The 106,676-nt window shown below is 47.3% G+C and overlaps 4 protein-coding genes across 4 annotated transcripts; 3 read left to right on the forward strand and 1 right to left on the reverse strand.

Moving 5' to 3' along the window:
- The first annotated feature begins 230 nt into the window (after positions 1-230).
- Positions 231-6,849, forward strand: CCN5 (cellular communication network factor 5). Its single transcript, XM_071572755.1, has 5 exons — positions 231-319; positions 2,651-2,867; positions 3,493-3,744; positions 3,945-4,138; positions 4,431-6,849. Exons 1-5 carry the CDS (start codon positions 260-262, stop codon positions 4,452-4,454), a joined length of 747 nt encoding a protein of 248 aa, XP_071428856.1. The 5' UTR covers positions 231-259; the 3' UTR covers positions 4,455-6,849.
- A 2,653-nt stretch (positions 6,850-9,502) lies between these two features.
- Positions 9,503-12,056, forward strand: LOC139680338 (P2Y purinoceptor 1-like). The gene has a single exon (XM_071572869.1). The coding sequence runs from the start codon at positions 9,706-9,708 to the stop codon at positions 10,750-10,752; it is 1,047 nt and encodes a 348-aa protein (XP_071428970.1). The 5' UTR covers positions 9,503-9,705; the 3' UTR covers positions 10,753-12,056.
- Positions 12,057-23,064: 11,008 nt separating this feature from the next.
- Positions 23,065-28,998, forward strand: KCNK15 (potassium two pore domain channel subfamily K member 15). The gene is made up of 2 exons (XM_071572807.1): positions 23,065-23,403; positions 26,699-28,998. Exons 1-2 carry the CDS (start codon positions 23,121-23,123, stop codon positions 27,610-27,612), a joined length of 1,197 nt encoding a protein of 398 aa, XP_071428908.1. The 5' UTR covers positions 23,065-23,120; the 3' UTR covers positions 27,613-28,998.
- A 1,725-nt stretch (positions 28,999-30,723) lies between these two features.
- RIMS4 (regulating synaptic membrane exocytosis 4) lies at positions 30,724-85,549 on the reverse strand. Its single transcript, XM_071572924.1, has 6 exons — positions 85,227-85,549; positions 54,350-54,491; positions 41,541-41,653; positions 40,808-40,909; positions 40,418-40,557; positions 30,724-38,512 (listed from the first exon to the last, which is right to left on the reverse strand). The coding sequence occupies exons 1-6, from the start codon at positions 85,321-85,323 to the stop codon at positions 38,294-38,296; spliced, it is 813 nt and encodes a 270-aa protein (XP_071429025.1). The 5' UTR covers positions 85,324-85,549; the 3' UTR covers positions 30,724-38,293.
- Positions 85,550-106,676: the final 21,127 nt, after the last annotated feature.

Genomic DNA, 106,676 nt, shown 5'->3' on the forward strand with positions numbered 1-106,676 from the left:
CTCCTTGGACAGCACATTCTCACCTTGAGGAGAGTGGAAATGGCAGCTGGAATGTGGGCTGGAAAAAAAAAGAATGAAAAAAAAAATTTGAGGCTTGTCCAAACTTATTCATGTTTATATTGGAGCCTGTGAGTGACATCAGAGCAGGGAGAGTATAAACACCAGCAGGACCTACTCTGGGCTTTAAAACCTGCGAACACGCCGCTGCCTCCAAAGTGCCTGGGGGGTGATGTGCTGAAGTGGCAGAGGGGAGAGCAGCATGAGGCTCCAGCTGGAGAAGCAGCTCCTCTTCCTCTCCCTCCTCTGCATCCTCTCCAAGGTAAGGGAGATTGGGTCACTGGGACAGCTTTAGCCTTACTCGTGGAGCACCCGGTTCTTGCACAGTGAGATGCAGGGAGGACTGGGGTGTCACCACGAGCCTCTTGGCTAAGACCGGCCAGCAGCCAGGCTGTGTCGGTGCAGTCCCACGGGGGCAGAGCTATGCTTGGGAGAGATATTTGAGATTAAACAGCAGGGTCTGAACATTCATGGGCCAAAAGCTCTGCTGTGGGAGTCCCTGGAGCATGCAGGAATGACAGCAATGTGCTGTTTGCTCACTGTCCCTGGGCTCTCTGGGCTGTGTTATGTACAGTCCCTGTGAGCCAGCGAGCAGCAGCTCGGCAGTAGTGGCTCCTGCAGCCTCCTCCATCCCCACCCAGCCTCCCGAGGCAGGGGCCAAGAAGCCCTGGCATTACTCAGCTCTCCCTGCTTCTCAGGATGCTCATGCCAAGCCAATGCCTTTGACAGGATTTGGGTTGTTGTTTTTTTTCTCTTGGACTCTCTGTGAAAATATTTGCCTGTGCAGAGAACAGGAATGTTGAAAAATTTGGGGCATCTCTGCTCCAAGTTAATTAGAACTGCTGCTTGAATCCCCAGACAGACCTTCTGGGAGCAGGGATGTTGTTCCAACGTCGTGCCTATTTGACTCCTTTCCCAGAAAGCTCAGATCTCTGATAGGAGCCACATTGTCACCTAAAGACAAGTAAATTACAAGGAGCAGAGGGAAATGGATTAATGGCTTGGCTAATCTTTCTAAAACATTGATTTGTAATAGCAACCTCCTGAAAAATGAATAATACCCTTGGCTCCCTTGGTAAGCTGTGACAGGGAAAAGATTCTTGCCCCAGGTGCTTGCAAGTATCGCCAAAGCCCCTCATGCTGCCAGCGCAATCCTGGCCACCACAGACAGTCCCTTGATTTCTGCCAGAAGTTTCTCTCTGGTTTCTGCCACATTAATAATGCTGCTCGTTGATAGAACTAGAATAAGACCCAGATCACCCTGCCCATTTGGATATATTTTATCTCCAATTACTGGCACTGACACTTCTACAGCCCCATAAAAAAGATCTGAACTGCTGCAAATGGGGAATAGATAGCACACCTTTGCTGTCTGACTGGTCATGTCAGACCTGATGCCACTGGGAGAAACTGGAAGAGAAAGGAAAATGGTATCTAAACTCCACACAGTCTGGCTGAACCCATTGCTCCCTTGGCAGGCTCAGCAGACACACCTGGACCAGAGCAGGGATGAATGGTTTGGTTGCGTGTTTGCTGCACTGCACGTGCTGGCTGTGCATCCAGCAGCATGTGGATGGTGCTGAGCAGGAGGGCTGCCAAGGGGCCTTGGAGCTGCCAGGGGGCTCATATGCACTGTCGGGCCAGTCCTGGCAAAGACTTCACTTCCAAACTGCAGAGCCAGCTCACTTGGCTTCTGATTTACATGCAACAGCCCTGTCAGATATGACATGACAGGAGCACAAGTGCTGCCTGTACAAGCTGTTTGCGCCAGGGTGGTTGTGCAAGCAGGATGAGCCGATGGTATAAACACCTGCCTGCCCAGGTGAACTCCTGTGGGCACATCCCTTGCAGACAATTGGCTGAGCAGGCAAAGGACTGCAGTGCACAGGCTTGCCAAAGTGATTACTCAGTCTAGCCAGGAGGGAAAATATAGCTCCTAGTTCACAAAAACGTGCCTGTCTCCAGGCTTCTTGCCCAGTGGGCCAGGCCAGGTGAGGATGCTGCAGCCAGGGACAGGCAGAGGATGCAGCTGGACCAGCAAGGAACACAGTGAGGTCTGCCTGGCTTCAGATCCCCACTGCCAATGCAATGTCCTGCTTCTTGGCATGAATGAAAGCTGTTAAGACTGTTTGGAGAGAGGTGCTGAGGCTTCATCAGGCTAGGTGAATTCAGTCCTTGCAAAGCTCCATCTCCAGCTGGACACAACCCACTGCCATAGGGGCAGGCATGGGGGTGGGCTGCTTTTCCTCCTCCCACTGGGCTTCCTGGGGCTGCTGGCCTCATTAAATAACCACTACTGCATGGGATGTTCACGTCGTGGCTCCATCCTCCTCCTATGTATTCAGAGCAGTGCTACATTTAAGACCCAGTCCTGAAGAGTGCTGGGCATCCTTGATTCTCCCAGGTTGTCCATAGGTGCCCTTCAAAGGGAACAGTAGCTTTCCAGGCTGCTTTACTGCATTCCCATGGATTTGCAGAGCCTTCCTACACCAAAAATATGCCCTTGTGATTGAGAGGTTACCTGGATGTTCAGGGCTTTCACTGTTAGCCAAAACCAACCTGTATGGAATCAGTGATGTCTTTGCCTCTGCAGGTGTGTGCTCAGCTGTGCCGAAGACCATGCTACTGCCCCTGGGTGCCACCCCACTGCCCCCGTGGGTCCCCCCTGGTCCTGGATGGCTGTGGTTGCTGCAAGATCTGTGCCCGGCGCCTGGGAGAGCCCTGTGACTTCCTCCACGTCTGTGACCAGAGTCAGGGCCTCATCTGTGACTACAGCACAGCATCTGCAGGGACAGGAGCCACCTGCAACTGTGAGCACAGGGACCCCCATTCCCCTGGGGGTGCCCTCACAGTCCACTTCCAGTCAGAGCCTCAGCTGGCTACAGGCAATCCACAGCACTGTCAGGGAAGTATTAAGACTAGGAAAGCTGCTTTTCTGGGGAAGATACACACACACAGCTTGGCCATCGGGATGTGCTGCAGCTGCTGTCAGCTCTCATGCTGTTTTCTGACAGAGGATTCAGGGCGGTTTGAGTGAGGATGGACATGGGTGTTCTAGGGATGCTGCTGTCACCCAGTCAGGGCTGGAGCCTGGGGGTCCTGCAGAGAAATCTCAGAGAAACATGTTAGCCTGGAAACCCTGAAGGCAGGGTCAGAGCCAAAGTACAGGGCGTTTCTCACCAGCTAGTGAGCTGTTCCATTGGAAAAACAGAGAGATGAGGAGGGAAGGTAGGGAAGGGGAGGAGGTTGTGTGATGAACATGCTGCTGCACACCCATGCTGCCTCACATACCTCTCAGTCCCTTGTGTGCCCTCCCTCCCCCCCCCCACTTTAGTCCCTTTGTGCCAGTCCCATAGTAGTTACCCCGTCAGTCCCCACTGCCATCCTCATCTCTATCACTCTGTCCCTAATGGGCTCCCCCTCTGCCACTTGCAGTTGAAGATGACGAGGAGGGCTGTGAGGTGAACGGCCGGGTCTATCGAGATGGAGAAGTTTTCCAGCCCAGCTGCAAACTCCAGTGCCGTTGCCTGGACGGGGGTTTCACCTGCATACCACTCTGCCAGGAGGATGTGCGGCTGCCCACCCCAGACTGCCCCTACCCACGGCGCATGGAGATCCCAGGGAAGTGCTGCCCTGAGTGGATCTGTGAAGCCCAGGACCAGCACCTCCTGCGGGATGTCAGGGCAGGTAAGATGCAAGACACCTGCAGGGAGGGGATGCCCACACACGTCTCTAGGGATGGCCCCTTCACCCCAGGCTGTGAAACATCAGCAGGAGACATCTCTCTCACAGTTCTCTGCTATGCAGGGCTTTGCCCGCAGCACCGCAGGGCATGTGCACAGCATTCGGCTCAACCAGCCTTTCCCTCCTCCTCTCTTTTCTTTCAGCACCCAGGGCAGTGTCCCCAGTACTGCCATACCCCTGCCAGGAGTGGGGCACGGAGTGGAGCGCCTGCTCAGCCACCTGCGGGGTGGGCTTTGCTACCCGCGTCTCCAACCAGAACCGCTACTGCCGACTGGAGACCCAGAGGCGGCTCTGCATGGTCAGACCCTGCCCCGCCCTGCCGGCAGCATTCCCGGCGGTAAGTGAGGGCTGGGTGGAACTGGTGGTGCCTCTGCGCAGCAGGGTGGACAGACAAAGGGAAGTCCCAGTCATCACGAACCACGAGACCCCCACTTAACTGCAGGCACCCCATCACCCCTCCTCAGCCTTGAGCTGACAGTGTCTCAGAGACACATAAACCATCTCCTGAAACTTTGCTTGGAAAGCAGCTGATGGCAGGTGCAGACCTGAATTGTGGTATCTCTGGATGTCTGAATTCAGGAGCACTCTGGAACGCACAGGTGAGCTCATTCTCCACTCTGCCTTTCCAGAGGGGAAGAGGAGGTCGTTTGTAGCTGTGCCTATGCTGGTTTCATCCTGGAGTCAACGCCTCATCCCAGCTAAGAGTCTGGCACAAACCTATGGCATTGTGGTTTTGGTGAAGGTGGAAGATGTTTCCATTGGGAAACTAAAGAAGAACAGATGGACTTTGGCTGCAAAGGAGGCTGGAAAGAGAGAACAAGATCCCCATGTCACCCAGCACCTGCCTTCTCCATGCACCCTGCTGTCCCAGGCAGTTACTGGGCAGCATTCCTGAGTTTCTTAGGCTGAATGAAATGGGAAATGGGGAAACCCTGCCCCAAGCATGAACCCACCCAAGAAGCCAGGAATTCGTCCTTTCCTGGATCATTGATGCTGCTCCTCCATCACATCATGCAGCTCTGCTCTGCAGGGACTGCAAGAGAGACCACATCCAGCACCTGGAAGCCCAAATCCCTGGAGGGAACTCTCATGCCCTGCCCCCCTGGGGAGGGAGCAGGCGCATCAGGCTGCACCCCACAGGGTCACTGCCGTACCAGGCTGAGCTGCTCCACCATGCAGGAGCTCACTCATCCCACAGTACCCACCCTGTGACCCAGCAGTCTCATTCCTGGGCATGGGCAGGGTCCTCCTGATGACAGCTTTAATTCACCTTCCCTTCATCCCTCCAGAACAAACACGAGCCTTCCCGCTCCTCCTGGCCTCCTCCTCTCCAAAGCACTGGTGGTTTGGCAGTGCTTCGGTGAGTGAGGAGCTCAGACGCCGGAGACACCGTTCCGCAGCACCAGACATACCGCTTGCCATCCAAGCACATTCCCTGTGAGCCAAGGCCAAAGGAAAAGCAGGAAAAAAGGAAAACAAATCGCAGAGATGAGTCGAAGCTGCCTCCTGACGGGCTGGAAGTGCTCCAGCTGTGAAGGAGTCGGCGCGGGAGAGCTGCTCAGCAGTTCTGACTGTACTTTCTCTCAGCAATAACCCTTCTGGGTGATGGAAAATGAAACCCAAATGCCCTCTAACGGCCTTGTACAAGTGTGCAGAGGGAACGTTCCACCACAGGAGAGAGGGCAGCTGCAAGGAGCAGCGATTTAGGTGACATGTCCAGGTGAGATACGGACTTTTTAGATCTGTATTTCTGGAACTAAAAATAAAGGTGTTCTCATCCAGGTGTGGAGCTTGTCTGTGAAGACTGTGAGCCCAGCCCTGCTGCTCATAGCCAGCTTGGTGGCCACAGAAAAGTTCTGCACAGGATGGGGCAGCCTGGAACCATTTCAATTCAGGCTGCTTAAAGTAAGAAAAGAAAAAAGAAAAAAATTATGAATCAAAGCACTGAACACGTTATCACAGTATAACATATCCTGGACTAAATCATAACCCTTTGCTTTTACCCTGCTGTAAGCTCCATCAGCTCTGCCAATGGGACCAGCCCTGGCCATAGTGGTGACCAGGTCTCCATGCAGTACTGGGATGTGCAGGAGAGCAGGGCATGGCACTGGCTGGACTGCTGCTGGGTCTGCAGCCCCAGGCACAGATCAGGCCATGCATCTTCTCTGCCTTCCAAAAATCAATGCCCAAAATCCCCTGTGACTCATCCCTCCTCCTGCCAGGCCCACACCTCCTCTGCTCTCTGTGCACTGGGATTTCCCCAGCATGATGCCACCATGTCACCAGCTGACTGTTCTCCCAGCTCAGAGCAAATGATACCAGGGCAGATTTGGAGGTGCAGGGGCAAAAGGCTGAATGGCAGAAGAAGCTCTCCTCTCCAGCCCAGGGAAAATCTTCCTCACAGCAGCAGGAAAGGCAGCAAGGCCAAGGCAGCTGCTCACTCACTCCCCTGGACTCTGTAAGGCTGAAAATAAAACTGAAGTCAAGGATGCCTTTCAATCTCTTCTTGGGGTGGATGTGGAGGGGTGGAAAAGAAACAAACTTCACTGCTCCTGCAGCAAAACATTGCCTACAAAGAGAATTATTTACTGTGATCCCCTGGTGCTTTGCCTGAATATAAATCGTTAATTGTTTGATATGGGGGATATGGTGAAGCTCTGGCAGGGAGCAAATTACAGAACAAACACCTTTGGTTGACTTCTTTAGTTCTGTGACAGCTGTACCAAAAAAAGTGGTGACACAAAGCTCATGTAGACTTTAAAGCCACCATGTTCCGTGATTGACATGGGTAAAACATGTTGTGTGTACTGAAAATCCTGTTGTTTGAGCATGTTAGGACTTGGCCATCAAGGCCAGGTGAGCTGTGGTAGGGAGTGTTGCCAGGACTGTCATTCCCCTCCAGATCCTGCCCAGCCACCTCTGGGTGATGGTAAAAATCAAAAGGTCATTTTTAAGAAGCAACCTATAATTCTCATCTCAAGCAAATGACTGAATGCACCTCTGCTATAATTTTCTTCCTCTTTTTTTCCCCTGCAGAATGTCACTTCTCCCTGATTCACTAAGCAGAAAACATCTAAATTATGAATTAATGATTCCAAATAAATCAGAGTTATTTTTCCCTAAGAATACAGGGAAAGCAACTCTTGCAATTTGATTGCCAGTCTCACAATATTTGTCATTCCTTCTAAAGCCCTGCTACCCTGGAAACATGGCTATTTGAGGCTCACATTTATTACAGTCTCTGACGCAGGGTCCTGTTTTTGCCTGCTCATATGGGGCAGTAGATAAATACTCTGCCATTCACAGGTGATTTTGGTAACCTGTAAAGATAAAAATCTCGAAATCAGAAGAAAATTCACACTTATCCTTAAGGCATAAGGCCACATCTGCACACAGACAGCATGGATTTGCCAGCCACACTCCTGAGCCTGCAGTGAGCAGCAGATCACAGCTCATTTCCGTGCAAGCACATGCAGCAGCTGAAGGGAAACTGTGGTACCACATGGGAAAACAGTGTGCATTAGAATTTCTTTTCCCATTCTCATAACTGATGATTTTTAAATGCATGGAGATGGCTGAAAAAGGGCTGAATGAGCCCCTCATTAAAGAAAAACATTTTCAGAAACTGAGCACAAGAGTGCAGTGCTCAATTAAAAAAAAAATAATACACTAAATCAGTGCCCCTTTTTTTTCCTGGAAGTCCATCACTCAGGCTATGTTTACAGGAGCTGTCTTGGTCCTGTGTTTTCACCCTGCCAGCAGCAATATCGGATATGGGATGCGTGGGCAGAGCTGGCAGTAGCACCTTTATTGCAAATGAAACCATGGGCCAAGTGAACACCTAACCACACAGGAGACAGGCATGAGAGAGGAGCCCTGTCACTGTGCACATGCCTCCAGCAGGAGAGAACAGGAGATGTGGAGGGCACGGGGTGACAGCCAGGCATGGGCAGTGCTCCCCATGCCCTGCCCTGCTCCTCTCTTCCCGTGGCAGGAGGCACCCAGCTTCAAGCCTTCATTGTGGGGTGAGGGAAAGTTTTGCCTTCACTGCTGAGAGCAGGTCACGACCCTTTCTCAGCTGCTGTCTCTGCCACAGTTTCCCCAATGGTTGATGCTCTGGAACAAAGGGAACCACTCTTAGTCTGTTCCTCTTCTCTCTTCTCACTGCCCTTCCACACCTCCATAAAGCTCCTCTGCAAGTTCCACCTCACGCCCAGGCTGCAGGAGCAGCTGAAGTGCGCTGAGGTGAAGGGGCAGGAGCTGGGCAGGATGGAGAACCACTTCCCTGAGGGCTGCACCCCCATGGACTCTCTTCTCTGCTGCTGCCACTCCAGGAGCACAGACCCACCAGAGGCTTTGAAAACCTTAGAAATGCCATAACTTCACCCCATGGAAACAGCTTCTACAATTCACTACTCTATCACGCCTGTAGCGCTGAGATTTTATTACAAAGGCAGGAAATAACAGACAGCATTTCCCATCACTTGTCTGCTCCAGCAAGTACTATTTGAAGTCAACAAACACACTGATACTCCCAAAAAGCAGCTACCACCACCCCATCTGTGTCTTGGGCTTCCCCAGCCTGTCCCTGAACTGCCGAGCTCAAGTGTGGTCCAGTGGAGATGTTCAGCTGCTCCCAAGGAGGGACAGGCAGTGATACTCGGCAGGACTCACCCCTCCTCCTCCCCACTGGCAGCTGAGATATCTGCCTCCTCCCAGCCCCCCACTTTGATTCACTTCCTGGAAAGCAGGTGGCCTTCACCCTTCCTGAGCCCAGCCCTTTACCTGAAGTTGTTTTCTCAAGGCTGTTTTCATACAGCTTGCCAGGGTAAACCTTCTCCCTGCTGACTGCTGCCCTGTAGACTCTCATGCCTGGAGATAAAAGTTATTTCTGGCCCTGTTTATGCGGCAGCAGCTGCTCAGCAATGCAGTCAAGGCTGCCTTTACTTGCGGTCTGCTTTGGGGTCGCTGGTTTTAGCTCTTGCCCCAACTTCACAGTGTCTGGGTGCCTTCTATGTGACCTCCCCTTTGACAGGGAAGGCAGGAGAGGAAGGTCACAGTCCATCTTATGTGTCCTCCCCCATAGGTCTAAACCACTTGAAGCATGGCAGGGTTTTTGTGTTTGGGGAGGGAATATAAAAATAGGCAGCAGGACCAGCTGTAGAGAACAGGCAGCTCTTCAGGAGGGAGTGGGGCTCACTGCTGCCTATGCTGAGGGCAGGCAGCCTGCCACACCTTTGTCTGCTGGCACTGCCAGTATCACCAGCTCTGCCAGAGTGGGAATGGCAGCATAAGTCCCATAGAATGCTGCCAGTGTCTGCCTTAACTCTGCTGTCTCTCTTACTGTGTGTTGGAGCCAGGAGAAAGGCTGTCAGGAGTGAAGTGAGGGCAGATCATGGGGTGCAGGCTTCCAGCCTCCTGGTCTGGAAAACTGGGAGGTTTCTCCTCACCCCAAGTGAGACAGAACAGGAATAGGCTGAAAGCCTTGGCTGCCCTCATCAGACATCTCCCACCCCCTCTGCAGCACAGCCCCTCTCCCACCTCCCTGCTCCCTGTCTCCTGCTTTTTTCAGGGACACACAGCACCCAAAATAGCCAGGGGGCTCAAAATATCTGAAGAGGGCTGGTGGGAGGCGCTAAAGGAGTGACGGAAGCGACCAGCCACCCAGGGCCTCTGCTGAGGCAGCCCTCACCACATCCTCCCCAAGCTCTGAGGGAAAACCCAGCACCCTGAAGTCCCAGTCTGGGTTCAGCAGGAGCAGGGAGGTGAGGGCAGCCACAGACTGTGCCAGAGGAAAAGGTGCTGCCAGGGCACGGCACTTCCAGTGCCACCCCTGCTGTGGGCACCGGCTCCTCTGAGCACTTTGACTGCCTGCCACCCTGGGCAGGGCTGCTACAGCACCTCATGGCTGCTGCCACGTGGCCCGGCAATGGCAGCAGGGCTCTGTGCCCTGTGGACGCCGCCTTCGCCCATCGCTTTCTGCCTGCGGTGTACCTGACAGTGATCCCACTGGGGCTGGTGGGGAATGGGCTGGGGCTGTGGCACTTGTGCACAGGGCCCCGGCAGGGCACCCACCAGCCCCTCAGGCTGCTGGTGGGCAACCTGGGGCTGGCTGACCTGCTGTACGTCAGCACGCTGCCCTTCCTCGTCAGCTACTACTGGCAAAGCAGACTGTGGCTCTTCGGGCAGGGATGGTGCCAGGTCACCCGCAGCCTCTTCCACCTCAACCTCTATGCCAGCATCGGCTTCCTCACCTGCATCAGCATCCACCGCTACCTGGGCATCGTGCACCCGCTGAAGGCACGGGGCAGGTGCCAGGGTGCAACCTCTTCGGTGTGGCTCAGCATGCTGGTCTGGGCATGGGTCATTGCACAGGTAGCTCCTGATCTTGCCTTCAGCAAGACGGATGACATGGGGAGGAAGTGCCATGACACGACGGGGCACAAGGACCTGGGCGCTTACTTGCCATACACCTGGGCTGTCAGTGTGACTGGCTTCATCATCCCATTCCTCATCATCATCGGGTGCTACTGCCATGTGGTATTTGTGCTCTGCAGGAACAATACCATGGACCTCGAGCTCAGGACAAGAAGTATCAGACTGGTGATTCTCGTGATGGTTCTCTTCTCCATCTGCTTCCTCCCCTACCACATCTTCAGAAACCTCAATTTGTTGTTTCGTCTCTGGCAGCAGCAAGGGTACTGCACACAGGTTTTGAAGAACACCTACGTTTCCTACCAGGTAACTCGAGGCCTGGCCAGCCTCAACAGTGCCCTCAACCCTCTAATCTATGTGATTGCCAGCAAAGACTGTATGTCACGAATAACAACTATCCGACAACGAGCCAGAGAGTGTCTGAAACCCACCTTCAGCAGCAAAACCTCTTGCCAGGCAGATGAGAAAAAGGGGAGCACCATTCTTTGTAAGGAGGAAGCTTCTGATGATCTCTGAGGTACCAAATACCATTCCCCCCCATCAAAGGATGCACTTCAGCTTATGCTTGGCCCCTTTCTGGGAGCAACCCACCCACACTGACACCTTTTTTGCCAAGATGGTGACTGCAGCATCATAGCCTCCTATTTCACACAAGGGATAGACAGGACTGTTAGCACTGGAGAGCAAACTGGGACCAGGTTTTATGCAAAGCTACTCCATCTGACCATTTTGCCTACAGTACATCTGGAGATGGAAAGAGATGAACATCACGTTTGCTCCAACCCTGAAGTATTTCTCTCCAGCCTCCAAGGCAGCAGTCTGAGCTGGTTAACGTTCTCCTCCTTCATGGACACTCATCAAGCCTCTCAATGATTGAGGGATGGGCCTGGGGAGGGAATGAAACAGGATTCCCTCCTTCACCTAAGGACAGGACACTACCTGCATTGCAGGACAGCTGAGAGGGTGAATTTTTGCAGGGGGGAGGTGCTTTGGAAATGGAAATATTAATTAAAAGATCAGGTTTTAAATAAATGACTAAGCTGTGCCAGTTCCTGGGTTAGTTGTTTCTGGGTGACTGAGCTGTTTCAGGATCTGTGGGATCCTCTACTGCCCACCTCCTTGGCAGAAGTAAAAAGGTTTTTAGCGTTACTCACTGTCTTTTGGAAGAGCATATAGCAGACACCAGCGAATGGACATTTTAATGTTTTTGGAGGCTGTTGGTTGAGGTGTTTTTTGGAAGGTGAATAACTGCGATAGCCTGAACTGCTGCTTTCAGCAGGCAAATCCCAAGAGAGTTTGCAAATCTTCAGGTGGATGCTTGCATCTTGCAGCCAGCCTTGCCAGGGCATTAGATGTGTCTTGTGAAAATTAGACATGCAAAAAAAAAAGAGAAGCAGTGCTGGTTTGAAGGCTTTTGAAGGCAGGATTCGATGGTGAGGGAAGTCTGTTTGTCATCAGTGGATGTTGGGGGGGTCTCTGAATCCGGATAAGCAGATGCTCCCAAGCTCTGTTTTGTTTTTAACTCTTGGAGTTACCCACCATGAACGGCTCAAATGTTTCAGTTCCGTAAGGGAAACAATGATTTACAACAACAGCTCTCACAGCTTGGCTGAAGGAAGTGGATTGTGAGTAAAAATCAGCCCATGCTGTGAAAGTGCTGAACCACAGAGGTTGGCCCCTTCCTGGGAGTAGCGCCCACAATGACACCTGTTTTGCTCTTTGCCTGATGTTTGTCTCTGTCAGCTCCTCGTGGGAACCCACCTTTGCTGCGGTGCAGAGTGCAGGTGGATTTCAGTGCAGTTAATATGTCTAAAGTGCAAATAAACACCTTTTGCTTTCAGTCTTGAGTCGTCTGGCTTCTTTTAAACCTTTATGGGAATTAGGGAACCAGCTGGCCTGCGGGCTGGAGCAGGAACCAACCTGTTCAGGAAGTGATGATGAGCTTCCCAGTGCTCTGCAGTCAGGGAGCTGCTGGGAGACTGCAGACAGCCTGTAGAGAGGGACCTGGGACAGGCGTGCACTGAGGCAGGTCCCTGGAGTCTGCTCAGCACTAGTCAGGGGTCCAGCAGAACCTTGAAACATCCAGCTCTCATCTCATCCAGAGGAAACCCAAAGACAAAGCTTAAATTCACAAATAATTCTTCTTTCTCTGTTGTAGGGAAGATTTGGGACATTAGGATCAGATCTGGTCCCTGCTCCTTGCACACACTCTCCAGGTCTGGGCTTCTCCAGAGCTCTGAACTCTTCCTTTTCTGAAAAAAATACCCATGCCTCTGAAAGCTGTCCAGCTCTTCTGTCTTCACACATGGATCCTATCCAAGATGCTACAGCTCCCCACAGAACCAGCTTTGGCTCCCACAACCCATGGGAGCTGCATCACCCTGTCACTGCACCCACTTTTGGCATGATTGATTGAAATAAAGCATCACCACACCCTGGGGAGGGAGCACTACGTAGGAAGTGCCAGCAAACTCTGCTCTTGCCCTCTGCATCTCTGTGCCCAGATTCATCTTCTCCAGTGCCCCTTCACATCATGGTTAATGATGATTTAAAGATCTGTATCCTCAGAAGCATCTCTGAGTCCCAGGGATGGTACATTCTTAAATCTCCTCATTTTTTTGTGTCCTGCATCTGTCAAATCAGCAAAAGCAAGTAAGGATCTGCATGTTAGTTTGATGTCTCAGATACTGAGGGTGGGATTTCTTTCTCTCTCTCTCTTTTTTTTTTTTTTTTTTTTTTTTTTTATTTAAATCTCCTGCTTTGCAGTCTCCCTGATTCTCAGGCAATACTATTTCCCTGTGTGAAGTGTGGTGAAGCTCCTTCCTTTTATTAGCTGTGTATGTAATTAAGGATCAATCACTGACACGTGAGCTTCTTCACAGCTGGTGATGGGACAACAAAACAGCCCTCAGTCGTTAAGCCCTCCTTCCTCCAGCCTTCCTTCCCCCAGACTTCCTCCAGTCCTCATTCCTGCCTTCCCTGCTAGGGAGGAAGGAGCCTCCCAAAGAGCAGAGGACCTGCTCGAAATGTGTGGGCACTGTTGATCACTCAAAACTTCTCCAGGGCTCTTTATCCCCCGGGACAAGAGGGGTGGAGTTGTCCCTGGAGCAGCCAGCATGGGCAACTCCCAGTGTGTCCTGGTCCCTACTTGTGGCACGGGAAGGGGAGGACACAGCACACGTTTAGAAGTGGGTAAAGGGAGGCAGAAGATGAGGAGTTGTCATAATCCCCCTTCTTCCAGCAGCTCTGCCAGCCATTGGCAGGGCCACACACAAGTATTTGCTGCTACCAGGAGGGGAGCAGTGCCACTGGAGTTGCTGTCCCATGGTTACATCCTGAACCATTGCCTCTTTTGGGCTCCTGGTTTAGGATGAGCTGAATGTTCTTCCGTCCGTCCCTTGGCTATCTGTTGCCAAACTTTGAAGGTGCCTAAAATCAGGTGAGAGGAATTCCACCTGCACTCTCTGCTTTTCCCACAGCCTCTCTGTCACAACATCGTGGAGCAATGATCTTATCTGCAAAATGAAGCTGAAAGCAGATTTTTAACTCCTTTACGCATATTAGACCCAACCAATAAATCAAACATGGTGCGAATTCTCCTGCTGACATTAATGGGATCAGGATGAAGCCTGGAAATTTGGCAGCATTTCTTGCTTCATTAAATAAACCCCTCTTGGTTGAGAATTTGTTGCAAACACAGTCAAGATTTGTTATGTTACAGAGAACTTTTGAGCTGACAACCCAGGGAAGCCAGTCAGGCAGAAATAACAAGCACACGTATAGATGCACAGATGTACAACCACTTTCTTCCTCCAAAATGCAGAACTGTTTTTCTTGGCATGCAAAACACTCTACAAGAAGAAAATATTGCTAGCAGCAGCAGCTAAATACATAGAACTCAACTCTGATTAATTCTTTATTTCATTTTACCCAGAAATCTGGCTCTGACCATGCTACCCCACTCAAGTCAGGGGTGTTCGTATGGCCAGTGAGGCCCTGATTGCTAAATAAGTGTGGATGGCTGCCCTGTGCTGAGAACATGGGCTTATGCCTTTGTGCCAGAGATTCCCATAGTCAGGGAGAGCAGGAGCTGCTGCAGACAAGGGCTGGGGGTGCCAGGGGCTTCACTGTGGGACAGGGTCCCTGCTGGGCAAACAGCATTGCCATAACATGAGAGCCCCCAGGCCCAGGCAAGGTGTGAAGACCACGTGCAAAGCTGGTGGAGAAGCAGCATGAGCAGGAGGCTCCCACAGGATTCAGCTCCCCATTACTCCAGTCACCTGGTAGTGGGACTTTGTGGAGCATCTCTTATGGCACGGTGGGAGGCTGCAGTGTGCACACAAAAAGGGATGAGTCACTCAGGTCACTAATGAAAGGTCACAGATTCCTCAGATTCAGTGAGAGGCATTTATTTCTTCAGCAGAACAATTTCATTGCTAAGGTACCTTTGGCTGCAGCAATAACAGATCTGACAGGTTATCTTATTTACCAGGGATATTGATCAGACTGGGAAGGCGTGGTAGATGCAATTACTCCAGGTGGCCTGGAAAAAGCTGGTAAATATACCCAGGACTGGGTGCTGTTGGTGAAAATGTTAATAAAAATGAAAAATTGGGGTCTTTGTCTATGCTATGTAGAGTGTTTTGGCACCCGGGAGACCAACAGCTTGTGAAGAGCAAACCACAGAAATAGAACAACACTTAGCGTGACTGTGTGAAGCCATCAGTCTAATACTACTCCTGCAGTGCATGCAGTTATAAATAGGTGATGCCGTGCAGCGTGGGACCTGGGGAGCGTGCAGGCTGAGGAATGCACTGCCAGCGCATGGCAGCGGCTGCGCAGCTCCCAGCTGGAACACGCATTTGTATGTGCGCTACGGAGCGACTGCGGTTGCACCCCGAGGGCAGGGATTTGTCCTGGAGGACTTGCGGAGCCCAGGCTTAAAAGAGTTGTGCCATTTTTCACACCACCCCTCTAAATATCCCCCCGCAGCACGCCCTCCCTGCCCCTTGCCATCAGGGCTGATCGCTGCTCAAGGCAGGCGCACAGGAGCAGGGCAGTGAGAAACCTCTGGGAGCTGCCCTGTGCACCACGACCTCCTCAACATCCTGGGAGTCTATTGTTTGAATTTCACCCAACACCTCCGCTCTGCCATGAACAGGAGAGACACTCAGGTCCGATCTGGCTCCCTGAAGAGCACAAGGCACAGCGCACCCAGCGTGAAATTCTTATGCTTGTTTGGGGTCATGGGCAAAAAGTTTACCCTAAGGAGCTTCAAAGAGCTGCCAGGCTTCTCAGAGACACCACAGCTCCTCCTCAGAGAGGCTGCTTCCGCGATGTGCAGAGGACATCCAAGGACAGGAGGCAGATTAACTCTGTCCTGGCTGCCTTTGCTCTGATGAGGAGCTGCTGCTCAGCAGAGGTGGGGGAGAACCACACAACCACACACCACAGCTCCCAGTCTTCTCTTACCAGCCACAGCCTACCCTGCAGCACTGCTGTGTCTCCAGTCCAGGCACAGCAGTGAGAAAGTCCCATGGAAACAGGAAGGTGCTGGCATGGAGGAGAACTCAGAGGTAGGTTCACTGGTGGTGATGCCAAGAGCCAGACACTCTCGCTGAATGAAGTGTAAGTTGGTTTTGGAGACAAAAATGTCCCTTTAAAATTGTGCGGTGCTGTGATGGCCACACAGCGCCATGCTGAGAGTCCAAGGGAGATAGGGATGCAGAGCTCCCTTGGGATGCAGCTCATCTAGGAGCCTGGGGCTGTCCAAGAACCCCCACGGGTCTGCAATACCCATCATGAGATGCTGCAGCTTCCCCAGGGCAGTTTCATAACTCCTCATAACTTCCCCAGGGCAGTTTCAAAACTCCAAAATTTACTGCCAGCAGCTCTGGTTATCTCCAGTGGGAGTAAACCCAGCAGCACAGAAAGCAGGAGGAGAGTTTATTTTGCTTTCCAGTGCTGCGTGGGCGACGAGCAGAGGGTGCCTCACGGATAAACCAGCAGACTCAGCTTGGAAGTACAGGACACATGGGTTCCCAAAGGCACACCACAGTGAGCGCTGGACTTGCAGTCACATCAGCACCTCCAAATCCCAGGCTGGGGGAAACTCACAGCTTTCATCTGCCTCCATAAAGGGAACTGTTGGCTTGTGGTTCCCAGACTTGAAACACAAAAATGGCCACAGCCTGAGTCTGTGCCCAGCCCTGTGTGGAGGTGCCCTGAGAGATACCCAGATGAACATCACCTCCTGTCACTGCTCAGCACCTCAGCTCCCACCCCAAGAGACTCTCAAACACGGGATGTAAAAGTCAGCTAAATATTTCAGAATCCAGAGAAGGCTCTGATTTATTTTTCCATTTAGCTCAGGTGGTTTGCTTGCCTCCAGAAAAACCCGCTGTTAATTAGATTCCATCTAACTGATTCATGGCAGATCTGGCGTCCCAATGCCTGGAACAGCTGTGATTCCTGTGCTGCTGTTTGCTGTGCCCCAGGGACACCACACAGCCCCTGAGCATGGCTGGGAAGAAAGGACCAGGGCTGGAGCAGGGGACAAGCAGCTGAGGCAGGTGTACACTTGGGACATTTTTGCATTTGCAATTCAGAGAGGATGTGTCTCACCTCTCCAGTTAGTCCTTCCAGAGAAAAGCCTGGAGAGAAGCAACTGGAAACCCTCTGCATATAAACAAGACTAAGTAAAATCTGCAGTTTTAAGGTGGAGAAAGAAGTAAGTCTCCAACACAGTGCTTACACTACAGGAGAAAATAAATATTTTCACTTCAGTCTGTTCATTTCCCACTGGGAACCTGCTGTGCTTTCAGGCATGGGCAGCTGGGAACATTTCACAGGGCATTTACAGCTCTCTCGGCTGGGAAATCACTTGTGGTCCCAAAGCCAGAGACATTCTGGCCACTGGATTCTGGGACCAGCCATGGGGCATCACGGAGGAAGAAAAACGCATCCTGGAGGAATCAAGCCCTGCATTGAAAAACGTTTGTTCCTGGCTGGGAAGCTCAGTCAACCTCTCAGTGCTGTTTCCCTGAGCTTCAGAGGCAGAACAGGAAAGCACATCTTGAGTTTCACTAATAAATGCGTTTTCCCCCAGTTGAAATGCTGGGGCCAATTTGTTTTCTACCCCGTTATTTTTAGCAGTAAAACAAGCCATTCGCTGTAAACTGCCTGGGAAACAGAGCCCCCAGGATGGCAGATGGAGCTGCCACAGCGCCCGCGCTGCCGGGTCACCGCCTGGATGGTCAAATCCCATCCGGCCCGGGGCTCAGCTCAATGGCGGGACAGGACCCACCACCATTTCTTCTTCAGCGGTGCTGTTCCCTGCCCTTCCAGCCTGCAGCACCCTGCAGTGGCACCTGGGCAAGTGGGACCTGGTTATTGCACTGACCAAGCAGGCAGACACCTTTGTCACTCACTGGGTGCCACATGGGCTATGATGTGCCACATAACAAACCACAGCCCATTGCTCCCCCATGCATGTCCCTGCAGCAGTTCAGGGCCTTTCCACTCCCCACAGTGCAGTGCTGCCATGGCATGGCCTGTCTTGTAGGACAGGGGCAGAGCTGTCACCAGAGAACCTTCTGAAAGAGCCTCACATATTTGCAATTCATTCCCAGACCCTTTGTCCCCCCGCCCCTGACCTTCCTGGCAGTACCACAAGCTGTGATGCAGGGTAGTCATTTATAGCATCATGATGCTGCCATCTCTGGTGGGAGCAGAAACACACTCAGGATCAGGCTGTGCCCTCCCTGTGGCCAAGGGTCTCACTTGGCCATGGTGATTCTGCAGTGGCAGCGGCAGCTCAACCGCAGATTGACCTTCCCCAGAAGCACGATCCTTCTCCAGACACACTCACAAAGCCTGTCTCCTTCCTCACTGGGATCCAAGGTCTCCTGGTAGGGACCAGCCCAGCCCAGCACCGGCAGCAGCACCGCAGAGCCTCCCACCCCCAAGTCCGAAACCAAACTTGCTGCTAGCCCTGATTTAACAGGCACTCAGCAAATATTTCCACAAATGCTTAAGTATGGGCATTATTATTTTATCTTATTATTTTATAATTAAAGTCAAGAGCCTCAAACCAAATAAATGAACCGACTATAGTGTCTGAGATCAAGAACTTGCTAAAGCAGAGCAGCACCTTTCCTGTTTGGTTGTGGTCCAGGCACTTAATGGCAGGTACTTTTTACCTGGCTGATGTTCAACTGACAGCTTTCCAAGCCCATAAAAACTTATTAGGCTGAAAATAGAGTCTGTGACCATAAACTGTCAAAAGCACTGTCAGCATTTCCAGTCCAAGTGTGCTTTGTGTACAGCCACTGGCAGGTCAGGCTGCTGCAGGAGCAGAGTGGAGACACGGGGCTGTGCAGCCCTTTTCAGGACCCATTTTGGGTAGAAAAAGTAATTAGGAAAGGCTTACTAATGAGCTGTGGGGTATCGGGATGGCATGGTGAGGTGTAGCAAGGCTGGTACTGGGCAAGGTGGTTGAAGGCAGTCATAAGTGGAGCTGTATCCACCTACTTTGGGGTTTGAGACCTGCAAGCCACATGCATGGAGACCATGTGGAGGCAATCTGCATTTGCAACCAGTTTATATCCAGTGCTTCATTAATTCCCTTGCTGAGCCTCCAGATCACAATGCAGAGCAAAGTGCCTGCAGCCATCTGAGCTACAAAGAACCCGGGAAGGAGACAGTGGGAATTCTCAGAGAAGAGAGAAAGCCATGAGGTTACTGAGCCTGCAGGAACCCCAAGCATCACCAGAGGACACAGACAAGGCAGCTCTGGTGAGCAGGAGGATAATTTATAGGATGACTTATAGAGTCAAGGAGCAGAAGTAAACACTGCTACATCCAGCCTGGATCTGATCAGGGACTCTGAGTCCACAGAAGAGGCATCACCATGGCTGTTCACATGGAGAGGAGGGACCACTCCTTGTGCCCAGCTCACGGTGCTGCCTGGATGGGGTCAGCCCAGCAGTGGCTGGGGTCTGTTGTGGTTTAAGGACATCATCTGGGCAGCTGCAGCTGGTTGTTATTCATATGTTGATACCTAATACTTTTTAGAAATTACCTAATCCATAGCTTTAAAAATACTGTGTGGCATTGCCAGGCTATCTATTATCTTGGCATTAAATGACATTAAAGCCAGAATAGCTGATGCTTTTACTAAGGCAAACAAAAACATCAATTTGGTGTTTAAAAATAACCAAAAGAGACAGAGAACACCAGAATGGTCCCCAAGCCCTGAGAGAGTTGGAGCACCTTGTGGCCAAAACCCAGGAGGAGGCTGATGCCTGATGGGCCATGGGACTGACTCAGACAGACCCACACTGCTCGTCCTGGTGCCTGTTTAGTATCTTTCATCTGAGACTGTTAAGCAGCTTTGCTTATTTCAATCCATTAGAACTAGAAAAGCTTTTTAATAAACTCCCTGCCAGCCTGGAATTAGTAGATGTGGGCCAATTAGACACATTAATTAGGCACTGGTTTAAACACAGATGAGGTTTGACTTTGTTTACCAACCTTAGAGGAAGCAGCTCCTCAAAGTTCACCTCCAAAGGACTGAAAAAAGGCGAGTTTACTCCCAGTCAAAAGTCTCTCACAACAGAAACACAGTGCTTTGACTTTGGTTTTATTTTCAGAGCCCCTGCTTTCTCTCTGCCTCCCCATGCAATAACAATGAGGCATTTAATCTTTTAATGCAACTTCTCACTGAAAATCAATGATAAAGTACATTATCTTGCCTGCCCTGAACCTGCAGATCCAGCTTGACCTTCCCCAAGTGCAGCGATGTCAGGGAAAAGACAAAGGTTGAACTGGAGGGTTTTGCAGTGGGGAAGTGTGAAACTTTCCTGTGCCTCAGGAGGAACAGGACAGGATGGCCCAGCACAATAGCCATCTGACACAGTTTGGTGTCTCCCATGTTCTGTGGTCACTGCAGGCAGAAAAAAGCAGCATGTGAGTGGTGAGAGGTAGAGCAGTCTTAACCCAGCCTGAACTATGAAGTGCCCAGCCCCACCCTGAGCACAGTTCTGGTTTGTTACTGGGGGATTTCTCATTAGGAGATGGATCCTGCTTCTTTTGTTCTTGCTGAGCAGCATTTATTCCACAGGGGTCTGTGACCTGCATGAGGAAAAAGCAAAGCCCAAAAGAAGAAATCGATGACATCCCAATTTCTGTAACTCCTAGTGCAGCAGGGAAAGGCCATGCTGAGGGAAGAGCCACACCACAAGACACTGGAAGGTGAGAATTTCTTCTGGGGTCAGGAGAAGACCTTGGAGCCAGCTGAGGTCAACCCTCCACCAAGCCCCAGAGAGGACAGGGCTGGCAGAAACCATCCTGAGGAAGCACTGAGGGCTGTTCATATTGCAGTGGCAGAGAGGGCCCCTGCTGCCCCCAACAGCCCCATCGCACTCACAGACCCACTCCCTATGTAGGCACCACCTTGAGAAGGGTGTACCATCACTGCCCAAGCAGTGCTGGCTCTCATTGCAGACACAGGTTTGGAAACAAACCATGGAGGATTTATTTAGCCCATGATCAGCAAAGATTGATGCTACTGCTAAAGGAAACTGGGCAAGTACCTTGTGCCTATTGTAACTCTTGGGTAGAGAGCATCTCCAGGGTTTTCCATGCTGGTATCTACAATGGCATGTTGGCCCAATATCTGCACAGAGCAGATGGCTTCAAATAACAGGCTACAGCATCAGCTTAACACTACAAATCTTAGCTTAGAATGTGATCTGTAAGGCACTTGAGGCTGCATCACTCCTCCTAAAAGATGTGTGTACAGGCACCCAGTGATGTGATCACCATAAGGTCTCTTTCCTCTGTAATGGAACCAACAAGAGCTCAGTTAGCAGCCCTGGGGCCTGTCTCCAGGATGGGATGTCATTGCTGACCAGTGGAAAAGATTACTAGCAGCAGGTGAAGTCTATCTTCTCAAGCAGGTGGCCCCCACATGTCTCTGGGTCTGGAGGTTTGACAGCATCCCAGGCCCCGTTAGCAGGGCTACGAACGCACCACAGAGAACACAAACCAGACACATTCCTGCAGTGGAGGCTGTCCTGCATGATTTAGGAGGCTGCAAGCGCTGCGATGTCGAGCAGCAAGCTGACAGCTTGTGCTGCTGCTGATGGATGGTGAAGTCTATTTTTTTTCCAATAACAACTTTCACTAATGGTGCTGGCACGGAGGCTCAGTAAGAAGGAGGGAGGTGGCAAGTGGCCAGGGTGAAAAAGAGTTCACAATTACAGTAGGAAAGGCCACTGTGTCCCTCATGCTGGCCATGGAAATGCTGAAGACCAGGCTGGAAAGGGCTCTAGGAGGGCATTGAGTCATGCCCTGCTTTAGGAGGGCATCTGCTTGTACCCAGAGCATTTTCAGCAGGCACCCAGACATCTGCTTATCTTTTTTTTAAACTCCCCCAGTGATGGGGTGTCACAATCTCCCCCAGCAGTCTATTCCAGTGTTTCACTGTCTTCATGGTTAAAAAGTTTTTCTTATGTCCAATGCAAACCTCCATTGCTTCAATTAAAGCCCAAAGCATCTTGTCCTCTCCCGAGAGAGAAGCAAGATGGATGGAGGGATGTAAGCCTCGTTGATTTTCTTACTTGTTTGTTTTATTCCCAACCAAAAGAAGGAGAGTTTATTTCTTGAACAAGATACTATCTCCTGCAACATGCAACTCAGAAGTATCTTTCTATTTTTAAAAGTGAAGTATAGGAGTTACATAAAAGCTATGGAAACCAGGAATGGGAAACAGGGTCTTCACTTTGTGGGCTCTGCCTCCTACCACAGCTGATTTCGCCACTCCTCAGACCTGACATGTGCTGTCCACAGTCCATCAGTGTGAGGAGGCTGTGCTTGCTGCCCCTCACACCAGCACAGGACTGACAGGCCCCATGTCCCCTGTGCCTGCAGCCACTCATCAATGTGCCAAAAAAAAGCAGCAGAAACACTGAACCTGGTTATTTTGTTCCTTTCTGCCCTCTTAAAACAGTACTGGACAAAACAAGTCAGACTGTTTGCTCTGGTGACTGGCTGGGTAAAGCAGAGATGATGCAGGTAACGCAGACACATAACACAAATAGGTAACACAGATAGGTAACACAGATAACATGGGTAACCCAGATAACACAGATAGATAACATGGGTAACCCAGATAACACAGATAGATGACTTAACTAACACAGGTAACTGTTCCTCAGTGCCATGGGTGTGAAGCGGCATCTCCCTGCCCAGAGCTGGGCAGAGCAGCAGGAGGAAGGGCTGCCTGCACAGGGATAGCACTGCAGGGTGCTTCGGGTCAGCCACACAGCCCCAGAGGCCCCTGCTGCCAGCAGGACAGGCGGTGAGGGTGCTGGCATGAGAAACTCCTCCAGTGTGGGTATATGCAGCCAGGGGCAACTTGAAGGGACAGGGCTGTTACCAGGGTCACCGGCACGGGATGAACCGCAGCCTCACCAGGGCTCACCTGCAGCCGGGGCTGCCGGCTCTGCCCAGGGTGCCAGGCAGGGAGGGCATGGGACACAAAGGAGCCTTGGTGTGAATGCGAGCTGGTGACTGAAGCAGCTGGTGCCACGGAGCTGGTGCCGTGTCCGCAGGGGTTGGTGCCTGCAGGACCCAGCGCGGGATGCTCCAGGAGCCGGTGCCCGGAGCGCGCAGGGTTTGGCGCCCGCAGGACCCAGGGCGGGACGCTCACAGGAGCCGGTGCCCGGAGCGCGCAGGAGGCGCTGCGCGGTGCCCGGCGCTCGGTGTGCGGGCGGTGCGCGGGGGGCGGTGCGCGGTCGCGGGGGGTGCGCGGGGGGCGGGCGGGGGGCGGCGGCGGGGCCATGCGGAGCGCGGGCTGAGCGCGGCGGCCGCCCCTCGCCATGAAGCGGCAGAACCTGCGCACGGCCGCGCTCATCCTCTGCATCTTCTCCTACCTGCTGGTGGGCGCCGCCGTCTTCGATGCGCTGGAGTCGGAGGCGGAGAGCGGCCGCAAGCGGCTGCTGGAGCAGAAGCGCGGGGAGCTGCGGAGGAAGTACCGCTTCTCCGCCGACGACTACCGGGAGCTGGAGCGGCTGGTACTGCAGGCCGAGCCGCACCGCGCCGGCCGCCAGTGGAAGTTCGCCGGCTCCTTCTACTTCGCCATCACGGTCATCACCACCATCGGTGAGTGCGGGCAGCCCGGCTGGCGCCCGCGGCATCCCTCCATCCACAACCACCTACACCCCATGTCCCTTCATCCCCACCTCCCAACACCTCATGTCCCTCCATCCCTGCATCCCATCTCCCTCTATCCTCATGCCCCTGCATCCTATGTCCTTCCATCCCTACCTCCCTGCACCTCATCCTCCTCCATCCTGCACCTTCAGTACCCCCGGGAGCTCCAGGACAGCCTGGGGAGTACCTGCTTGGCGAAGGCAGGTCCCGTCCTCGCAAGGGTGGGACATAACTTCAGTCTAGCCCTGTGAGACCCTCAGTGCCAGGCGCTGTGGGAGGTATCCCATGGGCAGGCTGGGGCCACCCAGTTCTAGGGATGCGAGGGATGCTGCTGTGGCTGTGGCCTCGAGACATGATGTTGTCCGAAGGAAGCAGCGGCTCGTGGAGCTTCTGCAGGAACCTTCGGTGCAGGCAGCTGCCGAAGTTGGCAGCAGCGTGGGAGGGCAGAGGTGGGGGCCACGTCTGTCCCCTGCTCAGGACTGTAGCCGGCAAACTGGACGAAGAGCTGGGCAAGAACTGTTGACTCCTTTGCCAGCTCAAAACTCCAGATGTTTGGCTGTGTGAGACCAGCTCCAGGGAGCCAAGAGAGCCACCAGACACTGCCTCTCACGCTGCCTGTGTGAACCTGCAGAGAGATGGATGTCAGCTTGGAGGGGAATGGTTGAATCACATTAAACTCCCACACAGGCACACTCACCCATACTAGAGCCCAGCGCCTTCAATTTTGCGAGAGAATGAAACTAAACTGAATGAGGGATCCCTTAATTCTAGGTGAGATTAGCCATATGGGAATTTAGCACTGTTTAATTAATCCATCGTGATTAATCCTTGCACCCTGAGCATCCCATGGGGGTAGACAGGCACGGGATTCTGTGCTCGTGTCACTGCTTGTGCTGGGATTTCAGTCAGTAGATGTGGTTTGGAGGCAGAAATTCTGAGGCTGAATCCTGCCCTGCCACAGCCAGCAGCCACCTCCTCATCTGCAAGACAGGACTCAGCCTTACCAGAGGACTTGGGAAGGGTGAAATCCCTCTGGTAGCTGAAAGCATCATACTTCAGGACAGGGGTTGGTGGGATCAACTGCACCACGTTACCAGAGGACAGGAGGTGGCAGAGGGGCAGGTACCCTGCAGGCCCTACCTGGGGTGTCCATGTGCTCCCACAGGATAGAGTTTGTGCAGCTGGGAACACACGTGGCAAGCAGACAACAATGGGCCCTAGGCACAGTTCAGGTCAGGCCCCAGCAGGAGGGAAGGATGAATGGCTTCAGTGAAAATCTCCATCATTGCCTGACAACTTAAAGCTTCATTTACATGATTTTCCTGTCGGCTATGACAAACAATGACTACACTTATCACAATCCCCATGCGATAAATAATTTCAGCCCAGGTGCCGTGTTTCTGAAACACTGGCATGTCAGATCTCTTTATATTGGGCTGTGCTCCAAATCTCAGTTTTAACGTTATTGTAGCTGTGTTTACTCTTTCTAATTCCCTTTGTCATTTTGAAAGCATCAGTCAAACGCTCTTTCAACAGTCTCTCAGGGTATAACAACTGTTTTTCCACTTACTGCTCTTCTAGATCATTATATTTATCTCCTCATTGCTGTCACTGTATTATCTTGTAGCCTGGGACCTGGTAATTGCACTTAAATATTAAGCTTGGATCTGACTGGGGTTTTTTGCCACTGCAGTCTCCTGTCTGCTCTGTGAATGTGGCATGCAGGTATTGAGTTCATAATTTTTGATTGCGTGGGCTTGCGATTAGACAAAGCAATTATAACCTGGTCCCCTCCTGCCTGCTCACAGTTCAGAACACAGCGTTGTGGAGGATAACACTGTCCTCAGCCCCTCAGCCCTGTCCCATGAAGGAGTTTCCTGGAGCAGGAGGTGCTCTCCAGAGTCTGGGATAATGTGGTTATCCTCCTCTAGTCATCCCATCACTGTGTGCTGTCAGCTTCCACTAGAGTTCTGGAAATCCACTGTCAGCAAGGACAGAGGTGAAGCCAAGTCACAGCTTAGAGTAAGACTAAGAATTAACAAGAGGGCATCTTCTCCATGCAAAAGTCACATGAAGTCCTGCAAAAAATGAAAATATAAGTAGCTGTTTGTGAAAGGTCCAGCAGCAGTGTGGGAAGGAGCCACTGCTGTTCTGCAGGCACCTTCAGAAGGGAAGTTTATGGCCCTGGTAGTTCCCTGTAAAAGTAAGTCGAAAGGCTGGGATGCCTTTGGAAGCTGTTACTCCTCACACCACGTGACTCCCTGGCACTGAGTTTGTTACTCATCCACTGAGGTCAGGGGCCACCGATCTCTGTTAAGCGGCTGTAATTGAGGTGGGCACAGAATCGCTGGAGTCCAGACAATTCCAGCGAATACCTCATTATGCCTCACAGTATAATTGTGTGTGACCTTCACTCACAGCTCTAAAACTTGGACCAAGGTGGGGCAATTAAATCTCAGAAGGCATTCAAGGCAAACCTTGTCCTCCTTGAACTCCTTGTACCTGGGACAAGAGCTGACAGGGCTGTGGTGGCATAAATACTTCTCTGCTTTTAAAACAGCACAACCCCTCCTCTCCAACAGTCTGGCCATGATTTAGGTCTGAGTCTTAGTGACACTGAAGTAAATCCGGAGTGGCTCTGTGGAGGTCCTCCCAGCCTTACCTGCATCTGCAGGGACTGACTCTATAGCTCCTGTCCAATAAGGTCACGCAGCAGGTGCACATATAGCTAGCCTGAGAGTCAAAGGTTCACGTGAAGCTGGAGCACTTTGGAAGAGCAGGAGCAGGTGCAGGGGAGGTGTCAATGCCCCTGCAGGGCCAGTTGTGGACAGTCCTGGCTGTGTACCTTTCCCCAGGGTGACCTGGTGTTGTAGGTCTCAGCCTCCTACGGAGCCTCCATTCTCCCGCACAGTGGGATTCAGGTCACCCCACACACCTGGTGCTGGCACAGCATCATAGCCTCTGAAGGAGGCTTACAGACCCCAGTCCAGCTCTAGAGCTCCTCCTGGCCTCTTTGACAAGCTCAGGGTCTTTCAGGAGGGTACTTTCTCTCTGTAGATGCCAAATGAAGTTCTGCCTACATGATACCACAATGTGCTGTGGCTCTGTTAGCATTGCCTGCAGATCTGTTACTGAGTGACTTCCCATTTTCCCCCCATTCTCCTACTGCTCCTCTTGGTCCCAGGGCAGCCTTGCTGGAAACCCCAATGAGGGCCTGACAGCACTTTTTCTCTTTCCTTCACAGGCTATGGACATGCTGCCCCGGGCACAGATGCCGGCAAAGTGTTCTGCATGTTCTACGCCATCCTGGGCATCCCGCTGACGCTGGTCATGTTCCAGAGCCTGGGGGAGCGCATGAACACCGTTGTGCGGCTGCTGCTCAAGAAAATCAAGAAATGTCTGGGCATGAGGACAACCCATGTCTCCATGGAGAACATGGTCCTAGTGGGCTTTCTGTCCTGCATGGGCACCCTGTGCATCGGCGCTGCAGCATTCTCTTATTTCGAGGGCTGGACTTTCTTTCATGCCTATTACTACTGCTTCATAACCTTGACCACTATTGGCTTTGGAGACTTTGTGGCTCTGCAGAAGAATGAGGCTTTGCAGAAGAAGCCCCCGTACGTGGCTTTCAGCTTCATGTACATCCTTGTGGGCCTGACCGTTATTGGCGCCTTCCTCAACCTGGTGGTGCTGCGGTTCCTGACGATGAATTCGGAGGACGAGCGGCGGGACGCTGAAGAGCGAGCCTCGCTGAGGAGAGCCCGGAACAACATCCACCTCAAGCCAAAAGAGGACAGCCGGAGCAGCAATGCCATTTTTCTCCCTGTGGAGGACAGGACAAGCCAGATGAACCTGATCCCACTGATCCAGGAGGATGCGGAGAGGCAGCGGCGCCAGTCGGCCAACTCGGCGGCCGTGGTGCCCTCCTTCTGCACATGCCTGTGCTACAGACCTCAGGTGTGTGGCAGCCCAGTGCCCTCCCACCCCGAGACCCTGAGCTGCCACACCAACCCTGTATATTACAACTCCATTTCCTACAAAATTGACGAGGTGTCCCTGAGCACACGGGGTCAGACCGGCTCTTCTCCAGGGAGCACTTTATCATCCAACAGCCCTCGCTGTCGGCAGCACCCCCGGCTGCGGAGGAAATCCATCTAGGAGCGCATGCCGAGCCGTACTCAGCGCTCCAGTCTTGCTACCATGATAAATTAAGAACAGAGATGTCAGGTTCTTCTTACTCTCTCATTTCTTCTGTTCCTCTCCCCTTTCAGCTGGCAGCCAGCCCCATGCTGGGTCCAGCAGGAGCCTTTATTAAACCCTGTTGAGAAATGATTACTCCTTTTTTGCAGGCACTGAATAACATTGTTAGTTTTTCTTTGCTTTTTCTGCCCAAGTAGGTCCAAGCATTTGGGTCTGGCAAGAACCTCCCTGATGTGAAGCCTGGAGAGCTGTAGGTTTGCTTTCCCACCTCCCTGCTCCCCAAAAGGTGCATTGCTGCTTCCCCACCCTGCTGAACCTTGGTTATGGTTGTTGCCAGCACATGGGCTGGGATGCACTTGCTGAGAGTATCAAAAGCAAAGCCCATGTGAGTGAGCCCTGTAGGGCTGAGGACCTTTAAGCTGTCCTCTGATACTGGGTGCAGGTAAGTCAGTGCCATGCAGTAGGTTTGCAGCTGGTGGGTGGCAGGGAGAGGTGGGCAGGAGGGAACGGGTTGCAGTCCTGCAGCTCAGCATATGGGGACAACTTCATGGAGCTGCATCTCCCATGACCAGTCCTCGGTCTGAGCTCAGGTTTGTGGCTGGCTCAGTGCTTTTGGAAGCTGGAGGCCCATGCACTCACTCACTTGCCCCCCAGCACACCTTACCTCTTACACCTTACTGCCCCTGGTAGGTCCTCCTGGCTGAGCTGACTGGTGGGTTGCCGTGCCCCACTCGCAGGGGAAGCTGAACTCCTGCAGTCCAGCCGAGCCCAGCTCCTCTGCTGAGCCCACACTGTGCTAAGGGCAGCCCCAGGGAGAGCCTTCCTGAATCACACAAACTCACCTGCAAAGGGCTTGGCCTTCTTTTTTTTTTTTTAATCACCCCTTCCTTCCCCACCTTTCCTCCAGCTGGAAGCCCAGCAGGTGTGCCAGCTCCTCACCTCCTCCCAGTCCCCATGAGCCCATGTTTCTGCTGGGGTTATCTGAAGGGGCTGATCCCATCTCTGTGTGCATCCCCATGTGGGATGTGGTACCCACACAGCCACACCTGGGAGGCTCTTTCCAGCTGGTGGCCTTTGTCTATCCTGTCTCATCTGCAGGAAATCAGAACTAGGCTCTGACAGCGATAGGAGCTTTGCTTCACTTTTTTTTTTTTTCCAATAAAGGGACCTTTTCATTCTTAGTTCTATCTAAAATATCCTCTGAGGGGGGTTTTCATGGAGGAAAATCCACTTTTCTTGGTGGGGAAGGCATGCAGAGTGCCAGCACTGGGAAGGTCTCAGGGCAGACTTTGCTCTCTCCCCTTTTGTTCTGGGTGGCAGCTTAATAAAAAGTGAATCCAGCTAGTGGTGGTTGGTTATTTGTCACAAGGAGAAGCAGAGGAATGTGTCCAAGCCCCAGACTCCAGGGGCTGCAGTTCTCACCAGGGTCCCAGCAGTTGCCTCACTTTGCACCAGTGGTCCCAGATCTGAACCAGCTGGGTGAGCCTTGGTTTAAAGAGTGGAGGGGGCAGAAAGCAAGCTGTGAGTGTGTAAAACAGGTTTAAAAATGAGATTTTCATTGGTTTCTGAGCTCCTCAGTGGTGTCACTTCATTGCTGATTCCACCAGCTCAAGCCCTTTGTTGCCATGTCCTATCTCCCCCACCCTCCCCAAGGCTGTCAGCCTGAGGTTTGGCTGTTATGGGGTCCCTTTGCCATGAGAGCAGGCCAGCAGATGGGAATCTCTCCCTCTTTCCATGTTGAACCTGGGACACCCTCTCAGTGGCCAAGATGGAGCCAGCACCTCTCACCCTCATCCACTCTCGTGGAAAGAAGGTCTTGAACTCCTGCACAAATCAGAGCCTGCATGGCACTGCCCTGGTGAAATCCACCTCTTAGGGAGCTGGAAGCAGGAGAACATCCCCAATCCAGAGGCTGAGACAGCTTTGCACTCTCCCTCTGGATTCAGCCTGGTGCTGCCCATGCTCTGTGGCTCTGTGCTCATGCCACAGAGCCCGATGCAAAGGCAAAGCCTGGTAGAGGCAGGGGGGCTGGTGGTGTGACACCTGCACTGTGAGGACAGCGCTGGTGAGGAGGTGACAGTGCAGAAAGTGGGGTACTCCTGTTGTTGCTGCTTCCACATGGGGTGAGCTTCCAGGCAGCACTGCTGCAGAGCCTGGCTGCTTAGTGACTGAGCCCCTCCTGCTTTAGAAGCTGCTGATGGAGATCAGCTGAGAGGGAGATGCCAATCATCCCCCCTGCCAAGCTAGGCTGCCCTCAGACACTCACTGCTGAAGAAACCCCCCTCCTCCTCCCTCCACCACTGCTCCCCCAGGGGCTGTAGCTGGGGCAGGTGAGAAGCTGCCCCTTGGTCCTGCCATGATGACCTGCAGAGGGATTTGGAGACATGAGAAAAACTTTTAAGAAATTCTCAGTGAACTATGACTTGTGATCCCTTACTCCCATATGGGAAAAGGGCTTGTGGTGGCTCCCCAAGGAATGCTGCCTGTTCTGACCACCTCCTCCCACAGACTGCTGAAAGTACCCCCAAACACTTCCCAGCTGAGTGCTAACAAAGGTCATCCAGGACCAGGCAGCAGCTGCACACCCAGTAATGTCTCCTTCCCCGGGAATCCCCAGGCTCCCCTGCACCCACACTAACTCAGGATTCCCAACAGCCTGGGGCAGGGGTATTTTTTTCTGCCACCAGAGTCTTCACCTCCAGGGTTTCAAAATCACCCTTGAATGGCCAGCACTGACCGTGAAGGGTCTCAGGAAGAAAACAGGAGGAGGAGAAGGCTTTGGGGGTGAGCAGAGTACAGCTGGGAGCATGTTCAGCTCTGTGCCTGGAGAGACCCATGGCTAAACTACACCTGGAAGTGTCACAGGGAAGCTCAGGTTTGAAGCTGGGGCTGAGTGAGGGAGCTGAAGTGGGAAGGAGCCTGGAACAGAGCTGGGACACACCGGGCTGAGCTGCTCTCATTCCCTATAGGCAAAAGGAGAAGGGAGGGGCCAGTTGAAATAAAGTTGAAGATCAGGGTGGTGGCAGCAAAAAGGGCAGAGACACTCCACAAAAACCCTCCAACACACCATAGGAAAAAAGAAAGGTTTTATTATCACCATTATCAACATTTTCATTAGCTTAACACTGAATTGTAAATCACTCAATCATTACATATTGTCTGAATAAAACCTACAGACAGGAAAAAAGTATAGCAGAATCCTCTCCCGATTACAGACGAGCGGCCGATGTCCCACCGGCGCTGCCGGGACATGTCCCACCTTCCACCCAAGGCAGCCCACGCACCTCGCAAGTGACTCGCCACCGGGGCAAGCAGCTCCATTGCCTGTGTTCCCTTCGGCTCCACAGAGATCACATCTCACCAGATGATGTTAAAAACCTCCAAAAAGTTTTAGAGAGGGTTACAGAGGCCAAAAAGAGGCACATCAACTGCCCCTACTCCTACAGAAAGGCAAGAGGAGTGTAGTGCCCCTGCAAAACTATTGGGTTTTGTGAAGCAATTAATGAAGCAAAAAGGTTTAACCCATGAAAGCAGATTTTCCTACAGTGGCCAGGCCCTGGCAGGGCGGGGACAAGGCAGAGTTCTGACACACTGGCGTGGGGAGGTGGGAGCGTGGATGGGCTGGGGGTGGCCCCAACCCCGAGCAGAGGCCAGCTCTGCTGCATGGCCCTGGGGCTCCCAGCAGGCAGCGTGGGATGGATGCATCAGTGCAGAGATGCCGTGGGCAGCCTCAGTCCCCTTGGGTTGGAATAAGGCCTCATATCAAGAGGGAAGGGAGAACCCATGTAGGGAGCAGAGGATGCTGGGGAAAGCAAAGGGAACCTAGAGGAAAGCCAGCTGGGAGCTCCCCTTCTCCCTGGGCAGCACAGAGGCAGCTCCATCCCTGTCTTCTTGTGGCTGTCAGTATGGCACATCCAGCCTGCCTGGGCTGTGCAGTCCCTGCAGAAGACCCCTAGCTCCTTCCAAGGATGGGAAAGGAAGGACCCCCTGTGTTTTGGATCTAGGACTGCCACAAAGTGTGGGCAGGACATAGGCATCCCTGGTGGGTGGCAGGCCATGGCAGTGCTGCATGAGGGGGTCTCGGGGGAGGCACTGCTTTCCCAGGATGCCCTTTCCACCTGGTGCAGGGAATAGCCTGCAGGGAGTAGGAGGAAGGCAAGCCCAGCATGGTGAGGTTGAGAGACTGTGCCATGGATTCATTCTCGAAACCTCCCTTTCCCTTGCTCCAAAGCCAAAATTATCTCCAGTTTGAGAAGATAGAATTACCAAAGCAGAGACCAGTGTGCAGCACTGGTTAAGGAGCAACAGCCCTGAAGAGGAAAATGCTGCAGGATTGAAAGCTCCAGGCTGGCTTTCAGTGGGACCTGGAGCAGCTATCCTGATGCATGGTGCCCAAGAAACTACAAAAAACAGCTCTTGGAAAGCCTGTGGGATGGCTTCAGCAGGTGTGCCTGCATCCTTCCCTTGGGTTGCATCTGCCCCCATCCCGCTCAGGGAGTGGAGCTCACGGCTGTGCCCTCACAGCCCCTCTGCCACACACAGCTCTTCCCTGCCCAGCACGGGGGTCTCAAGCCCACATAATGTGCCCAGTGTAAATGCTACTGGAAAGTCAGGAAGGCAAAGTTGTTGGGTTGTTGCCTCTGCTGGTGCTCCGGAAAGGGCTGGTGCAGGGTCCTTCTGTTTTCAGCCTCTAAAGTGCAAAGAACCAAGTGCTACAAGAAACTCTGCCCAGTTTCTCTTCTCCACGAGGATAAGAGCAGCTACCATGGGGAAGGGAGGGCACAGGGTGTCCACACTGTGAGAAGAGCTCAAGGTTCCCCAGGAACAATTGTGATGCTGCTGTTGTGGGGTGAGCAGCTGGGTCTGGATGTGCAGCTGCTTGGTCACAGGGAAGTGGACACTGAGCAGAGGGGTCTGGCAATGTGAGTGGAAAACTTGTCAGCCACATTCTGAGAACACCTATGCACTTGCAAACTCCCTGGAAATTAACATGTTCTCAGACACACAACTTGGTGTGCACTGGGAATAACACAAAAAAAAGGCTTTCACTGATCATCCCCTTTTCTAGATGTTTAGCTCAAATTTGGTAGCTGCAATTTCATTTTAGATGCTCCCTCCAGGTTTCAATATGCCCTGGACTCCTCTACTGACAACACTTTGCATTTACACATCTGTCTCTCCTCAAAGCATTTCACAAAAACCAGGAATTCTTCCATCATTCCTCCAGGCTCCCAGCACCACTGGGACCTGCTGCCTGCACAGCCTGGCAGGATTGAGAACAACATGGAGACTTGTTCAATGGGAAATGGGCGAGGAATCCACAGGCAATGAACTGGGAGGCCGTTTTGAAGCTGTTTTATTCTATGCACTGCATCAATGATGGAGCTTACTTAAAATCCAATATCCTGATCCTGCCAATTTGGAAAAATCTTTAGATGAGCCCAGCACTAGCACACTTCTGGAGAATGGCACAGGACAGCCTGTGCCTATTTTACACCTTAGTCACCTGTGATCCTTTGCGAAGGTGCAATCTCTCTGCCTTGGGTGGAATTTTCTAACAAAATAGACAAATACCACCTATGAAATGGACAAAATAACCCACAGAGCCTTTAAAGAAGAGCAGTCCAATCTGCTGCTCTGAAAAAAACCTCCCTTTAGCTTGCCCCTGGTATCTCAAGGAAAATAGGAAGCTGCCAGGCAGAACTCATGTGGCCCTAGAGTGCAAAGGCTTTTTTGCTTTACAGGGCTACGGTGGCAGTGGGAACCATTCTCGTCAAGTTACAAATACTAGATAGCCTAAAAAAACCAGGAGATTGAAACAGTCATGAAGTTTATACTGAAACTATTTTTTACCTCTGTAGTGAGAAGCCACCTACAGCCGTTTCATTCTTCACCTAAGAGAGATCTCATGTCAATGAGCACAGACACTCACAGAGAAGTCTAAAGGATGAATATATCTCACAAGGCAACAGCCCAGTCTTTGTTTTTTACAATCAAAGTTAATATGGAGCTTTTTCGAAAGTGACATCATTGAGATTGAAGACAATTATAAACTGTATCAACAATATGTACTACAGCCTGCAAGTCACAATCTGTGCACACCAAATGGAATATATTATTGCTTGGTAGCCTATTAGACTTTCTTTATAAAAAGATTTTTATACAGAGTACAGGATTATGACAAAACTAGCTAAGTAGTTCTCATCTTGAAAATACAACATCGATTCTTTCAACAAAGTAGCTGAGAGTTAATGAACAATAACAAATAGTTACTAATAATTTTATGGCCAGTTTGAACAGAATTTCTTATAGGACTCTTTACTGGTGTTTATTTACATATGCCTCTTTTCTTTTGGAAAAAATTTGATAAAATATAACAAGGAACATAGAAATCAAAAGAATGAGTAAACTTCATACCAAGAACATCAAACATTTTTGAAAACACTAAAATTATGTTACCTGTTAAAAAACATACATATCATTTTGTTTTTAAAGAAAAATATTTTTCCTGTTTTAAAATATTACCAACAGCATGTAATAAACTAAATTAAAATGAGTTTCATAAAAAAGTTGTCTTGCTGTCTAAACATTACTAAACATGCTTAGGTTGAGATTCTGTTAACTGCCTCAACATCATAAAAACAGCTCCTTTACAGGAACTTGTGATATTCATACTCCAGAAGACCTGCAAATTTAGAACAGTACATTGATAAAGGATCTGGTAGCTAGGAACAATAAATATATATTTTCATTCAAAGCAAATAATTCTGCAATGTCCTTTGAAACAATCCATGGCCAAGAAGTAGGGATGCACTTGGAAAAACAAAGTCACCTGGCCTCACCCTGCCCACAGACACAAGTGTCCACACTGCTCAGGCTGCAGGATGAGAACCCATGGATTGAGCTGCAGTGTGAGGATCTTGTGCTGTCTCTGTAGCACCCCAGCTGTGTTGGGGCAAAGGGAAGGAAACACCAGGAGACTGGAAAATATCACATTTTTTTGTCTGAGTAAACCAGGACCAACCATGGCCACAGTTGCTTTTTGCTCAGAGCCCAAAGAGGATAAAGCCACATGTGAGGCTGCTCTCCCTCTGTGCAAGGGATTTCCACTGGGGAGAGATCATTCTGCTCACAGCATCAGGATTTCTTTGTTTTCCATGGGAATAGCAATGCAGGTAACATTTAGGGATTGGCTCTCCATGGGGTTTTTGCCAGCAATCCTTCCATTACCATTACAATGTAGTAGTAGATGCACAATCCTGAGCTGGGCAGGTATTTCTTTCTCCTCAGTCTCATTCCTTATCATTGCTCACACACCAGAAATACTGTGATGCCTTTTTTCTTTTATTTAAGTCTCCTGCTCTTCCTCTCTGACCCCTCTCTGACTGTAACTAACAGTGAGACTCAGGCACAAAAAAAAGACTCATCCAGGACTTGCAAAGGGAACTAAAGTTCAGTTTTCAGTTCCTCATCACTCTGGTAAACCACTGCTTTGTACACAACCACACTGATAATCCCAACTGTCACAACACATCACCTCAGACAGAAACTGGCCAGGCAAATTTTTAGGGAAAAAAGGGACTAGACTTTATAAAAATAAGCTATTCCAAGCCTGAGACTTGCCTTGGATGCTATACTGGGAGTCTTTAAATTGATGGGGAACAAGAAGAGTTCTTTTTTGAGTACAATACACCATGGTCGGTGTAGGAATCACAGGTATGAGAGAAGCAAGAATTTAGATTTTAGGGTACTGTGTGACTCTCCTGGCCTTACTCTCTGTCCCATGGGCACTCCCAGGAGGGCTTCTGTGAGTCTGCTTTACCAAGAAAGGTCACCTGCACTTGCCAGTTCATGTGACTGTGCTGTGCATGGTGGCCAGGGATGGGAACGTTCACTTACTGAGGAGAAACAGGACTTGGAAGTGAGTAAAACAAAAGTGAGAACCACTGGACCACAATCAACCACGTGAAGAAGGCAGAAAAAACTAGGACGGAGCAGACTGTTAAACTGCCTCCAAATTACAGAATCAGAGATATTAACAAAAATAACACAACTGGAACTGTAACTTCTTTATTTTACCCTGACAGTGACCTTTTACTGTGATTAAAACCAGACAGTCCTCAGTGTTATGGAGTTCTATGGTAACTAAACTGATCATCACTGAGCCTGCAGAGCTTTCGGAGAGGCAGGATACAGAGACATGTTGCATCTGCCAGGCAAACAGGAACTGAATTTTTTGACAGACAGTCATTAAACAAAGTTTTCTGGAGGAATATTTTTGGCATGTATAGTCTCCTACTCCCTATTAAAGACTGCAAAATGCCGCATTCATCTCACTGGACACAGGAAACCCAGGATTAACTTAGCTCTGACTGGTAGATAATGTCCAAACTAAGTACCAAGACAAAGGTTTCGGCATAACTTAGGACAGAAGTCCTGTTCCTCACTGCCAGGTCTGGCATGTACCTGGAGCTCCCCACAGTCCTTTTAAAGTCATAGTTATTAAAAGATCCAGTGCTACAAACCACTAAATCTACCTTATCTATTCTAGTTCATACATATATTGTACAATATTGCCTAGTACTCACTACATACCAAGAGGAAAAGATGCTGACTTGAATTACAGTAAATGTGCTTTTTTTTTAATTAAAAAAAGAGCGCCACAACATAGTTTGACCAGCATGCAACAAACTTTCTTCAGCTAATATATAGAAATTGTCTAATACAATTAGAAAAAATAATTAGTGAGAGGCCAGAGACATATTTGATCAAGGAAATTAAGAGATTTATCTGAAATGTTGAGGCTTTTGCCACTGAAGACTCAAAAAACTAATCATTCTATGTCCCTTGTCCTCCTTTCCTCTCCTTTCTGTTATTTAATTTTTTTACAGATTATTGTAAGGCCTATAATTTTTGCATCTATCCTGTAATTTATCTTAAAATAATTTAAAATGCCATAGACAAGCTAGGACCAAAAGCAACTGCTTTTACCATCCACTCAACACTCATGCTTTTATTCTAACAAAGCTGAGGTCCACATGCAGAAATAAATGCTCAGTATTTCTCTATGACAGCTCAAGAATCTCTCATTCCTACACGGGACATGGGACCTTCACTTTTAAATCACAAAGTAAAACATCTCCAAAAGCTTATTTATTCTGGGACAGCAATCATCAAATCCTTGTTAGGTACTAAGACAAAACCCAGCCAAAACTGAGCTATCAACAGAAAATCTTCAGAGATTCTCTGTGATTTTGGATAATTTAATTGTCAGAAGGGTCCAGTGCACTTCCTCCAGCATGTGGCTCTGCTGGCAACAACTGCCACAGCTCAGCAGCTCAGAGGATGTGCTTGATTGGCTAGATCTACAAGACTTGTTTACAGTTAGTGTTGCACTTTAATGAACAGAATATACATGCTGTGACCACTGTGTTGTCGGATTCCTCACTCACTACCTCTCTGTACTTTGGGGATCGCATCTCCTCTTGTAGGACATTTGATGATGTCTGTGTACTACTGAGATTGTCTAAAGCTTCCCTCTCTCCACGAGGAAGGTTATGTGCTCTCCAGCATCTTCTTGTCAGAAAACAAACTGAGGTTTCTTTCTTCTGCACCCCCAGAAACCCCAATCTCCTCTCCCATGGCAGAATGAAACAGTCCTGTTTCAGGTCAGTCCACAGCACAACAGGAAGGGCAGCATCTCCAGCAGATATGTACCAGTACAAAGGAGATGGAGGAAAAGCAGGAGATAGGAGACATCATGACTGAGGGATGCACAGCAAGGGAGGTCACAAGTAAAGGGGTCAAATTGCAAAACGTTGTGTCTCACAATACAAAACATTTCAAGCTGCAACTCTGATGTTCAGCTCCCACTCCTAGTGTTTGGGGGCTTTTTCTGAGCAAAATTGCAGTTAATTATCCTTCTAAACTCGAACTCTGTTTAAACTGTCTGGTCTAAGTAGGTGCTACTTGTTCTCTCACCAAGTTTACTTCATCAGCAGTGTTAAACATGTAATGCAGTAAAGACACTTGCTGGTAATTTGGCACAGTTTGAAAACACAGCAACGACAGTGTTACAGCTAACATGACTCAGAGACAGGGAACTGATTCTAAAGAAAAAGTTGCAGTTTTCTTTCTTTTTCTTTCTTTCTAAAAGAAAGACCCTATAAAAACCCTAATGCTTCCTCTTAATCTTTCTGCTCCTGCTCTTTTTAGGCCAGACATTAACCTCTGAATTTTTCACATACTTTCTCGTGAAAGAATCTGTATTAGAAATTTCTAGTATGCACAGTTAAGACAAATTCCTTCCTTACTTTCCCCCAAATTCTTTCAAATGCTGCAACTTTCCAGGGTTAATATTGATCTGAAACAAGGATCCAAGAATGACAGCGAGATAAGTTAAACAAGAGGTGTATGTCTAATTTGACAACTAGGACTCATGCCCCATGGCACCTCCTCCTTGGATGGAGAGGACACAGTGCCCTCCCCCTCATCTTCTGTCTAAGGTCACTGGTTTATCCTCCTCTTCCAGCTCCACAAGAACTGATTGAACATGCATTGCGCTTGAGGTCAGAGTTCCAGCAAACAAAACCTTGACAGCATGTTTAAAAAACAAAAGCAGTTCCCCCTTCCTTACTCACTAAGACCTGTCACAGCAGGGTCCCACTGTGCTCTCCAGGGAAAGCTGTGAGGACTGACGCAGGAGCGGGCCTGTAGTGGGGTCTACCATGGAGGAAGTTGGGAAGAGCTTGTACCAGCCAATTGCTAAAGTTGACAAATCCAGTTCTTCTAGGAGAACCCTGGCGACTCCCATGAAGTGCTTGCGTTCCATGCGTCCATAGTTTCCCCAAACTATCACCTTAGGAACAAGAAGGGGGGAGCACAGTTAATCCTCCAACTTGCACGGCTGCTTGGGAAGCAAAAGTCTGAACAATCCTTCCTTCTATTCATCCAACTTCTTGAAGCTTTACTGCAGCCCAAGAAGACCAGAAAAATTTACTCTACCAGCAGGTAACATGAAGCTCTGGCTGATGATATTACTACTTTTTTAAGTGCATGTTTACAAATCCTAATGTTACCTGATTTTTTTTCACTATGGAAAAGAAGTGCTTGTGGATGAGACACCATTCTGCTGTTCTACCTGCTGGGCAGGGACAGCACCTGCACAAAGTATCCCTGGAGCTGCAGTCCAACACCTGCAGGTAAAACCTGGTTCTGGTACATAATGGGCCCCAGACACACCAAAAGATGGCCTGGGGGAAAAAGGCAGGAAGAGTTCCTCATGTGGAAAAATAAACAAACAAACAAAAAGGTGTGCAACAGCTTGGGTCAAAAGCCAACAGTTTGAGGAAAAAAGCACGTTTTAACTTCTGCACTCGGAGCTTGTGGCACAGGGCAGACAGAGACGAGGCACAGCCACTCACCTGGAGGAAGGACAGGAGCCGAGCGCTGGCAAACAGGACCAGTTACACAGGGGACACATGTGGAGTGGCATGAGGGGAAGCAGAACAGATGGCCAAGACCAGCTTGGAGACACAGAGGAAAGGCTAATGAAAGAGCTGGCAGGCAAGCAGGGAAAGCTGAATCACACTTACGACATGATGGAGACCAGTGGGTGGAACAACAGATGCAGTGAGGGTCATGGGCTTAGGCATGCTGGAGGTCTGCACATGGGCAAGTGGGCCCTGTGTGGCTCAAGACAAAGGTGACGACTGACTCCAGAGCAAGCCTGTGTTCTGAAGAGGAGAGGATGAGTAGGACGGGTTATGATGATGACTAGTGATCTCTGGCTAATCCTGACAGCTTCTTTCCCTATGCTCCAATTAACCACCACATTTCAAATTTCTGTAAAATGAGGTAGGAGAGAACCATGAATGGCAATTAAAAGACAAAAATTCACACTCTAGGCCAGCACGAGATGGAGAGCAAGCCACTGTGCTAAGTTGGTTTGGCGACATGGCAATCAGCAGAGAGTCAAGATCCTCACTTTTTTCTCTTACAGTAAGTGTCTTTCCTGGCAGTAAGGCAGCAAGTAAGGAAACCCACACAAGGTAAGAGCAGACCAAGCCAGGTTCCACCCCAGTTTGGTCAAAAATGTGCAATCATGTTACCTTGGGGGAAAATGCTTCTGAGGAAGAGGTCACTAACAAGAAAGGTCCAGCAGGTAATTCATATGCCAGTGGAGGTAAATGATTAAAACTCATGGATTAACTACATTAAGTATTACAAATGGATTTTAGCCAGGCTTCATTAGATGGAAATGATTTTGATATGAATCAACAACGCAAACCACTCTTCTCTCTGGAAACAGAGGTGCAGAGTTGAAAATACAAGTATGACAGAAAATGTATGGCAATAACAGAAAAGAGATAGAAAAAGACAGGATATAGGACTGGGTGATGGCCAAAGCAGAGTGCTCTGAATGTGTATAAACACAGGAGACAACTCGTGCTACAAGACTGTTTAGCACCTATAGATACCACCTATCTCCTAACTGGGGCGGAAAAAAAGAATTAAAAAATAAAATTCAACTTTTCCTGGTAGGCATTCATGACACTTGGCAGGAGGTGAAATAATAATCAGTTTGAGTATGAAAAAAAGGGTTTCCTTTCCATTTGTTACAATCAGACAGAATACATCTGGTTCAATGAAAACACTGGCTTTCTGTCATCTCTATTAATTATCCAGATCCCTTGCCAGACTTAGTATCTTCCCTAAGAGGTGGAAGAGAGAGATGGGCAGACTTGAGACTTGCTCGTCTTACCTGTAATACTTTGCCCTGGGGGCTCTCAGCAAACAGTAAGACCTGATTGTACAAAGGATCTAATGATTTGCGAGCCACTTTTGTCTTCTTTTTCGCAATGCACACGCCATTCTCTAGCAGGTAAGCTTTGATGTAAGCAGCTGGAAAAAATAAATATGGTCAAACATGAAAAAATCTTCATGCTCACTGTCGAGAAGTGCCACGTCTCATATTTCTAAAGGCGGCATTTACAGCAGGGAAAAGATTTGTTCAAGCAGCCTTACTTTCAATACTGCACACAGATTGCTTAGTTCCACCAAACCCCAGTGAAATTAAAATTTTTCCTATTCACAAGCATCACATAGGAGGTTGGGGCTCATGGATTTACTTTAGGAGATCAAATCATACTACCTGGCAGTGTTTTGGAGCCGGGTTTTGGTGTCAGTCCTCGAGCCTGAATGATATCCACTTCTAGCTGTCCATTTCGCTCTTGCAAGCCAATTTCCACATCCCCTAAACCAAAACATCAAAATAAACATAAGACTTTGAAAACAATATATCCCTGAGCTATTAAAATGTTTAAAAAACAATCTTCACATCCTGCCTGCTACAAACTGTACATGCATGATTTTCTCCTGTGTTACTCTGGAGCAGCTCGACAGTGATTCCAGCCTACATTTTCAAAAGCAAATTCGACTGCCAGCCCCCTAACATGGCTCTGGGGACTCTTCATGGCAGTGAGCATCTGAGCATCTCATCTCTCCCAAACAGAAGCACCTAAGATTGCAGGCTGCTTTGGAATACACAATTATGGTGGACCATTAAAAATTCCTTACAGAGCACATTAGGCCTTAGACAAAGAAAAACCCCAAGATGCACAGGATGCATTTTCAGGGCTTTAGCTCTGTTTTACTTAGTCTGTGCCCTTCAGAGCTGAGGGAGAAAAGCACAAAGCTGCTGCTCTCCTACTAATGCCACATTTGCTGCAGTCAGCAAAACCTTTCAGTCAAGCTCACTTAATTTAACAGAGAAATGGAGCAGGACAGTGGTAGATCAGCAGACACTGGACACATTATTAGGTGGCTTATAGGAGCAGTCTGTCCAGGACTAAATTAAAGCCTCTCAGCATCTTTGTGTTCCTTACCCATGGAGGTGGTCGCCAAGGTCTGACGCCCAACAAACTGTGCAGGGCCCATGCTCCCCAAGAAGTCACTGAATTGCCCTGCAGATGCCAGATGAACTCCACTGAAATTCAAGCTGCAAAAGAAAATTATTTTGGCAAGTGGTTAATTTGCATTTTAAAGCAACCTATTAAACGAAGAACCAGATTTAATACATCTTTGAAATTAATGACATCTACAGAAGCCTTCTTCCTTTGCAAAACTCACTGCATAGTTCAGTTACATGGAATCCATTCAAGATTTATTTCCTTGCACAAAAAAGCCCAATAATGCCTGAAGTCACTGTTTATTTAATATTTGTTTAACTGTAACTAATTGTCTGTAAGTAAAACTCCTGCCATCTCAGGCTCATACACAGCCCTTCACCTGTTCCAGGTAGCTTATGGTATCTCTCTTGGTAGCCATCCCTTCCCAATTCTCATTTTTGGGGAGGAAATAATGCATCTAGAGCAGTAGCTAAAAGTGAGATGAGGGAGTGAGCATCAATCCCCTTGGGACTTAATTCCCTATTTTTTTATCACACACACGGAGAGTAACACCTCTCCTTTTTAATCAGAAGGTCGCATTTGCTATTGCTCAACACCAGAAGCATCCATCATGTCCACTCTGTGATTTTCATACCCTCTGCCATGACTGTAGTCACAAAGAGGACCTGAACACTGGTGCAATGGACAACATCCTCAAACACCAGTAATGCCTGTGCCACAGTTACCACAGCAAAACAAAATCTGCTGAGAGGACAGAGCCCCCAAATCTAGTCACCAGGCAGCTGCAGCTGTTTCATGGTGTGGCTACAGGTGCTGGCCACTGCACTTGGACACGTGTGAGGCAAAACAGAAGCGCCAAACCCTGTGGCACAAACCAAGACTTACCCAGCTGCACTCTGATTTACACAGCTGTTTTAGAGGTTGTAGAAAAACGTGCTGCAAACGATAAGGCGGAGGCTCAGGACCAGCTTTCAACACCTACATTTGTCCTGCAGGCATCTGCCAACCCATGACACAGCTGCTGAAACACACGTCAGGAGCTCTGTGCCGAGGTACCCACGCTGCCGCGCCGGGTGTTGCACTCTGCCTCCAGGGAAGCTGCTGCGTGCCAAAGCCAGGCACAATTACAAACCTCCTCCACTTTCCTGAACGTCCTTGGAAGGGGGCAATTACCCACGTAATGATACAATTCCCTGCTTCCCCAGATTCGTTTCTCAGGATGCTGTGAGGAGGCTGCACATTGGGTACAAGTGACGGCAGATCGACCCCTGCCTGAGGGGCGGACTGAGGACCTGCAGGCTCTCACACAGCTGAGTCAGCCACAAAGACTCACTGATGCCCCCCTGCAAGCCAGTTACATTTTAAAATACATTAAAAAAATTAAAAAACTAAAAGAAATTCTCTTTAAACCCCATTCAGCCAGCAGAATGTTAATTTCAGGTTAGGATTTCAGCTCTCATTAGCTATTTGCAGACCTGGTCTCAGCCCCACAGGAATATTTATTTATTCTGACAAGGAATTAGGAAGGCAGCACACACACCTCAGCACCTCGCCATGCATGGGCTGAAAAGGACATGTCACAAGCACAAGTCCTTGTGACAGGTTCACAGAGTGGCTCAGCCTCCTGTGACAGGGCCACTGCATTTAAATGGCCCGACTTTTCCATGGAGCACTGCACCTCCTCTCTCTGCTGACCTGGCTCTTTGAAAAACCTGGTTACTGCTGCTGCACAGGGAGCTGCTGAGCCATCACCATGGAAAATGCTGCCCTTGAGCTCTTTACAAATGTCACCATTGTGAAAAGGGATGAGGGAGAAAGATGTGTGGCATCCTGGGAGGCAGGCTTGGGAGGGGCTCTCCAGGATGGATTTTCCCCAGTTCAGTGGTTTTTTCACTCTGCATCCACTGTTTGCACAAACACCCAGGGGGAAATTTTGAGATACAACAGAAACAGTGGGATTTATTGTTTATTGTTGGCATTAATTGCAGAGAAGACTTAACACTTTTCTTGGTTTATTCAGTGTTACCAACTCCTCAACAGCAAAAGGTGCATCCCCAGTGGCAACATTCATCCCAAGAGCAAAGGTGGCACAGGGCCACACTCTGCTGCCTCTGGGGACACCACTCCTGCCCCATCACTCACCTGGCATCTGCTGGCCCCACCAGGGCAGCCCTCTCTGGGGAGAAGCCCCCTGAGCACAGGCCAAGGGCAGAAGTGCTGGATTTGTGGCAAGGCTCCAAGGATGAACAGTGTACAGAGAGAGACATCCCGAGGGCTGGTAAATCTGCAGGGACACTGGATGGGGGAAGAAAGGAAAGAGGGAGCCTGGAGCCAGACAGGCTTTATCAGGGTCATGATTTGCCCATACAAGGAGGGAAGAAGAGAGTCCTGGTGCACACGAGGACCAGTAAGACTCAGTAAGCCTGCTGGCTCAGGCATTTTGAGCTGCACACAGAGAGTCAAAAAAGGATGAAAACTAGTGCTTAGAGAACTCAAAATAGTTCAAGAGAAAGGAAACCTGACAGAGAAAGACATAAGGTTCAGCAGGAGATGAATGGACTATCAGCTAGAAGGTAAATGTTTTCTTTATTTTCCTCAGTTCATGGAAGACAAATGGGCCAGGGTCTCACTCCTGCCCTGGGGAGTGTGTGACCTGAACAAGCATGTAAATAACAGGCTGGCAAGACAACTCACAACCGTTCAGGGAAATGTTCACTGCTGTGCTCAGAACAGATGCTTCGGCTAATTAACAAGACACTGAAGACCAGGACAGATGAGGGGAAGCCTAAGTCTGAGTGAAGCTGAGGGCTGTGAGAGCCCACAACACACCCAGAACCAGATCTCAGAGCAGTTTCTGTCTGGGGTGAAGTCCAGCCATGTTACTGCAGTGGGGACACAAAACTGGGAGAAGACCAGCCAGAAACTTCACATGTTGCAGGACAGCAAAGAGAAACCCCTCCAGCTCCTGGATCCTCAAAGTAATTCACTAAACCTGTCACAAAAAAACGTTTCTTAACTGCTGGGGGTAGAATCACATCAAAGGCTGATGCCAGGTTTTGGTCTGCAGTTTATACATGTGTTGAGAGAAGCCAGCCATGCTCTCAAACACCAGCTCACCCCTCTTCTGGTCTGGTAGAAGGTGTCCCTATCCATGGCACCAGGGCTGAAACCAGTTGGTATTTAAGGTCCCTTCCAATCCAAGCCATTCTGTGATGCTATGACTGCTGCTAGAAAGGCTCTGCTCAGCAGCTGGGCAGCTCAGGATAAAGTAAAAGCACCTGTGAACGGAGCAGCCAATGCTGGAGCCTGCATCAATGATATAGAGAAAACAGCAGGAGAGCATGAAGGACAGTGCTAAAAAGCACAAAAGCAAGAGCTGTTGTGCTAAAGGTGAACCAACAGCCACTGGAAATGTTTACAGCAAAGCAAAGGTTGCTGTTACTTCCACACTGATTCAGAAGTTGGAGGGCTCTGGACAACCTCAAAAGGGTGAACACTCCTCAGTGCACAGCACAGCGAGAGGGCAGGACGCTGCTGCAGGGACACCAAGGCTGGGCCACAAGCACAGACCCTCACAAGGAGGGCAGCTGAGCTGCTGCTCGAATAAAGCTGCTACTGCTTTGCAGCTCCAAGACTGATCCCAAGAGGAATGGCAAAGCCCACTTAGAAACACAGGCCAAGGTCAAGACTCTGCCAGTCTGGATAACAGCCCTAGTTAATAGGCTTACTATAGCACTATATGAAACTCAGTATTAGGTTAGACAGTTAATGTTCCTTACTGATGTTATATTTGACTAGGAAAACATATTGAATTAATTCTTTAATAGATTATGCCATTAGCTGGTGAGGCTGGCTGCTTCATTGCACAAAGGCTGACCTTTTGGAATGCTGCTTTATTAGACATTGGAAGCAGTAGCTCTAAATCAGACTCCTTGGCTTTGACCAATTCCTGGACATCTATTTGAATATTGCCAATAACCCTGGAGTGGAAACAATTTATGTCTGGAAAACTCATAAGCTACCTCCAAGAAAGCCACTGCTTCTCCCTTGAGAGGAGGGAAGGGGAAAATAAAACTGCAGAAATTTAGTATGAATGTGAATTAAAAACAGCAGGAACCATTTCACTGCATCAACTAAACTTATGCTCAAATCCAGCTTGGTGAGCTCTGTCTGTCAAGTGCTCTGAGAGAAGCTGGGATGCTGAGGTGAGGGGGATGTATATGGTGAAACTGGTGGGAGAGACCTTCCCCATTCACTCACTTGCTTTTTCTGTAGCTAATGTGGGAAGGAAAAGAACTTCAGGGACCACTGTGACTTCTTTCAGGTATTTAAATGCAGCTCTGGTGCTCCCAAGAGCCCTTTCCTGCCACTCTGCTGCATGCTCAGCAGACTTTTCCTGCCTGACCTCTGATGAAACTGAGCTGTTCTGACCTGCCCTTGATTCAAACAACCACCTCTCCAGCTGAATCATCACACACTGGATGTGCTGGCAAGGAGACAAGCTGAAGGGATCTGCCACAGGTGACAGTGGTGGCTCTACTTTGGGTGACAGCCAGCAGATATGTTTCACACACACTGAAGCAATCCTGAAAAGCCCTTCTCCTCCCAACGCCAAACATGCCTCTCCCTTAAAGGCAGAAATTGCTACAACCCGGTTATCACCGATATGAGGTGTCTTTTTTTAATTGCAATCTAAAGAAAAATGCTAAAAATAGCCAGAGGAATAAAGAGGAAGCATTTTTCAGCTGACTTGCAAATAGCAGCTGTCACAGCCAGCAGGGCCTTGGGGATGGGGGCTGCAGCAGGGCAATCTTGTGCTGCAAAGGGTCGCCCACAGAGAAGATTAACAAGTGACACTCCTCAGCCTTTTGTCTAAAAGGGCACAAATCCTCCCCTGAGCCAGGGCAGCACAGCCTTTGAACAGCAAAGCAAAATTAATTATCTCTTCTCTGGCCCTTTGCTCTCACTAATCATGATTCACAGGCTTTGCTTTGCCACAGCAGAATCAGAACAATTTTAACGAAGTTAAAGATTATGGGTTTGCTGTGGAACTGGTCCTGAGTTGAATGTGACTGGTATTGAACAGAAGGCAGAGACAGTGCAGGGAGCTCTCCAGGGTGTCAAGGATAAATGAAGGACATTCTGCTGGAGGATGCTCAGACCATGTCCCTCAGCTGTAAGTAAGGAGGCAGAGCAGGGACAGCAGAAAGACGACACTCGATACTACTGATCCTGGGATCTCTGAGCCCCCCAGTGAAGCAGAAACCTGCATGAACATTAACATTATTTGCATAGGTACCAGCTCCCCTCAAGGCTCAGCACAGGCTGCAAACCCCATTTCAGCCAGATGAATAAAATAGCCATTTCTAAGCCTGAGCTATCCCTGGCACCGCAGTCAGTGAGTACAGCCACCTGCACACCACGGCAGCAGGGACACACCTTGGGACAGCAGTGACAGCCCCTCTCGCTGCAGCTGTGCAGACACCCACGAGAGGGAGACAAGACCCCGCAGTCAGCGTTGGCAGCAGCGCCCATCCCATCCCAAGGCCAGCACGCTGTCCCCAAGCAGAGCAGGCACCAACCACCACCCCGCCTTTATGGTACAGATGACTGACAGTATCTGTCCTTTGTGACACATTTATAGGCAGAATAAAACTGTGTGCTCACCCGATCTTAGGAGCCACGTGCTCCAAAGTGGGCCTGAGATTGCCTAATGTTATTCTTTTAAATACAACATTCCTAATCCTGATTATTTAGGAAACCTGTGCAGCAGTCTCTGAAGAGTGTGCTCCTGCACAGCATGCTCTAGGACAGGATGCATGGAAGCTGTAGTGTAATTTAAGAATGGCTTAAAGGCTCTTTGCCAGCTGCTTGCTTCTCTTCTCTTTCAAGGTAGCAACATTTCCTGACCTACCCCTTGCAAAGATCCAGATCCTTCCTCTCCTCATGCAAAGCATCATACAGATGCTTCCTTCACAGCACAACAGCTGCTCTTTGTACACAACTGGATGGAGAACAAGCTTTTCAGAATTTGCTCGTAAACTGATCAGGATTTGAATGTCTAGATGGACAACACTGATTTCAATGCAAAATACTATAAAGAGAATGCAGAGCAGCTGTGCTGATGCCTCTCACACAGCTTATGTGGCTCTGCTCAGCCCCTTCCACACCCCCATCGGTGGTGGTGGCTGCACCATTAGCATGCGGAGTGTGTAACAGCACAGACACACTTAGGGAAAATGTATCATTACTTTTCCTGTCCGTGTGGAGTTTGTCTGACCTCTTTTCTAAATCTATTTTTAAATTGCTTCTGGGACTCTGTATGCCAGGTATCCATTATGCTGTTGCAAGTGTCTACAGAATCAGCTTGTCAAAATCTTGTAAACTCAAAGGAAATACAGCAAGAATGCATCTCCCCAGGCCAGCCAGTCCACATGCAGGTCCCAAGGCCAGAGCAGCCTTATTTACACCATCCTTGACAGCTGCTTCTCTAACTGGTTCTTAAAATCCTTCCCTGAGAGTTTATTCCTGTGCTTTGCTTTACTCTTCCCTTCCAAATATTTTTTCAGTCCTTCCTCTTTATATATCATCCTGAACACCACTTGTGAATTATCAGTTTGCAAAACAGACCAACATATTCTATTTCTTTCTCCTGACACTGTACTTTTTACTTCTGTCTTACAAAACTTTGACACTGGTCTTGATTGAACCAGCTTGTAATGGCTACACACTGGCAGCTGTGTCCCTGTAGAAGAAATGCAGAGCAGATTCATCTGCTCCCTTCACAGGCTGTGTGTCACACCTTTTTGTTCAGGAGCTCTGTCAAGAGAAGAGAATTTTGTATCCTACCCCTCGGACAAAATCCCCATTCCTGCCTTTCTATTACACAAGTTGCACACCATGACTCCCACAGAGCTGCACTGCTCCACTGGCAGTGGGTTCAGCCAGCTGGGGTGATGGTGAAGTCAGACAGCTTCAACACAGCCACTACCTGGCACATCCAGACAACAGCTATTTTCAGGAGATAACATTTTGGCTTGTTCTTTGCATGGATTCATTCACCCTATCCACACAAACACCTATTACCATCATCTCAAGTCTCCAGAAGTGATACATTCTTAAAGAGGTGCTCCACTTTGTCTAGGACACACATGGGAGGTGACTGAAGTCCATGGTTCAGAAATTATTGTTCTGTCCTCATAAATATTTTCCAAAAGACTTTTTTTTTACCCTCTTAGGGCACAAAGTTGCAATTAATAAGCAAGCTGCCTAAACATATCCATGCACCTGAATGGTCTGACTTGCACAGCTGAACTAACAACAGATTCACTGAACACCTACATCTAGCACAGAGCTAAGTTCTCCAGCTCTGTCTTAAAAACCAGGGACAGCAACACACTCCTTCATCCATAAGAAATGGGGAGGGGGAAGTCTCCTGAGACTGATAAAATATTTGACAGTTATTTTATTTGAGCATTAGAAAAACCCCATCAGAACTCCAATTTCAGGGAGCAGTAATGTTCTGTGTAACAATCACACTCATCCATATTGCATGTTAATGTCTTTTAAATCGCATCTTACACTCAGAAGCCAAGTAGGTATCTATCAGCTGAGGAGGAAAGCAGAACTTGTGAATGTCCACTGCCCCATCTTTAAAATATTAATGATGCACGTGCAGAATTATTAATGGAACACACATCCGACTACATTGTCAGGGGATTGGACACAGAGCCCCTCACCCTGTCAAAATCAATGTGAATGCTGCAGGAGCCCTCACTTCGACTGGGAAGGTTTTCCATAAGCATCTATCCCTACAGGACCCAAACCCATCCTAATCCCACCAACTGCACACCTCTCCTCTGCCAGGCAATATCTATCTCTGCCTCTCAACAAGCTCTGCTTCTCTCCTGGCCACTCCACTTTCTGTAGCATTTTTAGCACTGTGACGTGCTGTCTTATGTGCTGTAACACATTGTACTCCGCTCCCGTATCCGATTCCTTCTGCTGTATGAATTCTGCCACCGAAACAGTGCTATAAAAACCATGCAGAGAATTCTGTACAAAGACCTCCCTCATCCCCTTCCTCACCTTGCCAGGCGAGCTCCATTTTTAGCAATCACTAGTCATCTCAGACTCGCTGAATAAAAGATAGCTACCTGTCTTCAGACAGCAATTCTGTCAGTTCCCAAGAGGTTGCTGAAGGTGGGATTTACTGTATTTACTGCTGTAACTACAGCTCTCAAGGTCACATCCTTTCCAAGCTGTGCTGGTCAAGCTTTACCAGCACAAAAGGATGTGCTGTTGCTCAGCAAGCTGATGATCTTCTTGGCATATTACATAACAATCTCCATGCCTTTTCTGGTTACCATCTAAAATGGCATTGATTTCTTATAGCCTGAACTGTATTAACAACACATTTCATTACAACTTTTAAAACAACTTGAACAAAAGAAGAGTCCTACAGATAATCTGCTGTAAAAGAGTCTGGAAGTTCCCTGACTTTGGATGCCAAAAAGAAATATTCAGCAAATAGCCCCAACATGAATTTGTTGAATGGGGTGTTTAGGAATCAGGTCCTTCGGTTGTTCTTGAATGACAGTGGGTAATTTTCAGTAAAGAAAAGTGAAGCTACACGTGGCCATGTGGTCACAAGCCAGGCCAGTATTTTCTCCAGCTTCCTTGTATTTACTGCACCACAGTGAAGCAGAGGACAGGCAGCTTTCCCAGCCTAAGTCCCAGCATTGTTTCACACCAGCCCTGTATGCCCAGCAGGAGAAGTGGTACAAGCCATAGCCTACAGAAACAGCACCAGACAGAACGAAGCTGAGGGGCTCAAGATTCCCATGTCGGCAGCACATGTTCCAGGCTGTGTTCTGCCTTCAGGCAGGGCTTAGGCTGGTGCTGCCCTCACCACAGAAAAGAGATGATACGGCTGACAAGGTGCCTCCTTGCTGGACAGGCACACTCAGATAATACAAGAACAATCCTCTATGTCTTTGCTAGTCATCACCTGCTGTGCTTTTCTAAGGTAAAAATCACCTGAGCTCTCCATAACTTAATCATCTCAGCAGTAGCCAGCAAGAACAAAAATGCTATGAGTACAACTCACTAGGCACTATGGCAGCTAGCAGGCTTTTGTTCCAGGTCCATTTTTGTCTTTCTGCTCCACTTTCAGAAAGAAAAGTGGTTGGCAGGGACAAGTTACACACAAGTCCAGAATTTATTGCTTTTTGAATGCTGTACATGCTGTCGTGCAGCTGCAGCAAAACCCAGCCAAAACAAGATGTAGATCATGCAAGAGCCAGGATGGAGCTGGGATCTCTGCTGAATCTCAGGGGGTTGTTTGTGAGTTATTCCTATATTCGGAATGGTATCCTTGCAGTAATCCTGGTGTCCTGAAACTACCCCATAGGCACTTGGTACAGTGCATAACTGTTCTCTCAAGCAAGTTTTTAGATATATGCATAGAAGAAAATACTCACTGCTGTAAAGATTTGTAACCAGTGCTAAGATTGGTCTAGATGAACTATGAATGGAAATATCTGAGTGTGAAACTACAATGAACCTGTCAGCAGCAGATCTGTCCTACAATGACAGGAGAAGGCAACAAGGTGAGAGAGCACTTCACTTCCACAGCCTGTCTGAGGGCAGAGTGTAGCCACAAAGATCTCCCAAACAAGGGAACAAAAAGGTGGCAGGGCTGCTTGAGATCAAAAAAGGTAAGACCCCGAGTTGAAAGATCACTCAAAAATAGCAGGTAAGTACTAGAAAGTGTAAGAAAAAAACAGTCCAAGAGCCAGTCTGTTGTGAGGAACAACTCAGCAGACACAGCAAGGGCTTGACAGATGGTGTTCCTGGTTCTCCCTGCAGCACACAATCCATCCTGGCTACAGCCCTGGATGCACAAGACTTGGTGTCTGCATGGGGTGGTAAGAGCATGAGCAAGTGAAACCCAGACAAGTGAATGACTGAAAACAGTTTTGTTTAGAATAAATATCTATTTTCCCTTTCTTTTTCCCTTCTACAAAAACTCACACTGAATTTTGTTATATTAGTTTCCTACACTAGAGCAAAACAACTGTGTAATGTAAAACCTGGCTAATAATTGGAGGACTTTTTATCTTGCAACAATTTTCACAAATCAGTGAGTTGTCACTGTCAGCACTTACTGGTATGTTGTATCAGCTTAAATTCCAGGAGATGCATCTTTTTTATAGCTAATCTATATAGTTCACCTTCGGGTAAAGGGATTATTTTATTGAAGAAGGGCCTAGTATGCCTGAGAGGTGTACCTCTGCATAATATGCTCTCCATAAAAAACCCCTAGATTTCATGCAGTCTGGTATTCAAATGAAATCAGAATTGCTCAGAATCATGCACTTCAGGAAATTCTTTGACTGTGATACCTTGCACTGGTACAGAGCAGCTGTAGCAGCTGCCACCAGCTCACTGCCACAAACATGAAAGCAGTCAGTCAGCATTGCTTTCTAAAAGCAGTTTGTATGGCTGAGGGCAGGTATTTGAGCCTCCTGCAGCACAGATTCACCAAATCTTTGATCATTTCAGTGTGCCCTCTTTGGAAGTTGTCCTTTCAGTCCTTAAGCTGAAAAGGATTATAAAAACATACAGAAGCTGAGACACAAGCCCTCTTGGAAGACGACGTTTTCAATCCATCTTCTTCCAAGTGTGAACACACTGAAGGGATGCACAGGTGGGAAGAACTAGGACAGCCTCACCTTGCTGAAAACCAGATTTTTGACACTCACTGGTGAAAACTGCCTCTGACCTGGGAGTATCTGCATCAGTCACAAACCCAGCTTTTATCAGAAAGCACATAATCTCGCCACAGCTAACAGAGATGTATGAATCTTCATTTTGCCTCCCCAGGAAGACAGCTACAGCAAACGAGAAAGGTCAAGAGAAATCTGATTTAGGAGAACATATTTCTGTTCCTCAAAGCTATTCCCAAAACCATTCCATTCTTTGCTGCAGGAAAAATAGCAGAGAAACTCCTCTCCCTATGTTTCAAGAGAATTGAGTCCTCTTAGCTCTTTGTACTCTCAGCTCTGTTTGCTTATCACTTGTGGCTCAGACAGATAGCTCCAATTCCCACTGGCTTTCCAGAAGAGATTAATTATTCCACCTAGGAACAAAGCATCCAGGAACCACTTAATCACACTTTTCAGAGAAGTAAAAGAAGAAACTATCCCATCCCTGGCAGAGGCACTGGCAAGGATGTTCTGGCAGCATTCAAGGCTGGAATACCAAATGTTAAGCTTGTTCTAATAAAGACATTTGGGTTGCAAGACAGGGTTTGCCTTTCTCTGCCGAGCTGATAGCTACATGTCACCTGCCTTCAGGGTGAAACAGCACTTGTATGGGTGCAATATTTTGTTGGCAGAAACACTCTTTCCCCAGGAAAGCCCAGTTAAAGCAGCCAGCACTTGCAATGATAAGACAGACCATTCAAGGAATTACACCCCTTCCCCAGGAGGCTAAGCTATGCAAATATATAAAGGAAAGAATTCTGCTCTGTGTGAAAGCAGATTCTTGCCCGACATTGCAAAGGGACTGAACTTAATCACTAATCCTCTGCAACAAGTAGCAGAGGCAGAACTCCAAGCCACAGGACTGTGCTAGTGTAGCAGGAATATTTCCCTGGAGACAGCAGCTCACAGAAGAGATAAGGTACATCACAGCTTTGGAGTGACAAGATTGCTATCGCAGCCTGTGCCTCATTACTATTTTGAACCTTCAGCACAGATCTATGATGCCTTTCCAGGATTAGCCTACTTCTAAAGCTAAAGAAAGTCTCTCTTAATTTACAGGCTGTTACTTATTTAACACCAGAATCACATTAATTGAGAATGCCTTTGGACTATCCCAGCATTTTAGCTGTACAGTGTTCTTGGAATACCACACAGGACTAGAGAGAGTGTACAGAGCAATGCCAAGTGTGAAATTTGGCTTAAACAGAGCACGTTTTAGGTATACAAACACTTTGGCCTCACATCTAGAAGCACATCATCTGATCGTATATTTTGCCTTCTTTTTTAATACTTGGAGTTTTTGCTTCCAAAGATTCCCATGAATAAATTATTAAAATCTCCATATATGGCTTCAAGTAATGCAAATACAAAAACTAGAATTGGACACAAGTCAGGTCCCAAAGTTCTGGCCCAAAGACTCCTGCTTTGCATTCTGGTATAAAGCCTAAATGCAACAAAGTGTATTGTAACTTCTGGGGTCAAAAATCTTCTCAGAAATACATTCTTTTAGGATACTGTAACTCACATGAATAAAATAAAGCTTGCAACCAAAGTATACACAGGCTTCTGAATATGTATTTTGATATGATTTTGATATGTGCTATAATGTATTGTTACTTTCAGCACCTTGACACCTCTCCCCTGCTCCAAATCAAAGGGCTACTTTAAAACAGGGAAAATGCACAACAATTGTGCAATATTAAAACTACTGGCATATAATTTATGACCATTAATGAGCCTCAGCGATTCACCCTGAATCATTCTTCCAAAAGCAAAGTGGTTAAAAGTAATGGGTATCTGCTTCAGCTCAGAATAATGAGGATACTAAAAAAAGTATATAAACAGGCTAAAGTACGTGCCAGCTATGCAGAGAGATCTGCTCTAATTGAATGGGCAGTACACCTGCAGCATAAGCAAGTCAGAAAAACACATCATCCATCATGCTGGAAAGAAATTAATAGGTATAAGGACAGTGCATCCCACGAGTGATTACCCAGCTCTCTTTTGATGACTTACTTTCCCTCTGATCCATAGCTGTTCATGCTGTCCTCAATGGACTCATGGCTGGCTTGACGGACGGTCCGGCTGGGCATTTCCACAGCCAGCCCAGTCTCTGTGCTCCTCTGGATGGCTCCTTTCAATCTCCGACCATCACCATCTAGGAACACAAGGGGAGAAAAGGCCATCAGATTCTATTCCCAAAGCCTTTTGCAATGACAGAGCCAAGGAGAAGCAGAGAAGGTCTTTCAAAAGACCAGCCTGGCATCTGGCAGCCAGGCAGTACTTTCATGTCAGGCATAAGTGTTTCCTTACTCAGTCCTGCTCCATCAGCAGCTCCCAGTCATGTCTGGAACAGACTCAGTGCTCCATCAAGCCAGGGCCCAGCACATATTCAAAGCATACACACCACCTTGCCTACTCCAACCATTTGTACCAATTAATTATCCATGGAGCAGGCATGCACACCAGCTGGCTACACCTGAAGCTGCCCTGTCAGAACACAGCAACAGTGACCTCGAGCACAGCTGAGGTGTACAGCCTGACCATGCCTTAAAGCCTTTCCCAAATTCCATGTTGCTGCCTTAGGCTGTGTGCAGCAACAGTGGCAGGTCCTGCAGTGCATCAGGAGAGCAGAGGGGAGGAAAAGGCCAGACAGCACCAGAGGTACTGTGAAGGTAGGAGAAGTACAGGGGAATAGTTGGGCACAGCCAAAATGTTCCCTGGTGGCACCAGCAGTGGAAAACCCTGGAGGGGACTATTCCCCTTGGTAGACGCCCTCGGCTGCAGCATAAAGGGATTTAAGTAGGTTCTGGTTCCTCCTGGGTACAGTCTTCAGAGGCTCAGCCCTCTGAAATTAACAGCTGCTATTTTCATCCTCCATCTCTAGCAGTCTGTTTCCCAGAACAAACCATGTTATGTAATGAATATGTAATGAATACCATCACTATTAATTGCCATAGCTGGTGTTAGGAAGCTCCAGATTTCATCCCACATAGAGCACTCATCCTGAAACACATCTGCTACAAGTTTTCTGAACAAAGCAGAATTATCTAAATCCTCTAAAGATGCCTGGGCATTAATGTGGATTCAGGAAACAAACCTCTGACCCACAGTTCTCTCCAAAATCCACCACTTTTGACTACCACCCCTGGAGAAGAAATGACCCAGCTACTGAGTCTAGAGAACTCAGGATCCCCAAATATTAAAGAAAACAAATCTTTCACAGAATCACAGGATGGATAAAGTTGGAAGGGACCACAGGGGGTCATCTGGTCCAATCTCCCTAGTTGAGCAGGATCATCTTAGACTACACTGCACAGGATCACATCCAGAGGGTTCTTGAATATCTCCAATAAGGGAGACATCACAGCCCCTCTGGGCAACCAGTTCCAGCGCTGGGTCATCCACACAGTAAAGAAGTTCTCCTTCATATTTAGGTAGAATTTCTTGTGTATCACTTTCCAAAGTACTTTGGAAATACGAGGGTATCTGTAAGAAGCCACATAAAGAATGCAGAACTCTGTTATTTGTGTAGCAGGATGCTTGACCTAAAATACTCTTCTTTAGATCTTGGTGTGAGCTGGCACTTTCAGTAAAGTATCAGGAATGCTCCCTATCCTACTTCTCAAATTACATCTACACCAAAACACAAAGACAAAAATTCTCTCATAAATACAGCTATAAAGTAACTTTTCCTCTGATATCATGAGGTTTCCAGCTGTGTTAATGTGTTGGCCCTTGGGCCCTGCACCAGCTGCTGTCCCCACATATGGTGCAGCACGTGTACACATGTCCCTATGGGCTAAGGGGATGGAATGTGCATGTTCTGGGTTAACATTAACTACAGTTGGTACTGTTTGTGTGCCTTGAGCAATGTACAAAGCACATTGTATAAATCAGGAAGTTACACAAACATAAAACATATTTTTCATGTGCTTTCAAAATCCAGACCTTCAGGCAAGAATAACAATATGGGCATCAACAAAAGCAAAGACTTGTGAAACGGTTGTGCCGTTCCCCAACCAGCGCAGAGCAGTTCCCTCTGACGCACCTTCTAAAGCCTTGTACAGCTCACTGGAGCCTCTGATGGGGTTTGTAGGTTCCTGTCTCGAGCATCCCACACCCTTGAGGGCAGACTTGATGGTCCATTTAATTTGTCTCGCATTCACCTCCACAAACAATCTTTCAGTCATCTGCACGCACCAATTCCCATCCCTCCTTCACGTGTGCACTCTGAACACTCATCCTCCTGCCCTGTTAGGTTAGTCCTTACAAAAGCCTTGCTGGCAGCCAGAGTCAAACAGCAAATTACATAAATGCAGGAAACAAATTAAAAATGCCCCATTGCCCAACTATGCAACATCTGTTTAAAAAAATCTATTTCCCCCATCTGATGAGACGTGCCTGGAGGCATTCAGACTTAAAAGACTATTCATCCACAGCTGGCAACAAGCAAAAGGATTGGGACAGAACAAGGCTCTGAAGAAACCCAAGGTGCTTGCTGCTTTCTGCCAGCCTTCTCCAGATTCAAAGCAAGGGACATAAAGCAGAAGGGCCCAAAACCCAGGACAGGCAGCACCAATAGCACTGTACCAGACACGATTCAGCTGTAGCACCACACACACATTGTTGCACTGCCGGCTGTCAAAGAGTGGGTGGTTTTCTAGTATACCTGACTGCTTTTACAGCTATGACACACATTTCTATTAAAAAAAAGAAAAAAGTATAAAGGAGAAACTTTGGAAAAACAAGACAACAGAAATAAATTACAAGAATCCTTTGTTCCTTCCTATTTTTTCCAGAGATGCACAGCAACTCCTGTATCTCACAAACAATTTCCCATTATTTTGGAGAAAGGTTTCTTTAACTTTTCTCCCCCTACAGTGACTTTTTGCCAGAAGTTTTCCTTGAACAGAAGGAGAGAAATTTGTTTAGCCAAAAAGGCAAACCCACAAACCACTGTGGCCAGAGGCAAGAATCAAATGGGATAAGAGATCAGCATAAGCACCAGAGGTGCCATCAGATATAGATTCCCAAACTACCCACATAAACCCTTTCATAGTCAGCATGTAATAAATAGGGATACAAGGGCAGATCAGGAGTAGCACACCTGGAAAGCATCAGCGCAGAAAGGAAATAAATATGGACAAAGCAGCTCTGCTCATGTGCAGGCCAAAAATACCTCACAAGCAACAGTCACCTACCAGGAACCTTCTCTGGTCAGTGTGGAGCACCACATAAGGGCTGTGTCTCCTCCCTTAGCTGAAATCTTTGTGCTTCGACACCTTTGCAAATCAGGAGGTTAATGAGATTCATTTACGTGGGTGTTGCCTGGCAAAATCATTTGTCTTAATTAGTTAGCAGTATCTGAACAAGTAAGAGCAGTATCGACGTTTTCTGCAGCATCACGCGATTTATTCCCTGCACCTTTTCCAATTAAGCAGTAAACAACAAAGGTTAAGCAGTCAATCAAGGCTGCAGGGTAACACATCACTGAAGAGCAGATTTTACTTTGGGATGACCTTGGGAAGGAGTAATTTTTTGGTCAAATATCCAGGATGAAGAGATTCAGCACCGTGCTGATGCCAAGAGCCAGAAGGGCCCAGCAGTCCCTTTGCCAAGTTCTCAGTGTTGACAGGAGCTTAGATTCTGCTCTGTTCAGCCAAACAATTTATGTTTGGCTAAAGAATATCTTCTGCAGCACTATCCACTCTGGATTTGAAGATACTGAGAGATGAAGAATCTGCCATTTGCCTGCACAGTTTATTTTACTACCTGACATTTAGAGATCTGACTTAAGTTTGCCTGGTTTCAGCTTTCACCCATCAGTTTTTTTAGTGCCCTTCTCCATCGTGAGGGCTGCTTGTGTTCTCGCTATAAAGACTCTTCTGCACTGCAGTTGAGTTCTCTCTCAATCTTGACAAGTTAAACAGACTGAGATCTTTATGTCTCTCATGTTCTGGCTTTTTTTTCTCCTAGACATGAATCATTTTAATGACCGCCCCAAATTTTAAACATCCTTTTGAGAACTTGCACAGCAGAACTAGAGTCATGTACAGAGTTACAAACCAGCCTGTACTCTGATCTTCCCTGCTTCTGCTGGCATCTCCCAAGGCCACAGTAAAGCTCCTGGTCACATCACACCTCACCTGGAGGCTGTGTAGTCTCTACTGGTCCTGCTGGTACAACCTTGTAGAACATTATATTATGAAATATGTAGGCAAATAAATTCCATTTGAAAAGAAAGTAAGCAAAACTCCAGACAGCTCTATACAGCTCTCCCACCCTCAATACTATTCACTCTCCTTCTAATGTGCATATTGCCTGTAAATTTAGTGAGGTTTAAACTCATGGTTGCTCCAAATCAAATGAAAACACTGAACAGCACCAGCCCTCCAAAAGAGCCTCCTGCCTTTGAGGTTTTTCCCTGACAACTGCTTTTTGAAATGTGGAATAAGTTTTTAATCTATTTATCACAACCACATTTCTTTTTAGGGTCAGGTTGTTCTACACCTACATACTTATCACATTTACCCAGATACCTGCTTTTTCAAAAACTCGGAGAAAAAAATTTCTCACAAGACCCATTTTCCCTAAATTCGTCTTGACTGGTATTAGTTATAGTCCATCCTTTTGTTCATTATTAATTAGACCTCATTATCATGTTTCCCTTAATTCTGTCTATGAGGGACATCAGAGCAACTAACCAGAAGTTCCCCCCAGAAAACCCAGTAATGAACCAAGAGGAGCAAGGTGACTGTGCAGGTGCCCTGTGCAAACCAAAGCATCCTTTGGAGAAGTCTCTTCCTTAAGTAAACTTTCAGCTGTCAACCACATCTAGAGGCAGCTCTTCTCAAGGATGATGCCACACCTGAGGCAGAATTGTATTTGCCACGAAGAACTGTATTTGCCTTAAGTCATGGGGGTGAAGAAACATAAGAGTAGCATTGTCCCCCTTCTCTCCCCCAGGGAGTCACCACTTCTCCTGCCCACTTCGATGCATGACTCTCAGAAGACCTTCCTCTCTGCTATTACGAGGGCTCTCCATGCTCAGAGACCATCAAGTCTTGAAAATCTATGCATGTTCTGCAATTGCTCATCACAAGGTCATGTTTATATAATTATTACTCCTACACAGAATTATTCTACAATAGATGTTTATTGATGACATTTCTGAGAGACAGAGAGTGCCCCTTTCACTGTTATCCTTACACAATCCACTCATCAATTCCTTTTCCCCACCCAGGTACTTGGTACCATGCTTATCTTTTCCACTTTCTTTTCAATTTTCTCCTCCATGTTCGTGCAGTTCACTGGATCCTACCAAAACAAAAAGAAACCAGCATGATGCATGTGATATAAACCCTCGTGTAGTTTAGAATTAATTGATATTGATTTAACCCTGAGATTAGGAATTGACTGAATTTCAACTCAACCAGCTTTGCTCCCAAATTACCCAACCACTTCCAAGCACAGACACAGCGGCACCCAAAGCACATGGCACCAACACAGCTCAGCCAAGACACAGCAAAGGTCTGCCAAAACAGCCTGGTTAGCTTTTATCCCTTCCCAAACTTCACTTTGAGGTGCAAGGGGAAAATCAGGAAGGGAAATCAGCTGGATGCTTTCACTTTTTTCTATTGTAAAGCTTTGGAAAATAAGACATGCCACATCTTCCAGGAACGATTACTCCAAGCTTGAGCTTGGGAGACTGCATTCTTACTGCTTTTCTTGCTCAAGCCAAGCAGGGTGCAGTGAATCCCATCCATACATTCTGCAGGGTATTCACCTGGGCAGACTCTGCTCTCTGGCTTCAAACCTGGGTTTCTCAGCATGTGAAAAAAAGACAAACCTTCAAAATACAAACCTGCACTTAGGAAACTTCAAGAACTGACAACCCCAGCAAGGGAATACAGAAAAACCCATCTGGCAGAGTCAATGCAGCCCTCAGAACATGTTGTAGATCATGTAGAAAGCAGAGACAGGACAGGACTGACTGCCTACAGAGATTTGCCCCAAAGTAACTCCTCTTGGTTCACGCTGAATCTGCCTGCTCTATCCTTGGCTCAAACATGGACTCACAAACCCTCTCATTTTCTACAGGCACCAGCTTCACATTTAGGGTCAAAACCAAAGAGTTGATTCTTTCTTCCCCATGAAGATCTGCCACCAAGAAAAGATGATCCATTCAGTTTGGGGATGAAAATGGAGAAGGGAAAACACCAAACAACCATCCTGATATTAGCACCTGCTGAGATTAGGAAGAAGGTCCCCAGGTCAAGCAACTGGTCTTTGGAACATGTGTGGGCAAAAAGCAGTAGTGGGAGACCCAGGTCAGCACCTTGTGAGACTGCTGAAGCCCTGACCATTTTCCCTCCAACCTACTTTCAGATACACTATAACTTCTCCACTTTAAAATATGTCACTGCATTGTCGTTTTAAAGGGTTTAAAAATAAAAGATCATATTTTTTTTCTCTGTTTAGTCAGATACTGAGTCCCTATGACATGTGCTAAGATCTGTGTGCCATGAATCAATTCAGAGATGAATAAAAGAATTCTATTGTTTGGCTTCACAGGGAAAAAGAAAAAAAAAAAAGAAAAGTCTTCCCACAGCCTTGTGTGAATATCCAACACCTGTTCCAGCCTGGCACATGGTGAGCAGAGTGGCTGTTGGGGTGGGGAGCACAGGCCCTTTTACAGGGGTATCTCTTCTCAGAGCAAGCTCTCCTAAGGGGCTGCTACTGCTGAGGAAAAAAAAATACAAATACTGGATTGTCACTTCAGAATGCAGTTTAATGAGATGAACTCAATCTCATCATGCCCGGCAAGCTCTGACATCCTGCCAAGCATTCCCTACATCAACATCCTAATGGAGTGTGAATTATGAGCACCTAAAGAGAGGCAGTTTGTACTGTGCTCCAGAACATGCCAGGCTATCATCACAGCCTGAGTAATCCACCAGAATGACAGAAAATGGCTGGGGATAAGCAGGGGCACTAATCAGGCTGTTTGCTTCATTCCCCTGTCCCAGTTTCAGACACCAATAAAATCACACCCTTTCTTTTCAAATTAAGCACAGAATCTTCTATGGGACAGGAAAAAGTATTTCAACATGTCAATTCTTAATCTGTGCAGCTTAAGCAATTCACAGGGTTAGGAAAGTTCAATCAACTCTTCTTGTGACAGCCAGAAAATAGTAGAATTAGCAACTACATACATGGCTGTTACAGCTACAAACCCCAGCTGAATGCAGGGCAGGACCAGGATCCCTTGTCTGTGTGGGCAGCCTATGAAGATGTCAGTGAGACACCTTTGATCTCCCATTTGTTGTATGGTCACCAACACATTCCAGTGCTCCTGGGCCACAAAAAAGCACTTTCTCATCTTAAGAGTTCAATGCAGCCTGTCCTCATCCACATCAACAGTGGTGACACCCATGTGGACATCAAACCAACTTCTCCTGAACCCGGAGTCTCTTGTTCCCCTTCACCATTAGAAGAGGACAAAAATCAATCACGGTTTATTTTCACTAAGCAGGCACCGGGCAGCAGCCTCCAAGGCTGCCTTTTCTTTCCATCACAATCCAACCCAAATCTCAACTCCTCAACCACTTTAAACCTGCATTGTCTCCTCCAAGCCAGTCTGAGCTTCAGTTTGGTTTAAATCCAGCTCTATTTAAGCAGGTCTCCATCCCCAGTAGATGTTATCATCTCTTGCAGCTTGGCTAGGGCACTAGTAAAGCATCAATTTTGCTTCCTTTCTTCATGAGTTCCATTTTAATACTTCAAATGAGGAAAACGCAATAAATTTTTTCTGCTCCTTTTTGAGGTTAAAACCAAATAGTTCCCATGACACTATTTTTAATTTTGACCTTTTTGATAATTCATTTATATAAAAAAATTCACTGGCCAAATTTTGTTTAAAAAAGCCTAAAGAAAAAGTTCTGCAACAAACATGTAGCCAGGAAAATCACTTTCAGATTTCTTTCCTTCATCAACAGAAGAGAGAACACAAACAGCCAAGAGGTAAACACATACATCCCACTGTCAGTGACTTTCAAACAGTTTTGGACAATCATAAAAAACTGTTTAGCTTTTCACCATAAAAAAAAAGTTGCAGTACCATAACACTAACAAAAAATGTTCATTTCTTTCAAGTATTTCATGGGAACTACTTCACAGCTAGATCCAGCTCTTCAGAATTCTTTCCATGTCTCTGTTTTGTTTGCTGCAGCAGGATCCAAATAGCTTCATCTGATGGCTGCTCTGCATTTTATTTTCATAAGAAAACAGAACACACTGCCCCCTTCTCTTCCCCCAATCTGCCAAGCTTTGCAGGAGAGTCTGATTAAGTGAAATGTCCATATTCATCCAGAAAATTCACTGCTGTAATATTTCTCCAGCAGCCCAGCAATGAAACCTGAACACTGTCCTGTCTGCAGCCCAGGTCTCCAGGGACAGACAAGCACAGAACTGGTGATGCTGCACCAGTTGTCTCTAGAATGGTCACATGTCTGGGACAGACACATCCCACATCCCATGTCCTCCTTCATCTTCTGCTGCTTTTGTGTTTGGGCAAAGGATGATGACTTCAACATATAATCTTACTACAATATTTATAATGCAATAAACCAAAGAGAGATAAAAATACACGTACACCTTCTGACTGCACAGCAATGAATGGATTCAATGTTTTACTTCTTGGATTGTATGGTTTAAGCCTCACCAAGAGTTTACTCTCCTCTGACACCTGCTCACCTGGGAGGCCCAGGGGGTATGTCCAAATATCAAGGCAAATCAAGGGAAGAATAACTGATGCACTCAGAGAACATGTATGTTTGGCACAGTAACAAGCAATTAATTTATTTTAACTACTACATTGTAATATTTATTCCCTAGAAAGCGGGGGGCAATGCCAGACATAATACCAACAACCAGCCGTGCTTTACGTGTTCTCAGCTTCAAAGTCTTAGAGCTTTGCCTATGAAGATGTGGGTATCAGGAAAACATGAAAATACTTGGGCTGATTTGTCTGTTGGGGCCACCCCAGAGCTTTCTTTTAGTTAACTCACAAGGAGAACCAGAGGTTGAACCAACTCATGTCCCTGTGGCTGGAAACTATCCAGCTAACCAATAAAAGTGGTGAAGGGCAGGTGAGGATCTCTGCTTAATTACAAGTGAGTTGAACCAGAGCACTCCAATGTCCTAATTCTGCCATCAGTCTCACACTATTAATAACTCTGAGGGTGTTGCTTAAGTCCAGGTTCTGAAATATGAATGAGCCTGAGCTGCAGAAAACCTCTCAATATAGAAAAGGATCACAAAAATGAGGTGAATTCACAAAAATAAATCAACTAGAAAGAGCCATGGTAGAGGATGGCATGAGATAAAAGAGCTTCCCTGCCTACACTTTGCTAAGTCAGGCAGTTTTGCACAAGGCAGTTGTGCCCCTCCTGAGCCCACTAAACCCACCTGCTCACAGACTGTATATCCTGGGAATGCCCAGAGTTCTGCCCTTCTTTCAGTAACTCCTGGGAAGCAAGAAGTGGGCAAAACAACTTCAGCAGCCTGTTTGCAAGGTGTGCTTTCGTGCCTCAGGATTCAGGTCATGAGCCTCATGAATCCACCCAAACTTCTCTGAAGAGCTGAAACACCTTTCCATTCCCTGGATGCTCAGCTCCAGTGCCTTGCCTTCACTCAAAAAGTTAATTCTAAACTGAGATTATGTATCAGACCTTTTCTTCCAGAGGCACTAGTTTGCATGTGCTACATAAGAATGATGGGGAGAGAGTCAGGACAGAGGCTAAAATATTGAAGTATTTGGCTCCCTCAAATTCATAGCTAAGGCAGGTAAAGTTTAGTTCTGGTACTGACAACATTCAGAGGGTAGGAACTGACAAGGCCATATTTATTAATGAGATTTCTCCCCTTTCTTCTGTCCCACTGATGCTCTTCCAGGCGCAAGCAGCTTTGTCAAAACCACGTGTGTGTGAACACAGAGAGCAACAGTCTTGGCACAGTGAATGAGTCATGCAACCTTTTGTTCGCTGGTTATAAGCACAATTAAAAACACAGCCACATTTCCCTAACAGGCAGGAAGCCACAGAACCCTGGAGTCATTCATAAACTAGAATCATGGTGCAGAATCACACTTAGAATAGCATTTGATTTGTGTTTAGCCTGGGTTGTAATTACTTCATCATATTTTCCTTAAGGAAATGAATGATCAAATTCACAAGGAGTTGACTTTAATTATACACACTGCTTAATAACTTGTGTCCATTTGGAAGCAATTATTTCATCCACTGTGGAAGCAGAGAGGGGGAGCCGATGGTCTGGTTTCGAGAGAAGTCAAACAATTTCAGGCATTCAATTCCTCATTCCAGACAATTTCACCAGATGCTGCAACTACCTGTGTCAGACTTCACCAAAGGTTCTTTCATGTAATACCTGTAGCTAATGCTAGAGGAAGCAAGCCAGTATATCCTTCCCCTCTAATTCTACATATTGCTTTGCCTCACAGGGAGACATCCTTTGACAAGCCCATGGCTATGAAGTGCACGTTGTACCAGGCAACTACTGCATCCCACCACAGGTGCACAAAAGGGAACCATTTTATTCCCAAGTGGTACAAAGAAGAGTACAAAGATCTCTGTTTGTGGCACATCTGTGATCCTGAAAGGGTGAGCACAGATGATGGCTGCACTTCCCAAAAGCCTGTGGAAGAGCCTCGATCAGCAGCTCTCCAAGCACATGAATGAGAACTCTGGTTTTGTAAATGGATGCACTGTACTCATACTGGTTCTCACATAGATCCCATTCCAGGATCAGGGTTCTGGATCAAGTGTCTGGTTCTGCCTGGGTGGAGTGAAAGCAGAGCACTCCGCCCTTCATGACCATGGTAATTTGGCTGCAGGCATCTCTGGACAGCTGGAAGAGAGGGTCAGACTTCAGTGCCCAGAAGCAGGACAGGAGCAACAGTTCCATACAATGTAAAGTGATCCATGGTGACTAAGAAATCAAAGCAAGTTTGTCTCACTGCAAACAGTTCTGCCAATCACACATCATTAAATATGTTCAACTGGTGACAAGTCAAGCCGTTACACACAGAAAGCACCATCCAATACCAAAAACAGAGGCACTGAAATTTAACTAGCAGACACCTAAGAAAAAACACATTCAAGCAAAATTTTCACAGCCCAAACCCTGAAGAGACATATGCATACTCATCTGAGTGACACACTCTCCCACAGGCAAACATGGCAGACACATATCTGCCTCCTACATCTGTTTTCTGCATGCACAAAGCAGTGCTCAGATATAAAAACATTCCAAATTATTTGAAGTCCATTGGGAAATTCAGCTCACTGTTTGCCTATGCAGAGTAAAGCCCTGTGGCCAGAGCGGAAAAACAGACATAACATGTTCATCTCTGCTGAAAGCTACTGCAGAATGTGGGAAACCAAACAAAATATCATGCCTGGCTGCAGATTACTGAGGATTAGAGAAAAAAGCCATCAATGCAGCAGATTAATACATTTTAGGAACAATACCAAAATCCAGTTTTCTCAATTACCAACCACTAGAAGCAAGAAGAATCAGTCCTTTGTGAAGAAGAGACACACCACAGTGTTCAATATTGTATTGAATGGAATTTGTGTTAATCATTCATGGTGTACAACAGCCAGGCACTGGCACAGCAGTGTGAGAAGCGATGGCTGTTTGCAGCATGGCTGCCCTGCAACATGGACATGGCAGAAAGTTCACCAAAATCCTGTGATTTATGCCAAATATTTACACATACATTTTGTAGAAGGAGCAAGGATGAACAAAACACTTTAGAGCACCCTGCTGATCTCTCTCTCTACTATGACAGCAGAAAAGAGATGAAGAAGAAATTGTGATACAGCCAGTGTCAGTCTTGCAGGCAACTCTGCCAGCTCAGGAAGATCAAACATGCACCAAAGAGTAGTGTGTGTATTTAGGAGTGAAAAAATAGTTTTAATGTAACTACAAAAAAAAAAGAAACCAAACATTTGATGGTAATCTCTTTATAAAACATGCAAGCAATGACTGCCCAACAGCAATGACACAAGGTCAGGAGAGGACAACGTGCTTACAAAGTACCTGTGTCTGCGTCACTTTTCTGCCTTCTTATACCTGCAGGTAACTTTCATGTTTCTGTTCTCATACTTAGCAACTGAGCTGGTATAAGGAGGCCTTGAGAGTTCTCAAGATGGTACTGGCAAGGTCAGAGAAGTGCAATCCCCTTCCATCACTGACTGCGCTCCAAGGGTTCCATTTCACTCTGTGTAACTGTGCCAGCAACAGGCACATGAACAGCCACCCACCCCACTTCACCAGTGCAAGGGAGGGGCATTTCAACATGGAAACAAACATAAGAAGGTAGGACACAATTTTGAAAGTGAACTGGAAAGTGAGACCCTCAGCCCCAACCCATTCACAGTCCCTGATCACAAGTCAAAATTACAAATCGAGCTCAGGAGTGAAATAACGTCCCTTCCTCCTCCTCCTCCTGCCTGCAGTGACAGGAGTTCAGGGCTCTGTTTCCCTGGCAACAAAAAAGAGCATCACAACAGCCTCCTCCCTAGCAAACAACATACGAAAATGTGTCATCTTTCTCTCTCCAGTGTCTTTTATCACTACAGAATAAGTCTGAACTCAGAAGTCTCCACTCAGCAAGAATGGAAATAGATATCCATTACTGCTATTTAAAATGTAAGTATCTTTTCCTTGGAGCCTTTAAGCTTGTCCAGAGGTATACAGCAAGTAAGGGATTTTCATTTATTAAGTTAAGCAAAAAAAAAAAAACCAACCAAAAACCAACCTTGCTGAAGTTCACCTTCGAAGACAAATTACAGAGTTTGAGGAGTTTGGGTAAAAAAAAAGGCAGCTTATGAATTTAAGATCTGCATTTTAGATTCTGTTAATATTCACTTTTGAAAAGCATTAGAAATGAAGATTACAAATTTAATAATGTAACACATGCGAGGAATTATCCTGCTCCTCATATAAAAAGGCACTTTGCTCATGCCTATAAATTAACTTTCTATTACTGTCATTAAACCAGCATAACATGCTAAAATTACAGTCTGCCCCATCACAGAGAAGAACTTAGCAGACATCCCATCATCGCATGAGAGGGGCAGTGGCACTGCTCCCTGCCCAGGGGTGGGGATCCTCTCACTGTAGGACTTTGGGGTGCTGCTGGACATTAATAAGGGTTCAAAAAGCACCTGGACAAAACTATTGAGGAAAAAAGTCAGGCAGCACCCTAAGAAATCTGGGCAGCAACTACTCACTGGGTTATGAGGTGGGCACTCATACAAGATGTCAAACTCACAGCTGACTGAAGTGGGACTCTGGGAAGAAGCCAGGCATCTGCTTTCAGGTTTCACCACCTCCTGTTCATCTGTGCCTTACACAGGGATGGGGTAAGCCCAGACTGCTGGTGATCAGGTCAGGCTGATGCCTTGTCCCAGCACTCATCTTCTTCTCAGGTTTCCTCCATGGTGTTAGACTCTCATCCAAACACCTTGGCAAACATGAAAACCTCTTACTCCTTCCATTTTGCCACAACAGAGAAGCAACATTGCAGTTCTCAGGCTGCAGTAGTTGCTCATTCACTTACTAAGCTGCTTCCAAGCCTTCCTCCTCTATCACAAGTGCAAACTGGATGCCCTGCATGACCTGCCTGTGTGCCCAGACCATCAGAGCAGGCTCTGACCCCACCATACAGCATCTGCTGCTCCCCTCTCGCCCAACATGCTCACATTTAACTCTACACATTTGGGCCATTGGGGATGATGTTATAATGCCCTCATGTGAACCTACTGAGCAGCAAAAGCATTAAAACCTATATTCAGTGGTGTCCTCAAATGGGCAACTACACAGAAGCATTAAAATTGTACTGGCAGGTGTTTATGGTCCCATGTCCCACAGCTCTTCCTCCATCTCTAAGTTACTGATGGGTTTTGACACATTTCAATAACAGAAACCTCTATGCCACTTCTCAGCCCTGGCACTGTTCTTCCCTTTCACCAGCAATGTACCTAAACAGCTACATATTAACTCTGTCATTTGTCTTTTATTTTTTTAACCTGTTTCACCCCTACTTTATGCAGCAGGCAGCCAAAAAGACTTACTCACATCTCAGTTTCTTCTAGATGAAATCTGAGCAACCAGCACTGAGAGAGTGAGTTGATAGCATGTTGATGGTTCTTGCCCTTTCTTTGCTCATGAATTGTCCTGCAATTTATAAGAAAAGCAGCTGGTACTTGTTCAAGATTACCAAAGACCATCACTGGTCACTGCACCCACCCAGCAGATGCTCTGTGACAAGGCAGGTTGATATGACAGGCCAGCACTGGGCCTTTCAACCACCACTGGCTGGCTTTGACAATATGGGTCCTTGCTCCACAACAGATCAGCTTTTTAAGACTGCTGGACGACTTTCAGTCAGCTGAAAAACTTTCCATTTACCCCAATATTCGTTTGAAGGAGCTTAATGGTTTGAAATTAACATAAAAGGGACTCGTGATAATCAAAGTGAATCCATTTGTGAGTCTGACACATGTACAGAATGCACTCCACCAAAGCCTGGTTTAGTCTCCCTGCTGAAGCAATTTCTAGGTCATAACATGTGCAGATGTTTGGAGGTCTGTGCTTTGTCCTTGGCCTAATTTGGAGAGAGACATTATGGTTTGCTTCTACTCAGACTGTACATTTCAATCCAAGAAACTGTAAGGCCACACTTGATTTTGAAGTCACTATTAAATTTTACTCCTCTGGCTCCATGAATAACTAGTACATCCTCCTTGTATCCTGACTGAATTATCCTCCTGTTCTATCCATTCTCCTTAGAAATGTCACTTTATGAAGCATGACTTGGCCCTTCTGAATTACACGAAATTTTTCTTTTTCATGTATTCTCTGCTACAGATATGTGACTTTTCCCCCTCTATTTTCCTGTCATAGAACAGCTTTCCCTTTCAATAGTCACAGCTGCTTAATGAATTTAAAGTGTGACATTTTGTTTTCCACAGTGAGCTCTAAGAGAAGCGTAAACCATCACTGTGAGATGAACTAGAAAACACAGAGGGCAGCAAGCCCTTCCCACCAGAGAAGCCACAAGAGCACCCACCACACCCTGCAAGTCTCAGCTTTACTCAATTATAGACAAGTTTCACTAAACAAATCAAAATGTCAACTTTAGGAAGTATATATGAGCTTCTATATACAATACAGTTTCACAAGCCCCAAAGAGGGCTACTCGATGTGCTACCCCACCCGGCTACTTGGATGCTTTGCTCTAACAACAGTTCCAGGATCCAAGGGGAGTTAAAGCCTCAAAAGACTTTCCAGAGCACTGCACAAATTCCTCTGATGTCGCCCACACGGGAGGCTACAAATTGGCACCAGTAGTTGTCAACATTTTATTTTGATCTTTTGGCAAACAAATCCACCCTCTGAAATGTTTGCAGGATGCCGAGATAAAAAGCAGTAAATGAATAAAACCCCAAGAAGTTTGAAAGGTTTATTTTTACCAAGTAATCAATACCTTCTGGCAGTCTACCTCCAGCTCTAATAATACCAGCAAGGATAGTGACCCTTGGCAGGTTTTGTACACTGCTCTACAAACATTATCTAATTAACCACCACAATCCACTTCTGGAAAAAAAGAAAGCATTATCTGAAGTTCTTCTACAGCAAGACAGAGAAAGACAAGTGTTGGGGAAGGGATACTGATGGACAGAACTAGGTTAGAGTTTAGGAGATTCAGCTCTTGCATATCCAACCTCACCACATTGTTACTCCAGGACCAGCTCCAGGGAAATGGTGTATTTTTCACACAATCCATGTGAACCTTCACAATCTGTGCTTAAGCACAACTCTTGGTTTCACTTTGCTGTGATAAAGCATTAGGACAGTGTCCGAGTCAACTCATTAATAAATCAAACTACAATAAAGCAGTTGGAGGGAGATGAATTATTGAACTCAAAACAATTTATCTCTGAGACAAAACTAAAGTCTGTAAGCTGGGAGCTACTGAATGCTGAGCCTGATTGGCCTCAGAACAGCTTTGCTGACATGCTGCAGACTGACAGTCCAGTTCTCCTGTACCATGTCTCAAGTGGAAATTTTCTCACAGCATTTCAGTGAGGTACCTGATATTTTGATGCTGATCATCAACATTAAAGACGGAAGATGAATTTCAGGTCATTAAGTCAATCAGGAAAGCATCTCAGGGGGATGCTCACCTTGACCTCAGACAAGTCTAAGAATCAGGTCTAAACCCAGAGTCAGCATATGTGTAGATATAAATCCAGTTTTGGACTCTTTCAAACAAACTATTTTCTATTACTTTGGGGCAGCCATTACAGAGTCACAATATTTAGTCAACCTTTTCCTTCTAGTCATTAATCATGCACCATTTAACTACTGGTTTGTCATTTACTCTCCTAATCCTTTTCAAATCATTGTACTTATTTTCACATCTTTTTCCAATCCCATTCTCTGTGTCTTGCTCATTACACTCCTTAACTGTTGTAGGCTGTTTCAACAGACATGTTGAGCCAGACGTGGTTTGAATCACTTGCTGTGTATATGGCCAATGAATCGTTTACTATTGCAACATTTAAAATATAAACAGTGCTGCACTTAATTATCTCGACAGCTGCTTGTAACTCTATGGAGGAAGGCTGAATGACCATTTAACAATGTACTCAAAAAACAAGGTTTCCAACCTTGTAAAAGAGAACAAGGAAAAAGGGGGAAAACGCCTAAGGTTTCCATCTTCTCAAAATAAGGAATTTTGCTTCCTTGGCAGACAGTACTGTTTTCAAAGGACTGTTATTTGCAATTTCGCTGTGTCCTGAGCCAACCATTCCTACCACTCTCAGGAGACTCTTTGTCTCCAGGAGCCAGCACACGAGGCCAGACTGAGGGTCACAGGGCAGCAAAAGCAAGGTCACATCCAAATGACGGATGCCAAAAACCCGTGACCAATGAGTGAGACAGAGCAGCGATCACCTGAAAACCTAAAGACAATGAAATTGTTCATGGCCAAAAGGAAGAGAGGAGGCACTGTGATGTATGTGGGAAAGAAGGAACTGAAGTAAGTAGGTGGCTGACCACAATGGACCAGCTCTCAGAGGTACCCAGAGCACTGGAAATCTCAGCCCAAATATACACATCCACAGAATCACTACCAGCAACAAAGCCTGGCAACACAGCTTGACATGGAGCCAATGTCATCCTGAACACTTCCTCCCTTGAATCTCAGTTTCCACTTCACTTCAATAATCATGTCCTGACCAATCATGGCAGGGATGCAAACCTTAAAACCACACATATGTAAAGAAGAGATGACTAAGAGCCTGAAGAGTAACTGACTCATTCACCCCAGAGGACAGTTAACAGAGGCTAGAGAGGATATGTCACTATCATTAGCTACTAATTCAGTATCTTCAAAGACGGTAGGAAGCAATGAACACTTCCTTCTCTTCAGCACCCATCTCCTCAGATGTGGCCATCAGCCCACACTGAGGAAAATGTGCAAAGCTCAGAGGGAAGATGAATTCAATGCACTTGGTACACTTAGGAGAGTTCTGTCTATGCACTGTTTGTCACACTCACTGAAGCCAAAATGGTCAACTAAAACAAGTGAAGGACGAAACACCTCCCAGAACATCATTAGCACTATGCAGGAAGGTTGTGCAGCTTCCACTTGCCAAGGAAAATGTTATGGACACCGTAACCTCAAATACACTCACATTGTGCAACCCCACTAGATCAGCAGCTCCTAATTAATTTAGAGTGTGGATAAGCCCTCAAGCACCTTTTACTATCAGTAAACCCAACTGAAAGTGATGAAGAGGAATCATTATGCATAACACCCGCAAGAACTTGCTGTAAACACATTTGGCAGCACAGAGAGGTTCCTTTATGGCATAATCCATTTTTATATACACCTAATATTTTCAGGTTTTCAACTGATTGTCAAGAGTGTTTGTAGAGGCTGTTAATGAATCTCACTGCTAAATGCAGTTACAATTCTGTAGCTATTAATACAACTTGACAGCAGTTATATCAGCTTCCAAGTGAATCACAGTTGCAAACTTGTAGGTGTTCGATAGCTGTTGTCACATCGAAACAGAACATTGTTAAATATACTCCAAGTCTGCCCTAGTTTTGCAGCTCTTTCCCCCTTTCTGCACTGCAGCCTTAGTGGACTGAACACCTGCTGGTCTGAAGAAATAAGCACAGGAGAAAAAACAGGTTGACTATTAAACTACTTGGATCAGCGAGTTTTAAAATGTTCACTTTTGACTGCAATTGCCTCTCAAACCTGATGAATATAAAAGCTTAAAAGAGCAGGTCACTAAACTTGTTACAATGTCTAAACCTTGTAAGGTGTACTCATATCGAGTTATTTTTTGTCCCTCCTTGCAAACTGAAATAAAAGGCTGAGAATTTTTCTTGACATAGTAATTTAGCATTAAAGAAGCCAAATCTAGTTTCCAAGCCATTTACTGGGCACCAGAAGCCCAATGTTGCTTTAATGTGCACCACTGACACTCACAGAATACATCTGTGTTGGTCCACTTTTATATAAAAGTGCTTTTTTGACAAACCTGACAGAAACCTTGGAAGTTATTAATAAATATTTTGCTCAGATAAACATTTTCAGACCACCACAGTGTCACTGCTTCAGGATTCTATCCCCCTACCAACACATTTCATGCAGATAGTACTCTGTACAGGTGATGCTTGAAAACCCAGCTTCATGGCTCCAGGGGAGAGGCATTTCAGGAAATCAACAGCTTTCTAGATTTCAGGAAATTAAACAAAATTATACCCTGAAATAAGACTTCCTGATTTTTACAGCCAATCTGTCCTACATGCTTGCTGCCTCTCTGCAGCAGACGGCTGCAGTGAACAGGCTGTGAAAACAGTCACATTCACCAACTAAAATGGACTGTGGATAATTTGCCTGGTATTATTCCTGGAGCAGCAAGCCAGATTTTGCCTCAACCAACCATGCAATATTTCATAGAGCGCTTTAGTAGGTAAACCAGACAGTACTGAGACAGAAATAGAAAAGCATTGAAACAGGGCTGACAATGCCAGGTTTAGAGGCACTCAGCTTGGACTGGGTCTTGGGAAAAACTGAGTTTAGGCCATGGCAGCGTCTCCTGTGCAGGAGCAGTAAAAGTGTTTCTGCAGAGACAGAGCAGCCAGGTCACAGGAACAGACCTACTCCTGTTACTAGGCAAAAGCCAGGAATTCAGGGGAAACAGATGAAAAACAAGTTTATAGAAAGATAACTTGGGACTCTGGCATGACTCAAAGCAGAGCCCTGGGCAAAATAGGAGTTGAGAATTATAGTTGTGAAACAGTCCAGAAGTGGGTCCCAAGGAGCAGATATGACTGAAAAAGCCAGTTCTGCTCCTACCCCTAGCCTCAACCTGTAAATTCTCAAGTCTCACACTTACCCTCTCAGACCCTTCAAGTGAAATACTTTAGACCAGATGTAACGACCACAAGCTCTGGGTTTTATCATACACAATCCCTTTATGCTACAGAAAGACTGTGTGAGAAATGGCCTTGTCATGCACCCACATACTTTGATTGAACATCCACATCTTGTGCACACAGGGTAGGCAAATCCTTAGTTAAATCTTAAAATCTCTTTGCCCATGCAATTTTCAGAACCTACACATGCACAATAACTAAACCAAGATCTCTCTCCTGCTTTTACAAAGTACCAGCAGAAGTGAAAACATGAGCTGGTGGAAGGTCCATGGGCTGCCATACAGGAAATATCTCCACCTCTTATTTCTTGCCAATGCTCTAGCTTATATTGAAAACAGCTTTCCCGATGTCAAGGGAAAAGAGCCAATAAACACATGTTGCCTGCATAGTGATGCTAATTTTGGAATACAACACCTGGTGAAAATACAGAAATGTAAGAAGAAATGGGGAAGAAACACAGGGGGAATACTGAAAATCCTATCAGGACATGCTTACTGCAGAATCAGCAACAGAAACTGAAATATTTTCAGGCAGGCCTAAACCATTGATGGAGACAAAGAAACCAGGAGGCAGTCATGGATGAAACCACCCAAAGGCATCAGGCCAGGCACCAGGTCCAAAACCAGCCCATGTCCAGAGCAGCTGATGGCTCCTGCAAAGAAAGGGGAGGAGGGAGCAGACTCCTGTCAGGTGCAGGTGGACATCAGTGACATGCTTTCTCCAGACTGAAAGGGTCAGACCAAAACAAGACAGGAGTCTTCCCGAAGTGAGGGATCTCAAAGCCATCCAAAAATCTGCAAAATAAGAGAGCAGGCACCTCTGATGCCAGGTACAACACAGCTATCACGTCTGAGAGGGAAAGATGATCTCCTAGTGTAGCAGAAGGCAAAACCAGGTGCTTTTGAGATGAATTATGTGAGAGATGCTACACTAAATGAGGAATACTTGCCTTATTTAGGACACTCAAAAGCCCAGAAAGAGCTTTTCTTCCACCTTCAGCCCCAGAACTACAAGGAGTCACTGATGAAATCCATACAATCAGTACCATGGTGTTCCTCAAGGCCCCAGATGGAAGAAGAAAATACATTGACAGCAGCATGTGCTGACACTGCAGTATGAGAACGGGTGTCATGGGATGCTAACGTTGCCATGGAAATGTCCTCATACCGCGTAACATTTTGACACTGTCTGTTTTCTGAGCAGCAGCACTGGTGTGGAGCCTGCAAAGCCTCTATGAAACGGCTGCTCGAGTTTCACCACAGTTATTACTGCACCCGGCAGCCAATTCAAACTGTCTGGGCATTGGAGTTTGACCAATCTGGCAGCTCTGCTTCCTAAAGTGCACGAGGAAGCTTTTAACAGAAACTGTTCCATAAATCACCCTGATTTAGCACGCACTGTCTGCCAGGCTGAGCGCTGGCCTGCACGCCCACTTTCGGCACTGCTTGCCCTGCTTTCCACACCAGCGTTTTCAATGTTCCCTCATCAATGTTCCTGGAATTGCAGAATCCCAGGGAGACTCTGCTCCTCTGATCCAGATGGCTTTGCACAACCAGAGCAGCAGAGTGTCAGCCCCACACTTGGATGGCTGTGGGGTGATTTTCTGAACTGCTGAAAGCAGGTACAGCCCAAATCCCATTCACTTTCAACAAACACCAGAGACCAAAACTCACAGGCAGTTTTGAAAAAGCCTAACTTTGCATATTTAATTATTAAAATAAGCACTGACTCTTGTAAAAACTATGTTTATGGCTGCAGAAAGCTTGGTTTTATTTCCAGGCACATCAAGTAACGTGATTAAATGTTTTCCTTGTTTACTTACACTGAAACAAAAATCCCAACTCTGGAGGGGACGCAACTGTGGACTGTGTGATCCACAAAGGCAGATGTGTGGGGGTAAATGCACACAATAATAGCCATGTTTTTGACAAAGACAACAAATTCACTATTGAAATGTAACACTGGGTTGTGACAGTAATTCCTGCAATTCCTTATCATTTGGGGGGACTTGGGGGGGCAAAAAGAATACTGACAAGCTTCCAAAGTTAATCTGTAGCACTGTCTACATTTACTGTAAATTTAATGCAACTTGCCATAAAGGTGGAAGGGCTCTGCAGAACTGCTGCAGGGTAGATGCTCTAATCCCACAGGTCAATGGTGAGGTCTCATGGCAGGGCTCCAGCCAGAGGGATGACAGCACAACCTGAACAGAAGGGACAAGGAAAGCTGCTGGGTCTGAGTTGTGATGATACTGCCATCCAGAAGTGAATCGACTACAACAGCTGGAATTCCAACAGCCATCAGAAAGGAAAAGCCTTCTCTTCTTTTCTGACAATTTGATTAAAACACAAATATGGATATAAGGCAGCAACCTTAAAATCTTGAATAGTGTTTTCCTAACTTTTCACTAGTGCTGTGATGTCATGTGTTAAGTACAAGAAAGGAAAGGTAAATAGTAAAAATAAAAAATAAAATAAAATAAAAAAACACCCACCCACACAATCCTCCCAGGATGCTGAGAAGTGCCAAACGAGGAGCTGGATTTACAACAACAACAAAAAATATCTTAATCTTCTTAGACATCTTGGCTGCAACACAATTTACATGTTTTCCATCCACATGGCAGGATACATTCCCTGCTAACTGTAAATATGCATACTGCTGGTGGGCAGCTGGCAGAAGTCCCACACCGCTGGGAAACTGTCACCACTGGGAAATGTCAACCTCATCCATCGTGCCCAGGGAGCTGAGAGGAGCAGGCTGTGCCCACACTCCTGTCTCTTGGCGATGCTGCTGCTTCCTCATCAAGGTGGGTCACTCTGCAGGTCTGACCCCACCAATAGCTAAGCCATTGCTCTCAAGAGGTTGGTCAGCCCCAGAGAGGGATACAGTCATTTGTTCCTTGGGGAGGGAGAATATAATCTCTTAAATCTGATCTATCACCATTGTGAAGTATCATTAATCACAATTATCTTCATTCTAGCAACTAACTGAATGACATCTCAGCAGTCCCTTGATTCGAGTGTTGCAGAATGAGGCGATGAGGAGGTGCCTGAAAAAACAGGGCACTCCAGATGCACTGAAAGGAAAGGTTTTCAAGAATGCTGCACTTTGCCCATGGATCCTCAGTTACAAAGGATCTTTTCCAGCTGCCAAAATCATCCACAAACATTGCACTATTTCTGGAGCCCAAAAGAAAAAGCACTTTATATCTATTTCTCCCACCTCTCAATCCCACAAACATTCCAGTATCACGGCTCTTGCTAAGCAAAAGATACAGAACTCAGACCTATACCAATGGGATCAAATAGCTCAACCCTCCAGTCCATGCAAGGAAATTCACTAAAGGCACATGGAACTTCGGAGCACTGAAAAAAATCAAACGCACAAATGCCAGAAAGAGAATGAGCAGCCGGGCAGCAGTTGTGTAGAGAATGATCTGGAAACAGGCTTGGATCATACCCTGAGTGAGTCAGGAGCAGTGAAACGCTTGCAAAGAGCTGTATTAACAGGAATTCTGCACACAAAGTCTGGGAGACAGTTACTCCTCCCTGCTAGGGGCCAGAGAGCAGCCAGGGCACTGTCCACATTGCTCCTTCTGCACAACTCCAAATATAACAACAAGGCCAACACAAAGCTTGAAAACTGCTCTATGCAAAAAGAAAATATCAATCATGTCTCTTTGATCCAAAATGCAAAAGGAGGGAGAGAGATGCCAGGCACTGATGGTTTTCATTACAGTCACTTCTTGCTTGGGATTATTGGCACAGGAAAGAACAGTTTTGCAATGAGAAGAGTTGCTGTGAAGACAGAAGTGATCAATTGTTTCCCATGTTGGTGGGAACAGTACAATAGCAATCCAACTAATTTCCATGCAGATTTAAACTAAATTTTAGAATAAACTGTCCTAATTAGGAATAGATTAGTTACTTGGGGAACAGATACAAATTATTCCTCCGAAACCCTTCTACCTCTACCTTTATAAGAGTAAGGACACAGACAATAGCACAAATTCCTCTTAGTCATAAAACAGCTTTGAGAAAAATGTAACATTTACCTCTGTACACACTGTACTCTGCAAATTGTTGAGCACTCAAACACCTTAGAGCGGCTTCTGCAAGGCTGTATGAGTTCTTTGTGTATTGGACAAAGGTGATATAACACTCTGATGGCATGAAGCTGGAACATTATCCATCTCAATGATTTAACTGTGTCTGAATTTGGCTAAAACGTAGGGCTGCAGAGCTTTGCTGTGTTCCTATGGGAAGTTAGGCTCTACCAGGGCTTCACAGTCTTTACATGTGTGCTGTTTTGCAAAAGCAAAGACAAAAATATAACTTAAATGCAGATTTCAAGGCAAGAACGGTTTGACAGCAAAAGCAGAAAATGCCTAATTTGTGTGTGTCACCAGCAGATGATTTAAGCAACGACACAACTGATGGATCATTGTGTTGCAGAATCCCTATCCTGACACATGTTGCCATACAGTATAGCATTCTCCCAAAAAATAAGGCCAACCCTCAAGGGAACATCATTTGGATAGATGGGTATTCAAAATGTGTTGAACACTTCCTCAGAGGAACAGAAATTCTTATTCAAATATGTTAATGGTGTTTCACAACAGATGTCTGTGGGGAAGAGAAGACAACAGGGCTGAGAAATCTCGTGGGAGTCAGGTCTCACTGCCCTAATAAAATACATCAGTAACTTGCAGACCATATCCTAAATTAAATTGTTCATATTTCTAATCTAACTGAAGGCATTCAAATACAAGCAGAAAGTGCTTTAGAAAATAATTGCACAGATAAATTATTCCTCAAAACAACTACTTCGATCAAACTTAATTCTTCCCTACACAAAGCAGATACACACATTCTGTCAAACAGAAATGTTGAAGCAAAGTAGTTACAGCATTTCACAACTTGTCCTGATGTAGGAATCTGACAGAGTAAAGATAATTTTTTTTTAGCCTGGAGAACAGAGTGCTTTTGAATTAATAAATGTTGCATTAGAATTAACTGCACATGAAATAGAAGCAGTAAGGAAACTGTATCTCATAGATAGAAAGCTTTCCAGGGACAGACTCTTCTATTTGGAAATCAGCTGACAGCAAAATGAGAGAAAGAGATACCCTTTCCCTGTGGCTGGCAGGGGTCTCGTGTAACCCACACTTGGAAACTCCTGCACATGTGGCTGGAACTCAACACCATCCTCTGCAGACCTGTAATACATATGAGGCCAATCACAGACACCTTCGAGGGAAGGAGACAGCACGGAGCTTTCCATGACAGTAAGTGTGGTGCAAAAGGAGGCTGAGGGGACAGCACAGAGCCACCTCGTGGCCCATGACCTCATCCACAGCCCCTCTGCCCTGTAAATCCACACCCAGATGACCACCAAGGAAACTTCTACAAAGCACTTTGTGGCACAGCCCTTGAGATCCCAGGGCTAGCAGCTACCTCTCTTCACCCCACCTTACATCATTGCTTAAAACAATTCCTCAGCCAACAGCCAGCATGAGGCACAGGTGGATGCTCGAGGTTGGGGCGTGCAGGACAACTCTGCGGGACACTCCCTGGGAGACAGGAGTGGGAAGCAGCTGGTGCCCTGCGAAGGCTGCCTGCCATGCTGAGCGCTGACCGATGCCACGTCACCCTTCCCTGCGCTCTCCCATCTGTCCAACCCTCCCCATCTGCTGGGTTGAGCCACAGACCGCGAGCGCCCTGGGACTGACACTGACATTTTGCTTTGCATTTCTACAGGCACAGCATGAACTTGGCCGGGGACTGCGGCTCTCACGTGCAGCCACAACACCACAAGCAACACAAACAAGGACAAGGTTTCAAAACCTTTGTTCCTAGTGCTGACTCATTCACAGGGCTCCTGCTCTGCTCCGGTCTCACACAGCCACAGCGGAAGACAAAACTGCCTGCAATTGCAGTCCCCTGATCACAAAGGAAGCGGCAGGCACAGGGAGAAGGAAGATGCCTCCAATGCACAGGGCAGCTAAGGGACAGCACGGCTTGTTCAACTCTGCCACAAGAGGTGCATCCCCGGTGTAAGAATCCGTCGCTGTATTTAGGATCTGGATTAACTTGTAACTGGGTCTGAGACCACCAAACTCGGCAGGAATTATCCACAGCATCTTCTTCAGGCTGCTGGTCCCTTGCATACACTTTCCTCTGATGAAAGACTGATCTGACACTAGCTCTCCTAAAATTGTTCTCATTTTTTATTTCAACTTAATCCATTTACAAAACAAACATGTTTACCTAGAGCTACAATGTGCCCAGCAGGGAGAGAGGCATTTCTTTCAATCACTGGGAGAATACAAAGGCAAGGATACACTCTTTACTGCGCAAGAAGAGGAAAAAGCCCTGATTTTCCTGCCTCCTGCATCAGGCAAGAGCACTGGCACCGCTGGGTAATGCATAGCTAGGTGAGCTCTAGGGTCTGTGTCTGCAGAGTTACAGACTTGAACTACCATTTCATTTGTAAAAGACTGATAAGGAAAACAGCCAACATTCCAGGTGTACAGATAGTTTCCCTTGTTCCCTATATGCTTGCCATGTGAGCATGGTTACCTCCTTAACAAATAAGTAACAAAACTAGTTAGAGGCTGACAGAATGTTAACAGTAACTTTGGATGAAGCAAAACTGACTAAACACCAAAAGGACGTAATACGCTTATCTACATTTTTAAAAAGCATACAAATGGACTAGTAAAGACTTGAATCATCATTTTCTTTAAAAATATGTACCCCAATACAGTGCTGTAACTGAGAAATAACCATGGCAACGTGAAAACACACACAGGAGCTCTCTCTGTTTAATAACTTTGTGACACCGTAATGTTTAAAATTATAGAGGAGGTCAGTGTTTAAAATTATAGAGAAGTTCAATAGATAAAACCCAAACAAAAGAATACTCTAAACTAATCTAAATGTCCACCGCACATTCTTCCACCCCAACATTTTAAATGGTTTTATCAATCCATTAAATTAATATTTCACATACTTTCTCTTCAAAGGAATTGATCACAACACAGTGCCTCTGCCAGTACTTGATAGTGTGTGAAAGTAACTGAATTTTATCTCTAATTCAACTCTTTCCTGAATTAGCAGCTGACATGAGGAAGGCTCACTGTCAGTATCTAGGAGACATTTTGACTTTGGAAACCATTTTCTTTCTGCCAGACACTTGGTTCCAGCTGGCTGAGACATGATTTGATTCTGCTGTCTTGCTGCCAGGACAGAGGTCTGCCAAGCTGGACAGTCTTTGTGCTGGGGTCATGATTCAGGGGTCCCTTACATATCCCTCGCAGCTGTTCTGTACCTTCTCCCACTCCCTGATCAGAGCAGCCCTGCTCTTCACACTTGTGTAAGGAACAGGAGTTTTCCCTTGTGCTGATGCCTGAATCAGATCTGGATTTTGGGTAGCTGCATTTGCAGTGTAACCCACAGCTACAGTCCCAAACATCCAAATCTGCATCCCTGTCAGATGCCTTCTGCCAGCACAAGCAGGTGTCCTTCCTGAGAAAAAAAGCAGGATGCAGGATGAAAGAAGCTGGTGCGTTACCCACTTAAACCACAGCACAGCTGGAGCACACATCAAACCTGAGAAGTGCTCCTGGATCCTGCAGTTTAGGTACGGGGGCTTAAGGAAACCCCATTCCCTCCAGTGACATAGCATTTCCTTACCTCTGTTTCTTTAGGTGTAGTCCTTGTCCTCTGTAGTACACAGGGCCCTTGTCTGGAAGTTCTCACCTCCTCAGAGCTGAGGACTGCTTCTGGCTTCCCAACTCCCAGCACTGCTACACCAACTATCCTGCTCCTCAAACCACCTCCTCTCCCCTGCCCAAAGCTTGCCCATTTTGCATGTGCAGCTCCAAGTCAGTTGCTTGCTCTCTACCAGATCCTCACTTTCTGTACTGCTTTAGCCAGCTTTCCAAACTTGATGTTCTGCACAAGGAGCAAGCTGGTTCTCTTCCACATCAGCAGACGCATTCCCATTAACCTTCAGGATGTGCTTCATCCCAGACTGCACTGGGCTGTGCTAAGGCCACTGCCAGCAAAGGGGGATTTCATACACCCCAATCCCTCAGTTTTAATTGTGATCTGCACCCAGGACTCACCAGCTGCCTACGAGGCAGGTACCCACAGTCATAATGGATCTTCAACACGCTGTCATTAATCCACATGCACTTGTCACTTGACAGCAGTTTGGTCCCTTCTAACACATTCCCACAGGAATACCAGCATCCCAAATGGCTGATTCCAGCCAAGACCAAGAGAATGGGAGGTCCACAGGATAGCTAAGATTTGTGTTCACACTGTTAGAAAAAGGCATTCTAGAAATGTGCCCACAGAGAGTGCGTGATTGGTTTTTATCTCTTCTTAGTCTACTACTCCACAACTGAAATGGAGCATAGACATTTACGTAAGTAAAACCAACAATTATTCTGATAGTAACTGTAGCTTAAAAATCCTTAACTTCACTAACATTGCTGAGGACCTCAGTGGAGCAAAGGCAGTGGCAGTCAGCCAGCAGGAAGGCCAGCAACATTACCATGCCGAGATCAAGAGAGTTATTAACCCAGAGTCCTTACACTGCTGAGCACAGCCAGTAATTTCAGTTATTTCAAAGTCCCACTGCAACTTTCTGATGAACAGAACTCCGTGTTTGCTCAGCATATCCCCTCTGTATATATGGCTCGGAAACAAAAAGGGTATTACAACATCAGAGTGCAAGTCCGCATCCACCGCTTAGGAAAGGCAGGCACACGGCCACATCTGAATCTCCATCACCCTCATGCTCTGGAAATATTCAAATGAGATCCTGTGTCTTGTTTTCCTGCCTACACTGTCTGCCTGCTTCTGCATGCTAAGATATCATCTGCACCCAGTTCATTGCCCAGACACACTGCAGGAGGAATTGAGAAAGATGAAAAGAGTCTTCTCACCTCATGTCCAGAAGGTAGACAGCAAAGAAAAACGTAAGGGCCTTGGCAGAAAAGGAAATATTCTATAAGTACAAGTAAAACCAGATTCTATATTTTTCAAAAGCAGAGACATTTTTCCAGACTTAGAGGGGGAAATCCTGGAACCCAGAGGCATCATTACCACTGCCCAGATATGGCCAGACATGTTTCCACATTGCCACGGCTCTCAGCACTTCTGTAAATGTCCTTTTACACCCCAGTATGACCCACCCATAGTAACTTCAATGAAACACCTCAAGAATTTTTATTGTTTGTAGATTTACACTCTCATTAGGCTGTTCTCCTATTTCAGAGGAAAACATTGTTTCCTTTAAGCTTGGCCAATTATCAGCTCATCTCCTTTTTCTGTAGGATGACTATTCTCTTAAAGATGTGGTTCTCAACTTCAGACAAAATGGATGATGTTTCTGTTTGAAATAGGATTGTTTACTTTGTCAATGCTCCTGGGATCAATTTCATTTTTTTCCACCATCTCCCATGGAGAACATCTTGTCAAGTGCAGCATTCATCTCCCTGAATGAGCTATCGAGATCTATTTTTTGTGACAGAAATCATGCAGCAACTCAAACTGGTCAGAATATCTTACAATTGCAGGACCATGCATGGGTATGAATAATATAGAATCATCTCTGGCACAATTTCAGCATAAAATAGATGTCATGAAAGAGAAAATTATAGGCTTGTATTTTTAACGCCAGAAATAGAGTGGCACACGTTCTTCCTTGCTGGATGCTCATACGTGTCTGAACACACACTCACGAGCACAAAATAGAGGAGCAACACTGCAATGTCCCCGTTGCACTGAAACCACCCCGCGCAGCTTCACTAACGAGACAACTCACACAGGCGAGATCTGCTAATAAGCTGCTGGAAAATGAGGTCTTAATTGTAGATTTATTTAATTCAGAGACAAGCACTCGTGTTGTATTAAGAGCAGCCTATTAACATTCGTGCATGAGCATTCACTAAGGATGAATAAATACAACTGAGCGCAAAACCGCTTTTCTAAGAGCTGCAGGAGGAAGCATTCACCTAAACCATCACCCTACTCAGAGCAGGAGGGGTCGGACACCAGGGAATGAAATGCTGTTCCAAGCATTGCATCGGGTTCTCGAACTCGAGCAAGTCTCACTATCAATCATTTCTGAAGCAACAGCGCTGAGACTTCCCAAAGCTCCCCTTATTGTCATGTACACTCCCCAGCATTCACAGCAAGTATGTGGTGCAAATAAATAATCAGCAGAATTTTGAGACAAAAAAATTTTAGAACTACATCTGCTGGAGGATACGGTGTTCTGCCTGACACCCCTGCATGATGCTGATGACAAGTCTAGGTTAATCACACAGATGATGAATTGATTCTTACGTCAACTCCTTTAAAAACAACAACGTTACAGGTGTAGCAGCTCGCGGGCTGATGTATTCCTGCTGGCACCTGCACTTCTTGGGAAGAGCCATTAGACAAAGGAGCATGCCGGCATTTTGAGGGATGCGACCATGACAGCCAGTGTCAAAATATGCCTTAGTTACCAACTTTCATTATTTGCTGCTCACAAGATTCACTTACAGGTTCAGTCTCTGGGAAAAACACCCCTCAAGTAACAGTGAGCCACTGGGAATAGACCAAGCGCTCACCGACAGCTCCCCATCCACTCCCGCGTCCGCCCTCCCCACCCGCACAGCGGCTGTGCTGCCCTCCACTCCCAGCACCTTCTCCAGAACCCACTCACTGGCTGTCCTTCCTCCCCCGTTCAACACAATTCCTTTCCTACTTTTCCCTACCAATGCTCCTCCTTTTGAAGCTTGGTCTCCTTTTATCACCGCTGCCAACTCTTCGAGGCCAGAAAGGTCTTTCTGGCACCGCATCCATTCTGAAAGGCTTTTGTTTCGGGATTTACTTTGCCCTCGTTTAAGCTGAATCCCTTTATTTCTCTCTCCAAAGGCAGCAGAGTGCACAGCTAACAATTCCCGGGAACAATTAGCCCCAGAGTTCACGGTGCATAAATCAGAGCGAACACACCACCCAGCAGAATGGACGCCTTCGCCCTGAGCGCTGCCCTTCATTCACACAGAGCATGGAGCATCAGCCGCTCCATTTGCAAACACCGCGGGTTCCTTATCGATTAGAAGCAGAAGCGCGTTTCACCGCTGGGCTACATTCCCAGCTTTAACCTCCAGAGGAGCACGGTCCCTGCACACACACACACACATACACACCCGCCGGGCAGCGCAGGAGACACGGGACAGCCCCGGGGCCGGGACACCCACCCGCACCGCCCGCGGATGGGCAAGAGGACACCGGGAACCCTTCCCGCACCACCGCCCCCTCCATACCCGCATCCTCCTCGTCGAAGCTGTTCATGCAGGGGAAATAGATGGCGAGGGCCTCGAAGGAGGCGGAGAGGCTGAGGCGGCTCTGCGAGCGCTCCATGAAGAGCCCCGTTCCGGGGGCGCCGCCGGGGGTCTCTCCCGCGGCCGCGGGCGGCTTGGCGAGCTTGGCCGCCCCATTCTTCACTCGGAGCACGGCCCGCGGCGTCTTGGCGGCGGCGGGGTCGCGCTAAGGCGGCGGCGAGGCGAGGTGGGAGCGCGGAGCTGCGCGGACCGAGCGCGGCCACCACCACCTGCTGCTGCTGCTGCCGCCGCCGGCCCTGCGCGCTGCCCGCCCCGCGCCCGCCCCGCCAATGCCGCGCCGGGGCGGAGCCGCCGCGCCCCCCGCGGGCACCGCGCCGAGTATCCCACCGGGCATCGCCCCACCGAGCATCCCTACCGAACCAGCCCCCCACTGAGCATCCCACCGAGCCAGCCCCACTGCGGCAGGTCTCATCCTTGCCGTGCCGCAAAAGGTGCTCCACGCCCCTGTGACAAAGGTAGGGCAGGTGTGAGTTTGCTTCTCTGTTGGTCTGAGGTAGGCAGAGGAAAAGCATGGTGCTGGGTTTGGCCCCGCTCGCTGAAATGGTAATCATACCATAGAATCATATCATAGAATCAACTGGATTGTAACAGACCTCCGAGATCATCAAGTCTTGATCCGACAAAACTGTTATTACTAGATCATGGCACTAAGTGCCACATTCAGTCTCACCTTAAAAACCTCCAGGGACAGAGAATCCACCACCTCTCTGGGCAGGGGAGGGGGGATGCATCCCTGTCCTTCCCAAAGGGCTGCTTCAACCATTGCCCATACCAGAGGTACCTCTGTCTCCCCACAAAAAGCTGCTCTCAACCAGACCACTACACTGCTTAATTCCATGCATTAAGCTTTCTTCCCAAAGGTCATTGTCATCACTGAGCAGAACACTCTTTTTCAAGGTACCTCTTCAGGAACCAAAAAACCACTCACCCCAAAATATAAAAGCCACTGTTGGGATGTATACAAGCTCCCAGGCAGAAAGCATAGAAGCCAGGATGTTTTACTTGGTGGGTTACATTAAATGGGAGGGCAGCTGCCTGTTGTGGCTCAGCATTAGGCCCATTCTGTGTGCTGTGTGAAAAGACCAAATGTAACATCTTTCACAAAGTCCAGCTTCTTGCATTTCTTTTTCAACAAGCCTTATGGAGAATTAGTACCAGCTGTCCACAGGTCCTGCCTACAGCAGAGACATCACCTGCTACCACTTTGGGGAAGGAAACCCAGCATAGCCCTGTTTATTCAGTGCAACAAAATTTGGCATGGAATGAGACAGGATGTGCTTCCAACAGTGCCTTGATCTCTCCAGGAAGGTTACTGTCCCCTCAGAGCACAAAGGAAGATGTACCTCATGTGCTCGGTCTGTCCACCCATCATGATATCCAAATGCCATCCCATTTAACACATGAAGTGACAGACCTATTTGTGCTATTCCAAAAAACGCAGATTGAGAGTCCAACATCACCCTTAGGAGAAATGTGGCTGAAACCAATATATGCTGAGTGTTGCAGAACAACTGCCTGGAGTGAAAAAGGTTTTTCCCTCTGCATGCATGGGCCCAGCTGCAGACAACCAGAAGATCAACAAATTGGGCTTCCTGGGTCAGTCATTCCCAGCCTACTTGAGCTTCAATATTGTAACAGGCCCAGAGACCTCAGACTTACACATACACCCTCTGTTTGTACTTCCATGCACAGTAAGAAAAATAAGAATTATAGCCCATAATATTACCTGTACTCTTCTCTCAAATAGTTAAGAAATCAATACATTAGAAATCTTTTCTCTACTGAAAATCCTACCAAAGCTGTATTATTTTTGTGGCTGCCATCATCAGGAAGCAAGAGCAGGGCTTCACCCAGGGAAGTGGTGCCAGGATCAGCCCTGGCACAAGGCAGGAACAACCTGGAATGACCCCATGCCATGGGAGGTAGAACAAGGCAGGGATAGCAACAGGTGTAGTAAACATGCAAACTCCAAGGTCATCTGTGAACAGCCAAACACCAGTTCAGGAAGAGGTCTAAGGGAGACTCACTTAAAAAGCTGCCCAGGCATAAACTGAAGGACTCTGACATTGAAGGTTAAATAGAGCTCCTGGCCGAGGGCGTGAATGTGACCCTCAGGTGAGGTTTGTTGGGGCAATTAAGGCCAATTAGTGCACTCCCAGCCCTGACATCCAGAATCTTCATTACCAGTGATGCATCCAGAATAGCAGAGGTTATATGAATACCATATGCCAAGCTGAGTTTTCAGGGCTTCCCAATAGAAAATATGGTATTTAATTCAAAATCTAATAAAAATTTACTCTGGAGTTAGAAGGTTATATGAATTACTTCATCAAAGCCAGGTCGGGCAGGCAATAAAGCAGAAGGAACAGAATGAACTTATTACAGACAATGATGATTCCAGGTCTGAGTTTTGAAAGACAGGGGAATCAGTGAGGAATGTATTACCATATGTTTAAGAAGATATTTCAATAGCACCAATCAAGGCATTAGCAGCAGCTACAGGGACAAATCTAAGTGCATTAAAGCTGTTAAGACAGCTCCTGTCTACTAGTCCTGCCAGCACATTTGATCAGAGGAGCAAGAGGCATCTGTGAATCAAAATCTGCTTCCAGGTTGCCAGGCACAGGAGCTACCTAAAAGTGCTGAGAGCTGCTTTCTTTTCATTTAAAGAATACAAGGAAAAATTTAAATGGGAAATAAAAATTTAATCTCAGCTTTGTGCTGTGATCATCTAAATGTCTCTTATTTCACTACATCTTGAAAGCACAGTGATGGCAGACACAGACCTGTGGTTTGGAGAGCTGATGACTTTCCTTAACACTCTTCTCTGTCCTTTGTTTTCTTCACCAGCACGCTGGGACTGAAGACCCTTCTGCTTTTAGTGCTTTGAGATCTACCCCTGAGGTGCCAAGGAAGACCATCACCATTCCCGCATCACCTGTGTGCACCTTTCTCCATGCTCATCCATATTCCAGCTTCCTCTGCAGACACAGTGTGAACCCCTTGTACCTGCGCAGCTCAGCACCACTTGGAGGTCACATCGTCTCGAATGCTCCTTTTGTGAAGTTTTTTCCAGGCTGCTTCCCACCTCCTTCTTTACCATACCTGTGGGACCAGCCATGCAAAAGTCCTTCCCTGCTCCCATCTGCCACAGAGGGTCTAGGGCTGAGTGCTCTCTACGTCATCCTTTGGCTTTGGTGTCATCTGCCTCTCATTGCCTGCTACATTTTGCTCCTCAGAGCAGGGACAAATCTGTGTCTTGCAGGGCTCTTGGATTATTGATTGGGCCAAAACATGCTAAAATAAAACCATCTGCCTTAAAGTGAGACAAAATGCACTGACAGCTGGAAATCAGATGGACAGTTAAAGGCATAATGCCCTCCCAACGCCTGGAGGAAACTGTTTGTTTTGGCTGCCTGTTTAAGGGAAATACAGATTTTCAGTCAAGTTGGAAGTTGTTAGTCTGTGTTCTTCTTCACTAATCAACATGGACAGAAAGATCCTTGGGAGGGACTTAGAGAAGTGAGGATAAGCAAGGAGGAAGGTTGCTGTGATGTTGTAAATAAGCTGAAAGTGCAACTGGGAACAAATAAACTCAAAGATTTAGTACCTCCAGAACAGCACGTCTGTGGCTGTTCTAGTGGAAGTGGTTAATTGATTGTTTCCCCAGTGAAGCAGGCTCTGACTGATTGAACCATGGAAAGCTCTGATAGATTTTTCCTGCTGGTTCATTCTCTTCCCACTAGTCACGTAGCTTATACTTTTGCCTTCACTCTTAGACGTCGGGGTCAGCCTAGAAAGTTAGGGGGTTTTATACTGGAGCAAGAGGATATGCTCCCCTCTCCTTCTTATATTCCCTGTGGTTCTGTGTATGCCTTTTTGGAAATAAAACAAAACTTCCTGATTTGTGTATGTTTCTCTTTCTGCTCTGTCTGCCCACTGCTCGCTCAAAACAGGGTCCACATGCTGGGAGCTCAAATGCAGCAGGGAAACAAGCCCTGCTAGTGAGAACACATCCCGTGCACAAAGCTGCTCGGAGTAACTACAACATTCCTAAGGGCAAGGAGAGTCATACTACCCCTTCCCTGAGCAAAGCTGATGCTGGAGCCAGGCAGTTCATAGTTGGCAACACACAATGTTCTCTAGCTCCCAAAAGCAATTGCAGACTTGATCATCCCTGTTCTCCAGAGCTCTAATTAATTCCCTTACAAGTTCCTCTTGGTCGTTCTGGGCAGGCTGGATGGCCTGAGGTGAGATGTGATGAGCGTGGATACAGAGAACCAGTGAATAAACACCACAGAAGGGCCTGTGGTCCTGTGGCATTGCACCAACATGGGCTGATGCTCAGAGATAATGGCTCACATGCCCAACCACACCAGGTACCACAGCTTCAATGGACTTGGTTGTTGTACACTTACATAACAATACCCACTTCAATTTATTTATTTTTTTGTGTGTGTGTGTGTTGAGGGAATACTTCAGGCTGAAGCCACAGAAAACCAGGCACAGTACAGACACTGGGCGAAAATCTTTCTCTTCTCCAAGTCCTCACTGTCTAAATAGCCAAGATAAATCACAGAAGGCAGGACAATTTTTCTTATACGAGTTCAGAATACAAAGCATGGGGAGTTTTGCTTGGCTTGTCCAACACTGCACAAAGAAAGTGTCCATTTGAGCTAGTAACTGAATGCAGATTTCCTGCCTTAATCTCAACACTACCTTCTGCTTTTCACTAATAGAAGCAATATTCTAACCTTAGAAAAATTCAGTTTTAAGCAGACATACTTTTACACCATCCTGTGTTGGTTGGGATTCAGGTAAGCCAGAAGTGCTCTGGTTTGTGCATAGCCCATCCAGATCCATGCCCTATAGCTGTGCTGTATGCTGTGTCAGTTCACAATGCTCTGCACTTATTTAAACCTGAAACCCCATCTAGAAGCTGATATCCTGTTGCTTTAGAGTCACATCTCTCTTCCTCCCTCTTTAGCTAACAAAACAAGCCCACAAAGGTGCTAAACGACTAGTCAGACAGAGCTGAGAGGATGAGTAATGAGATGCTGAGCCGTCAGCCCCCTGTCCCTTGCTAGCCCTGCTTCTTCTCGCATTTGTCTAGCCAGCATTTTCCCAAGTTAAGAGAACTGAAGGTTTCACGGCACATGCTGCACTCTGGTTTTACTTTTGGCATCTACTAAAACTGGATAGGTGCAGTGGCTTCCAATCCCTGAGAGCAGGAATGTGGGAATGGGCTGGGCACTGCCATGGAGTATAACTCAGCAGACCATCTTCTGCTTCACTGTGTCCTTCCAAATGTTGAGGTTTGGGTTGGGCTGGTTTTGTTTCAGCCAGCCAGGATGGGTAAACGGATGTTCAAACAGGACGATTCTTTTGTGATGCCTAAAATGTGAACCCAGAGTGATGAAGTGCAGGGCAGTGGTGATTTGCAGACACATGTCGTCTGTTGCAATATTCAGTCACAACTGAAAGGGAAGAGGAAGCACCTGCATGTAGAAAGTGCTGTTAAGAGCAAGTACTTGCATATCCACTCCCCTGATTTATCATAAACACACCAGCTCACCAGAGGCTGTTCTATTCCCCATCTCTCCAGGCTGGGAAACACTAGGCACAGTGAGGAAAAGCTTGAGAGATGCAGGAAAAAGAGAATGGAAGATCAAAAGCAAGAAGGCAGCCAAAAATGCTGAAGTGTGGGAGGCACAAAAGGAGCAGGAAAGGTCTGGGGAGTTTAACCAGTCTAAAGAAGTTTTTCAGCCAAAGGCAAGTTTAAAAAACTGCAGAAATCGACTTGGACACATCCTATGGCCTGGAGAAAAAAGAGACACAAAGTAGGAGCTCACATGAACAGCCCATCTACCTCCTCTAAAAGGATTCATAAAAAAAAAGGTCCACTTGGAAACTCCATCAAGAGTCATGGGCATCAGCTCAGGCAGGTGGTTGTCTGTCCTGTGTGGGTGTGAAAATGCAGAGGCTGCTTTGGAAACGTGCACCATGGTGTCTTCATCCTACAAAACATCCAGCAGGGCAGACATTTTGTGGCAAATATTTCAGGGGTTTGGGAGAGGGATTTAGTAGATTGTGGCAGAATAAAAGGATGGAATTGTGCAGACAAACCACTCCCTTCAACCCTTTCATTCATACCCACTCATGGCGTTGGCATTGTCACAACAGAGGCAATGCTGGGAATGACAGGTGGAATTTAGTACATATGAATTTTAATCAGCAATTATTGTAAAACACAATAATGCGTCAACTGGTGGGCAATTTAGTTCCAATTCCAAAAATATAGACTCATCCACTCTAATTCTAAATGTCCAATCTCTTTGCTCCAAGCAGAATAGCATATAGAAATGTATGAATGATAACCAAGCAAAGTAATGATGTCTGGAGAATTAAGATGGCTTAAGAACTATCCAGCCAAATTACATATTAATAGTATGGCAGCCATCCCAGGCCATGCTTAGAGAGACTCAGGCTTACTTTTCTCACTGGCACTCCAAGGGCTCTGTCTCCATCTGATTCCCCCCTGCACTCACATAGGCATATGTTTGTGTCTGTGAAAGGAGAGGAAATGTTTAAATCCTGTTTTAATGTCAATATTCAGTGCCAAGACTGGGAAGTTCTGTTACCTGTGTGACTAGAGCATTTCCTGGAAGGAATACAGAAAATAGAATCATAGATATCTCATCTTTCTGATATTCAGAGTCTGAAAATGTAAACTTAGTTTTTTAGCTTCTCTACTTCCAACCCCCTGCCATGGTCTGGGACACCTTTCTCTAGCCCAGGTTGCTCCAAACCCTGTCCAATCTGGCCTCAGACACTTCCAGGGATGGGACAGCCACAGCTTCTCTGGGCAACCCATGCCAGGGCCTCACCACTCTCACAGTGAAGAATTTCTTCCTAATATTCCACCTAACCCTGCCCTCCGTCAGTGAGAAGCCATTTCCCCTTGTCCTGTCACTCATGCCCTTGTACAAAATCCATCTCCAGCTCTTTTGTATCCCCTTTAGGCACTGGAAGGGGCTCTAAGGTTTCCCCAAAGCTTTCTCTTCTCCAGGCTGAACACCCTCAGCTCTCCCAGCCTGGCTCCAGAGCAGAGGTGCTCCAGCTCCCTGAGCATCTTCATGGTCTCCTCTGGACTTACTCCAACAGGTCCACATTTTTGTTGGGTCCCCAGGGCTGGATGCAGTGCCAAAAGTGGGGTCTCATGAGAGCAGAGTAGAGGGGGATAACCTCCCTTGACCTGCTGATTTTGCTGCAGGCTGTGGCATAAACCTCCTTTAGAGCAGAGATCTCTCAGCAGCTCAGTAAATGGTAATTTAGTTTAGTTTTAATGTTAGGATTTGTGTCCTTCAGTTGCCAGAACATATAATCATGTGGACGAAATATTCCTCACTGCAAATGCCTCATCTCAGAGCATTCCCACTCCCTGAAGTCAGTGGCTTTCAGAATAATGACCCTTTTGCACACACACTCAGGCTGGGAGGCAACAGGTTTATGAAATATCTCTTTTAAATGAGTCTGCTGAGCCTGTAATAAGAAGAGGACGGAATTAATCCTGTCTCTGGCTTCCTACAGATGGGCTTTAGTACTTGTAAAAGTTGTAGCAAATGGATTTGCTCCGGCCTTGGATAGACATTGACAGATTTATGAAGGAGGTGATGCAGCTGCAGCACAACTGCAACTTGGGGGGACAAATCCCTGCAAGTTCTTGAGGGTACTTCAGATGTGTTGCCATCTCATGGCTGCACCTGTGAAGAGGTTGGTCACAGCTATTGCATCCTGCAGTGCTGGGCAAGGCACTGGAAGCCAATGGGGAAGGGGGAAAATGCTTTTTCTTCATCTCAAAAACCAAAAGAAGTTTGGCAAAATGTGTTTGTATGTTTATGGTACTGTCACAAAAGCCACTTTTACCCTCTTTCCTGGTTTGCCTTGCCTTTTCCCTCCCTCCTCCCTCCAGTCTGCGATAACCGTGTCCCAAAATGAAAGGAAGATTCAGTTGACTGCAGTTAGCAGAGGGGCTAAATTTGTTGTACATTATGCACATTCTTCACGATGCAGCATTTTTTGCTGAACTTGAGAGGAATAATGTTACATAAGAAGCCCCGAACAGATTGTCTAAGAACACTATACAAGACAAATAATTTGAAGCTGTGACTCAAACTGTGTAACTACAAACTGAAGGCAAGACCATTTTTTATCAACCAAGTGATAACACAAGTTTTATCATAATACCCTAAACGTTGCCTCAACTTGAAAATAAACAGAGATCTCAATAACCTGCTGTAGATATCATCAGCAAACTCACATTTAGCTTCACAACTCTATTCTGTCTTCTGACATAACCAGTCCACAAACCAAAAATAATGTGCTCTACCTTCAAAATGCCTTATCTATATATGCTATCAACAGACTGCTCCTTCAAGTGTTATAAGTACTCTCTTAAATCTCCAAGTATAGAAAACTATAGGAGGAAATGAAGGGGATTCTATACAGGGAAAAATGTGTATCTTCTGAAAGTTTAAAATTAAAGCAGCATATGATAAAATTCACTACAAGCGTGTCTTGGAAATATATTTTTACAGTGATTGGTTTAGTACTCTCAGAGTTATTATATTTCTTATCATCTGTCTATAAAGATATACTGGAAGTATCAGCGAAAATCCAGATAATGTTTTCATGTTTTTACAGACACTATATTTCACACTAAGTACTAGAATATATCACCCCATTTCTTATCTCACTAGTCTTGTTTTTATTCCCCTCTTCACATTTAATTTCAACTTTTTTTTACATTTGCAGCCTCATGAAACCATTCACCTTTGTCAGTCTGTTTGAGGGCATGGTTGCCAGAATTCCCACTGCAATTCAGGCTGGGTTTCACACTTCTTGCCAAGAAGAATTCTTCAGGTTCATGCAGATTGCTTTCAGTCTTCAAAATATTAGGCCCACTCATTCAAATACTTAGTAAAAGTACTGTAAAGCAGTTTACCATATTTTACTTTTGCTGCCAAAAAACTCCCTCAATTCAGAGTTCAGCTATTAAAGTGTTTATCATTATTGCTCAAAAACCTGCTCTTTTTCACTTCAATTCTGATCATTAAAAGCTTGATGTTCTCCATCTCACAAAGGTGCTGTGCTCCATTGCCTTGACACCAGTGCAGAACACCTTCGGTTCTGCAAAATGGAGCTGTGGCAGTGATTCAGGACTGCCTGAAAACTGCTTCAATAAAACAGGACACTTGTCAAATGAAAGGAAATATGGTTTGAATGCATCTCAGGGGTCAATAAATCTGCTGCTGGTTGTAGAGATAACTACCTTGTCTTACAAGGTCCAAGATGGCTTTTAGTTTATTCCAATAAAATTGTGGAGGATGTAGAAATATGGGTGGGAGGATAATGGATCAGCACAGATTGTACCAGCTCCTTGTTGGATCCCTGATGGACTGTGAGGACTGTACAGTACCCAGGTTCAAGTTTAGGGTTTTTTTAATTTTGTAAACACCATGTCAGTTGCTTTCAGTCCTGTCTCTCTAAAATTCACATCACTAAAGGAGACAGGGACTTTGTTTATCCAGCAGCACCTGCCCAAGGTCTTCGTGGACTGATGACATGCTCCTCAGGATTTGTACCAGCTCACTGGGGGAGTCCAGCAGCTCATATCTGCTTTCCTTTTTTCATAAACAAATGGACAAATTCAAATTTTATGTGTTGCGATCACACGTGTCAGCTCTAGCAGAGATGTACCCCGGCCAGGGGTACAGTCCCAGGAGATCTCCTGTTTCCCAAAGCTGTTGGTACTGTGCCCTGTTCTTGTGCAACATCCCAGCTCCGCTGACTGCTCCACTTTTACCTTGAGCACAGATGTGCTCTTTCTCCAGCAGATGCATTGCTGCCCTGGGGCAGATCACTTATTGGAGCAGATGCTGATTTTTGCCTTTCACGGCAAAATACACACGATGCTGTAGCCCTGGACAGACTCTGGAGGAGCTGCTCCCCCCGTGCTCACTTCTCAGTCCCCAGCTGATGGCTCTGCAGGCATCTGCCCAGCTTTCTGTGCCAGAGACTCTACTTCGTAACAAAGCCTCTTTCATAATGCCAGTGAGCATTAGAGTGGCCTACACATCTAAATATTGAAGGAAATGTGAAATACTGACATATGAAGAGACAAGATGTTTGGGTAACTGAAGACCAGATTTAAACCCAGAGCCCTGTATTTCCTGCAAACTCTCCTGTAACGGATTTTGCAGCAGAAACCTGTGCACCTTGTGAGCTGTATCCCAACTCTGAGGGGTTTGTTCCTATCACCTCGTTGCTGGGGGAGTCCCAGGGTGCTGTTGTTTCTGCCTTGTCAGGTTGAGATCCTGGCATGGGCAGTGTGGGAGCTCTCCTATCCCCAGATACATGCCATGGGTGTTACATGCACTGATGCAATGGAAGAACTTGATCAGTTGTTCCTCAAATAGGAGGCAGAGGCAGGGGTTGTCTGAACACCTCTAAGGCATCTGTTCTTGTAACATCTTGAGTTCTCTTTGTCCGTCTTCAGTACACAACTTTCTTTTGGAGGTTGGTCCTCAATGAGAGGAGGAGCAGCTCATCACCAATAGCAGGGCTTCCCTGCTTTTGTCTGGTTTTCCTTCATTTTAGCTATGCTTGGGTCACTTCCCTGCTCTTGCCTGTCCACTCCATGCACACACAAAGAGCCAGAGGAGAGAAGTGCTGTACCAGCACTGCACCAGTGGGATGCTCAAAGGGCACCGCTCCTCTTGGCTGCCAATCAGAATAAAATCTGGAAACTGGATCCATCTGCAAGAGACTTTGATTATTTAATTTGCTTTCTGCTTGATTTAGCTATTTTCTGAAACAATTTCAGTAGTGAAAAGCCTTTTCAGAATAGAACAGGAAGATTTTCTTTCTTCTGAAAATGCTGAAACAAGATGTTTTGCTTCTGCCAGATTTTTTGTTTGTTTGTTTGTTTCATTTCAAAACAAAATTCCAGTGAAACACAGTCAATTTTGTGGAGTACTTTGATTTTGATGGGTCCATATCTGCTGGCTTCAATATTTTTCTGGCTATCTCCATTTGGGAGAAGCGTGAGGGAAGGCAGAGCAGATGTCACACCATGCTTTGCAGAGCTGGAGATCTGGCACCCATCCGACAAACAGCCTTAGGAAGAGTGGGAACGTGGTGTGGGTGCAGCTGGGGCTTGGAAAGGGACAAGACACTAAGGAAGAGGGAGAATCATGGAAACCCTTCTGATGACAGAGCCATGTAAACCACTGATGGCCTGGCTCTGGTGCCAGCCTCTGCTACCAATTTCCAAGGGAGCTCAAGCAAATATCTGTGGCCCTGTGACCTGTGTGTGTGTGGCTCAGCTTCGCGAATGAAGATTTGGGAAGGGCTGTCCCCACATGGGTGTGCCCTTCCAGCTTGCGCAGTGGATTTTAGGTGAGGCTCAGCATGCGCAGAACTGGCCCCACCGTTTAAGTCCTGAGGTTCATCTGCCACGGCTGAGCGAGCTTGGACAGTGCCAGTGAAGTCCTCAGGACTAGAACCTACAGCACCCGGCATTTCCCAGGAGGTCTCCCATCCAAGTACTAATCCGGGACTGACCCTGCTGAGCTTCCGAGATCTGACGGGATCGGATGTCAGGAAGGCCTGTGACCTGTAAAGGAGGCAATAACAGAGTGACTGACCCCTTGAGTCAGTGTGTCTATACAGGTTTAAGCCTTTTAGGGCTGCAACACTCTTTGTGGGGCTACAAAAGACCTCTAAGATCATTGAGCCCAACCTTTAACCCAGTACTGCCAACACCAACACTAAACCATGTCCCCAGTGGCCACATCTGCATGTCTTTTGCATCCCTCCAGGGATGATGACTCAACATAACTTTTCTGTTGTTATTTTGAACATCACAGCCCTCATCTAGACTGTGAGCTCTTTGCTCTGTGCAAGGCAAGCAAGAGCAGTAATTGCCTGGACCTGTGGGTTTTTGTTAAGACAGTCAGTGACAGAAGAATTTAAATTCACATCCCAGCATCCTGTTGGCACAAAAAGAAATCCAGGCTTTGCAAAGTCAAAGAGAAGCAGTTTTGTCCTCTTGGGAGCTACAAAATAGGTTGGGATTCCAAAAATAACCTGTTACTAGTTATAGATGCTCCAGCTCTTTTACTGAGACATGAAAACTTGAGCTGGGTTTAATACAAGACACTTGTTTAGTGTCACCGTGACCTTCTGCAGATTTCCCACCCCAGCTTTAACCAAATTACAAATTAATCTACCCTGTCACTTCATTGCTTTACTCTTGCGTGAAGTGCCCTTAGTGAGATTCAACTTGTTTTTGTAATGCCTTCGTTTCTTCATGAATTCATTTGCATGGAAACCTGGTTCCCAAGTGGTTGGTCCAGGTTGTCAGGAAATGGAGAGGACTTCAGGTTCTCAGAAACACCCAAATGAAATAGGAGGTCTCACAGGTGAATTCATGGCTTAAGGTTGCTGTTCCCATCGCTTTAGAGTCAGAGATCCAGCTGGCTTAGGATGTCTAACAGTTTCACACCTGCATTGACAGAGCAAAAAGCCATGCCAAATTTTAGAGAGAAAATATTTGGCCCTCCTAAGAGAGTTATGGCCCAAGGATTTTTCTAAGGGAAATTATCTAAAACACAAATCAAGCACAAATTCCTGCTTTACAGACCATTCTGTTTGACACAGGCAAAACAGAGGAAATCATCTGAGCAGGGCCACAGAGATGGCCTTACCCTGGGTGCATTTGGGTGTCCGTAGTGCTGGGGCTTGAGATGCTGGAGCACCCACAAGGGGTGTTGCAGCCAGTTCCAAGCTCAGCTCTTCTCACCCTGTGTCCAGCCCTGCCAGCAGCAACCAAGTGTGTCAAAAGCCTGGGTCAGTCTCACCAGAGACTGCCTGATCCAAGCCCAGGTGGAGCATCCCTGTGTCCTTCTATCCCAGGTCATCCCTCTGAACCTCATTGGAGTGTGGTCCCTCCACAGCCTCATCCCCCAGAACATATAAACCCTTCTGTGCAAACACAGAGACCAGCCAAAGATCTTCCCATGGATGTGGAGATTAGAGGCAGGAGATGAAGGGAGGGTGGGGTGAGATGTGGAGGTTGGCCCTTTCCTCCCCACCTTTCTCATTCCAGCTATTACATATTTCTTTTGCTCATTTCTAGTATCAGGAGTGCCAAAGCCTTCTCTGTGTTTTGGAGGAACCACGAGCTGGAAAAGAGGGAGGATTTTAGCTGGAAGTGGGATAGCTTGGAGGAAAGGTCAACAGCCTTATATTCAGGGTTCACTTCTCTTGCTCCATCTGCTCTCGCTCCTGTGGTGCCCCAGAAGAGGGGAGAGAAGAGGCAGCAAAAGGGGTCAGTGGAGCAGAGATAAACAAACAATTTCAGGCAACAATTCATCATTTAAAACCAAGGCAGAGAAACAATTTTCCAGCTAGCACAGCATTAAACAGTTGGGCTAAACCACTTCAGCAGCAAGCAGGTGTCTCAGAGCTCAGAAAACCTATCCATCCGTGGCCACAGAGTGATTACCCTGGATAGCTCAGATATTTCCAAGAGCAGAAGGCCAAAGTCCTTGCTGTACCCACTGTTTTTATTGATTTATTCATTTGCACGAAGTGCCAGAGATGTCTCTGGAGGATGCCTGAAGTGGTACAGCCCCTGTCTGAGGAACAGATGCTCCTGGAGAATCATTTCCATTTGCAAGACCTCACATCAAGAGAGCAAACATGAGCCATTCATGCTGCCTTTGCCCCAGCCTCCCCCTGTCCTCAGCTCTGCCCTGCACTTGCCATGGCCAGAGCTACTGTATTGTTTCAGTGCCAAAGCATGCGGGAAAAGGTTTAGTCTCTGTCTGGTTTGCCTGGTGTGTTCAGGCAGAGCCCTGGCTTTGACCAGGTCGTGTTGGAGGTGGCACAGAATCTGTCAAGGAGAGTGGGAAGGTCCGGGGCGGGGGGGGGGTTAGTGTTGTAGTCTGGCACTTAGCACATCGTGAATTTTCTGAAGCCAGAGAAGGGACTGTGGAGCACTTCAGTAGGTAAAGCCCTGGGTGAGTTTTGAAAGAGTGTGAGGGATTTGGGAAGCGCAAGGCTGGACCCTGCTCTGGCACAGTGCTGCTGAGTGCATCCCAGCTCCCCTCCCAGCTCCACTCCCACCTGCAGGCTGAGCCGAGCCTGCCCCAGCCCATGAGGGTCAGGGCTCGGGGAGAGGGAGGCGGCACTGGGTGCATTGCCCTATCTGGGTCAGGATGAGTCCATCAAGGGGTACAACCGCTCTGGAGCCATGTGACATCCAGGAAGCACCTTTCCTTTCCTCCTCCACCTGGGAGGTCCACAGGCAGCAGACAGGTCAGTGCTGGGGCAGCCTCCTCGTCTGCTCTGAAATCCAGGTGAAGAGGAGGAGGAGGAGGAGAGCCTGGAGCTGCCCAGAGGTGGCTGATGCTGCTGTTGCCGTTGGCAAACTGTCGTGTGTCCCCCCCCCCCCCCCACCTTGCTGCAGAGCTCTGACGTCAGACGCCTCTGACAACTTTGCTGTCAGTCAAAAGCCTTTTCACAAACAGACAGTGACAGTTTGCAATGCAACCACCAGATCTCGCTGGCTTCTTTCCCTTCTTTTCCTTTTTAAGCACACGGATTTAAATTTTAAATCGCTGATCCATTACTGATCTCCTGAGCAAATGAACCTTCCCATGGTCCCTGGTGCTGTGTCCTCTCCTCTGTCTGCTCTCTGCCTGCTGCCACAGTCCTTGGGACCAGCCCTGACCCCGGAGCCTTTCAGCAGCAGGCAAGAGCCCAAAGCCTTGGCTCTACCAAAACCACGAAGCTCTGAGGAGCCAGGAACATGGGCAACAGCAACTGGAAAAAAGCCCTTCATTTCCTGGGGCTGATCATGTTTAGAAGGTGGTTGAGACCCTTCAAAGGCTCATTTCTCCCCTTCTTTCATTTATCTTCTTTCCTTTTTTACCTTTCCTCCTTGCAGGAGGAATCAGGGCTGGTCCCTGCTTTGATCTTGGGTCCTCCAGCTGGAGTCTCTGAGAGAAGATAGAGATCACCAGGATTTAGGTGCCTGTGCAGGGAGGCAGAAGGCCCAGTACCATTTTCTCCTTTATTCTGAGCTGTGCTGGATCCCAGGAAGTGTAATATTTGCTTGAACATGTCAGTAAATCCCCCCTGTGCTACAGGAGGTCACCTTCCCTAATCTACGATGTCCAATTACGTAACTGAGATACTGAACAAATAGCTTAAATTTAATCTGTGTTTGCTTCCATCTCAAGCATGGCAAATCAATTTCTGGGCAAGCACAGCTTCTGTTCAGGGTTTGGAATACATACTGGTCATGGCAACCTCCAAAGGAGAAGAAAAAAATGAGAGAAATAAACTAAGTAATGTTTTACTGCCTGTTGCAGCACCTCTCCCTGACAAACATCACTCCAGGGCTGGTGTGCCAATGCCTTCAGCGGAGGCCAAGACTTGCTGTGTCCAGGCGAGATCCTGGGACAAGGGAAAGTCCTCTGGATCTCAGCAGATAGATGCAGTTTTGAGAAGCCTTGTGTCAGTGTCGTGAGGCACCAACTCTCATGTTCCCTGAAACCCTCCTGGTAACAACATGGGTGATGGGAGGCAGAGAGGGATTCAGTTCTCTTGTTTCCCTCCCCACTCATTTTTCTTTGGTTTGTTAATGACCTTTCATTCAACAGCAGAGATATTAATAGGATGCTTCAATTCCAAATGTCCCCATCTCCCCTCTCTGCTCCTCCTCTCTTCACACTTTCTGGCACTCTTAACAGTTTCCTTCACATTAATTAAAACAAATAACAAGCTTATACATCTCATCAGGGTAATTCAGAAACTAAACACATCAGCCATCTATTTGACCCACTCACTGCAGATGGAGCAAAACCAGCTCTTTCCTCCCTGCCATAGTTTCTCCCTCTCCCTGTTGGAATAAGGATGTGCTTTAAACATCCATCCTCAGCCAGACACCATGGTGGGCAGAAAATGCTATGCCTCTAAGCACCTGATGTGTCCTGCTGCCCTGCCCTGAGCTGCTGTGGCTGGTGTCAAGCCCATGTCATGCGCTGTCACTCTTCTCTGCATGGCATGGATGTCCCAGGTGCTCTGAACCCCAGTAAGCATTGCCCCACTCTCTCCAGCAGCTCAGGACTGCAGCTACTCCAGCTCTGCAGCCTCTTACTGCCTCTGGTATTCATTTCCCAGGCTGATGGAGAAATAAACAGTCCTTGGCATGCTGGGGTTTGGAGCTGGCCATTAAATGCAGCCTCCTGCTGAGCCCCTCTGCATTCTAGGCTGCAGCTCAGCCCTTCTCAGAGCAAACACAGTATAGGTCTAGTGCTGCTTACAGCTTATTTCAGGCAACAAAATCCAGGAGCAAACTCACGTTGCCTGCTTCCTTAGTAATCTTTGTGTGGGATCCCATCAGACAGTGGGAGGGGGCCAACAGAGGGGTGGCTGGGGGTTCACACCACTCCTGGGGATGGGAAATAGTTCTGCACATGGATCCCAACCCGCTGGGTTTGTGTGGGCACGCGTATGGCAGGAAAATGCCTCCATGGCTCCCAGCCTGGCACTGCCAGGAGGCAACAAGAGTGGCCAGCATGGGTTTCCAAGGGAAAGAGAGCAGAAATTGGGTGACAAGGAGCACACACTCCTCTTTCCAGGGCTACAAGGAAGCACCAAGTCTCTGCCCCTGGAGGCAGCAGGGAGAGGGGACTGCGGCCCACTCCACAGAGCTTTTGTACATGAAGAGTTAGCTTCAAATCTCCTAATTTACCCTGAGTTCTTCTGTTTAATAGTATTCATAGTGGGAGCCATCTGGACCTGGTATTTTATTAGCTTAGAATAATTCAGCTGCTTTGTTAATCTCATCCCATTTCATAGGGTTCATTCCAGTTTCCCCACAGTGCAGCCTGGGACAGGGCACTGCCCTCACTCTCCTGCCTGACAGGTCTCCCATCACCCACAGAGAGAGGCAGCCACTCTGTGCAGATCCTGACCCTCCAAACATGGGCCTACAGATTTCTTCAAGGTCTCTGACTCTCTTAGCAGGCGGTTGGAGGCTGCTAAATCCACTGGGGTTTCCCACTGGCAATTGGGGACTGCAGTGAGTCCCTGTGGCCCCTCACAAAACCTCCCCAGTCCCTGGTGAGGGCAGAGCTTGGTAGTTCCCAATGGCCCAGATTTCCAGTGACACATCCCACATCAGGGGACCTCCTCAGCCTCCCAGGAGTCCAGAAAGCAATGCTGCTCCTCAGCTACAGCAGCTGCCTGCTGCCCCAAACTCTGGCCTTGTTACAAAGCCATAATTGAGTTCTTATCATCCTGAATGATTAAATTGCCCTCTATCAAGAGAAACAAATTTACCAGCAAATTTTCTCCTGCTCTGCCTGTAGCTGTACCACTAAGTGATCCCCAGGTTGATGGTAGTCTTCCAAAGAATGTACAGAGGGATAAGTCTCACAGACATTGTGTTCCTCTCCCTCTCCCTTTTTCTTTCTCCTTCTCCTTTTCTTCTTCTTCCTCTCCTTCTCCCCTTTTCCCTCTCCCTTTACCTCTCTTTTTCCCTCTCCCTTTACCTCTCTTTTTCCCTCTCCCTTTACCTCTCCTCTCCTCCAGAGAAATAGCAGGAACCACGTGAATGAGATCATCTGCTCCAAAATTACTCACAGTGAATTAATCACCCAGAACGGCAGCAACCGCAGTGGGAGTGAGCCAGGGTCACTGGGAAGGAGCTGGTAGCTCAGGGAAGGAGAAGCAGTCCCATGGCAGGGATGGTGCTTCCTGGGCAAAGGTGCTGGAGGAAAGGGCCCTCTCTTTTCCTTGTCTGCTGCTGACCTGGTGTTTGTGCAAGGCATGTGCTGTGTCTGGTGTGTGCAGAGCTGAGAGGGCACAACCAGTTTTCCCTGCCAGGAGGGCACAGGGAGCAGGGAGAGTCAGGAGGTGTGCAAGGTGGTCTGGCACTGTATTCCTGCAGAGGGATTGCAGGGCCAGGGAAACAGCACTGGGTACATGGGAGCTAGAACAGATCCTGCTGTGTCCTGATGGAGAGCCTGGCTGCAGACTCAATGGGATGATTTCCCGTTGGGGAGCCTCCTCTGCCAGGTCCCTCCGCACAGAGCCAGTGCTCCATACCATGGGGATTAGGTTATGGCTGATAGAGGAGTGCAGCCACCAGAAAGCATCAAATTACTTCTCTCTGTCACCATAAATTAGATGCTCATTCTGCCAAGAGAATCAGGCTTCTTTCTCCCCAACAAGGAGCCAGCTCTGAACTAGCTAAATATTTTCCTGCCTTTTGCCTTCCTGCTGCCCAGCAGAGTGGTGGGCATGGGCAGGGATGATGGTGCTGCCCTGGAAGAACACTTCAGGCCAGCCCAGGTGGCCCACAGGTAGCAGCCAGCACTTGTGAGGCTGTTGGACAGAAGAAGGCCTTTGCCTGTACCACTCTGCAGTGGCAGGTGACCAGAGCTACAGTGACAAGGACAATTCCAGTGTGTCACTACACTACTCCTAACGTTTAACAAATCTGCCCATGATGCTCTCAGAAGTGTAGGTCCCTAGTACCCACCTCAGGTACCTCAGGTACCTCAGCTGCTGCCTCAGCTTTCCCTCATCTTCTGCAAACAGAAAGTGCAAAGGTGAAAAGGTCTTTGGCACCAGGCACTAGCTGGAATTGCCAAAACTGAGTCAATTTAGGAAACCATGTGAATCCCAGCGGGAATAAAGCAATTGCATTGGGCTGGAAAGGGCAAAGCAACAAATGGAGCTGGGGAGAATGAGCCATTATCGAGCAGCGGGTGAGCCGGCAGCACCACAGCAAGAGGTGACAGGGAACAGACCTTTCTCCTGCTGCCCTGTCAGCTGTGACAGTGCCTGATCCCAGTGGGGTCTCGGCAGCCTGCACAGAAGCTGTGCCTACAGGGAGGTGGCACAGATCCGGCCCAGAGACACAGCAGAGAAGTGTTTCTGGTGCCATGCAAATACCTCAGTCTGTGCTTAGGATTTTGCTCCTTCCTCCTCCCAGCTCCTGGCCTCTGTGATTCATTTAATGACATGTGATCTATGTCCATGTTCACCTGGCATGGATCTGCATTCCTGGTAGATTAAATGATGTTCACATGCTCAGGTCTGGCAATATGGATGAGTTATTACCCACAGAGCATCTCAAAGCACTTTTTATCTGTCACCCCACTTATGCAGGTTCAAAGACATGAGCAGGTTTGTTCAACATCACCCAGTGAGATGAGCACTTGCCGCTGGGCAATGGCATTGGGGGCAAGCTGCAGGGAGCTCCTGGATGGGGATATAGAGACCAGCACTGTCTTCATCAAGTCTGGGACAGGTTTTTTTTGCTTCCCAAAGTATTTTTGCAGGCAGTATTGTTTTAATAACACGACACTACTCATCACACAGCCAAAGAGGAGGGCCACGCTGCTCCTGGGGACAGCCAGCTCCATTTGTCTCTGAGCTCAGCTCATGGTCCCACCACAAAGCCACCTCATGTGTCCAGCTGGGGCTATGGACATCGAGGCACTGCCAGAGCCTTGTACAGTGCAATAGTGCTCGCCCAGCATCCCAGTGGAGGAGCTGGGCTGTGGTCCCATGAGCTTCAAGATAACCAGGATGTTGCTTCCTCAAGTGAATGTTTCTCAGGTTGTTTTAATGCTGGGGTCACTTCAAACCAGGGATGCTCAGACATGCACTTCCCAGCATGAGTGTGCATGTAGAACAGGAGGGCTCCCAGTTAGGGATGCGTGTATGTGCTCAGGGCTTCTTTGGGGTTTTAAGAATCCTAGGGAAATTAGATTTTTTTTTTTTTTGGTCCTTTCAGTGCTTTCTGGAAAATCACATGCCTTAATGAAATGTCAGTGAGTGAGCTCTAAGTCATCAGCAGCCCAGATAAGGTCCAAATCCATTTTGCTCATGTTTTGCCAGTTTCAAAGAATCCAAACTATATTTTAGGGATTTATGCCCATCATAAAACGAAGCTCCTGTCCCAAAACAGCCGTAAGAAGGTACGGCTGAAAATATAAAGGTTTAATAAAAACTTGTGGAGTAATTTGACTCTTAATCCCAAACACAATCTCTCCTCTCAAATAACTGCAGTCTCTGCAAGATTAAATTCTCCCTACGTATTGTTTTTAAGTCTGATACCTTCTATCAAGCTTAGCTGGGTTTTAAGTTCTTAAATCGTGGCTCTGTAATTGCACATCTTATTCAGTTTGTCATGCAAAGAGTTCCCAAGGAAGCTTTTATAAAGATTTTTTCATATCTGGCAGTAGGGTGTGACATGTGTCTGTATTTTGAAGCTGTGCAGTGCAGGGAATGCAAGAGGTCGATATTTTTGAAAAGCAAGAGAAGGCTGTGGCTCACATTCTCGTTTTACCATGGAGTAGCAGGTCCCAGAAAAATCAGGACAACTGCAAACTGTTGTTGAGCTGAGTGCTTCATAAATGATGGAGAATGTGTCCCTCAGGCAGAAAGGGCTTGGGGAAAGGCAGAACTAGTCTCCCCCTTTGCCCTGAGCTTCCTTTTCTTCCAGTAATTAGCAAAATCCCAATTCACAATGGGTAACTGAATAGAAGTTTTAAGTAAGGGCTACAAGAAGAAACAGGCAGTGATGAAAAGAGGCCTGAAACTCAGGAGACATGGTGGAGCACCAGACCCTTCCAGATGACCTCCAGCAAGTCCTTTGATCCTTATATCCTGGAAACACTGATGAGGAGCCATCTCTCTCTCCTGTTCTCCTCAGCCTGGACTGCAGCCCTCAGGGTGACGCATGCACTCCAGATGATGGTCCACATCCAGCTGGAGCTGCGGAGAAAGGGACACAGGGCTTGCGGGGTGTGATGTCCATACAGCCTTTCTTTTTTGGGGTTCCTCAGGCCAGGAATGTGCAGTGCTCCCTTCCCAGGGCTTAGAAAATATCTCTCAGCTTTATTGCAGTTTCCCTGGACAAAAGCAGGATCCTGCAAAGGACCTGTGTTGGCTCTGGCCATACAAAGGTCTCCAAAATACCTGCTTCACCTGCTTGCCTGGGGCTCACTGGAGCAATGCCCTAAAAACTGTGCCACTGCAACAGGCAGGTCCTGGCTGCATCTCACTCACTCAGCAAAATGTCACAGCCTGGTTATATTTAAGTCCTCAGCTTGAATATCATTGTCGTAACCTCCCCTGCGATTTGCCTGGGCAGTGTCATAATTTATAGTGCCCTTGCTCAGAGAACAAGTGGAACATGTGATGGCTCAGCGAGCTATAAATCACGACAGAGTTTCCATCTGGTCCAGCATCTATTTATACCTCACCAGCCCCAATTAA

Source organism: Pithys albifrons, chromosome 18, assembly GCF_047495875.1.
Source record: "Pithys albifrons albifrons isolate INPA30051 chromosome 18, PitAlb_v1, whole genome shotgun sequence".
NCBI lineage: Eukaryota > Metazoa > Chordata > Aves > Passeriformes > Thamnophilidae > Pithys > Pithys albifrons.

What these genes read in the sequence shown, in the direction of transcription:
- CCN5 (XM_071572755.1), top strand. Translation starts at nt 260, where the DNA reads ATGAGGCTCCAGCTGGAGAAGCAGCTCCTCTTCCTCTCCCTCCTCTGC. An exon ending in GACAGGAGCCACCTGCAACT is followed by an intron (nt 2,868 to 3,492) that starts GTGAGCACAGGG and finishes TGCCACTTGCAG; the next exon opens with TTGAAGATGACGAGGAGGGC. An exon ending in CCTGCGGGATGTCAGGGCAG is followed by an intron (nt 3,745 to 3,944) that starts GTAAGATGCAAG and finishes CTTTTCTTTCAG; the next exon opens with CACCCAGGGCAGTGTCCCCA.
- LOC139680338 (XM_071572869.1), top strand. Translation starts at nt 9,706, where the DNA reads ATGGCTGCTGCCACGTGGCCCGGCAATGGCAGCAGGGCTCTGTGCCCT.
- KCNK15 (XM_071572807.1), top strand. Translation starts at nt 23,121, where the DNA reads ATGAAGCGGCAGAACCTGCGCACGGCCGCGCTCATCCTCTGCATCTTC. An exon ending in CACGGTCATCACCACCATCG is followed by an intron (nt 23,404 to 26,698) that starts GTGAGTGCGGGC and finishes TTTCCTTCACAG; the next exon opens with GCTATGGACATGCTGCCCCG.
- RIMS4 (XM_071572924.1), bottom strand. Translation starts at nt 85,323, where the DNA reads ATGGAGCGCTCGCAGAGCCGCCTCAGCCTCTCCGCCTCCTTCGAGGCC. An exon ending in AGCTATGGATCAGAGGGAAA is followed by an intron (nt 41,654 to 54,349) that starts GTAAGTCATCAA and finishes TTTCTTTTGCAG; the next exon opens with CTTGAATTTCAGTGGAGTTC. An exon ending in CGGCTCCAAAACACTGCCAG is followed by an intron (nt 40,558 to 40,807) that starts GTAGTATGATTT and finishes TATTTTTTCCAG; the next exon opens with CTGCTTACATCAAAGCTTAC.